General features: G+C 42.1%; 2 protein-coding genes and 3 long non-coding RNA genes across 41 annotated transcripts; 3 read left to right on the forward strand and 2 right to left on the reverse strand.

Moving 5' to 3' along the window:
* Positions 1-10,867: 10,867 nt before the first annotated feature.
* LOC128398438 (uncharacterized) lies at positions 10,868-11,964 on the forward strand. The gene is made up of 3 exons (XR_008327111.1): positions 10,868-10,948; positions 11,397-11,587; positions 11,841-11,964. It is a non-coding gene; the product is annotated as an uncharacterized LOC128398438 (long non-coding RNA).
* An 11,092-nt stretch (positions 11,965-23,056) lies between these two features.
* MLH1 (mutL homolog 1) lies at positions 23,057-53,386 on the forward strand. Of its 2 annotated transcripts, XR_008332984.1 has the most exons (20): positions 23,057-23,402; positions 27,273-27,363; positions 27,464-27,562; positions 28,501-28,574; positions 29,890-29,962; positions 31,297-31,388; positions 32,739-32,781; positions 36,214-36,302; positions 39,814-39,926; positions 41,727-41,820; positions 42,898-43,051; positions 43,768-44,120; positions 44,972-45,117; positions 46,439-46,547; positions 47,796-47,859; positions 49,309-49,473; positions 50,262-50,354; positions 50,745-50,858; positions 52,157-52,545; positions 53,111-53,386. XR_008332984.1 is itself a non-coding variant. In XM_053410345.1 (19 exons), the coding sequence occupies exons 1-19, from the start codon at positions 23,287-23,289 to the stop codon at positions 52,322-52,324; spliced, it is 2,250 nt and encodes a 749-aa protein (XP_053266320.1). In that variant the 5' UTR covers positions 23,057-23,286; the 3' UTR covers positions 52,325-53,035. The 2 variants fall into 2 exon arrangements, 1 of the variants encoding a protein (XP_053266320.1); XM_053410345.1 differs by lacking the exon at positions 53,111-53,386 and having other exon boundaries at positions 52,157-53,035.
* LRRFIP2 (LRR binding FLII interacting protein 2) lies at positions 53,043-105,023 on the reverse strand. 36 transcript variants are annotated; one of them, XM_053410347.1, is made up of 28 exons: positions 104,887-105,023; positions 94,825-94,973; positions 94,479-94,565; positions 91,432-91,482; positions 89,406-89,459; positions 89,257-89,301; positions 88,638-88,706; positions 87,455-87,517; positions 85,834-85,908; positions 85,247-85,294; positions 85,122-85,166; positions 82,713-82,760; positions 82,551-82,607; positions 80,620-80,688; positions 77,829-77,942; positions 74,269-74,313; positions 73,139-73,246; positions 72,244-72,315; positions 67,928-68,098; positions 66,334-66,426; positions 65,532-65,624; positions 63,425-63,526; positions 63,066-63,195; positions 62,113-62,162; positions 60,926-61,046; positions 56,327-56,406; positions 55,282-55,386; positions 53,043-53,917 (listed from the first exon to the last, which is right to left on the reverse strand). In XM_053410347.1, exons 2-28 carry the CDS (start codon positions 94,912-94,914, stop codon positions 53,807-53,809), a joined length of 2,196 nt encoding a protein of 731 aa, XP_053266322.1. In that variant the 5' UTR covers positions 94,915-94,973; positions 104,887-105,023; the 3' UTR covers positions 53,043-53,806. The 36 variants fall into 36 exon arrangements, with proteins under 36 accessions (XP_053266322.1, XP_053266321.1, XP_053266324.1 ...); XM_053410346.1 differs by having other exon boundaries at positions 63,066-63,198; XM_053410349.1 differs by lacking the exon at positions 91,432-91,482 and having other exon boundaries at positions 63,066-63,198.
* LOC128424323 (uncharacterized) lies at positions 56,864-58,161 on the reverse strand. The gene is made up of 3 exons (XR_008332985.1): positions 58,000-58,161; positions 57,677-57,770; positions 56,864-57,147 (listed from the first exon to the last, which is right to left on the reverse strand). It is a non-coding gene; the product is annotated as an uncharacterized LOC128424323 (long non-coding RNA).
* Positions 105,024-108,610: 3,587 nt separating the features above from the next.
* Positions 108,611-111,371, forward strand: LOC128424324 (uncharacterized). The gene is made up of 3 exons (XR_008332986.1): positions 108,611-109,559; positions 110,423-110,913; positions 111,219-111,371. It is a non-coding gene; the product is annotated as an uncharacterized LOC128424324 (long non-coding RNA).
* The last annotated feature ends 26,633 nt before the right edge of the window (positions 111,372-138,004 follow it).

Genomic DNA, 138,004 nt, shown 5'->3' on the forward strand with positions numbered 1-138,004 from the left:
GGAGCCGGCTGATCTCACTGGAAGAATCCCACAACCAGAAAGAAGAGGAACACCAAGAAGAATGGAAGAAATCTAAAGACTATTTGAATAAATATTGTAATATTAAAGATATGTAACCACTTGAAAGAACTACAGTGGTGCCCCGCAAGACGAAAAACTCGCTAGACGAAAGAGTTTTCTGTTTTTTGAGTCGTTCCGCAAGACGAATTTCCCTATGGGCTTGCTTCGCAAGACGAAACGTCTTGCGAGTTCTTGCGAGTTTATTTCCTTTTCTTAAAACCGCTAAGCCGTTAATAGCCGCTAAGCCGCTAAGCTTACAACAACAACAACATATCTTTAATGACCACTTCATGCGTCTCATAAAATGAGCTCTGGCCTACAGTAAAGGTGACAGCCTTTTCGAAAGACACCAGATTCCATGCTAGTTTTCAAAATGCCCTGCATCCTTCTTTGAAAACTGCATTTAGCGTGCTAGCAACTTCTCAGTTCTCAACAGACTTTCAATGCCCCCTCCCCAACAAATGCCAACTCAGAGGCTTCACAAAGTTGCACAGAAACCAACTACTGTGGATAGTCTAAAAGGGGCACTTCATTTTTCCTGGACCAGCTTCTGGTAGTTTGCAAGCACGAGGGTTGGTCAAAGCTCTCATACTTATTTTTTTATTTGCAGGACAACTATTCTGAAATAGCCAAGCCACATTAGTCAATTGGGTCAGACGTTACCACCAACGTTTATGTTCATTTTCCTACGAAGGATGTGTACACACTTCCTTTTACTCTGGTTTTGGAGAGCAGTCTACACAAGTGGAACCGAAATGTTTCAATGCATACTCCTCCAAACCAGTTTCAATCCAAGTTGAAAGAAAAAACAGTCTAGGTCTGAAGAGGACATGTTCTCTCAAGTGTGATCCTGTAACAATACCCAGATCTGCTCTCTCACAGTGTGTGCCTTTCCAAGCAGGAGGCAAAAAAATATCTAACCCGGGCAGTGCTGGAAGTTATGTTTCTTACAACCTACGCTGGCGATCAGGGAGGCAACTGCCAGCCACTTTTCTGCAAGGCAAGGGCCTAATCTTTCGCTCGCCGGATTATGTTGGACTCCAATTCCCATCAGTCCTGGCCAGTGGTTATGGATGATGGGAGTTGTAGTCCAACAAATATGTGAAAAGCAGGTTTTAGCCACTCCAGCCCTGCAGAAACACTCAAATAAACCTGGGAGACTATGCCTGATTCCTTTGGTCCGTTTGCTTGCTTACCCTCCAGTTATACTTAAAACCCAACTTAACTTCCTTGCCGCCCATGACTCACAGCTGCTGGCTGTGCATTTCCGCACAGAAATTAAACCCATTACCAGGGAGCTCCGGGACACTTAATCTCGAAAAGGATTGCACCCTGAGGCTCAGCTCTCACGCGAATCCTGCAACCCAAGGAAACGCAAACCCCAAAAATTTCTTCCACCCTAACAATGGGCGTGCAGGATTGGGGTTTACGTGGCAAAACTTTAAAAAGTGACGAGGGGAGAGGGGGAAGCCATGCAAACCAATTGCTTCCATTGCCCCGGGACAACACACCCGCGCAAGGAAAAGCTGCTTCCGATTTGGGGGCTAGTTCGTTTGCTAAACACAAAACATGCCCCGTGCGCGCATGCATATACATACGTTTGTGCAAAAAGACGTGCCTCTCCTTTTCTTCCTGGACTGGAAGTAACCCGGCGGCCCCCCAGGCAAGGCGGCGCGCGGCGCTCCTCGCTGCTTTAAGGCGCGCGCCCCCGGCCAAAGCTGGAGCTGCCGCCGCCGCTCAGCTGCTGCGCATCAACCAAGGCAGCCATCCTAGGAAGGCGCGCGCGGGTGGGAGCAGAAGAAGCGCAAGCCGCGGGCCAGCCCCGCCCCCGCGACGTCATTTCGGGGAAAGGGGCGCTTCCTCGCAGGCAGCCTGTTTCCTTTCGGCGAAAGCGAAAGCGAATCTGAAGCTTTTCCCAGTTCCGCCGCCGCCGCTTCTCCGCCTTCAAGCGCAGCGCCTGGGAGCTGGGTGCATAGCTGTCAGCCCCAGCAAGCACTGGTTGGGGGTGATGGGAGCTGTGGAGCCAAACGATTCCCCACACCAGCTCTTCAGCAAAGGAGCAACTCTGGGGCTGACTGCCCCAAGCATGACCTTCCTGGAAGGAGAGCAGCTTCCTGATTGAGAAAATTGATTTTAGAAGGAATTGATTTTAAAATATATTTTAATTAATATATTGTGATTTTATGTAAAAGAAAACCTAAAAAAAAAACTTGCAGATTTGAAAATAAGGGACCAGCAGCCTCGAAAATAAGGGTTGTTGTTGCTGTTTAGTTGTTTAGTCGTGTCCGACTCTTCATTACCCCATGAACCAAAGCACGCCAGGCCCTCCTGTCTTCCACTGCCTCCCGCAGTTTGGTCAGACTCATGTTTGTAGCTTCGAGAACACTGTCCAACTATCTCGTCCTCTGTCGTCCCCTTCTCCTTGTGCCCTCCATCTTTCCCAACATCAGGGTCTTTTCCAGGGAGTCTTCTCTTCTCATGAGGTGGCCAAAGTCTTGGAGCCTCAGCTTCAGGATCTGTCCTTCCAGTGAGCACTCAGGGCTGATTTCCTTAAGAATGGAGAGGTTTGATCTTCTTGCAGTCCATGGGACTCTCAAGAGTCTCCTCCAGCACCATAATTCAAAAGCATCAATTCTTCGGCGATCAGCCTTCTTTATGGTCCAGCTCTCACTTCCATTCATCACTACTGGGAAAACCATAGCTTTAACTATACGGACCTTTGTTGGCAAGGTGATGTCTCTGCTTTTTAAGATGCTGTCTAGGTTTGCCATAGCCTTTCTCCCAAGGGGCAGGCGTCTTTTAATTTCGTGGCTGCTGTCACCATCTGCAGTGATCATGGAGCCCAAGAAAGTCAAATCTCTCACTGCCTCCATTTCTTCCCCTTCTTTTTGCCAGGAGGTGATGGGCCCAGTGGCCATGATCTTCGTTTTTTTGATGTTGAGCTTCAGACCATATTTTGCGCTCTCCTCTTTCACCCTCAATAAAAGGTTCTTTAATTCCTCCTCACTTTCTGCCATCAAGGTTGTATCATCTGCATATCTGAAGTTGTTGATATTTCTTCCGGCAATCTTAATTCCGGCTAGGGATTCATCCAGCCCAGCCTTTCACATGATGAATTCTGCATATAAGTTAAATAAGCAGGGGGACAATATAAGGTGATCAGGCACTCCCATTTCTTTAAGAACTTGCCATAGTTTGCTGTGGTCGACACAGTCAAAGGCTTTTGCATAGTCAATGAAGCAGAAGTAGATGTCTTTCTGGAACTCTCTTGCTTTCTCAATAATCCAGCGCATGTTTGCAATTTGGTCTCTGGTTACTCTGCCTCTTCTAAATCCAGCTTGCACTTCTGGGAGTTCTTGGTCCACATACTGCTTGAGCCGAAAATAAGGGATCAGCAGCCAAAATAAGAGATTTTGCTTAGCTTATACAGAAATCCGGCACTGATGGAGCCAGGCTGCTTTGGCTGCGACTGACTGCGTTTTGCAGGGGGTTGGGCTAGATGATCCTAAGGGTCCACAACTCCCACCAAAGAAGAGTGGCAGACAAAACTGATGAATGACGTCGAGATGGCAAAGCTTACAGGCAGAATTAGAAACCAGGAAGAGGACCTCTTTAATAAAGAATGGGGAAAGTTTATAATTTAGTTGAAAAGCTATTGCAAAGTGTTACATACATTGGTAGGATTGACAGAAAACATGTCGTAAAAATGGACAAATGATTTATTAAAATAGAGTTATGAAAGGGATGCAGAGGGGGAAATCATACATTAAGATGCTGCACTGGTTGGAGGGGATGCTAAGCAGCACGTCGGGGCTGCCGTCGTCCTGGCGCGAGGAGTTCCATCGGCCCCAAGGGGGGGGAGGGAGAGAGACTCTCACCCACGCCACCCGCGAGCCCGGCATGAGGCGGCTGCGACACGACGGCGGCTGCTGAAGCGCCGCCCTTCCGCGTCCCTCCTCATCCCCTCCTCTTCCTCCTCCCTCAGGCCGCCTCCTCAGCCACCACCGCTGCTGCCGCCTCCAGATTCCCCTGGCAGTGCGGGGAAGTCTCGCAAGAGAGTGGTTGCCTGCCCGCCCGTCGCCACCCGTCTCCTCACGACGTGCCCCTGAGGGGGAAAAGGGAGAGATGGAAATGCGGCAGCTTGTGCATGCTCTCTCTCTCATGGCAGAGGACCCCGAGCCACTGCTTCCCTCCCAAGCCAGGCAAACATGAAACCCAGGAAATTTAAGGGACATCATCAATAAGGGACAGCAGCGGGCCACGTTGCTGGGATAAGGGAGTTTCCCACCAAATAAGGGACAGTTGACAGCTATGGCTGGGTGTAAAAAGTTGGTTTCTAGTCTGACCTTCCACCCTGTCTTTTGCCTGTCTCTCTCGTCCAGGGTTCCCTGTCTCAGAAGCAAATTGCATTACTGTATAGGACACAAGAGAGATTTTTCACCTTTGGGAGAAACTTTGGGGAAGCGACTTGAAATCTACAGCATGATGTTCTTTGAAGGAGAACTATCTGAAAGTGATTCACAGGTGGTCTCTAACTCCGAGTGGGCTTGCTAAGATTTCCAAGGCAAAATCAGACAGGTGCTGGAAGTGTAAAGAGCTGGAGGGAATGTTCTTTCATACATGATGGACATGTAAAGGAGGATTGGGAAATTATTTATAATGAATTGGAAAAAAGGTTTAAAATTACTTTGCCAAAAAAGCAAAACCCCAGAGTCCTTTCTGTTGGGGATAACCCAGACTGAAATCCCCAGGTGTGAGAAAAGATTATTTATATATGCAACAACTGCGGTCCCTCCTTTGTTAGCCCCCAAATGGAAAAAGAGTGAGGTCCCAATGAAAGAAGATTGGCAACTTAAGTTTGCAGAATATGCACAACCTGCAGACTTAACATATAGAATAAGAGAACCAGAAGAACAATACGTTTAAAGAAGATTGGGAAATGTTTATTGAGTATAAGGAAAATAACTACAGCTGAAAACGCTGGCAGCATTAAGATAAATTCAACAGTGTAAATACGGTAATCTGTGACGGATGTAATAATGAAAAACTGGTATAGTTGTTGTAAAATATGCAGAGATATAAGATATTCAAAATGAACCATGGAAAGAGAAGAAGGGAAGTCACTGATATTTTAAGTATGTACAATGTTTATTTGAAATTGTAAAACAAATTTTAATAAAAAAATACACACACATACGTGTAAATTGCATTATAAGGTTTATATAATTAGGGCAAACATCATAAGGCAGCATGCAAAAGCCATGCAGAAGCAATTTAAGGCAAAAATTAGCCCCCTTTAAAATAGGGAGGGGCAGTGAAGGCACATGGGATAAAAATGGATGAAATGTGGATCTAATTAAAAGCTGATATGAGTTAAAAAAATATATCAGAGTGATGGAAGAGCGCCTCTGGCCCTCGATATCAATTAGGCCCAACATGGGTCCCCCCATTTGACTGTTATTGACTAAACCATGCCTACCTGCCCTACACAGGTATTTAACTTTTTATTAAAATCAGAAACCTAAAGTGATCATCACTGGGAAGAAGTCCCACTGCCGAGGGGGGGTGCTTTCCCTTTTCTCCTTTTGCAGGAAACAGTTTGGATCCAAACTGCTTTCTCCAAACAGAGATTTATTTGCTGAGGCAAAACAGGATGTCTGCAGGTTGGCTCTCTAAGCAGACTTCAAAGGGGCTTTCTGGGATCTCCAATGAATTTAGCAGTTACAGCAAATCCCTTTGCAAAGCACCAATGAGCTCGTTTTAAAGGCTCTTGCTTTAACCACTGATAGGTTCAGTGACCCCTTTTGAGCTCTTGACACCTTTTAATCATAGCTGTCAACTTTTCCCTTTTCTTGCAAGGAATCCTATTCGGAATAAGGGAATTTCCCCTAAAAAAAGGGAAACATTAACAGCTATGCTTTTAATTACTTGATGTCATTACAGTATTAGGAAAGGTGAGTGATCCCTATAAAGTTGGTCTATGGGGAAATTAAGTTTTCAACCCATCGTCTGGGTTTGGTTGCCCAACCACATCCTGGGGAGCATATTCCATAAGTATAGGACCACCACTTAAGCGGACCTCATCTTTGGTTTCCATAAGCCTAACCGCTGTTACTGATGGGTCAGAGAGCTGTCTGCTTCTGAGAAAGCATGTATAGGATTAAGCTGTCAGTTGAATTTAAGTCCCACTGTTTTCAGTATAAACTAAATGCAAGTAACTTACTGTGGATCAAATCCAATCACTATTGTAACACCTCATATTTCTGTCCAAACTACTCAAAGATCGACATCTGCAAACTTTGGTATGTTGGAGCCTCAATCTGAAAATCCAGCTACGCTCCAAATTGTTCTCTTCTGTAACACTCCTGCACAATTTTACCCCTCATTAAAATGAGTCATTCTTAAATTTATGACTTCCACCAACATTCTCTACCTTCTCTGGTTCTTCTTCACTTTCATCCCGAAATCTTTCAACCTTCCTTATCAAAACCACAACACAAATTCCACCCAGTCTCGGAATAATGACCTCAAAACCATCTGCTTTCTAGCTAAGATTGTTCCCTCCTTTCTCGGACTAATTGCCCAAAACAAAGGCTTCTCTCTCTCTCAATAGAGACAAAAATGTTGGTTAAGGAAAAATAATAATATTCTAACTCAACTAACATATCGTATAAGGTACACACTTGGACAATTATCAGATAATACTCACCACCACAGGCTTATAGTGCCCAGTTCAAATATTATACCCCTCTTTTCACCCCCATAATTTATAATTGGGATGTTTTTCCTTCAACAGCTGCTTCCCATTTAACCAGAGATATATTGTAACTTAAACTCTGAACAGGAAGCACCTAGAATCAAAAGGGATCCAAAGATGCAAATGTATCTTTTTTTTTTTTTAATATATTTATTGGGATTTTCAAAAAGTAAAGAAAAAAAAACAGAAAAGAAAAAAAAGAAAAAAAGAACAATTAAAAAACTCATAAAGTTTACATTTATTGTTTTCCATAACCAATTTCCTTGACTTCCCCACACCTCCCCTTCTTGTATTCCAATTCCAATTTTTAGCTCAGCAAATTCTTGTCCCCACACCTTACCGTATTTTCTCTAATTCATTTTAATTAACCAGTTTTAACTTATAAACCTCAACTTTTATATATCAATACTTATTCTTAAAAAACTTTTTCTAAATTCGCCCATCAATTTAATTAACCAATTTTAACTTATAAACCTCAATCTTTATACGTCAATACTTATTCTTAAAAATCTTTTTCTAAGGTCGGCCCCAATTACCTTCCCCGAAATCCCCATTTTTATGTTAGTGGCAAAACCAAATTAATTAAAACAAAATATAGTTATACACCCTTTGGATTCCCAAAGCCCCACCACCCCCTTCAAAGATGCAAATGTATCAAAGTAATAAGATAAAGGAAACATTTGTGTAAAGGGTAAGAGAGATACATATTCTCCTTTTTCTTATTTTGAATTAAAATGGAGAGTAATCAGAATTTGCTCCTCCAGAGACCCCTTTGGTGCTGTTCTCAGAGAACTGTCAACCACACAGACACAAGTCAAAGTACCCTAAGTTATAGGGCTCATCTCTCTGTTTATCTCTTTAAAAAATAATAATTATGATTTTAAGTTTTATACATTTCAATAATTTTACAATCATTTTAACATTTCAAAACTCGACTTCCTTTCCCCTTTCTGTGGTTCCTTAAATTTATGTTTTATATTTTCTGCATATGCCAAATTAACTTAATTTACTGATTTATTCATCTACTTTAAATATACACTCTTATAAAACTGCAAGTTATTACAATAATCCTGCCAATGTTCTTAACGGTTTACAGTTTATTTGTAAATATTCAAAAACCATTTTCATTATTTTATAAAAAGTGTGCTATCTTGATTTCTTATTTTCCTGGTGAGTTTCGCCAGATCTCTCTGTTTATCTGTTTATCCAATCACTATTGTAACACCTCATATTTCTGTCCAAACTACTCAAAGATCGACATCTGCAAACTTTGGTATGTTGGAGCCTCAATCTGAAAATCCATTTTTTAATTGTAATTACCTGTAAGTTTTCAATAGATGATATATGCTATTAATGTTTAATATAAAAATAAAAAATGATTTTTGTGTATGTTTTTAGCTTTTCCTATTTTATCTATAAGCTGCCTTTTGTCTCTGTCGGGGGGAAAGGTGGGATATAAATAAATATAAAATAATAGTAATAATTTATGCTCCATATGCAAAATATCCTTCATGCCTCACACTGGAAATGCAAATTAGAAATTTGTTTAGATATCTATGCACCTCAGTATGTCCACTGGACTGCCCCAAATCCTATCACATATTAATTATTGTTATGTTAGCACCACTGAATTCAACAAACACCATCAAGCATCCATGATTGTTCAATGCTGGCTTTGATTTAAAAAAACCCAAACCTGTTAACATATTTGCAAAGCAAAGCAACACCTACTATGGTTTCAAATGGGATGGGGGACCCATATGTTGAGATTCCAGAATTTGGACCAGATGACCTCCCGGGTCCTTTCCAGCTCAGCTGGAATTCTATGACCAAAACGGATGACAACAGAAATATCCAGCTTGTACCTTTTTGCTGAGATGGAGGAATAGCCTTGGCATTTGGGAGGCTGAAAATAAAAACGTGTGCTTGAAGAGTATTTCAAACACCACCGTAGTGAGAGAAAACCACAACACGGTTTTATTTTGAGAATATACTGATTATGCAATGGATTTACATGATTGGTGTGAGCACAGATAAAATGTTCTTTGTCGCATGAGAAATTCTGGGCATGTACTCAAAGGTGGAGAAGTCCCACTCAGGGGCTCTATTCCAAACAGATATGAAGTGTCAGTTAAATTCAGCTCCAGCCCATCTTGAGCTGATACAGCTCATCTTGGATCGAGCCCAGCAGAGTATACATCCAGTGTCCACAACGAAAGGTTGAGGCAGGTATGGTGCTACATTGCGGGCCAGTGTGGTGTAGTGGTTAAGAGCGGTAGTCTCGTAATCTGGGGAACCGGGTTTGCGTCTCCGCTCCTCCACATGCAGCTGCTGGGTGACCTTGGGCTAGTCACACTTCTCTGAAGTCTCTCAGCCCCACTCACCTCACAGAGTGTTTGTTGTGGGGGAGGAAGGGAAAGGAGAATGTTAGCTGCTTTGAGGCTCCTGAAGGAGAGTGAAAGGCAGGATATCAAATCCAAAACTCTTCTTCTTCTTCTATGCTTTATTTCTAAGCTATGCTGAGAGCATACAAATATACATCTTGTCTCTGTGGGAAGCAGAGACCAACTCCAACAAAGAAACGACAGTACAAAAAAAACAGGAAACCAGTAAACGTCACATCCCGTCTCCCTTTCCCATGGGAATCCAACAGTATCTGGACTGTGGAATGAAAACATAGTCTTGTGACTACCAGCCGCTGCTCAGTGAGGAAAACAGAAACCAACATGAAGGTCGGGTCCTATTTCTGATCAGTAAAGGGAAAAGGTCGTTCTCTCTGCATTCAAGTCTTCGTCTCCTTTCTCTTGCTTGCAAATATAAGTCTTTGCAGGATGGGAACCTCTGAGGAAATGTAGGGAAATCGAGCTGAAGCACAAGTCCTTCAAGTCGCATATCCCTTTGCACTATCAGAGCATGTCGGAGTTAACTGTTCTGATCCCTGCTGTTCTTTTAATCATATTGCACATACTTATTACATCGTACTACTGTACCTTGTTTTTAGCAGGCATATAAAACAGCACAGTGAGTGCCTATATTTAACAATGTATTAGCCAGTAGGCATTTGAACACGCCCCTCCATTGCTGAATTCCTTGGTTTATGATGCAGTGATGTTCTGCATAAATGCATTTATATAGTCCACACCTAGATGGTGTTTCTACCCAAATGCTGTATACCGTGAAATGCCTGAGTGACTTTTCATGCTGTTTCGCAATGTCACACAAGTGTTTCCAGTAAGTGGTGCCAGTACTCCCCAAAGGAAGAACTGGCCCTGGCAGAGCCACCATCTGGATACATAGATGATAGATGATATAGATAGATAGATAGATGATATATATAGATAGATAGATGATAGATAGATAGATGATAGATAGATGATAGATGATAGATGATAGATGATAGATGATAGATGATAGATAGATAGATGATGATAGATAGATGGATAGATAGATAGACAGATAGAAATTTTATTTGCATTAGCTACTAGCCATAGCAATAAGATATAATATACTGGGGATGGAGCTAAATAGCTAGCTACAGTGGTGCCCCGCAAGACAAATGCCTCACAAGACGGAAAACCCGCTAGACGAAAGGGTTTTCCGTTTCTGAGTTGCTTTGCAAGACGATTTTCCCTATGGGCTTGCTTTGCAAGACGAAACGTCTTGCTAGTCTTGCGTTCCCCCCCGTCCCCCCCCCTTTTCTAAGCCGCTAAGACGCTAATAGCCTTTTAGCAGCTTAGCCGCTAATCCTTTAATAGCCGCTAAGCCACTAAACCGCTAATAGCGCTAATCCGCTTAGCCGCTAATAGGATTGCTTCGCAAGATGAAAAAACCGCTAGACGAAGAGAATCACGGAACGGATTCTTTTCGTCTTGCGAGGCACTACTGTATACTAAATACAGTGGTGCCTCTGGATACGAACAGGATCCATTCCGGAGCCCCGTTTGCATCCTGAAGTAAACGTAACATGTGACTGCGCGTCTGCGTGTGCGTGGGTTGCGTTTTGCCGCTTCCGCGCATGCGCGTGACATCATTTTGAGTGTCTGCACATGTGCGAGCAGCAAAACCCGGAAGTAACAGAGCGCCGCGGAGCGCAACCCAAAAATACTTAACTTGAAGCTACTTCAACCCGAGGTATGACTGTACATTCCAGAGGTTTACATCAATGCAAATGATGGAAGTGATTCCTGATCCTTTAGCCACAGATAAAATATGTGAACCAATAGGCTTTCTGTCGGTTTTTGTGGGTTTTTTTAAGCTGAGGAATTTTAGAAAGTTGATCAAATAATATATCTTTTTCTAATTGCCTCTGCAAATGTTTTGCAGCAGAAGCAAAAAGAAAAACCTTGTTGATACCCTCCGAAAGACAAGCCACCACCTTCTTAGCTTCTCACCACTGTATCAAACCCTTTCAGCAAAGGTTTCTCATCTAGAGGAAACGCCGTATCCTCGATTTCACTTGGCCCATAGGAAATCACTGTATATTCAAATGCAGGATGTGTTACTTCTGGCCACAGTGCAGGATCAGAAGTGCTGTTGATGGGTGTAGTATTTTGGGGTTCCTTCTCTTCTCCTCTTTCAGTAGACCTCTCGCTGGCTCAATCCGCAGAGCACGAGACTCTTAATCTCAGGGACATGGGTTTAAACCCCACACTGGGCAACAAGTTTCCTGCATCTCAGGGGTTTCGACTAGAACGACCCTCGTGGTGCTTTCCAACTCTATGATTCTACATTAATGGAAACTGGATCGTCAACAACTGAAGAATGCTGAAGGTGTTATATACAGAAGTTCTAACCCTGGGCCAGCAGGGGGATACTGTAGATAGTTTTCACTCAGGTCCACGTCAGTTATTTTAGGCGGGGAAACCCTGGGTTGTTGTTGCTACAATGTTGACAGCTAGCTGCCTATAAAAGCAGGCCGGCTGAGCTGTTTGCTGTTCAGTTTCTATTCCAGCTTACAAAATAAAAAGCTGCTTTGGAGAAATCACTGTGTCGTCTGCCATGTCTACCCACTATTTAACAGAAGGAATCCTACTACTACTTGCTGAATAATCCAGGGAGTCTCCCCATCATTCTGCGACTAGCTCCCTACTGGGATCACTAGGCCTGTGCTGTATTGGTTTATTCGAATAAAGAGTTATCTTCACGGACACCGTGTTTGTTAATCCTGACCTACACCAGTATCCAGCTACGGACACCATATAAGAAAGAATGAAGCACATCTACAGTGGTACCTCGGGTTAAGAACTTAATTTGTTCTGGAGGTCCGTTCTTAACCTGAAAATTTTCTTAACCTGAGGTATCACTTTAGCTAATGGGGCTTCCCACTGCTGCCATGCTGCTGCCGTGTGATTTCTGTTCTCATCCTGAGGTGAAGTTCTTAACCTGAGGTACCACTTTAGCTAATGGGGCCTCCTGCTGCCGCTGCGCTGCGATTTCTCTTCTTATCCTGAAGCAAAGTTCTTAACCTGAGGTACTATTTCTGGGTTAGCGGAGTCTGTAACCTGAAGCGTCTGTAACCCGAGGTACCACTGAATATCATTCTGCTTGATCCCAGGGCACGGAGGAGTTGCCGGTGAGAAGGTGTCCCCTTGGCTTTGAACGTGCCCAAATGATGTTGTTTTGGGAACAGAGGGGAGAATCGCACTGAGACATAACAGCAGATGCGGTTATCTGGCTTGGAGTGGGAGTGAACCAAACAGGATGAGTCAGTATTGTTGCAATGTGGCTTACTTTATTGGGGTAAAGTTTGCCCTTTTACGCTGCAGTATTGTTGCTGTGGGAAAGGAACAGCCGGAACAGAACCAAAACGGCAATAGCTTCTGTTCATGAGATGAAAGGCAAACATGAACAGCAACAAGCTGTTCCTCAAACCTATGGAAAATAAAATTAGAAACAGCAACACCCCCTTTCCATTTGAAGCACCTACATTCAGATATAGAATGCAGGTTAGGAGTTAGATTCTGAATCTAGGAGTGAGTGCATCAATCAGTTAAAAGTCTTATATGATTAACCACAGAAGGTTTTTAATCACTGCAAACAAATTGCAGCTATGCTGGCTAAAATGTAAGGATTAGTAATTACAGTGGTACCTCGATTTAAGAACTTCATTCGTTCTGGGGGTCCGTTCTTAACCTGAAACTGTTCTTAACCTGAGGTAACACTTTAGCTAATGGGGCTTCCCGCTGCCGCCGCGCGATTTCTGTTCTCATCCTGAAGCAAAGTTCTTAATCTGAGGTACTACTTCTGGATTAGTGGAGTCTGTAACCTGAAGTGTCTGCAACCCGAGGTACCACTGTAATTATTTTTAAAATTATTTTTCTAACTTTTTTTTTTTAATTCCCTTGCCTTCTAACAAAAGATTGAGCTACACTACCTTTTGTGTCACCTGGGATATTGCTGGGGGCAGGGGGTGGGGTAGGACACCATAGTCTCTGAGGCCCAGAACAGTGCTACAGCCACCCTGAACCCCCAGCTACTTCCTGAGTGGCCTGCAAACACCATTTCACGGAATGCCGTTTTATATCGCCTGTATGGCTTGGAGTCTTCTCCGAGTTTGTGGCCATAACTCAGTGGCAGAACACCTGCTTGGCATGCAGAACGTCCCAGGTTTATTCTCTGGCATTTCCTGGTAGGGCTAGGAGATCCTGGAAAGCTGCTCTCAGTCAGTGTCGGCAGTAGTGAGGCAGAGGGGTCTGTGGTCTGACTCCACAGAATGTATTCTCCGACGTCCTTATATCTGCAGCAGAGCAGAGCTCTGCCTCATTACGGTTAATATTCTGTAAAAGTGAATGGTTAATGTGTACCAATCTGTTGGCGAAACTGAATGGGGGAAGGGAATTCTAAAGCCAGCTCACCTGCCCTCTCTGCAAATCAAAGGGTCCCAACTTAACAGGGCTGGCCCTGAAAGGATGCAGATAGGCTTATTGCCAAGCACTGCAGAGGAATCCACTGTGGCCGCGTGACCTCACAGAAACAGAAACTTACACGTTTCCGCACTTCGAATAAAGCAGCTGCTAAAGGAAATGAAGCCTAGCTTTATTTACGTTGATAGGTCTAATCCGTAAACGAAAGGAAAGGTATCTTAAGTATTTGTAATAGTTTCTCCTCCCACCGAAAGCAACCCTTCAAGCTCTTGTTTACATTTGTGCTTGACATAATTTATTGTAATGGCTGGACTTTTTGCCTTTATAGACTCATAGAATGGCAAGTTGGAAGGGTCCCCAAGGTCATCTACGACTCCCCTGAAATGTCACAAGCCTGCTCACAGCCTTCATTTTTAAACACATTGTTCCTTCCTTCCTCTCTCTCTCTCTCTCTCTCTCTCTCTCTCTCTCTCTCTCTCTCTCTCTCTTTCTTTCTTTCTTTCCTGATGATATACATATCCTCCCACCCAAGCTTCCTATTTCACACAAAATGAAAAAAGGGTTAGGCTTAAAGTTCTTAGTCAGAGAGGCTTCTTCAGGTTTCCCCACCAAACAAAACAAACAGTGCCTTTTTGGTGGTGGCACCCTCTCCTTGTAACTAATGCCCTCCTCACAGAAGCAAGCCTGACACTTGCCTGTCCCTATAACATCCATACAGAGAGGGTTTCTTTAGGAGCAGTTTTACCACTGCCTTCTTCAAGCAAGCAGGGACCACCCTTTCTCGTAAAGAAGTATGAACCACCTCCCTGGTCCAGCCAGCTGTCCTCTCCCTGGTGGTTTTTATAGAATCATAGAATCATAGAATCATAGAATCATAGAGTTGGAAGAGACCACAAGGGCCATCGAGTCCAACCCCCTGCCAAGCAGGAAACACCATCAGAGCACTCCTGACATATGGTTGTCAAGCCTCTGCTTAAAGACCTCCAAAGAAGGAGACTCCACCACACTCCTTGGCAGCAAATTCCACTGTCAAACAGCTCTTACTGTCAGGAAGTTCTTCCTAATGTTTAGGTGGAATCTTCTTTCTTGTAGTTTGGATCCATTGCTCCGTGTCCGCTTCTCTGGAGCAGCAGAAAACAACCTTTCTCCCTCCTCTATGTGACATCCTTTTATATATTTGAACATGGCTATCATATCACCCCTTAACCTCCTCTTCTCCAGGCTAAACATGCCCAGCTCCCTTAGCCGTTCCTCATAAGGCATCGTTTCCAGGCCTTTGACCATTTTGGTTGCCCTCCTCTGGACACGTTCCAGTTTGTCAATGTCCTTCTTGAACTGTGGTGCCCAGAGGGGCAAGGGTCTAGGGCAGGGGTGGCCAACTCCTAAGAGGCTGCGATCTACTCACAGAGAGTTAAAAACTGGCAGTGATCTACCCCCTTTTGGGGGGTTAGGTCAAAGCTGTTGAGTTTTTTCAGGGAGGAGGTAAAATGTTGAGGTTTTTTTAGGGGAGCCACAGTTGTTCAGCTTCTTTGGGGGGAGCCTATGATCAGTGATCTACCACAGACGTCCAGACGTCACGATCTACCTGTTGGACATGCCTGCTCTAGAGCACACGTGGTGGCCCTAACCGATCCGAGCACCTTGTCCACATCCTCAAGCCTTACCAACAGAAACTCATCCAACACAGTAGGACTAGACTGTGCTCTGGACACCTCATGAGATTCATCTGCAACCGCAGGGGATTCAAGATCGCAGTGGACGCAAGCAATTTTATCCTCAAAATACCTTAATTGCTGCCTTCACTGCCACCAGGTAGGCTCAATGATGACACCTCACCAGTGTTCGGTGGCATTCAGTCGGATCTTTCCTCCATTTGCATTCGAGCCGTCTCTCAGCTTGTTCTCCCTCTAAGCCAGGGGTAGGCAAACTAAGGCCCCGGGGCTGGATGCGGCCCAATCCCCTTCTCAATCCGGCCTGTGGACGGTCCGGGAATCAGCGTGTTTTTACATGAGTAGAATGTGTCCTTTTATTTAAAATGCATCTCTGGGTTATTTGTGGGGCACAGGAATTCATTCATTTCCCCCCCCAAAATACAGTCCAGCCCCCCACATGGTCTGAGGGACGGTGGACCGTCCCATGGCTGAAAAAGGTTGCTGACCCTTGCTCTATGCTCTGGAGTATATCGGGGGCAAATAAGTGGCAGAGAGGGCTCAGGGGCAATCATGTCAACCACCCAGCCAGATGGACAGGGTATTATTAAGACGTTCCAGAAACCTTTGACAGGAGCACCAATTAGTTTATTCCCAAAGAACAGAGGGGTTTAAAGGCTGGATGTTTTGCTGTTTGCATAATCGGCCTATTAATATAGACAAACAGATAATAGTAAAATTCTTATATGCTATTATTTGTGGACCTTACTTTCTTTAGTTGATCTTACTGACCAGAACAAAAAGCAAAAGTAAAGAAAAAAGAGGCAATGCCTCAAAAAGGATGCTGGACGTGAATGCACATATTAGAAAATATTGTGCACCCAATATAGTTCGGCATATCACTTTCTTCCAGGGCAAAGAGATTATTGCAGTTGTCCACTCAAAGCCGGATGGTCTCCCTTTGACAATATAATTCTGCCTATGTCTTACTCAGAAGTGAGTCCCGTGAAGTTCCATGGGGCTTATTTGCAGGCAAGTGGGTACAGCCTTGAGCATCATTTTGAGGCGCTTGCTTTTGCTACACACACAGCGGTCTCACTGCAGTGAGAGATCTCAGGGGTCCCAGGAAGGCCATCCATTGTCAGAGGAAGTATGCCTCTAAATACCAGTTGCCTTGAATTTGCACTTAGGTCCTGCTTGCCGGCTGATCCAACAGGGCTCTTCTTCTTTAAGCTCCATTGAACTCCATGGAATGTACTTAATCCTACTCTATTACAGGTACCGTATTTTTCGCTCCATAAGACACACATTTCCCCTCCTAAAAAGTAAGTGGAAACGTGTGTGCGTCTTATGGAGCGAACGCAGGCGGGAGGCAGGCGGGAAAAGCCTCCAAGAGCCGCACACACACTCCGCGGGCTTTTCCCCAGGAGGGAGAAGGGACTGACGTGGCCAGTCAGTCCCTTCTCCCTCCTCGTAGAAAAGCCCGCAGGAGCCGCACGCTCCTTAAAGGGAGCGTGGCTCCTGTGGGCTTTTGCGGGAGGTGGGGGAAGGAACAGAGGGCAGCCCCTCAGTCCCTTCCCCCACCTCCCAGAAAAGCCCCCAAGAGCCGCACTCCCTTTCACTAGCCACGTGGAGCACGTGTGCGGCTCTTGGGGGCTTTTCTCCCTCCTGGGGAAAAGCCTGCAAGCGCCGCACACACACTCCACGTGGCTCGTGAAAGGGAGCACTGAGCAGAGCCTGGGATGCATACAGGCTCTGCTCAGCGCTCCCTTTAAAGAATATTTTTTTTCTTGCATTTCCCTTCTAAAAACTAGGTGCGTCTAATGGCCAGGTGCATCTTATGGCACGAAAAATACGGTATTTGAAAATTTATTTATTTCCATGACCTCAGAGCATTCTCAGCCTCCTCTTACACCAGTGGACAGGATTTAGAGCAGTCCATGTTAGACCTAAGAGCTCCAGGTTGTCATAGGGTCAGATTGAGAGCAACCTCTTCCAGCTCCTTTCCTACAAAAACAGTAGGTGTGCTCACAGCCTCCCTCAGAGATGTGTTTTTGTTTCAGCTTCTCACGTGGCTCTGTCTTCCACCCACATTTCTTCCTCTTTCTCTGCGCCTTCCAGAGCGGAAAAAAAAACCTCCTTCTGTTCTTCCAGCTCCACCCTTCTGAAGTACAACTGAGTTTCATTCCAAACAGCTGGTGCAGTTGGCAGCCAAGCAACTCTTCTAGCCTCACCCAAAAAACAAAAAGACAAAAGCAACTTAAAACTGGTCAGCTGTGGGGGAAAGAACGTGTCTGGGGTTTTCATTTTCGTTTGAGGAAAACTGAAACATCAATATGCTTCAAAACTGAAAGCTGAACAGCTACTGCGCTTTTTACAAGATGTGTTGTGGTTGCAATTTCACAAGAAAATGGGGTAATTTGTTTTTCTGACCATTTACAGGTCTTGTTAGGGTGGGGATGTTTTCACTGGTTTTCCATGTGATTGCACAACAGTTCTGATTCACATTTACAGCAAAAATAACAGAAACACTACATTGGGAAACAATCCTATTTTTACTGTCTCTAGGGTCATCCTAACTTTGGAACCTAACTCTCCACAAAGATCCAAGGTCACCTCCAGAAGTTTATCTCTTTCACACAACATACAAACCAAATTCCTTCAAACTTAGCCTTTCTCACACTGTTGCTCAGTTTTTGAAGGAACTTCATATTCCAAATCGAAGTTGTAGTCAAAGTCCTGCTCTGACTTCCTGTTTCTCACAACTGCTAATCTTGCTGCTGCAGAAGGAAAATCGGCAAGTCTTCCTTTTATGGTATGGTATTGAAATAAAAAGGGATGCGGGTGGCGCTGTGGGATAAACCACAGAGCCTAGAACTTGCTGATCAGAAGGTCGGCGCTTCGAATCCCTGTGACGGGGTGAGCTCCCGTTGCTCGGTCCCTGCTCCTGCCAACCTAGCAGTTCGAAAGCACGTCAAAGTGCAAGTAGATAAATAGGTACCGCTCAGGCGGGAAGGTAAACGGCGTTTCCGTGCACTGCTCTGGTTCACCAGAAGCAGCTTAGTCATGCTGGCCACATGACCCGGAAGCTGTGCACCAGCTCCCTCAGCCAATAAAGCGAGATGAGCGCCGCAACCCCGAGCCGTCCGTGACTGGACCTAATGGTCAGGGGTCCCTTTACCTTTACCTATTGAAATCAAGGAAATTTATTATAGAAAGGAGCTTTATGGGTTGTTTTTTTTTTAAAAAAAGCTCCTTAGGGCTGCCCTAAACTTCCCTCCAGGACATTTCTGTACATGTGATTGGTGTCTAGCAATTTAAGTTTGTTGAAGGGATGAGCAGAGAAGTGAAAAAGTTCTGAAGATGAGTTCCTGGAGCAGATGACAAATCCAGTGTGCGCTCAGCAATCCAGGAGGTGAGAAACACACACACACACACAAACAAACAAACAAACTGTAATATACAAAAACTGTAGGAAAATCATAAGACACACCCACAGAGTCCTGGAAAATGCTGAGCCCACACAACGAACCCTGAGAATTGTTAGTGGAATATCTCTCCTATTTTATTTTGTTTTCTTTATTTAATTTTCAAAAGTTCACGTACTTTACCATCAACAATACTTTTAATTTATCCATTGACTTCCCATGCCCTCTCCATGATGTTCTATGTTTATCCTTTACTGCTGCATATTTTAACTTATAACGCTTCCTATATTCATCCTAGATTATTAGCCTCAATGTCTTTCTGTTGCTCATATTTCAACTCCTACTCGCGTTTTCGTGCAATTATAATAGTTCTTTAGATATTCCACAAAGGGTTCCCAAGCCTCAAAGAATGTTTTGTTGTTTTGATCTCTAGTATCTGCTCTTAGCTTTGCCAAATCGGCATACTCCATCATTTTAATAAGCAGTACTTCCTTCATTAGAATATCATCCTCTGAATTAATATCTCTGGTTCTCCCCGACCTGCTTGCTGGGGATCATGTGAGTTGTCCTCCCCAACATCCGGAAGGCTTGCTCATGCTCTCGAACAAACAAAAGCTATGAATGGAAACAAAAAGCCAAAAGCAAACTGAAAAATGTCTGAAGATTCCCTTTAATGCAGAGATTCCTTCTTTTCTTGGCATGCAGAAAGTGCAGAGGGGTACTCAAGAAACACACAAGACGTAACCAGCTGTACTTTTGAATAAATAAGGTATACTATTCATTGTATCAAATTGTAGATTTCAACGGAAGTCTCATAAAGTTCAACAGAAAAAGCAGAAGACCCTGTGGATTAGTTCATTCTCTAGTCAGTTCATGCCTAAGGTCCATACATGTATAAGTGTCTATTCCACCTGTCTGTTCATAGAGTCCAATAATCCACATGAAGGGTTGTTACAGTTCCACAGAATCCTTTCACAGAGTCTAATACAAGAAACTTTATGAGACTTCTGTTGAAACCTCCAATGTGATACCATGAATAATATACCTTATTTATTCAAAAGTACAGCCGGTTACGTCTTGTGTGTTTCTTGAGTATGTTTCTCGTAACCATAGGTTTGTTATTGTTGTTTTGAAAGTGCAGAGGGCGGCATTTCACTGCTCAAACGCCTGTCTCCCACATGCCAACAGCACGCCCTTGGGCAGGGGTTGGGAGCCACAGACCTGGAGACCAGCTTTGGCCCCTCAGGCCGCCCTATTTGGCCCTCAGGTCTCTCTCCAGATGTCAGGGTCTGGTTGGATGCAGAAGAATAGTGGAAGGAACCAGCTGGGGAACCCCCAAGGGAAGAAGGCTCAGAGTCCAGGGATTGGTGGTGGGTCCACAATGAGTGGTCAGAGGGAGAAGTATGGGGAGAGGAGGTGTCAGAAGCTGAAGAGATAACAGGGCTTAGTGAGCAGGGCGACTCTGTGGCAGAGATAAGTCCAGAATCAGGGGCAGAAGATGAAGGTGGTGAGTCAGAGGACAGAGGTCAAGAGGCAGAGAGTCACTACCAGCTACAGTGAAATGTTAGCTAAGGTTCAGAGTATGGCTGGTGGCGAAGCCACATATCAACGCTTTAAGGCATACCTCCCTAGAAATGCAAAGGTTCCTCTCAGTCCTGCAGTGTTTGTTTAACTAACACAGCTGAAGCTCCTTCATGACAAACAAGCAAAATGGTACTTGAGATAAACACTGTAGCTGATTACAGAGCACCCTAAATGATCTTATGCAAACTTCCTTATCACTTTCAGCAGGGATATATATTATGAGGCATACGAAGGATAAGCCAGCCTTCACCAAGCACAGTACTGCAAGGAACCTTGAACTGAAGCCAGCTTGCTTAAAAATAAAATATCCCAAACTTTACTGAAATTTCTTAAAAACGATTACTGTTAAATTGTGTGGGAACATATCAGACGACATAGCAATTCTTCAAACAGCTCTAGTTTATTCACAGGCCAGAACAGAACTGAACTGAAGGGTTCAGCCAGCCTGTTTATATAGAGCTCCACTAGAACGCAACAGTAACCATTTTCTGTAATTATCCAATCACTGAACGTCACTTTCGAACCCTTATTTGCATATGTGGACCTGAACTATCCACAGTATCCCCCTGCTGGCCCAGGGTGAGAACTTCAGTACATAACAATTACCAAGCACAAAGTGTCTTTTTCCAGGACAAATGCATGTACAGATGTTACGGTATGTCTCGTATGCAGTTAGCCACGTGGCATCAAAACAAACTTGGAAAAATATGTTACATTACAGGTTAAGCTCAATATCCACAGAGTACACTTCAATCCAAAGCAGGGGTAGTCAACCTTTTTATACCTACCGCCCACTAATGCATCTTTCTTGATGGTCAAATTGCCTTACTGCCCACCAGTGCTTGATGGAAGGAGGATTCAGTTTGTGCTGTAGAACCCCCTACTGCCCACCTAGAATCCTGAAACGCGCACTAGTGGGCAGTAGGGACCAGGTTGACAACCCCTGATCTAAAGCACTAAGATAATTCATGCATAGTCTGCTGCTGCAGCTGAGATGGAAGGGAAGATTACTGCACTGTGTTTGGTTGGAAGAAGAGGACGAAGGGAGCTATCTGGGGGCGGACCAGACTACATTTCCCAGCATGCCTTCTGCTGTGCAATCTACTGGGAATTGTAGTATTCTCCGTCATCCCTTCCTCGCCCATAGACATACAGTGGTACCTCGGGTTACATACTCTTCAGGTTACATACACTTCAGGTTACAGACTCCGCTAACCCAGAAATATTACCTCGGGTTAAGAACTTTGCTTCAGGATGAGAACAGGAATCATGCTCCGGCGGCACAGTGGCAGTGGGAGGCCCCATTAGCTAAAGTGGTGCTTCAAGTTAAGAACAGTTTCAGGTTAAGAACGGACCTTCGAAACGAATTAAGTACTTAACCCGAGGTACCACTGTATTAGAAGACAGACATATTTTAGAAGACACATAGCTTCCAACTTCTGGGAATTATTTTTAAAAGCTGTTCTTATTTTTATCTGTAAGCCGCCTTGAGTCCCTGTTAGGGAGAAAGCTGAGATAATAATAATAATAATAATAATAATAATAATAATAATAATACTCAGCAGCATAGCTGTCAACCTTCCCTTTTTTTGCGGGGAATTCCCTTATTCTAGCGCCATTTCCCGCTGCTTCCCGCTGCTATCCCGGATTGTTAGATATCCAGTAGACTGTCCCTGGGACAGGTGAGGCTGCTGATCCCTTATTTTCAAATCTGAAAGTTGACAGCTATGCTCAGCAGACCAGTGTGCCAATGGTGATTGAGGCGCCTGTCTGCAATTGAGCTTCGGGTTTGAGCTGAAAGGAAGCCATTTGAGTAAATTGACTGAGGGGTGTGTTATACATAGGGAAGCAGGGCTGCTGCTGTTTTGTTCAAAAGAAGTGCATCTTAGATTGATCCCCACCAAGGTAAGGGGGAGGGGACCCCATGTTTAATGTTTTGTTATGCTTTAATATACAGTGGTACCTCGGGTTAAGTACTTAATTCGTTCCGGAGGTCTGTTCTTAACCTTGAAACTGTTCTTAACCTGAAGCACCACTTTAGCTAATGGGGCCTCCTGCTGCTGCCGGAGCACGATTTCTGTTCTTATCCTGAAGCAAAGTTCTTAACCTGAAGCATTATTTCTGGGTTAGCGGAGTCTGTAACCTGAAGCGTATGTAACCCGAGGTACCACTGTATGTTGGAAGCTGCCCAGAGTGGCTGGGGCAACCAGTCAGATGGGCGGGGTGTAGACAGTATATTAAAATTATAATCATCGGAGAACAGTATATTAAAATTATATTTCATCGTAGAACAGTTGGAGGCTATGCTCCCTGCAAAAAAAAAAAAAGGCGATAAAAGCACGCAGAAAATACCTTGTTTCGTTTTGTTCTTAGCATTATTATTTCATTTTATATCGCATCTAAAACACAGAGAACAAATTATAGCAAAAAACAACAGCACAAAACTGGCAGGCAGAATGACAGCAGCTGCAGGTGGGTTAAAATAACGACGTTCCAAGCAGAGACTTATCAGCGCCAAAGCGAGTCCCGTGGTTTGCCAGCGCGTGGGCTACTCTTCATTTTTTTTCCTCCTTTCCTCAAAACAACAACAACAACGAAACTCTCTATCCTTTCCCTTTCGACGGAAGCGCGTCCCTATAGGCGGAAACCACTTTTCACCCCGGCAACCCACCAACCTCGATTGACATGCTCGCGGACCAATCGGCTGCGCGCTGGAAGCTTCGCGCGAGGCGGTTGAGGCGCGAGTTTGGCGGTTGGGGCGTCCGTTGCTCTGAGGGAGCGCGCGCCTCCGCACGGCTTTCTCCGGAGCTTCTCGGCAAGGGCGGCCCCTTCCTTTCTCCCATCCCACAACCCCGGGACGGCCGCCCGCCGTGTCCCCTTCGCCGTCGTTTCCCCGGCGGCCCCCGAGACCCTTCGCCACAGCCGCCGCCGCCGGCCGCCCCCTCATGGCCTTGATGGCGGGTGTGATCCGCCGCCTGGACGAGGCTGTGGTGAACCGCATCGCGGCTGGAGAAGTCATCCAGAGACCCGCCAACGCCATCAAGGAGATGGTGGAGAACTGGTTGGTTAGATAGATAGATAGATAGATAGATAGATAGATAGATAGTTTTCATATTTCTAGGTCACCTTTACCTGCCAAGGTGGTTGGTAATTTATTTATTTCATTTCATTTTTCACATTTCTATGCCGCCTTTATCTTCCAGGGTGGTTGGCAATTTATTTATTTCATTTTCATATTTCTATGCCACTTTTACCTTCCAATGTGGTTGGTAATTTATTTCATATTTCTATGCCACCTTTATCTTCCCAAGGTGGTTGGCAATTTATTTATTTCATTTTTCACATTTCTATGCCGCCTTTATCTTCCAGGGTGGTTGGCAATTTATTTATTTCATTTTTCACATTTCTATGCCGCCTTTATCTTCCAGGGTGGTTGGCAATTTATTTATTTCATTTTCATATTTCTATGCCACTTTTACCTTCCAATGTGGTTGGTAATTTATTTCATATTTCTATGCCACCTTTATCTTCCCAAGGTGGTTGGCAATTTATTTATTTCATTTTTCACATTTCTATGCCGCCTTTATCTTCCAGGGTGGTTGGCAATTTATTTATTTCATTTTTCACATTTCTATGCCGCCTTCACCTTCCAAGGTGGTTGGCAATTTATTTATTTCATTTTCATATTTCTATGCCACTTTTACCTTCCAATGTGGTTGGTAATTTATTTCACATTTCTATGCCGCCTTTATCTTCCCAAGGCGGTTGGTAATTTATTTATTTCATTTTTCATACTTTTATGCCGCCTTTACCTTCCAAGGTGGTTGGTAATTTATTTCATTTTCATATTTCTATGCCACTTTTACCTTCCAATGTAGTTGGTAATTTATTTCATATTTCTATGCCAGCTTTATCTTCCCAAGGTGGTTGGTAATTTATTTATTTCATTTTTCATACTTTTATGCCGCCTTTACCTTCCAAGGTGGTTGGTAATTTATTTCATTTTTCACATTTCTATGCTGCCTTTACCTTCCAAGGTGGTACACATGGTTCTCCTCCCCGCTCCTTGTTTCATCCTCACAACAAGCCTGTGAGGTAGATCAGGCTTAAGAGATGGCGACAGGCCCAACGTCACCCAGGGTGCTTGGTGGCTGAGCGGGGGATTCGAACCCTGCTCTCCTGCGTCCCAGTTCGACACTCTTAAGCATGACGCCAGACAGGCAATGCTATAAAAGCCCCAGGATACATGTGTGTGTCCATCTGCTTCGAGGCAGGACGAATCTCCTGCACCAAGTCAGTCTCTCAGGTGTCCAGGGCAGAGCTGCTAGTTGGATTCCTGAGCCTACAATTATAGGGGTTTGCCTGATTCTGAATCGTGCCAAGAAAGTGGTTAGAGTGGGTTTCTCCTTATTACAATGATATCCTACTTCGGAGTGACTCTAGACAAAAAGAAAGTGTTTATAAACTTGCAAACTTCTTAGGGGTGTTTACAGTCAAGTACAGTGGTACCTCAGGTTAAGTACTTAATTCGTTCCGGAGGTCCGTTCTTAATCTGAAACTGTTCTTAACCTGAAGCACCACTTTAGCTAATGGGGCCTCCTGCTGCTGCCATGCCGCCGGAGCCCGATGTCTGTTCTTATCCTGAAGCAAAGTTCTTAACCTGAAGCACTATTTCTGGGTTAGCGGAGTCTGTAACCTGAATCATATGTAACCCGAGGTACCACTGTATTTAAATCTTGCTAGATAAAGAAAGGTATTCTCTGCTGTTCAACACATATTGTTGACTTAGCACTGCTCCCTCTCATTCTTAACTTTAAGACATGTATGGGGAACCTGCCATCCCTGACCATTGGTCATGCTGGCTTGGGCTGATGGGAGTCATAGTCCAACATTGGGACTACCACAAGTTCTCCAACTCTGCTTTATGGTATCCCTAATAGCGCGGGTGGCACTGTGGTCTAAACCACTGAGCCTCTTGGGCTTGCCGATCAGAAGGTTGGCGGTTCAAATCCCTGCGACGGGGTGAGCTCCCGTTCCTCGGTCCCAGCTCCTGCCAACATAGCAGTTCAAAAGCACACCAAAAAGTGCAAGTAGATAAATAGGTAAACGGGAAGGTAAACAGCGTTTCCGTGTGCTCCTCTGGTTTGTTGCGCCAGAAGCAGCTTAGTCATGCTGGCCACATGACCCGGAAAAATTGTCTGTGGACGAACGCCGGCTCCCTCGGCTTGTAAAGCGAGATGAGCGCCACAACCCCAGAGTCGCCTGCATCTGGACTTAACTGTCAGGGGTCCGTTACCTTTACCTTTTAATAGCGCAGACAAGAGGTGCTAGCAGCTAGCGTAATCTTAGGGATGTTTACTCTGGAGTTCAATGGGGCTTTCAATCCAGTAAGTGTGTTTAGGGTTATAGCCTTGTAACAGCAAACATTTGCACACAGTGAGCGACAACTTCCATTATGCTTATTTAAGATAAGTTTGTATTTCTCATGAAAAGTTTAGTTTATTAATGGTAGGAATGGGAGCCTAGAACTACACTTTGTGCATCCTAAAATTGTAGAGGAAGAAAGCTTCTAAAGTCATCATAATGATTGCTGAGAAATTTTACTTCTTTGGGGTGAAATAAAATTGCTTATGTACAGTTGTCTGCTTTGCAGAAAACTAGTTGTTGTTGTTTAGTCGTGTCCGACTCTTTGTGACCCCATGGACCAGAGCACGCCAGGCACTCCTGTCTTCTACTGCCTCTCGCAGTTTGGTCAAAATGCTCATGTTGGTAGCTTCAAGAACACTGTCCAACCATCTCGTCTTTTGTCGTCCCCTTCTCCTTGTGCCCTCAATCTTTCCCAACATCAGAATAGATAGGCCAGTGTGATCTCGTCGCCACCCCAACAGCACAGGGTTCCATAAGTGATGGGTGCTGTACCGATTGCAGATTTCACACAGACTTTTAATTTACATACAGCTTACACATCATGCTAACTAGTTCCACATTGTCCATTCCATGTCAGCCATGACATGACATCTTCATGTTCTGGTCAAGACCTCCTTACAAGTCATCACTAGTACAACAAACTGACCTTAGATCAGAACAGCAACAGCAAACAATAAACACAATAAACACACAAATATTAATCTTTAAACTAAAGCATACAGCTTCTTTATCCTTGGTTCTAGTCTGCATAGTCGTAATATTGGTGAGAGTCTCTCCCTCCTGCCCTCCTCCCCTCCCTCTCCACACACACATGGTTGATGTATATATGGTTGCCATATTTCAAACAGTAAAATGTGGACAGAAATCTGGCAAAGTTGTTGAGCTTTTTTGGCAATATTGAATATGACTAAAGCAACAAGAATGCATATTTATACATTGAATCATCTAAAACAGGCATGGCCAAACTAGGCTCTCCAGATGTTTAGGGACTACAATTCCCATCATCGTTGACCACTGGTCCTGTTAGCCAGGGATGATGGGAGTAGTAGCGCCAAAACATATGGAGGGCCAAGTTTGGTCATGCCTGATCTAAAACATTAACATCTTTTAATGATCTTCATTGCGAGGCCCATTTCTTATTCTTATTAGCTGATTTGCTACTATTTGCACTGCACAGAGCCTGGTCCACAGTACAGTACATGTGGCATTAGATCAACAACCCTTTTCCCAACACTGCATTAGCTTTCCAATAGCAAATAAATATTCTCAGACATTGTCCAAAGCAAGGTCAGTCAATACTTTCATTACTTCCATTTCCTGGTGTTTACTATTCTAGAGACTTTATAGTAACTTGGGGAGCAATAGAGAGGGGTACAAGCCATTTTCCCCATCACATCGCTTTCCTACAGAGATAAATGTTTGTGTTGGACTGATTTGGAATAGAAATAGAATTGAAATAGACTGTGTTGTCTCTGTCACTGAGATGTATTTCTTGTATTTATAGTTTGGATGCCAAAGCTACCAGCATCCAGGTAACAGTGAAGGATGGCGGTTTGAAACTAATTCAAATCCAAGATAATGGTTGTGGAATTAGGGTAAGTAAACCTATTTGTCTATCTAGAATGTAGACCTTATTTAAAACAATACAAACAATATTTGAAATAATTCTGGCTCACATCTGTCTTCCTTCTGCAGAGAGAAGACTTGGATATTGTGTGTGAGAGATTCACCACAAGTAAACTACAGACTTTTGAGGACCTAGCCAGTATTTCTACATACGGGTTTAGAGGCGAGGTATGTTTTTGACTTAAGTTTTAGAATGTTTATCATAGTGCATAAGTTTTTTGCCATTTTCCCCATTTGTTCTCCTATTCCATCCAGGTTTTTCAGTTCTGTAGAACACAGCTTGTCATCATTCAATAATTATATATTTAAGTAACTTCAGGTGCACTGAAAGTTGGTTCAAATGTAATCAATGTGACTGTAATGCAGAACCATCCATAATGTGGCTGCAAGGGTTCACTTGAGAACTGCCATTTGGACCGTATTGCACCAAACCTCTATCATAGGGATGGAAAGCCTGGTTTTAGGTAGACAGTAAAGACAATTATATTTAAATTGATTTGGGATTCTTCTTTTTTTGGATCCTGATGCTATGCTGTCCTCTGCAGCCCTAAATTGTTTATATTGTTATAGCAACCTTGTATCAGGCATTGCTCAAGAATTCCAAGAAACAAAAAAATCAGTTTTAAAATCAGTCCGGTTGGAAAAAGTTCAGTCTGTCATTTTGAGTCAAAATGATGTCTGATTGTGTCCAAATATAAGGATCTGTTCCTTGATCTCAGGAATCATCATGCAAAATCTCATTACATCTTATGAGGTATGCAAATGCATAGCAAACAAACAACTTTCAAAAATATATAGTAGATGAATTGGCTTTATGTTATGGGTTTTATCCTGTTTTCATTGTGTTGATTTTTTTTGTATGTTACTTTGTTAAAGTAGGCTGAATAAATAAAACATTTTATTTGAACAGAATTTGTATCCAGCTGCATGTAGATCATTATAGTGAGGATTACAAATACAGATCATTAGTTGGGATGTAATTACTATGCTATTACTGTGATTACTGAATGCTTATTTCGTGCCAGTAAAGAACTATGTACCACCTTCAACATCTGCATGTTACTGTATGTTACTCAGTTTCTAAAACTTAGTTTTTTCTCCTCCAGGCGCTGGCAAGTATAAGTCACGTTGCCCACGTTACTATAACAACTAAAACAGCTGATGCAAAGTGTGCCTACAGGTAGGTATATTCAAATATTTGTTTACTGCACTTATTCAGTGTTCAAATATAATAAACTTTTAGAAGATAAACAATGTCTCTAAAAACATTAAAAGAACAGGCAGGCAGAAGACTTCTTATTGTTTAAGAATAGAAACAAGAGAGAAATCAGCATTGTGCAATACATCACTTAGCCACAGGAGGTCACTCATTGCACCATTGATGCAAACAAAACCCTTTTTTAATGAGCATCAAGTATGAGCAGAATTTTTCTGTTGCTGTTTGTAGAAATCATTTTAAAGATTTGTTATACACTGCATTCTTCATCCAGTGTAGATTATACGCAATTACAGGTTATCGCCATTCTATTCCCTCTCAATAGAATGTACAAATGTAGCAAAATCCCTAGAAAAGTTAAAGGTACTCTTTAAGTAACAGGAATCTGCCTTGCCTTATATTGAGACAAGATGGATTAAGCACTAACATGTTGTGCACACTAGTCAACAGTACTTATTCTCAAGTAAGCTCTAAACGCAGAGACTGTGTGTGTGTGTGTGTGTGTGTGTGTGTGTAAGTAAATTCATCTCATTTAGAAAGGAAGTCTAATGACGTTTTTTGGGGTGGCTCAAGTGCATAAATAATAAAACAAAATTTGAATACAGTATCACCACTCAGAGCTACATAATAGTGGTAGAGGATCTGCTTTGCTTGTAGAAGGTCCCAGGTCCAAATCCTGGCATATCTAGGTGAGGCTGGAAATACTTTCTGTCTAAAACGTTGGAGAGTAACCACCGCTCAGTGTAGACAATACTGAAATAGATGTACAGTGGTGCCCCGCAAGACGAATGCCTCGCAAGACGGAAAACCCGCTAGACGAAAGGGTTTTCCGTTTTTGAGTTGCTTCGCAAGACGATTTTCCCTATGGGCTTGCTTCGCAAGACGGAAACGTCTTGCGTGTCTTGCGAATTTTTTTTCGCCCCCCCCCCCTTTTTCTAAGCCGCTAATAGCCTTTTAGCCGCTAAGCCGCTAAGCCTTTAATAGCCGCTAAACCGCTAATAGCGCTAAGCCGCTAATAGGGTCGCTTCGCAAGACGAAAAAACTGCTAGACGAAGAGAATCGCGGAACCGATTATTTTCGTCTTGCGAGGCACCACTGTACCAGTGACAGATTCTGTGTTTACTTCACTTTTAATGCCATAGAAATTGATGAAAACATTGCAGGTGGTGATGATAGTTTAATGTCTCTTTCTGAAGCACTGCTGGCTTGAAATAATCCTTTGTGGACCAATCTAATAACTGATTGAAATAACTGATGATTTGTTTTACTTTGCTTTTAGGGCAAACTATTCTGATGGAAAATTGAAGGCTGCCCCCAAACCTTGTGCTGGAAACCAGGGAACTCAAATCACAGTGGGTTACTTGCTTTTTGAAATTTTTGCAGCACTGGAGCAGATGCATTCCTAGTTAATCTTAAACCCCGAAGCAGGAGACCTGTGTATTCTTTTGCAGAACTTTGTGGCACTAACATTATCTTGCTCAGTTGGTTAGAGTGTAGCACTGATAATGCCAAGGTTTCAGGTTCAATCCCCACACGGGACAGCTGCATATTTCTGCATTGCAGGGTGTTAGACTAGATGATCTTCAGGATCCCTTCCAACACTACAATTCTATGATTCTTGGAATAGCCTTATTCATAATACATGCATATTTGAGTACATTAAAAACTGGAATGTAACTGTTTGTTACACATACCTCTTGCATAAAACACTAATTATTTACTGCTTTAAAAGCAGAACACTTGCTTTGTAGCATCTTGCTAGACACCACAGTGCAACCATATGCAGTTATAATAATAGTGATACTGTGGGTTCACTAATGGCACAAGTTTGAAGTGCATTTAATACAGGCAACTTCAATTTGCGCGTGTTCGTTGCCCATGTTGATGCTTTATTTGGGCTTCAACAATCACCTTTTAACTTTACTGAAATATATTGCAGGAACTCTTCACAAGTGGTGTTTAGAAATGTATTTGTATTTCCAGAGAATGGTACTTTTTATTGAGGGGGCGGGCAAGACAGAAAGTCGTGTTTTAATTAATTAATTGATTAAAATTCTGTTTTTCCTCCGAGGAGCTTAAGGTGGTTTGTGTGGTTCTCCCTCTCCCCATTTTAGCCCCATAACCTGTGAGGTAGATTAGACTAGGAGGCACTAATTTGCTCCAAGTCACTTAGAAACCTTCATGGCAGAGTAGGGACTTGGACCCTGATCTCACTGGTCCTAGTCCAGTATTCTTAACTAGTATACATTATGACTCTCGTAATTTTGTAGCATTATAATTAAAATGGATTTGAATTTATTGTGCTTGTAAGTTGCATGGGAGAGCAATATTGACCAGAGCATTTGAATTAAAAATAGGGCTTTCCTGTTTGTTAATATTCAGGTGTTCTCCTCATTCATGATAATGTGATAAAAAAATCCTTCATTTAGAACTGGGCAGCTGCAGGGAACAGACTAAGGAGCAGGGAATGCAGCTTGTGAGGGGCTCCTTCTCCCATCTGTCACACAGTCAAAACTGTGAGCTGACAACGGAAAACATATGTGAAGTGGTGCAAGCAAACTGTGTGCACGCCCCATGTACTTGGATGCAATTTTCTTTCCTTCTGCCAGCACAAAAGGGCATTGCAGAGTGATCCATGTTTCTGTTTTGAGTTTGCTTTAAACTGCCTGTTTGCTTCTCTCTGCAGGTTGAGGATCTATTTTACAATGTAACCACTAGGAGAAAAGCTTTAAACAAACCTAGTGAAGAATATGCAAAAATTCTGGAAGTTGTTAGCAGGTAAATCCATTTTTAAAAGGAGCAGAAGCTCCACCTCCACCTGCAAACCTTGTATTATGTTCGATTTGGGCATTTTTCTCCTTCTAGCCAGTAATGACATCTTTGATAAATTAGGAACTCAGAATAGCAAGAGGGATGCCTTTTACTGATGTCAGTATACTGACACAAATACAACTTGACAATCTTTTAGACTTGAGAAGAATCTACTGAAGCCAGTTTCACATTCTCATAGCATTTGTGCTCTCTAACATTCACATGACAATTGCAAAAGGCCTCCAGATTTGTTTGTGTGCAAATGTCTGAAAGAGACCGAAAGCAAGTACAAATTCCATTGTACTTAGCAGCATGATGAGGTTCTTCTGCTCCCAGGGTTGTAAATCCAACAAAAGAAGAAAGCCAAGAGGGCCTTTGCCAAGATGGAAATGTGTGGCTTGGTCTTTTTGTTCTGAGTCATCTAGCTGACAGCAAATGATTTAGTATTCCCAAGACAGATCTTGGTTAATTTTAGATGTTACCAGAGCTTTGCAGCTACCTCCCAACTCCTCCCCCCCCCCCAGTAATGTGTGATAAAATCAAATGTGTGCTGTGACATAATCACACTCAAGAGTTTCTTCACGTCATGTTCTGCTGGTTCTAGAGGCATGGAAACTGTGATGTCATGGTAGCCTATTTGTTTTACCACACCTTCACCAGGGGAGGGAAGAGGAGGTGGTTAGATAGAAAATATGGAAGCCACATGACTGCCACTGACTAACTAAAAAGGCATGTTCAGGCGTGAGAAAGCATATTGAGCGAATGTGAGTAAAAGCCCCCTCCCCCAGATGGGTATATAGCAGACAAGGTGATGTTACATGTGCACCACTGCCTCTTGTCCATGGATCCAGTGTTTGTGTGTTTAGGCAGATGCTTGAACAACCCTTATGAAATCAAATGCTGGTTTCTCTTGACTTGAAATGCTAAGACATTCAGCTAGTTTCCATACACTTCACTATCACTTCATAAAGTGTATGCTAAAAAATATTTGTCATTCACAGGACAGGGTCTTGTCAGTAGCCATGGTTAAAAAACTCTGTTCAGCTCTATTCAACACGTTTCAATAGGACTTAAAGAACTGTATTTTCACTGCTGTTAATGGCTGAAGCTGTGGCTGGCCTTGTGCATGTATTTGCTCATATTAGTTCATCCTGGCTTTAATGATATTTTGTACTTTTTTGAAATGTTGTTTTAACTTGGCTTTCAAGTTGAATTGTGGTTTATTTGGGAATATTGTAGACTGAATTCAGAAACTGCTGGAAAAGCAGTCTATAATTTTAATTAATTAATAAAGGCTTGTGTATTTTCTCTTCCCAGGTATGCTATTCACAACTCTGGCATCAGTTTTTCAGTTAAAAAGGCGAGTAAACTTTTGCTTCTTCAGTATTGCTAAATAGTGGTTATGGTAATATTACAGTGTCCAAACCATATTCCTTTATATATTTATTTTTCTAAAAAAACATGTAGCATGGTCAGTTAAAGAAATGAAGCTCAACCTAGTTATAGTTTTAAACATAAAGGGTGGTATTAAATGCTAGCCTTACTCAGAGTAGACCCGTTGATTGTTAATGGATATGACTAACTTAGGTTCATTAATTCCTATGGGTCTGTTCTGTGTAGGACTTTGTTGAATGCAACCCAAAATCTAGAAATTCAGGTACAGGCAATGACCAATTAATGCACAGCCAAAAAACACATGATCACACATGTGTGCACAGCACCAGACCTGGAAGTGACCAAAAACTTCACAAAGCAAGTCATTAAAAGGGCAGAATGGGGGCGTGGCAGGACAGAACATGGCACTCCACCAACACACATGGGCTGGGAACGGAACCTCCATGTGAAATGGTCATTAACTGTATTCTGTGGTGATCACAAAGTTATCTGAGGGTTTTTTTTAAGCTATGAAATTCCTTATTTCAAACATACCTGGTTAGAATTCTTAAAGCTACACAATTTTGCACATTTACCTGGGATTAAGCTCCGCTGAATACAGTGAATGATTTTGGTAAATTAATTGGCAATCAATATACAGTGGTACCTTGGTTTACAAACTTAATCCGTTCCGGAAGTCCGTTCTTAAACCAAAGCATTCTTAAACCAAGGCGTGCTTTCCCATAGCAGCTGGAGACTCAATTTACAAATGGAACACACTGAACAGGAAGCGGAAGATGTTCTGTTTCCAAGGCAAAGTTCACAAACCAAAACACCTACTTCCGGGTTTGCAGCGTTCTTAATCCAAGTTGTTCATAAACTAAGCTGTTCTTAAACCAAGGTACCACTATATATTTAATAAACCAACAAAACAAAAATAGTAAAACACCCTAACTTTGGATTGTTTAGTTTAAGTAGCAATGGAGATGAGATCAGACCCTTTTCAAAAGTTGAGGGGTTTTTTTATAACAAATGGCAATTTTATAACTGTGAAGGCTGTCTTGGAGACAAGAGGGAATAGAGGGAGGCGTGATGCTTCAGCTAGCCCCAGCTTGCTGGAAGAAAAGTTGTTGGGACGTGAGAGAATTGCAGTAAAAATTGAAAAGCTGACAAGATGGATAGTTATACCTTTCTTTCCTTTTATGAGCTATCCAAACATGGCAGGGTGCAGGAATCCTTGGGGAAAATCCAAAATGAAGAAAATTATTTCCTCTGCTGTGGCACATTTTACAAATCAGGCTACATGGGAGTACAGAAAAAGGGCATTCAAAGCTGGAGTTTCAGACAAATTCAGGCAACATTTATCTAAGCAAGCCAGGGTGTCTGGCCGCAAAACTAACAGAGGACACACTCAGAAGACTGTGGGGAGACTTGTTGAGTTCAGTGGTTCAGAGGTAGTTATAACCTTGGATTACAAGACAAAAAGAATGCATGGTCCTGGATGGCACAAAAGAAAGTCAGTTGTCTTGTTCCTGCTTAGTAGGGTGGAGGGGCGAGGGAGGTATGGCGGTGGGGGCAGATGTTATAGGCGAAGGGGATCGAGATATGGATATGCTCGTACCCCTTCCAATCTGCGCCCCATCCCGAGGGACGAGGGTAGGGTGAGCAAGGATTACTCACCTCCATCACTGGTGCTGTGCAATGCCAGGTCTATAGGCAACAAAACCGCCACCCTGCGAGATTTCTTTACCTTGCAGGGGGTCGACCTGGCTTGTGTGATGGAGATCTGGGTGCGCGAAGGGGCAACAGTTACCTTACGAGAGATGGCGCCCCTGGGTTTCTCCATCCTCCACCAGTCGCGGACTGTGGACCGGGGGGGAGGGGTGGCATTATTAATCCGGGAAGATTATCCTTTCAGGGCTCTACCATCGCCATCGATCCCCGGCATTGAATGTGTTGGCCTAGTGTGGGGCTCCGAGGAGAGCTTGGCTGTCTGGCTGGTGTACCGGCCACCTAGCGCACCAGCAGCCACCCTGTCAGGCCTATTGGAGGCGGTGGCTGGCTGGGCCTTGGAGTTCCCTAACCTATCAGTATTGGGGGACTTCAACATCCATGCTGATGCCACTCCCTCCTCACAGGCTCAGGACCTGGTGTCTTCCATGGCGACACTAGGGTTCTCCCAGTTTGTTTCGGGCACCACAATTCAAGCAGGCCACACGCTGGATTTGATCTTTGGTGTAGGTATAGATGTGATCATGTCTCCTTCGATGAAGGTGCCATGGTCTGATCACTATGCTCTGAAAGCCAGGATTGACTTTCCACCCCCACCCTGCTTAGGTGGCGAGCCGATTTGGGCTCGCCCACAGAGGCTGATGGACCCTGATAGATTCCGCCAAGCCTTGTGGGACCTTGCTCCCCCTGGCGACTCATTGACTGAGCTTGTTGAGGGCTGGAATATCCAGCTCCATCGATGAGATCGCACCTAGGCGCCCTCTGCGACCCCGCAGAAACAGGGCTCCCTGGTTTACCGAGGAGCTCCGGAAAATGAAGTGGGACCTCAGACGGCTAGAGCGAGTATGGCGGGGTGTCCGTGACGGAGCCTCAAGAACATCTTATAGGGCTTTTATGAAAACCTACGAGATGGCGGTGAAGGCTGCTAAGAAGTCTTACTTCTCGGCCTCCATTGCATCCGCTAGCTCTCGCCCGGCGCAATTATTTAGTATAATCAGGTCTTTAACGTCCCTTGAGGGACAGCCAAATTTAAATAACAATTTGACACACAGCTGTGAGGCATTTGTGAGCTTTTTTGCGGAGAAGGTCTTGTTGCTCCGCCATGACCTCCCTGCCAATTTGGATACAATAAAGGAACTGGAGGCCCCTCGACTGTCCTCGGGTCCAGTATTGGACCACTTCGACCCGATATCCCCAGCCGATGTGGACAGACTCCTCCGAGCTGGAAAGCCCACCACCTGTCCTCTCGACCCGTGTCCGTCTTGGCTGATTAGAGCGTGTCCAGACGAGGTGCGGGCCCTCCTGGGGGATATCATCAATTTGTCCCTTGGCACGGGGACATTCCCAGGGGAACTGAAGGAGGCAGTGCGGTTTGGCTGGGAACTTCCAAGTGCGCTATCTCCTGGTTTGTTAGATCCTTAATATCTCTCTCCCCCGCCCCCAAATCACACCTTAGCAGTTCTCCTTCCTAGACAGAATGGCCTTTTGAACCCAGGTTCTCATGAGGAGATGCACAACAGGATGGCAAAATATTGTTCACTGGCAGTACAATGCAACTGTTTTGATAAATCCAATTTGTTTTGATAAATGTAAATTTCCATTCAACATGCCTTTTAAGTTGCCTAAATATCTTCATATAATACATCAGAAACATTAGTAAATGCAAATCTAAATATTCTCTTTTTAGCAAGGTGATACAGTAGCAGATGTTAGAACACTGTTGAATGCTACAACCGTTGACAATATCCGCTCCGTCTTTGGAAATGCTGTTAGCAGGTACACTGATCTCAATTTAACTTAAGAATAAATGTCAAACACTTTATAATAATAGCAGACAAAACCCCTCTGATTATGACAACAGTTGTCTTAACATTAAATGCTGTGGGGTACATTTGAGAGTACATTTTAACAGGCCCAGGAATATTTCATATGGAAACAGCTCTAGTGTACATCGATTTTTCAGTGTACTTCCTAAAGATTGAGGAAAGCATAATCAAGAAAATCTAGAATTTGACACAGGGCAACAGCAGGAGAGGGAAATGAAGACATAGTAAATGGTGAAGAATATGTAGTTATTTCAGATTTGCCTACCTACTTAGAATCGTAGAATCTTAGAACTGTTGGAAGTGACTGAGGGGCATCTAGTCCAACCCTCTGCAATGCTGGAATCCCGGCTGGATCATACATGACAAATTGCCATTCAACCTCAGCTTAAAAATCTCCAAGGAAGGAGAGTCCACTACATATCATGGGAAGTCTGTTCCACTGTTGAACAGCTCTTACTATCACAAAGTTCTTCCTGATATATAGTCGGAATCTGCTTTCTTGTTACTTAAATCTATTGGCTCAGTTCCTAGCCTCCGGAGCAGGAGAGAAAAAGTTTGCTCTATATGACAGCCCTTTAGATATTTGAAGCTGGCTATCATATCTCCTCTCAGTTACTACTTTACCAGGCTAAACATACCCAACCGTTCCTCATGAGGCTTGGTTTCCAGAGCCTTTAGCATTCCCCCAATTTCTTCATCCAAGTCATAAATAAAGATACTGAACAACAACGGGCCTAGGACAGAACCCTGCAGCACACCATTTGTCACTTTTTTCCAGAATGATGATGAACCATTAGTGAGCATTCTTTGGGTTCAGCCAGTCAACCAGCTACAAATTTACCTGACTGCTATCTGGTCCGGTACACATTTTATCAACTTCTCTGCAAGAATATTATGGGGGACTTTTGTCAAAAGCCTTATTGAATTCAAGGTACACTACGTTCACAGCCTTCCCCTGAGCCATCAAGCTTGTAACTCTATCCAAAGAGAGAGAGAGACTCGTCTGGCATGAGTTGTTTTTGGAGAAACCCATGCTTGTTCTTAGTAATCACAGCATCTTTAAGAGTAGTCTACTTAACAGTAAATGTAACAGCTTAGTATTGAGGCCAGGGGGCTGTGTCAAGGACTTCACAGAAAAAAGACAGCCTTTTAAAGGCTTTTGAACCAAATTGGACAGATAGTGATTTGAATAATTAAATATTTCTTAAACAACTGCTGAAACAGGCCTCTCAATGCATTTTCAGTTGTATTTGTAGAAAGAGCTTCTCTCCCATCATTACTCAGACAACATAGAGCAAATCAGCAGAACTGTTTGCTGCCTGTTCTTTAGGATTCCTGCCAACACTGGCATAAAGGTCAGTGTGAGACTTTCTAAATTTAGAAATGACAGTTACAGTAGTAGGGCTGAACAGTCAATACTTCTGCCATGCTGGCAGAAACAGTACTGAACAGAAGGCATTGCTTTTTTAATGAAAACTATACAGAATAGCTTGTTCATTGCTGAGTTCTGTTTACGCAGCTGTAAATCACCCTCCCTTTTCTGTACAAAACATCTTGATCTGACCTTTGGTTTCTTAAAGAATGTGGGTGAAGGCACCTGTAGTAAAAGTTAATGTTAAATCATTTCTAGGCTGTGTTGGATAAAGTTGTCTTAGAAGGGAGAGAAAATCACTTGTTCAATATATTAGTGAAGCTGCCCTTGAATTATTGTTCCTTCTTTGTCAACATTGTGTTTAGATGTTTAATTACAAGAATAGGCCTGGTTCAGATGATAATCTATAACACCATTCCCCAACCTACTGCCACTCCCAAGTGCTGGCTGGCGCTGATGGGAATTAGAGTCCAACATCTGAGGGTACTGGATTGGCAAAGGCTGATCTACAGCATGATTTGTTTAAATGGTTTGTTAACCATGGTTAAAGTAAATCACAATTCCCTGGCTTTGTATTTAACATTGTATTTGTTGTATTTAACAACAAAAACATATTTTGTATTTGTATTTTATAATGAATGATTTTAGAGTGTTGTTTGTGTTGTACTTTTGTATTGTTTTATTGTTGTTAGCCGCCCTGAGCCCGGCTTCGGCTGGGGAGGGAGGGATATAAATAAAATTTATTATTATTATTATTATTATTATTATTATTATTATTATTAACAGTCGGTGGATATTATATGTATTTGCAAAGTAAGGGGGGAGAGCAGAGAGCTTGCTAAGCCTTATGCTTCGTATAGACCATCATCTGAACCAGGCCTTAGAATGTGTCCCTGTGAAAAGGTAGGGGTGAATCTGGCCACTCTCCACAAATGGCATCCCATTGTAGTAAAAGGAGAAAAGGAATTCTGATGAAACTCTACTGAGGTGGAACAAATGGCCACCATTAAAGAGGCAATATATATTGGTATTAATTTATTTTGTGTACAATGAAATCTTACTCATTCCTGTGTTTGGGCCATTGTAACGACACAGTCTCTAATTACGAGTAATTTGACAAACTACCGTATTTTTCGCCCTATAGGACGCACTTTTTCCCCTCCAAAAATGAAGGGGAAATGTGTGTGCATCCTATGGGGCGAATACAGGCTTTCGCTGAAGCCTGGAGAGCGAGAGGGGTTGGTGCGCACCGACTCCTCTCGCTCTCCAGGCTTCAGGAAGCTCTGCGCAACCCTCCGGAGCCCGGCGCCAAGCCGCACCGGCCTCCGGAGGGTTGCGCAGAGCTGCCTGCCCTCCCGGGGTCTGTGTAGCTCTGCGCAACCCTCCGGAGCCCGGCGCCAAGCCGCGCCGGGCTCCGGAGGGTTGCACAGAGCTGCCTGCCCTCCCGGGCTCCGCGCAACTCTGCGCGACCCTCTGGAGCCCGGCACCAAGCTGCGCCGGGCTCTGGAGGGTTGTGCCGAGCTGCCTGCCTTCCGAAGCCTTGGGCGCGCTGAAGAGCGCGCCCGGGCTTTGCACAGCTGTCTGCAACCCTGGGGAGACCGGCGCGGCTCCCTAGGCTTGCGGATAGCAGGCTGTTCTGGGGTCAGGGGAAGCTCGGGCTTCCCCCGCGCCAGCCCCGTGCCTGGGGGGGGGAATATTTTTTTCCCTTTATTCCCCCCCCCCCAAAAAAAAACTAGGTGCGTCCTATGGCGAAAAATACGGTATGTAATGAATTTACTTAAATGCAGATACTTATCTGTGTGGCATTCTGAAATTTGAATTTGGAAGAGCGCAGGCCTTTGTACTCATAACTGGGAGTAAGTTCCAGTGAACAAAGTGGGGCTGGCTTTTGAGTCAGCATGTATAGGATTGCCCTATGAAAGACATAAAATAGCTTTAAGTATGTTCTATTGCTCCTTAATTTTTGGTCAGATTAGAGTTACTGAATAAATACATGGATATGAAGTTTATGAAGATTTGATTGTGTTCTAGACAAATGGTTTCTAAGAATACAGAAGGGGGTATTAATAACTTTTTAATTTTTTTCCAGAGAGTTGATTGAAGTGGGCTGTGAAGATGCAACATTGGCTTTTAAAATGAAGGGTTACGTGACCAATGCAAACTATTCAGTAAAGAAATGCATCTTCTTGCTTTTCATAAACCGTAAGTACCAAAGTACACATTTCTCTGTCTTCTAGGGCATTACATGGGGTTGGATTAGATGATTCTTGGGGTTCCTTATGATTCTATGAAATTTTCTGTAGTCTTAACAAGGTAACACTTTCTCTATTAAACAATGGTGGTGAGCAGTGTTTAATGTTGCTAGCAGTGAAGTGCTGCCCAGAGAAAGAAGGGGTTGCTTTTGTCTCCTGGCTTTATTTCTTGATTTTATTATGTGTTTTAAAGGATCAGGGATTATGCCCTAAACTCCCAAATTTTGCTGTTTTAATGCATTGTGAATATCAGTCACATTTGCTCTGCTTTGATAGTAAGGGTCATTTCAGACAGAGGAGTTTGTAAGGGTCAGCCAAGCAGAATCGGCATGTCAGGCATTTCCAAGCCACATGGAAGCTGTGCTTTTGCAGCAAGAACTGCTGCTGTCCCAGAGCATCAGGTCCAGCTCAAATGGAAACAGTGAAACTACCGTATTTTTTGCACCATAACACTCACTTTTTTCTTCCTAGAAAGTAAGGGGAAATGTCTGTGCGTGTTATGGAGGAAATGCCTACGGGTGGCATGCCTACGGATTTTCCTCCTCTAAAAACTACGTGCATGTTATGGTCGGGTGCGTGTTATAGAGCGAAAAATACGGTAACCATTTGATGCTGCCAAACTCCTGTACTAAGCAATACTGTTTCTTGAGGTGGTAGTAATTCTGTTTCCCCTCTTGTGCCCAACAGCTGGGGCAAACTGCCATCTGGAAACCCACTCACTTTCTTTGTCAGAATTTAAGGTGTTTGTCCACTGTATTTGTAAGAAACTGGGACTGGCATAACTGAGAAACAGTGACCTGTTTCAGACAGGATGTTATAGTGGGGTAGGAAACTGGGGTGGGGAAATCACATCTGGGAACAAATTCTCTCTTTTGGTTTCAGATAGTTCATTAAAAAGCCCGTGCTCCAAGGAAGCTTAGTTTGGTCAGAATCAAGTATATACTTCAGAGTTAATCCAAAAACATAACCATCGTTGCTAGAGGGCCATGAAAATATGTGTCCTGGGCTTTTTAGACTCCTCTATCCAAGAGGTGCATTGGTTGTCAGATGTGAAATATATTGGCCTTATTTACAGTTCTCCTGCCCCTGATATAATTTAATATACCATATTTGAGTCTGAGTTCACACATAACTGCAAACTGACTTGCCAAAAACAGAAGGAAGAAACAGTGAATTAAGTTGAGTATAGTACTGCTGTACTCAAGGTCTTTGAAAGAAATATAAGCCCCTGTTTGACTTTCTTAACTTTCTACTTGATACAAACAAGTAGACCTAAAATATTGCACCTCTCAGTGCTCCAGCTTTGTCTTCCAACATAGGTATCCTACTTGGTTAGGGCAGGGCAGTTAATCCATTCTTTACACTTTCACTAGATAATCCTTTGCAGTACAGACATTAGCTGTTAATCCAGAGAAAGTGAAGTGCATTTAAGTGTCATTGAAATAATCGGTTCCAAGGCAATGTGTTTATTTGTAAAGTAAACATATGCATGGGAAGGTTATTTAGGATCAGGGTGTGGCATTGCATCTGGTGGTCATGCAGAACATGCAAAATTGCGGATATATTCTGAGGACTGCTGATGATAAAGTCACATTTGCTTTTTAATTGTTACCATATATTTCCAGTTGGTTATATAAATAAAAAAGTGAAGGTCTAGACTGATCAGAGATGGGTGTAAAAGTTGTATTATACAGAAAGTAATGTATACTGCTTACCTGTCTCCCCTGATTTTTATGTTTTTCCTCCCTAGATCGCTTGGTTGAGTCAAATGCTTTGCGAAAAGCAATAGAAACTGTATATGCGGCTTATTTACCTAAAAATACACATCCATTTTTATACATAAGGTAAAATGTTTTTTTCTATGGAGGGTCATGTGACCAGGAAAAAGATAAAAATGCATCTAGGCTGCAATCATATGCACACAGGGAGTAAGCCCCATTAAACACAGTGGGCCTCACTTTTGAGTAAAAATGGGCAAGATTTTGTTTAAACAAAATTAGCCTTGCTAAGCAGTGCTTGCTATCATTTGTTTTTATTAAATAAAAACCAAGTACAAATCTAGAGTTAAGAGCAGTGAAAACAGTGGATGTAGTTTATCATTACCCTAACATGCATGTACGTCAAAAATATTCCTAATGTCATTGCAGTATGAGTACTAAGTCATATTTTAGTTTTTTTAATTTCCAGGTGATACAAATGCTAAATAATCGTCAGCTCAATAATAAATAAGAGGCTTGAAATGTTATTTCTCTGCAGTTTTAAAAACTCAAAATCACTACAAACAAGGATCCAATCTCTGAGAAACACAGAGCACCCTAAACTCTGTGGCTGTGGCACTGTGACGTTAACATATGAGAGTGCTGGAGGTGAAATATTTAAACAGGTTACCCAATCAGAACCCAGGGGGTGGAGTCAGAGGAACTATAAAACAAGCTCTGGGAGTGGCAAAGGGAAGAGTTCGTTGGGAGGTGGGTGGTTGGTGTGGGAGTGAATTGGGATAGAGTTTGTGGGTAGGTTGAGTTAGTGTAGCGAAATAAGCTGAGTAAGGAATAGTTAGGGGCTAGGAAAACAAGTAATATCTGAGAGGTGGTTTAGTGAGTGAGAGCAGGTAGCGGAAGTTATAGGTCTGGATAGGCACCCCATGATTGTAATTGACCAATACCGTTTATGAAACCACACACTTGTTAAACTGCAATAAATAAACAAAAGTTTATGTTCCAATTTAACCCTGACTGGACTCAGTATTGTACCAGGTAGGGCCTGGGTGGTGGCAGCGAGAAATAAAGTGGTGGCACAGGGATCAATAGACGGTGAAACGTCCGGGGACCCTGTGTGATCGCCACAGGCACCCACTCTAACAAATCTGCTGAATTGCCGTTCTTTTGATTAACTTCGCATGGTGTTCTCAAAATGTCTTGCAGCCTAGAAATAAACCCTCAGAACGTAGATGTGAATGTGCATCCCACAAAGCATGAAGTTCATTTCCTTCATGAAGACAGCATCTTGGAGAGTGTACAGCAACACATAGAGAGCAAATTGTTAGGCTCTAACTCATCAAGGGTATATTTTACACAGGTGAGTGAATCTGAGCATGTCACTGAAAAGGAAAAAGCTAACCAGTCTGCTTTGTTGGTGGTTGCGAGAGTGAGTGCTCTGCATTCAGGATTTGGATTTGTTTTGTCCAATGAAATGTTTTGGATAAGATGGACTTAACAATACAAAATGTCATTTTTAGGTGTGTTCTTTAACATAGATTAGTGGTTTACACACAAAAGGGTCCAAAGACAGACCATTGCTGCACACAAACAGATAAAGTGGCCTCAATTGAACCGACAGAGGTTTTATGCCAGGCAAATATGGAATATACTGGTGATGGGACATTTGAAAACCACTGATAAAGGGCATTAACATGATTCTATTTGACAGAAAGGGGATAATGGACAGAATCAATGTTAAGTAGCCAGTTGTGATTCACTTTATATGTGCAAATGGGATAGATTTCTGTATGCATTTGGTCTTCAACTAGAAGGCAGTACTCATAGAATCATACAGTTGCAGATTTGGAAGGGACCCCAAATATCATCTGGACCAATCCCCTGCAATGCTTTTGTCAAGAGCAGGCTGTTACGTTTGGCATAATCTGTAATAGCTACTCCACACAGGTAGATTATGTTATAGTTGCAGCTATGTGATGCCCATGAACTGTGCTTATCTGGCTCTCCAACTAGCTTAGAAGGTGACTTGTACAGTTCCAGATACTGAATTGCTTCTCTTTCATCTCTTCCTTTAAGACATTGCTGCCAGGTGTTACTGCCTCTTCCACCGATGTTGTTAAATCAGCAAGTTCTTCAACTAATCAAGGGGGAGACAAGGTCTGTGCCCGTCAGATGGTCCGCACTGATTCCCGGGAACAGAAACTGGATGCTTTTCTTCAGCCAGCAAATAAACCTAGGCCGTCTGAACTTTCTGTAGTGACATCCCAGGATAACAACAACAAGCAAAGTTGCAAGGGAACTGGACTACAAGATGCTGAGATGAAAGACTGCAGTGACTTGAATTCAAGAGATCTAAGAGTAGAAGCTGTGGAGATTGCAGAAGAGTCAACAGAAAGCCAACCAGCACCTCTTGAAGCTCTACCTGCTAGGTATGAGCAATCTCTGTGGAATAGCGTTTCTAAGTTGATGAGAACTTGGCACCTTCTTCTCCCTCCTCTTTGCTAGGTGATGCTCCTGAATCCGAGCACTTTTCTGTCTTTGACATTCTCTTTGGGGGAAAAAAAGGGTTGCCCCTAGGCTGAATTAAGCAGTGTTGACTTTTTATTTCTCTTTAACACATTTATCACCTCTTTTTCGGAAATAATAGCACTAAATAAGAACCACACAAACTATCCTCCATAAAACACTTGGAAATGTTAAAACCAATAGCAGAGTGAAACAATAAATATATCTAGTTAATAAAAAGGACCAGCATAATAGGTCACCTTGGCAGATTAAGACTGGGTCTAGAAGCACTCACTAGCATCTACTGTATTTTTTGCTCTATAAGACTCCCTTTTTCCCTCCTAAAAAGTAAGGGGAAATGTGTGTGCGTCTTATGGAGCGAATGCAGGCTGCGCAGCTATCCCAAAAGCCAGAACAGCAAGAGGGATCGCTGCTTTTACTGTGCAGCGATCCCTCTTGCTGTTCTGGCTTCTGGGATTCAGAATATTTTTTTTCTTGTTTTCCTCCTCCAAAAACTAGGTGTGTCTTATGGTCTGGTGCGTCTTATAGAGCGAAAAATACATTATTTCTGCTTGTGGCCAAATTTTGCTGGCATAGTTTAGCTCCATAAGACTTGGGCAGATTTTCTGGTAAATGTAGCTTTTGAGTGTGAAATGTATTTTTGAATCTACTTAACCAAATACCTGTTTAAATACTCCAGAGTTAATCACAGCACTCTGCTTTGACTTGTATACACGTCAAATAGAACAAAATGCATTTCCTTTTCATATTCCAGAAAGAGGCAGCGAACAAAATGTGATGTGGAAATGGAAGAACAGCAAAAACAGGAAATGACTGCTGCCTGCGTTCCAAGAAGGAGAATTGTGAACCTAACTAGCATAGCAACCCTTCAAGAGGAAATCAGTAATCGGGCACATGCAAGTATGCATGTTCTGCTATTACCATTGTGTTTCATGTGTAAATTTAGACCCACTAAGATAGCATAACTTGCATTACAGGATTCATAAAAACTTATCTCCCATGACAGGAGTGCTCTTTATTTTTTATTTTTACTATACTATGAAGTATTAAATTGCACGCAAGGCTAATGCTCTGCTAGAAAATCAGCCTGGAAAATCAAAGCTTTATATACTTCAGCTAGAGATGTAGGGATAAGGGGGGAAATTCTGAAAAGCACAGGAAGGGTCAGAGTTGGACATGGAGACTAGGCTGTTGCAATTTGTTGATACTGTTTTGGAAATAGTCACTCATGAAGTAGGCATTGATTGAGAACACTGTTGGCAGCTGCTCATGACCCATTACATAAGCAGTTCAGAAGAATGGAGCAGAATTCTGCTCTCAGGTCCAGTAAATATTTATTTTGAAGGAAACAAAATAGCTTGCAAATTCTTTATGTGGGTGGCTTCCTTTCAGCTGCTGCTTGTATTGTTCAGAGCAAAATTCTTCTGTAATGCAAGCAGCTGAAGTTTAACTGACATTAAATTAATTAATAGTTGTATTATGAAGTGGAAGTACTATGGTTTCAGTACTCTTTCCTTCATTTTAGTACCTGGATACAGGTAGTTAACACCACTAGGCTACCTATAGTCTGGCAGCTAGGTCTGAGAAAAAATGGACTGGCACCCAGTTTCTAATTTGCCAGCTCAGCTGGTTGGAGGCAAATGAGTTTTAAAGAAAGCTTAAATGGATAAATACATAGGTTAAAATGAAGTTTTCGGATTTAAACAATCTTAAAAACTGCATGAAAGCCAATTCCTGGTTTGTGGAATGGGCTTCTTGAGATTTTTGGCAGAGTAGCAAGTTCAGTACTCTCAGTAACTGTGTTAACTATTTGGAGTACTTTGGACTATATTGGCTTGAATTCCAAAAGAGGTCTGATATAACTGCTTTGTAAATTGCCAAAATATTTATTGGAGGAAACTACTAACTTCTAGCACTTGAAAATTAGTGCACACGGGAGCATGTAGGTTTGCTGGAGGAAGCATATTCCAAGGAATTTCACAGAAGGAAAGTACATGCAACTTGTAAGAACAGCATGGGCAGCGATTGAACCTCTTTCCAAAATGCCTTTTTTTCCGAGTAAAAAGTATTAGGCTCCAATTGGGTTATATGAAATTGAATAAGAGTTGATATTTGAAGTCCATGATGCTTTAAGTATTTTAGTAAATTGAATAGTTGAGTTCTTAAAGGGAAGGATATTCTTCTGTATTGTACTAAACACAAGTGATTTGGATTATTTCAGATCTTCAAGAGATGATACGTGATCATTCCTTTGTTGGATGTGTTAACCCTCAGTGGGCATTGGTGCAGTATCAGACAAAACTGTATCTGCTCAGTACCACAAAACTCAGGTAACAGAACCAAGTTAAATATATTGTTTTAGTCAAGACAAATAGTATCCAGTAGCTTGAGATAGGAAGAAAATAATCATCAGTGAGTACATTTCCAAATGGAGTGGTGTGGGCTATGCTGTAGTTTTTAACTTTTTAGTACTTTTGGGTCACTGCCGCAAATAACAGGAACACATGGACAGCTGCAGCTGTGGAGGAACAGTGAGTAAAATCATAGGTCATTAGGACACTGAAGATATTGTCTGGATTCTAGTCATCAGAGGAAAAAGAGTTGATGAACCTCCCAGAAAGGCTGGAGAGAGATAAACTATATACAGTCATACCTCGGGTTAAATATGCTTCAGGCTGAGCGCTCCGCAGCGACCCGGAAGTAACTGAATGCGTTACTTCTGGGTTTTGCCGCATGCGCAGCGGCCCACGCAGACGCAAGTTGTGTTTGCTTCAGGATGCGAATGGGGCTCCGGAATGGATCCCGTTCGCATCCAGAGGTACCACTGTATATAGGAAGTAGAAAACAGAGAGGTCCTAGAAAACCAAAGAGTGGTTGATGTCAAAGGAAGCTATGGGTGCAGCTGGGTTAAGTTGGCCTCACCTTGTAGTTTGGGGTCATTGCATCTGCTGACCTAAGAGACAGTAAGATGACTTTATAATGTATAGTTTGAACTGCTTTGAGTTTTATAAATGGAAATGGGTATGGCAGTTTTTAAAGTGATAAACTTTCTAACCTTATTTGTAACATAATTGTGTTTGCTTCTTATACCAGCTCCCCTTCATTAATACTTGTAATGTTCTTAAGTTTCACAAGGATTATAGTCAGTGATGTGTTCTTGCCCTTTAATTAATATTGGATTACATAGGAAGCTGCCGTCTACAGAGTCATTGCTACATCTAGTTCAGTATTGCCTGCACTGAGTGGCAGCTCACCAGACTTTCAGTCTTTTGAGGCTCCTGCCTGGAGATGCCAGGGATTTAACCTGAGATCTTCTGTATGAGAAGCAGCTGCTCTGCCACTGAGCTACCTACACTGCATCTGTTCCACTACTGGGAAGCTGATCTGTTTTATTAAACAATGCTGGATATTTTATCACAACTGCTGTGCTCTAGAAAAATACATACTTCCCACTCGTAGCTAAAACCCATAGATTTTAGTTGCCATTGGAATTCCATATTAAGGCTTCCTATTCATTGACAGTATTACAGAGTGGACCATGAGCAAATAGCTAACTCTTTGTTTTTCCTTTCTCAAAGTCAAGAAATGTTCTATCAGATCCTTATCTATGACTTTGGAAACTTCGGCGTTTTAAGATTGTCTGTAAGTATACACTTAAGTTATCTATCTTATATATAACTTACTAAGAAATAGAGCAGATATTGGGTAGAGCAATCCTACCCAATATCTGGTGGTAGTGCAGGGAGGTTTGTGGTGCAGCCATTTCTGCATCCAGAGCCCTAATATAGTCCTTATTTTATACCAAAACATTTTTGGCTGACATTGATTTCAAAGATTATCATGGGGCAACAAAATTATTTTGATTAGCCAATGGAAAAAACTAAATTGAATGGGCTGTTGACACGATTGCGCCTGAGCACCCTCTCCCACTTGGTACAGTCCGCTTGACTCCTTGTGAGGAAGCAAGCTGGGAGATGGTTTGAATGTAAGTGAAAGAAAACTCCAATGGAATGCAAGTGAACAGTGATGAGGGCTCATCATTGAGCCTACTTAGTGGCAGTGAAGGCAACAATACTTTGCTGCTTCCATTGCATCCTCAATATGCTGTCCAGCAGAGCTTTTCCAGGTAATGTGAGGTCTTTTACAGTCTGGTCCGAAGAAGGTGACAGAACCTAAAATAACTTGCTGTGACTTTGTTTACAAAGCATTTTGAGGATAAAATCACTTGCATCTGCCAGAACCTTGACTTCACTGTTACAGCAGATGAATCTCAAAAGGTGTTCAGAGCACTGTCTAGTCCTGTTGCATTGGATGAGTTTCAGTTAGTAAGGCTTGAGGACATGGACAAGGTGCTTGGATTGGTCAATTACGCTTTGGACTCTTGCCTGCTCTTAGCTGATAAAAGCTAGCAGGGAGGGGACAACTGGCTGGGCCAGGGAGCTGATCAGTGCTTCCATACAAGAGGGGATGGTTCCTGCCTGATTGAAGGAGGCAGTGGTTAAACCACTCCTTGTATTTTGAAAATCTAAGTAATTACTGGCCAGTTGCCAATCTCCTCTACGTGGGCAAGGTTCTTGAGCACAGAGTCACAGACCAGATCCAAGTGCTTTGTCTGAGTTTGCTGTGGTTCCAGTCCTACTTGGGTAGACGTGTCCAGAGGGTGATGCTTGAGGAGTCTCGTGGAACCTTCACTGCAGGGTTCCCCGTGGTTTGATTTTATCCCCTTTGCTATTTAACAATGAAACTGCTGAGTGGGGTCAGTGGGCTGAATATGTTGTCAGCGATATGCTGATGACACACGACTCTACTCCTTTACATCTGCAGGCAGTGGATGTGCTGGACTGTTGTCTTGCCTCAGTAATGGACTAGATGAGAACCAACAAACTGAAGTTGAATCCAAATAAACTAAAACACTGTTAGTAGGTGGTTCCCTAGACCGGATGGATGGGAAGTGGCATCCTCTTGATAGGGTTACAGTCCTTTTAAAGAAGCAGATACTTCTCCATTCCCAAGCTGTATGTATTTGTGTTAAAGTCAGTTGGGTGCATGAATGACAGGTAATTATTTGTGCTATTGTTTTGGTAAATGTAGGAACCAGCTCCACTCTATGATCTAGCTATGCTAGCCTTGGAGAATGATGAAAGTGGTTGGACAGAAGATGATGGTCCAAAGGAAGGCCTCGCTGAATACATTGTTGACTTTCTAACGAAGAAGAGTGCCATGTTGAAAGACTATTTCTCTCTTGAAATTGATGAAGTAACTACCTTTTTCTATCCTGGGGTGGTTTAGTCGTTACCTGCTGTACTGTGCATTTTACAAAATCTATTGAGTAGAGAGCAAGATTGAATTATCAGATGATCTTAAGAAGATATGAACAAGCACTCTAAGCTTCTCTCATTTCATGCAAACCAAAAAGTATTCCGTTAAATATAGCTTCCTATTATGTCTGAACCAGGAAACTATGCCTTAATGCTATGATAACAGTGGTTTAGAGTTGGATGAATATCTTAGTTTTATTGGAAGCCCTTAACTACTGTTTCCCAGTATGGAGGTAACACAGAGCTAATGTTCTGTAAATTCTTCCAGATGTCTTCACTTTTAGCAAATTGGCTGCACATGAGAAAAAGACTTGATCGTATCTCTGATTATTCATCTGAGTAATGATCACCTGAATGCTGTCAATAAATAAAGAAACTAGATAAGTAACAGTTTTGGGCCACTGGGGAGGAGTGGGGATACAAAAGCTACAGGAAAGCAATAAATTTATTATTACCAAACAGAAAGGCAGAAAGTAGTAGTATGTCACACCAGCTGAGTCAAAATCTTTTTTGTTTTATGTATGAATTTTGTTTCACCTTGGTAAAGGATACAGATAAATAAAACAGGATACTACGCTAGTTCCAAAGAACAGAAAATACAAAAAATGTCACAAGCAGACAGCAGGTAGATTTTGCCATGTTTGTAGTCCTTGGCTTAGGAACCAAATATTGATGTATACATAGAAGAATAAGCATAAAAATAATGGAGAAACATTCTATTTACAGATGGGAAATCTTACAGGACTACCACTCCTGATAGATAATTACGTCCCTCCACTGGAAGGGCTGCCTATGTTTGTCCTTCGTTTGGCCACAGAGGTATGTCAATATTCAGCATGAATTAGTGAAGCCATATTTACATAGAATTATTTCATTTTGACTAATGCAGTTGGGTCAGTCTTAGGTACTTGCTTAGTCACATTCCTTTTTCTCACAGAAACTCATTTTTTGTTCAGTCTAAAGTGAAACTCATGTGCTTATACTAGCTGCAAAAAAATTGAGTAACAGTTCTGCATTAAGGAGATTTTCTGTCCTGATCAATTGAGCCAATACTAGTTGCCTACAAGAGGGCTGCTGAAAACTTCCTCCTATGTGACTGATCTTTGCCTCCAACTTTACATTAGATTTTCATATGTAGAAATAGCTGCAATTGGATATGTAACTGCTGTAGGCATGCTGTACTTATTGAAGTTACATTTTCTTTTCCAGGTAAACTGGGATGAAGAAAAGGAATGTTTTGATACCTTGAGTAAAGAATGTGCCATGTTCTACTCCATTAGAAAACAGTATATAATGGAAGACTCTGATCTTACTACTCAACAGGTACAGTCTTCATTTGTTATTTTTCCCTGTATCAAAACTACATTTTGAAATCTTGCATTTAGGGCTGGGAATGGAAAGAGTGAGTTAAAGGCAGTACTACAGGCAAAAGAGTTGAAGAGGACTACCTCCCTCATGAAACCAAAGCACCTTAGGCCAACTGAGTGGCACAAGTACAGCCTTAGTGGCAGCCACCTTTCCCCATCAATGGGGGAATTTTAGAAAATGTGGGTGATAGATAAATTAGTGCATGTTTGAAATATGCTGGATCTCTCACTGCCAATGCTGGGGAGAGCACTATGAGCTCTGAGGGCACCTTGTATGGAGGGATATAAATGCTGCTACCAAACTCTGTTATCATTTAGGTTGGATCAGGTTAATAAAAGTAGCATCTCTAATAGGCAAAGATCCTTACATGGCAGAGCTTTGCCCTTATCAAGATCACAAGCGTAAATTAGGGGAAATGAGTCTCAATCCCTAGGACAACAGTGGCAGGTCATGCTCTCGCATTCTGAGGTGGAGAAAGGACAATGAAAGGTAAAGGATCCGTGGACAGTTAAGTCCAGTCACACTTGACCATGGGGTATCTTGCTTCAGGCCGAGGGAGCTTGCGCTTATCCGCAGGCAGCTTTTAGGGTCGTGGCCAGCATTGACTAAACTGCTTCTGGTGCAACGGGACATCGTGACAAGTGCCAGAGCGCACGGAAACACCATTTACCTCCCCACTACAGTGGTACCTATTTATCTACTCGGGCCGCTATGCTTTCAAACTGCTAGGTTAGGAGGTGGGAGAGAGCAATGGGAGCTCAACCCGTTACACAGACTTAAACTGCCGACGTTCCGATTGGCAAGCCCAAGGACAGCAAGTACTGTGAAGGTTACAGATTTCAGTCTATATTCGTCCTTTGTTATAAGCCAAGTGCTACCCGAGGAGATGGAGTTCCTTCACTGAGACAGTCATTGCCATTAGCAGAATGATCAAGCGAGGGTTCCAAACAGAAAAGTATAGGTGTCATCAGGAAGAGTGATGCTCAGAAGTAGCTTACGGAACATCTGTTGCCAGAATGGTGGCACATAAGAATGTTCCTTTCAGAACAATTAAGCCTCATGTTAATAGTGCATGACTCTGACCATTTCTTCTTTTGGTATAAATTTCACAAGCTGAATGAGCAGTAGATAGGGAAACAAATAAATACATAGAACTCTAAAAGGAGGTGATGCATTAGCCACAGAGTTATCGAACACAACTTTAGTATTTACTAAAACCTTAGTCAAACTGCTTTATTTAAACTTCTTTGCAGGCTGAAGACTCTGGAGCTGGTAAGAGATCATGGAAATGGACAGTGGAACATGTCCTTTATAAAGTTCTTCGGACATACCTTTTGCCTCCTAAAAACTTCACAGAAGATGGCAGCGTTTTGCAGCTTGCTAATTTACCAGACTTGTACAAAGTGTTTGAAAGATGCTGATCACAGACATATGTAGATCAGTACCTATTACACAGCTTTCCCTGCAGTGGTGCTGTTATCACTGAGAATTGTAGAAGTGACTGAATTGCAGACCAGGAGTGTTCAGCTTTACAAGATGCCAGAATATGCAACTTTTGTACAGGATGACTAGCAAATACCAAAGCTTCCACCTGTGGCTGAAAAGTGGACAAGGTAGCCAGTTCAGAGTTCAGTAGACAAAGGTATGGAGCCCTCTTCACTTTATCTTATGAACTAATAATGAATTAGGTAGGTCGATTTGGGGATGGATTGGATAAATATAAAAATCTGACAGCAGTATCCTTAAATGCTAGTCATCCAGGACTAGAAAAGGTTACCATATTAAAATTGAGGAACTACCAACTTTGCTTCTGAATGCAAGAAACAAGGTTGAGTTGGCAGGAAATGCTCAAAGCACCTACCTGTATAAGGGCTAGATAACAGCAGACTAATATTTCTGTAACAAGCCCTAGACATTTGGCAAATCTGCAACTGTTGCTTGAACACACACACAGCCTCTTATAAAAAGGTTAGCCACATCCACGGTCAGTTGCAAAGTAAAGTAGCTAACCTGTATTACAATTTCATAATGTAGTGAAGCTGTTTGTGTCACACATTTGTTTTTAAGTTAACATTGCAAATGCTTAACACAATGAAAAGTTGCTAACTAAAGTAAAAACATACCCAGACACATTCAATGTTCATTTTGTTAAGCAAATTGTCCATTTATTGTTTATATCCTTCACCACATTTCTCCTACCCACCCAGTGTTCCACTCCACGCTTGAGCAGCTGCCAACACCAGGTTTACAATGTACAGCAAAACGTAAGTCACCACTCTTACATAAAGAGTAGTCACTAATAGTACTTTAGGAAGTCTAAACTCAGGTTGTGCATCACCCATGCAATAAAGCAAATTTTATACAGTCATTTCTATTTTATATAAATTTAAATATTTTACAAAAGTGTTTTCCATCAAAATGTATAAAGTTTAGCAAACATAGAACCCCCAAAGGTATCTTAAAATAAATGTTATGATTCCAAAGGTTATCTTAATCATTGACGTCTACATTGCACCATATAGAAGGCACTTGTGCCATGTGATGTCTTCAGCACATAATTGGTTAATTTGTAATGCAGCATTCACTTGAATTCATGCAGTTGTCTCCAAGCACCAAGCATTATTAAAGCAGTGGAAGAGAGTTTCAATGAATACATTTGATTTCACAATTGTGAAATAACAGCATTGGGCTCGAGAAGACTCTAGAATTAAGCTGCAAAACTCATTCGCATAAAAATTCAAAGTTTTTTTTTCATCCACTTGTTACAAAATATTTGCCACTTAATTATGAAACTAAAACTCATTGAACAACTCAATGTTCAAAGTTTGTGCCAAAGAAAGTCTGTATTAAAACAAGCTAGGGACAAGTTTTCAAGGAGCAGTGCAATTTTTTAAACTTTCTTTCTACTGTTGAGATAGGAGTGCAGTTCTGTTTGCCTTCATTTTCTCCAACCGTTTTACTAAGTGGCTGTTGGTCATCTCCATTTCTTCTATCCTGTCCAATGCTGTTCTTAACTGAAAAGAAAAGGCATTACCTTGTAAGTGCAACAGTTTGAGAGGACTAAAGAATTCTAAATCAAGCCAATGCAGTTTCAAAAAACAAAGGAATAACTAAAACTTTAGTGCAGTTTGAAAACATGTTTACACAATGAAGGTCCAGAGGCCATGTAGTTACTCAAAAACAACCCATCTACAAACAAAATTTCCACTCTGCCAGTTTGACTAAATTACGGTAGGTAATTTGAATCCAAAAAAAGGTAGGTGGATAAACTGGATCTAAGGCAATTATGTAGAATCTGAAAGGATATCTTAACTGCAAAGAGGGGCATAGAGGTAAGTGCAGAACCTTCCATTTGCCTCATCACTTCTCCAAGCTATGATTGATTAAACCCCAGTAGAGAGGAAAGCTCTAAGAAGGGAAGGGGAGCACAGCCACTTTTTCTATTAACACTGGGACACGTTTTCTCAATTCATTAGAGCACACACAGGTTTTAAAAAGTACTGTATTTTTTGCCCTATAGGACGCACTTTTCCCCCTCCAAAAATGAAGGGGAAATGTGTGTGCGTCCTATGGGGCGAATGCAGGCTTTCGTTGAAGCCTGGAGAGCGAGAGGGGTCGGTGCGCTCCAGGCTTCAGGAGAGCCCCACAAGCTTGGGTTAGAAGGCTGGCGGGGGGGAGAAGCCTGCCCCTCCCTGTCGCCAGCCCCGCAAACTCGGGGGACAGCGGGAGGCGCAGCGTGCCTTTCCCGCTGTCCCCCGACTTGGTTAGAAGGCTGGCGGAGGGCTTCCCCCTCCTCCAGCCCCGCAAGCTCCCAGAGCGATGCCAAAGCTGCACGCAGCTTCGGCATGGCTCTGTGTCCCGTTCTGGGGGCTGGCGTCGGAGGAAGCCCGAGCTTCCCGCGCCTGGGGGGGGGGAAATAATTTTTTCCCCTTTATTTCCCCCCCCCCCCCAAAATCTAGGTGCGTCCTATGGGCCGGTGCGTCCTATAGGGCGAAAAATACGGTAATCTGTTGTCAGTCTTTAGTATTTTTTTTTCCACCACAGAACCCCCTAGCTATTGTTTGCTAGCAAGCCATCGTACATGAGTATGCAGTAAAGGCATTCTGATTTTAAACCTAGGGAAGCATACTGCAACAGCAGAAGATTGATCTCTCTATATAGTTCCTCAGTAACCGCTAATTTTTTTATTAATGTAACTGTCCAAAAAAATCCCACATGACAATCTCTGTGCTCACCATTCCCGTTTCCAGAAACAGTCAACAGGAAGAATATTTTAAAGATTTTGATATAAAAATAACCCCACCCCATCTTTAAATATTATTGCCTCCTATATTTAAATTCTTAGAACTTTTTCACACTGTGTGAAAGAGACAATTACCTCTCGCTGAAGTTTTCTCTTTTCTGCTTTGAGTTCATCTTCTACTTTTTCTGCATTCTCAGCAGCAGTTTTATATCGTACTACTTGTCCTTCAAGTCTTACAACCTAAAAGATCAAACAGGTTTAAAGCAATGATTACTCATGTTCCCGTATACAAGGAATGCCCCCTTAATCTGTGACCTTCCTTTATGTAGCACTTAAAGGGCACAAAACATGTCACCTTTACTGCCTTCCTTGAGGCAGCCAACTCTCATTGCTGTATTCAAACTATCATGTCTCAGCTTCATCAGCCGACTTTTGAACAAGCCTGCTTGACGTCTTCATGCGAGTGAACAAGGCAGAAAAGTCTTCAGTTAAACTATGGCTCCCTATTGTGTCAAACATGCCAGAATATTAAGCCAACAGCTCAATATCTTGGGCTTGTTCACAAGGCATTAATCCTAAAACTTAGGAAATCAGGTAATGATTGTCTGAATGTGGCCAGTATGTGCTGAATGGAATAACGCTTCAAGAATCTTACAGGATACCAATGAATTTATGTGAACGGTGAGACTAGGCTCAACTCTACCAAGCACTTTTATAATAATAATTTTGTTATTTGTCCCACCCATCCATGTGGCTTGTCCCAGCCACTCTGGTGCTTTTGTATTTGTATTTTGTAATGCTCAAACATTAAAAACATCACTTTTACAAGGCTGTAAAAGCCTTATTTTTAAAATGTGTACCTGTTCCCCACAAATTTTCACATGCACTATATAGCTGTGTTTTCATTTTGTTAGCTTAGAATACAAGTGGCTATTTTCTTGCGAAGTTCACACCCACCAACTCATATACCTAATAGCTCTGGTCCTCTGAAAGGATGGCACTCACGTTCAGGGACAAATTCTCTATAGGCGCATGAAGCCCTCAGGATAATTTGCCACATTGGCTCTACTGAATTATGATGTGGAGGACCTAGTTTCTGCAGTCTATTATACAAGAGCATAACACATGTATGTGGTATCAATAAAAGTTTAGGAAATATGTACAACAAAAAGGTACCTACATTTTGTTCCAGAGTAGTTATGTCTTGTTCAGCTTTTGAAAGCTTAAACTTGAATTCACTTATTTGTCTGTTGGCATCTCCTAGACACAAGAAAATTAAGCATTTAATGGCTGTCAACTGAACATTTAAATCAAATGTTAGTGAAGATTATATTTTTCCGCTTTGGCTAAAAAAGGAAAGGAAATGTTGGACATACCTGTACAATTTGTTATTTGATTAAAGGATAGCACATAGTACATAAAATAGACTTTTTTGAGGAGTGAATTTCCTATGGGTTTTTATCCCTCAAAATCTAAAGAGCTCAAGAGTTTTAGCCAATCATTTTATTGAAATAAAACACAGCATCCCTGGATAATGGGCTCTCCATTTTGAGTGTAGTGATGGGTTGGTGATTAGAAAATATAGTCAACTGGTTACATAAGGATCAAGAATATTTAAAATATTAGATGTCTGCTAAGGTGCTGGGTTTGTCCTTGCTTGCTGAAGGGCTTGTGGGTGGGGTATAAGCAGTCCTTCGGAAGTTTGAGGGTCAACAGGTAACCCTTTTGCAGAAATTAATCTGGAGAGTTTCTTTCCTAAATCATACCTCATCCAGCATGTGTTGTAAGTCCTGCTAAAGGATGCTACTTTCAGAGAGAATGAATGGGGATGGTAGTAAAATAAATTTTACTGAGAGTAGACCCACCTTAGTTGTGTTCATCAATTTCAATAGGTCTGCTCTGAGTAAAATGTAGTTAAAAGCCACCCAAGGAGCCTTCGTTGGTACTAGCTCTTAAATGAAATATTCCCTCAACTGTAGTCTTCTGTTAAACCTCCTGAACCTATTTCTTTCTTTCTTTCTTTCTTTTTTAAAATGATATTTATTAGAAGTTTAAAATTTACAGAAAAAAGAAGAAAAAAAGAAAAGAAAAAAATAATTTAACAGGACATACATTACAATACATAAAGAAAAATAAAATAAAAAACAATACAACAATACAGCAAAAAAGAACAATAACATTAAAACACACATCCATATTCCATATCTTTATCTTTCATTTACTTGTTTCATTGACCTCCTCACACCTCCCTTTTTGTATTCTAATTCAATTAATTGTTTCAGCAAATTCTTTCCATATTTCTCAATTTTTATTCTATAATTTATCTTAACAGTCTAACCTATTAATTAACTCAGCAAATCCTTTCCGTCTTTCACTGTATTCTGTCATTAAATTATCTTAATTTATTTTATCCTTATCTTACCATAAAAAGCCTTAAAACTTAAACTTAGAACTTAATACTTATTTATACATAACTCCTTACATCGTTTCTACTAAAGCCAAATAGTTTCATTCCAACATTTTTCTGAACCTATTTCTTTCTACCACTGTAGATCTTCACTCTTGAAACCCTATCTCATTTAAGGTAACTATATCAGGTCCAAGTGCATTGTGGGGAGTGTGCACTAAAGTACAGTGGTACCTCGGGTTAAGTACTTAATTCGTTCTGGAGGTCTGTTCTTAATCTGAAACTGTTCTTAACCTGAAGCACCACTTTAGCTAATGGGGTCTCCCACTGCTGCTGCACCGCTGCCGCGCGATTTCTGTTCTCATCCTGAAGCAAAGTTCTTAACCCGAGGTACTATTTCTGAGTTAGCGGAGTCTGTAACCTGAAGCGTATGCAACCCGAGGTACCACTGTAAAATGAAAAGGGATGTTTCCTAACATAAGGCAAAATGATTTTGAATACAAATAAACATTTTCAAATTCAAATGGCTAGATTACACTCCAAATCTACTAAAAGTACCTAGCACTGTATAATTTCACTAGGGTCCAAAGATTACTTCATTCAACAATTCATAGGGACCACGAGGCTCATCTAGTCCAACTACCTGCAATACAAAACTCTTTTGCCCCCTGTGGAGCTTGAACCCACAACCCTAAGATTAAGAGTCTCATGTTTCACTGACTTCGCTGTACCTACTATATATGAATAAGTGGGTACAGATGACAATATACGCAGCAGGCATGTAAAGATGACACACACCGTGTGTACACATTGTAGGAAATTCACTGCCTTCTGTGGGTTCAGGGTGTGCATATTTGACCAACTGCAATCTTCACATTACAAACATGTAGATAAAATGTAATGTGTGATGACTTAAAGCCATTGGAAGATGAAATTCAACTTGCAGGCCTCAACTTCAGTATTCATTACTGAATAATCATCTTATTCTACAAAATGTGTTTATATTTCTCCTTTTGCTTCCATCTACTACATCACTGCGATGTATAAATATTGTTGAACAATAATCCAAAAATTTCATGGGAAAAGAGCAGAGATTCTTGGTCCCACTCAAGCAATGCTGAGACAGAGGGTTCCCTGCCTGAGTCGTGGGACTACAAGTTCTGCAAACCTCTAGACCAAGGGTTGTCAACTTGGTCCCTACCGCCTACTAGTGGGCGTTTGAGGGTTCTAGGTGGGCGGTAGGGGGTTCTACGGCACAAGCTGAATCCTTCCATCAAGCACTGGTGGGCGGGAAGGAAATTTGACCATCAAGAAAGATGCATTAATGGGCAGTAGGTATAAAAAGGTTGACTACCCCTGCTCTATAGGGACACAGGTGGTGCTGTGGGTTAAACCACAGAACCTAGGACTTGCTGATCAGAAGGTCAGCGGTTCGAATCCCCGCGATGGAGTGAACTCCCGTGGCTCGGTCCCTGCTCTAGCAGTTTGAAAGCATATCAAAGTGCAAGTAGATAAATAGGTACTACTCCAGCGGGAAGGTAAACAGCGTTTCCGTGAGCTGCTCTGGTTCGCCAGAAGTGGCTTAGTCATGCTGGCCACATGACCCGGAAGCTGTACGCCGGCTCCCTCGGCCAATAAAGCGAGATGAGCGCCGCAACCCCAGAGTCGGCCACGACTGGACCTAATAGTCAGGGGTCCCTTTACCTTTTACCCCTGCTCTAGATGTTTCTGAAATGCTGTTCTGCACACATGCAGATCCCATATCTTCTGGACCACCGCCTCGCAGACGTGGGGATACAGGGCATAGCCCGTAACTGGTTGTGCTCTTTTATCTCTGGTCGGGGACAGAGGGTGGCACTAGGGAGGGAAATGTCGCGCCACTCCTTGGTGTGTGGAGTGCCGCAGGGCGCAATTCTCTCCCCGATGCTTTTTAACATCTTTATGCGCCCCCTTGCCCAGATTATCCGGAGCTTTGGGCTGGGCTGTCACCAATATGCTGATGACACTCAGCTCTATCTGCTGATGGATGGCCACACCGACTCGGCCCCGAACACACTGACCAGATGCTTGGAAGCTGTGGCTGGATGGTTTCGTGGGAGCCGATTGAAGCTAAATCCTTCGAAGACAGAGGTCCTATGGCTAGGTCGGGATGGCATAGGGATGAGGGACCAACTCCCTTCTTTTGCGGGGGCCCAATTAGTGCCATTGCCTTCCGTTAAGAGTTTGGGTGTAATCCTTGACGCCTCCCTTTCCATGGAGGCGCAAGTTACAGCAACAGCCAAGGCGACATTTTTCCACCTTCGTCGCATCAAGCAGTTGGTCCCTTACCTTTCCCGCCCCAACCTGGTCACAGTGATCCATGCGACGGTCATCTCCAGGCTTGACTACTGTAATTCGCTCTACGCGGGGCTGCCCTTGAAGCTGTCCCAGAAACTCCAGCGGGTGCAGAATGCTGCAGCAAGGCTCCTCATGGGGTCTCTGCTATGGGAGCATATTCACCCAGTGCTTTTCCAGCTGCTCTGGCTCCCGGTGGAGTACAGGGTCAGATTTAAGGTGCTGCTTTTGACCTTTAAAGCCCTTCACGGCCTAGGACCCTCGTACCTACGGGACCGCCTCTCCTGGTATGCCCCACGGAGAGCCTCAAGGTCCATAAATAACAACACCCTAGTGGTCCCAGGCCCTAAGGAAGTTAGATTGGCTTCAACCAGAGCCAGGGCCTTTTCAACACTGGCTCCGGCCTGGTGGAACGCTCTGCCTCATGAGACCAGGGCCCTGCAGGATCTGATTTCTTTCCGCAAGGCCTGTAAGACAGAGTTGTTCCGCCTGGCCTTTGGCTTGGAGCCAATTTGATTCCCTCCCTCCCTCTCTTTCTTTTTTCTTTTCCTTCTCCTCCTGCAATGAGGCTACATTTTAATATTTTAATGTTCCATTATTTTAATGTTGTATTTTATTTTTGTTTTTAAGTTGTAATCATTCATCTTGTTTTTATTATGGCTTGTAAGCCGCTCTGAGCCCGGCCTTGGCTGGGGAGGGCGGGGTATAAATAAAATATTATTATTATTATTATTATTATTATTATTATTATTATATGTGTAACTGCAGAGAAACCACAATCTAAGTGTTCCTACTCTCATTTAATTTTCTCAAAATTTGTGTAGCAGCTTAAGCAAGAAGATTAATCCAACAAATTCCAGGAATTTAAGCCAAGGTCGCCTTATGCTCCCATCTACTGCATTTTACTGTATTCCATATATTTTATATTTTGCTATTTATGTGGGAAGTGGCAACAGAAAAACATTCAGGCATAAATGTTCCTACCACTCTTCAAAAGTAGAAATGCCATACGAAATTGAAGGATGAAAATATACATACTCTGCATTTCAATAAACTGCAAATCTGAACCGTTTTCCAATCCCGTTAAATTAGTATTTGTGCCATCATTTCCAGAGGATTTCTGCCGTTCTTCCTCCAACTGTAATTTCATTTTTTTAATCTGAAATGAAAATATAGCATTCTGTGAGTAGTTCAATATTATGTCTATTTACACTTGATAAGGTGTATTACTGGCATTTACAACCATTTTTTAAAAATGGTCATCGTATACTGCTCCGAGAAGCAGTTCATAGGAACTATTTTTAACCTAAAATAATTGCACACTATGTGTCGGTGGCACTGTGGGTTAAACCACAGAGCCTAGGGCTTGCCGATCAGAAGGTCAGCGGTTTGATCGAATCCCTGTGACAGGGTGAGCTCCCGTTGCTCGGTCCCTGCTCCTGCCCACCTAGCAGATCAAAAGCACACCAAAAAGTGCAAGTAGATAAATAGGTACTGCTCCGGTGAGAAGGTAAACGGTGTTTCCGTGCGCTGCTCTGGTTTGCCAGAAGTGGCTTAGTCATGCTGGCCACATGACCTGGAAGCTGTGCGCCGGCACCCTCGGCCAGTAAAGCGAGATGAGCGCCGCAACCCCAGAGTCGACCACGACTGGACCTAACGGTCAGGGGCCCCTTTACGTGTCGGAACAAGGTTATTAGAATGCTACTGCTATTCCAAGAGAATAGCAACTTAGTTGTGGATATGTGTAAAGAGTGGACTTCTTTAAATAATAATAGTATCACAGGTTTCCACCAGTAGCAATGAATGACCTTAAGTGAACATTCAGCAACAAGGAAATATCGAGACAGTTTTACAAAGGGGTGGAAAGAGAATCCTAGTAACAGACAAACGCTACAACCACTTCTAATTTCAGGGTTGTTGTTTGCTTAAGTATATATTTTCTAGTTTAAGTCTCAGGGTTCGGGGTACATAGTTCTCATGACATTAAAATTGTAAAATTAATTTATTCTTTGGAGCATGAGGCAAAGCTATGGAAGTAGATGCAATCCCTGAAGGTCTGCAAGAAACATTAAGCAGTTCAATGTAGTGAAGTTTTTCAGTAGCAAGCAGTGTTGCTCAAGCACAGCAAGGGCCTGGTACTGTTTAATAACTTCCCCCAAATTGAAAAGTTTGAGTCTGAGCCGTTCAATCACTTTTTGGTTGCAGGAAGGGGAGAGAGACTTTACCTGTGACAATAACTCTTCCTTTTCTCCCGCTAGCTTTCGTAGCCTAACATCTAAAAGAAACCAACAATTCAATTAGAAAATTCCAATTCTTTCCCTTGGAAGCTTAGCAAAACAAAAAAGGTTAAAAGGAAGAACTCTCTTGGATGAACAGAATTTCATTTGAAATTTCATTAAGAAACAGCAAGGTCAGTAAGAAGAACTTCAAAAAGTGTAAAATTGTGTATTAAGGTTTTTTTTAAATGATACTTATTTGGAACTAAGAGACTTGCTTTCAAGAATGAAGGACTGGACATACTACAATTGAATAGCAACTAAACCAGGGGTCTGCAACCTTTAAGACAAAAAGAGCCGCTTGGACCGAAGAAAAAAAACCTGGGAGCCGCAAAACCATTGCGACATTTAAAACAGTGGGGAGTGTCGGGGCACACAATGCGCCTCCTCCTCTCGCTAGTATCCGCCCCGGAGCCGCAGCAAAGGTGTAAAAGAGCCACATGCGGCTCCGGAGCTGCGGGTTGCTGACCCCTGAACTAAACTAACAATTCCATATTTGGTACTTTTCACATGACTGTATGGCAGTGACTCTTTTTAAAGACATAGACCCAAGCACACAGTGCTGTAATGTCCACTGAACTAATATTCAGTGGCGTATAATTGTTGCTTTTTGCACACATTTTGAATTCTGACATTCATTTCCACATGATACTGCTTTATTTATCTTTTTTAGTAAGCTATATAGGTGCATTACAGTGCATCTATAAATACCATGATATCTCTGAACAGATTCCAAGACTGCTGCAACTATGTAATTCACACAGAACTAATAGTTCCATCTATTCAAAGACAAGTAAAACTCTTTATAAATGTGGGAGGGGGCCTAAGCTACTCGATTCTTATCTATACACATTGAAAATGAAAGTCAACATTCTGAAGAAAGTGGTTCTCTGTAAATTTACCTAGTGGTCCTTCTCCTGCGGATTCCAAGACCTGAGCAGCTTCTTGCGATACAACGGTTATCGAACCAACTACCGGTTCGTGGTTGACATCACCATTTGGAGTGCCATCTGGGATGATAACTAATCCATGCTTCTGGGGAAAAAACACAAGATAAACATAAGCTTCTCTTAGAGACTGTTAATTGGTGAACGCTTTGCTCAGTAGATGCTGCAAGAAGCAGCAGCACCACTGCTGCTGTTCATGCTTTAGCTTCAGTGGAAAAGGGGCATGCTGAAGTAATGATATGTCCCTCTCCAACACACTGACTATGGCTTCATCCAGCAGTCGACATTGCCAAGTGCTGCTACAGCTAACGTACCTCTCCTGTCTTCATTGTTTCCTTCAGGTCAGCCAGCTCATCTCTGAGCTCATCCCGCTCAATCCTAATGCAGTCAAAGTACTCTTTCTGTCTCTCTAGGGCCTGGGTGCAGGCAGGTAGCGGAAAGGAACAGCATAGAGAGAGAATGTGCGATAGGTAAGAAAGATTTCTTGCAAATAAAAGATAATTAGCTGAACAAAAAGTGAGGCAAAAAGGAGAAAAGAAAGTCGTGCACAGTCCTGTGTTTGCCACAGAAGTTCATGCTTGGCATAAATATCCACCACCACCCCAGCATTACAACAGACCTGGGAAATGCTAAAAAAATCTCAGCGATTCCATGTTACGTACTAAACTATAAATACAATTCATGTCTATTTTAATAAAGTAACTTTAGGCTTTCTGCCTAGTGCTTGAGCCAAGCTGAATGAGCTTCAACAATCCCATAGTTCCAAAAACATTTGGATTTTGAAAGATTCGAGATAAAGCATGTTTAATTTTTGCAATCTATTCAAGCATAACACTTTATGCAAACAAATACAGCCAATTGTGTTGTAGGATACCGTGAGCTGTACTGATTTTTTTTTAAAACGGATCTGGGACTTTTGGTCCTAGAAAACCCTATCCGTTACACTAGAGATGGGGCACTTGTGGCCCTCCAGCACTTGCTGGACACCTAAACAGGATGCTCAGTGATCAAGGATGGAGGAAATACAAGAACACCTAAAGGGCCATGGGCACCCATTCCTGCAATACAACACAACTTTTTCAACAGGAAACAAGCAAGGACTTTTTATGGGAAGATATTCATATATGAAAGAAGTGAATCTGTATTGTGCCTGCTCAGAAGTTAAGCATCCTCTAGAGGGGAAAAAATGGGCACTAGGCCTTCGCTCACCATGAGGAGTAGTTAATAACCAAATGAGAGATTTTTTCAGTTACTTGAATGCAGAATTTCCTATAAATTTGGGAGATTACTAACAAACAGGATCCTATTTATGGAATCTCATTTTAAAATATTTTCACATGTGGAAAAGGTAGTTCTCAAGATCTGATCCATGGAAACAATCAGAGAGAAAATAGTGTCCAACAGACTCTAAATGTATGCCCTGGCAGCTTTCGATTATGCTATAGGCCAGTTTTTCTACTACAGTTGTACCTTGGTTCTCGAGTGCCTTGGTATTCATATGTTTCGGCTCCTGAACGCCAAAAACCTGGAAGTAAGTGTTCTGGTTTGTGAATGTTTTTCGAAAGCCGAATGTCCGATACGGCTTCCTCTTGCGTGCAGGAAACTCCTGCAGCCAACCGGAAGCTGTGCCTTGGTTTTGGAACGGTTTCGGGAGTCGAACGGACTCCCTGAACGGATTAAGTTTGGGAACCAAGGTTCTACTGTACTAACAAGTTGTAACACTTTTCAAATTTATAGTGTCGGTCTCATAATCTCTAACACCACACACCTCTATACACCCATTTTGCATATTACTTGCATGAAGGGGCATCATGGATGTCTGCAGGGAAAGGCCAAAGTGCTCAACACAGGGATGGCAGGGGAAGGACTGAGTAGCCATGCAGATGCACAGCACCTTTTTCTATACATGACGCCTTGTTATATGATTCATATGTGAATGGCGTACAGTTTAAATGAAATCAGTGGGTATTAAGTTACAAGTCCAATTGACTTCAATGACCTTCAACTTCTTCTGGACTAATACACACATATGTGTGTGCCCAACCAAGCAAAATTGTTTTTATGCCCTATCTGAATGCTTAAGTATTTAGACAGTAAAGGCTTTTGAGGCTGTCTCAAAGCTCTATTTTTAATCAGTGCAACAAAAGGTCTAGAACAGGCCTATCATCCAAATCCAAAATAACTGTACTAGAATCCAACTATGACACTGGAATTAAATCACTGCAGTGCTTGAATATGTTTATGTTAAAAATCTGCTAATTCATGAAGTTTTAGGTTCAAGTATTTATTTACTCTCAAATATTCAGTATGAAATACTTCTATCTGCAACACCCAATTCAACACTGGAACCATCAACAATCCCGCTGCCAACTTATACCAGTCTATTCCTAATCACTCTTCACCTCAGTATTCATCTCATACCCCAATTTTTTTATCTTTCCAATTAACTGTTTCCTGGAGGTCAAACACCTCTTTGGTTATAGATTCTATTCTCTGTTGCATGCGTTGGTTCTCCTGCAGTAAACACAGGGGAAAGAATAAAAGAAGGGAAAAGACAAGTAAAGGAAATTACAAGGAGATACGAGGAAGTCAGTAAGGCAGTCAATGAAACACAGAAGATGAAGGTTTTGTGAATAAAGGTTTGGCTAAGAGGTTCTTTCCCCTTTGTTAAATAAAACTATGAATAGCTTTAGGATAAGATCTATATTACATCGAAGTACACTGTACAACTGACATTGATTGCATTGGAACCACAAGCTTAGGCATAAATCTATGTTGCCATTCAGCTTTAAAGCGACTACTAAACCCAACAAACCAAAGTTAATTTTACTCAAACATATTACTGAAAGGACTTCTGCTTAAATGCTAAAACTATATTTGCTACCAAGTTCATAACAGCATAGCATACCTAAACAAAAATACTGTTTAAGCAATGGATGGACAGTACCAACTCGCAGGGCTGAAAAGCTCATTGACAAAAGTCATTGATGAGCCAGACTCTGAATATGTGCTCCCAAACAGGGAACACGTGACACATTGCTTTTTGTCTGATGGTGTCATGACTTCTTTTGATCCCAGCACACTGCTCTAGCTCTTTATAAACTGGCACCCAAGTGCCAGAAACAGCACATGCTGCAGTCTTTCCTGAATGAAAGCATTTTAGACAACAGAAAAAGCAGATTTTATCTTGAATGCAAGTTATTTGCCAAGTATGAACATGTACCTCTATTAGTTCGTCTCTCTGGCGAAGACCCTCTTTAAGTTCATCCATCTTATGCTGCAGAACGGTGCACATATGTTTCTGCCTTTCCAACTCCTGTATTAAGGAAATATAAATTAAGCAGCTGAAAATTAAAGTCCAAGCATATTACATATTAGTTAATGAAATAAGCATGATAGGAACATTAATAGTATAATTACTTGCTATTTAATTGGGCTGATTCACAAAAATGGAACTGGCTTATATGAGTATAGATTTGCTTTAGCTGCTCTGTCTATTCTCCAACACTACTCTCTTAAGGGGTGGGCTGACTCCTGAAATAGGTGGGCTATTTTAAAATTTATTTATTATTGGTGAATACTGTGGATCCAGAATTTGTAAAGCAAGAATACACACTCAGAATCTCTTTGCAGTAGAATGATCCCAAGCTTAAGAACTTAAGTGGTGCCCTTCTGGCTCAGATTAAGGCTCATGTAGGTCCCACAGTGGCCAGCCAGATCTCTTTGGAAAACCACAAATAGGACATTTGTGAGACCTATTACCTACTTGTTCCCAGTAATTAGACAGATCGACTATCAATGTAGAGGTTTCACTTTGAATTATTGTAGTTAATAGCCATTAACCTCTGTCTGGCATTTGTATAATCCTTTTTGAAGCCAGAGCATCATGATTTTCCAAAATCCAATTCTTAAGAGGAAACAAGGAAGCAACTTGCCTACAGTTCTGTCCACAGGCATTCTCCATTATGCTTCCTAACCAAAGGAAAGCAAAAGCAGTGCACAGTCCAGATAACTGACCAGTACAACTTATGCGTACCCTTAACCTAATAACTTGCAGGAGCTAGATGGTTTACTGGCAGATCTCAGTCTACTTCAGTCGCCTCTACATTCAAGACACAGCACTAAACAAAATGGCTTGAACGCCTCTTCAAGAAGATGCTCTAGTGAGCCTGTGAAGTCTTCACCAACCTGTTGCCCTCAGGATGTTTGGGAACACAGCTCCCATCTAGTCTAAAACATTTGGTGGGTATCTGGTTAGGGAAGTTTGAAGAAAGCATGATAATCAAGTTCTGCACGTAGCTGCAAGTAAACCTCTTTACTGATGCAGTTACTAGTGCCTTAAGTCTTTGCTTGCAGCTAAGGACCAGAGCAGCTTTCAACTTTGCAGACAACTGGTTGCTGCCGTTTGAAAAGAACCTCTCATTCTGAAAACTTGGACGGTGTTGCCAGTTAGTTTAAAAGAGGCCAGACTGCTGATAGTTCAAAGAGATAGAAAGTAACTAACCTAAGATTAAACAAGCAATGACCTGGATTGCCCCAGGATAAGTAATTGCATAAATATACCTGAAAATGGTTGAATGCAAACCAATCTATTTGTAAGTTGCAGAAAAACATTCAATGGTCTTAAGAATCAATACATTTTCCTACTTGTGAGCCCATCAACAAAATTAACCTTGTAAAGTTTTCATCTTCATTAAAATTACAGAGACCAAGTTGTTTAACAAATTACAGGCATGCAGAAACACACACTTAAGCTTCTTAATATTCAGCTAATAATGCAAACTCTTTATTAGTAATAATACAGAAAATACAAATACCTTTGTCTTATCTTCATTTTCTCTGTAATACTCTGCTAACTGCTCCTCTCTTTCCTCAATGACATCCTTTAGAGTATCCACTTGATAGATTAAGTTATTTTTCTCATTATCCAGTTGGGCATTAGAAACCATTGCTTTTTTAAATTTCTCTTCAACTTCAGCAAGTGACTCCTAGATACATAATGTAAGACCTTATTAAACTTAATTTTACTCATCGTATTAAACATTAGAAATACATAATACAATTTTGCTAAAGTAGCAAACAGACTTTTGTTTCATATTCCACTGACTTAACTATCTTTAATAAAACCCAATAATAAAACTGCAGAAGTCAAATAAATAGGGACCTATAGAAAAATGTTAATCACATATCTTATTTTTCTCTTATTCTTCTAGCAGAATGCCAGTAACCCAAGCAATTATTTTTTTTACATATGAAAGCCTAAAGAAAAGCATTTACAGAGAGGTAGTTGTGTTAATGCGCTCAGGAAAACAAAAAAAAGTCTTGTGGCACTTTAGACTAACAAATGCACTTCGGTGTAAACCTTTATGAGCTAAAGTCTCAGCTTCAATTTAGTACAGATTACACAGACCTCACAGCACCAAACTTCCGTTCACAGATAACTAAGGACACTATAGTGTATTTCTAATACTAGATGTACCAGTTAAGTAAGACTTCAGCTATTTAACCAAGTAAGTGAGCATTCAATATTATCAGAGCTTTACTGTCAGGAAACGACGTTACTTGCAGATGTTTTTCTACACTTTCCCTGTCCACATGAAAAGTTACAATCCCCTCTAAATAAGCCATTCAACCAGTCTGCTATCAGTTTGGAGATGAAACAGGGTAACTTTTTTTAAAAAAAGAGTTGCTGCTACATACTTTGGATGACCTAGTACATGGAAGTACATAAATTTGTAAATTAAAAGACAATAGTATTTAAACAACCACCTCCAAACTACCTGTCAAGAACCTGTGAATTTACAGCGTTGATGGCAGTGAAGAGGGTAAGGAGGAGTAACATCAAAAGATGACGGATCAGGCAAACAAACTCGAGCATTTTGACAGACAACCTGCAACAACTCCCTCCAAAGGGAAAATGGAGACTGGAGAAAAAAGCAGGAGCAGATCTACTCAAGTCCCGGATAGCATGTAGTATCTTGGAGGAGGAGATTGGGAGTTAAGCTTTTCCTAGCTTCAGAGCTGTATCTTTCCTGCTACACTGCTATTAAATATGTGGGTTTGGGGCTAACAGCATTCGGGGGCAGGGAGGCATTATTTACAACCCTGAGGCCTAAACAGGGCTCCTTTTGCAGGATGATTGGATCCTGAACAGGAGCAACCCACTTGGGGGGTTGAGTTTGCATTTCAACATTATGCTACAGGTCTCACTAGTCATCTGACTATAAATAAGAAGTTTCTAAGGCACTAACAATGTACCGTATTTTTCGCCCTATAGGGCGCACCTAGTGTTTTGTTTTTTGGGGGGGGGGAATAAAGAAAAACAAATTTATTTTCCCCCCCAAGTGTGGGGCTGGGGTGGGGGAAGCCCCCAGAACAGGCTGCTATCCGCAAGCCTTGGGCACGCTGCTCAGCGCACCCCAGGCTTCGGGATGCAGGCTGCTATCCGCAAGCCTAGGGAGCCCGGCGGGAAGTCCCATAGGACGCACACACATTTCCCCTTCATTTTTGGAGGGGAAAAAGTGTGTCCTATAGGGCGAAAAATACAGTAATTTATGGGTGAAGCACAATTATGCCCATCTGCTAGCAAAATGAAACTTGTCATTTCTCGCATCCAGCCCCTGTAGACCCAGATCTGCTTGAGGGCTCCCAATCCACTGGCGCAGATTTGGGGGGAACATGAGGTGTTGGAGGAAGGAGAGAATGGAGAAGCACAATTACACTACACTGGATCTTCAATTGTACCTTTTATATGAAATATTGTAAGATCCCAAAAATGCAATTCACGTCAGCTTTATAGCAGTCTCCATACAATCAGTTCATGTGTACCTTTATTCACTCTCCAAAAAATGGGGAGGGGGGAATACTAGCATACACTCAGGGAACTAGACTTATAAATCAGCCAATTTTTGGAGATGGTATTTCTCCTTCTAAAACATACAGTTATTTTATTTTTACATGCATGCTTTCCTGTGAAGTACAGAACATTAAACTATATTGTGGTGCACTGCAATATTGCCTTCACTTCAAAACCAAATTCTACAAAAGTGCCAAATGAAATGCAGAATAGGACAAGCCCTGCCCCAAAGCATTTTTGCTCTAAACAGACAAGCAGACAGCATGGGAAAGCATGAACAATTATGGCTAAAAGCATCATGTTAGTTCTCTGAACTTTCCTCTTTTGCAAGGTGTGTACACACTATAATTATTTAATGGGTGTATCTATTCAGGGATGACATATTTTTACGTGTGATTAGCTAAAAAGTGGATGGGAAGGGAAGAGAAGAGAAGAATGCAGGTGGGAGGCGAGTAAGGTAGAAAAACTTGCAAAAATACAGTGGAAGGGACTTGCCTGAGTTGGCAAATCAGTGTCATAATTTATTTCAAAACACATAACTAGTCAATGCATTTATGAGGATCAACCAAAATGTCTCAAAACTGATACTACTTTTTATACCGCGGTGGTCAATTTATAGTTTCAGTTACAATACTGCAATCTAATTATGGTGGGTTTTTCACAAGCTCGCTACAATTTTGTGACATTTTGGTTGGTCCTAATAAAGGTATTGCCAACTACATTTTCAGGGTTTTCCCCCTTACAGATGAATGTAGTTACAATTGCTTTTTATAGACATGCTTTATATAGCACCATACAATGAAGCTAGTACAGACAAGGGTAAGGTGTAAAAGAAGATAATTATCTCACCAAGATTAAAAGATAAAAGCAAACAAGTGGATATGCTAGCTATTATATTTACACCTCTTTGGAACCCAACCATTGACTATCAGTTATTCTGCATGAGAGATAATGAAAAACCTTAAGCTGCAATAGGGTTTATATAATAGGCAAAATTTCCAGTTACCTTCACCTTTTGGTTGAAGTTTCCACAATGGCTCACTTTGCACATCACAGTAAACCACAATTAATGGTTTGTTGTGAATGCAGAAATCACTTCCACTTTGCTATTCCCCTAGTGCATATAGGAACAACAAGCCATGATGCCTGGCTCAGTGTTACATCCAAATGGGTGAAACGCGATACTGTAAGTTTGTTTTGCCTAGACACACCACAGTTAGCCAAGGACAAATCCTGGCTTTACCATCATGGTATGTTTTGACTTAAACTACAGCTCTTGGTTCAGATGTAATGCTAAGTCAGGATTTATGGTTTGTTGCTCCTGTTAGGGAGCAGAAGCCAGCAGTGTGTTCATGATAAAATTGTGATATGTAAATGTTGCCATTTATTATCAAGCCATGCAGTAGCTCCTGCAGTAGAGAGGTTCCTGTGTCTAAAGTGGTAACTGGGATGATTGGTTAAAATGGAAAACAGATTTTTACACAAAGTAGTTGTTAAGGTTCACAGAACCAGGGAAAGGGCTCACATTCTATACCAGCTTGTAGAATTATCTTTGAGCTAATTGGCTAGGTTACCAAAAATTCTTTGGCAGTATAGTAAGCATTCTGAGAAGACACTTAGGTTTGACCTTTGTATGTTTTCTAGTGAAAAGGAATTCCATGACTGAGAGGAGGCTCTATAACAGTTTGAAAAGGAGTTGCCTCTGCAATTTTTAATCCAAGCTGGTAATCCACGTGAGGCAAAAAGATATATAGATTATATGTGTCTCAATGGATCATAACAAAGTTTTCTGTGTTTGTTTTTAGCATGCCAAAAAATAAAACAATAAATCGTACTTTTACATGTTTTTACAGTCTATGAAAGTGGGAGTTTAAATAATTATTTCTTGGAATAAATTTCTGGTCCAATATTATTATTTTGAAACTCAGCTATGCCCCCTATCCCTAATCATATTGGTAATATCCAGTTGCTAATTAAAAGAATAAAATGGAACTGCAAATAATACAAAAGCATCTACTAAACTTCCTATATTATTTACTTTAGTGGAACGGAAAGTTCACTGCCTTTTTCACATAACACATTAAACACTTAAACATAAGGGAAAAAATTCATTGGCAGATATATATATTAAAATATGAACCAATTTTTAGTTGGTATGTTAGGCAAGAACTTTTCAAAAGTGAGGTGTTAGTAAAGCTCTGTTAGTGAAACTGGCAAAAACTTAATTGCTGACATATTACCATAGAGAATGCATGCTTGGGAGAAACCCTGCTATACCTTTAGTTCTTTAAGTCCCTGCATGTATCTCCCTTCTACATCTTGTATCTGGTCCTTAAGATCATAGATATCCTGCAGGACATAGGAATGAACCATTGCATAAGAACATTGCAAAGAACTTACTATTGAACTCTGTGCTTAAAGCCCAGAAATTTAGATTAGTGTGTGTTTCACTTGAACAAATTAAATTACTGCTGTATTCTTAATTTTCTAACTTGACTGACATGTGGATTTCTATAAAGCTAAAAAAAATGGGGGAAAATAATGTATAATGTTTGTAAATTGAAATGTTTTATTACCGAAACCTCACGCCCTTAAAGTATCACACAAGCTAATTTCAAACATATAAAAGGCATCACAATCTTATCTTGGATACTATACTGAAAAGATATACCCATTAATATGAACTAAAATCTTTACAGCTAAACAATTACAGCCAGTTCTAAACAGTACAAATAATTCCCTACTTCTTTCACAGACTGCTAAGGGATGGTTAAGAATAAGAAGCCTGATCAATAGGTGATGTTTTAAATGCTAAACTGTTACATTTAGCACTAATTACACAGATGAAATCTCCACAAGCCTGAGCAATGTGCCGGACATGCCTCCCCCTCTTCTTTTCCCATGTAACCAAGAGTAAGACTGCTGCGGAGTTTAGTTTCTTTTTCAAACAGCATTGGCATAGTGTTACGTATAAACCAAAGTGCCTGGTATGTTATTAATTTTATATCCCACATAGTCCCGCAGCAAGCATTTTGTGATCAAAGGAAAATTTAAAAACCCAAACCCCTGATTGCTTTTAAAAAGGTGCTTTGATTCTGTCTTGTAGTCTTATTCTTCCTCTCCAAATGAAGGAGGATAACCTTTTATTTTTAGCCAATCAAAGTCTGCTCACCCGCAATTCACTTAAGGAGGTATCAGGATCCACTAGACTGCTAGTATCTCCACTTCCTCGTCTAGATGAGTTTCCACTCAAAGGAGTCGCTGAATTGCGAGACGCTGGCTAAAGAAAGAAAAACATGGCATGAAAACTCCCATACATTTCAAGATCTTTCCTCAATACACTATGAAGTTCAGATTTCAACATTCAAGTGTCTCCCCACTTATGCACGTTTGAGTTGCGTATGACCGTGTCTATGTGTGGCACCAGGAAATAATTAAATAAATCAAATTAAACTGGAAAGGCGCAAAAATGGCACAAAAAGAGGAAAACTGCAAAAATGGCATGAAAAGAGCAGGAAAACAACTAGCAATCCCAAGAGCCCTTGCAATTGCAAGCCAGATACTTTGAGGTACTGATTTACCCCCCTTGTCGTTGTTTCTGCATTATCCTTCAGTGATGAGGAAGACAGAGAGCCATCACTGCCACCATTCATGCCAGTCTGAGAAGTGCTGTTTGTTTTTTCAAGGGTTTACAGGTGTTTTAGATGGTGTTCCCCACTATACATGATTTCACGTATAGGTGCGGTAAATGGGAACGTAACCCCTGTGTAAATGGGGAGATGCCTGTACCAAAAACTTCTAAATAAGTTTATCAATCTTTTCAAGGAAATAGATTTTCTAAGTTCCCATTGAGTTCAGTCTATCCAAATATCCTTTTTCATCAAACAGCTCTTACAGGAGCAGAACTTATTTTAAAATTATCTTCTTACAAGATACTTTTGTTGGAAGCCACCGATAGTGGCTGGGAAAACCCAGCCAGATGGGCGGGGTATGTATAAATAAATTATTATTATACAACAAATGGGTTATAGATCTGGCATAACGTTATTTGTAATCTTCTCCAGTCTGGTGCCCTTTAGATATTTTGGACTGCAAATCCCATCAGACCCAATGATCACAGCTGAAGTAGATGATCTACACCATGTTCTGTCAAACAAATAGTTGAAAAAGTATAATGAAGACAATCAGCAACACACAGGAGGCTGGAGAATCTCCCGATATCCTACCATGCTTTTTTGAATTGGCATCAATATGCAGACTTTGATATGTTTTAAAGTTGTCCAAATCTCTTTAAACACTCACCCTTGTATACAAGTCAGAATATGGTCTGTCACTCTTTTCTTCCAGCTGAAAAAAAAAGAAAAGTGTTAATATTAAATTTGAACCACTTCTTTGTATTAGAAATCTGAATTACTGGGATCCCTTTTTCATTTGCTGCCAAGGAGTGTGGTGGAGTCTCCTTCTTTGGAGGTCTTTAAGCAGAGGCTTGACAACCATATGTCAGGAGTGCTCTGATGGTGTTTCCTGCTTGGCAGGGGGTTGGACTCAATGGCCCTTGTGGTCTCTTCCAACTCTATGATTCTATGATTCTATGATCCATGTCAACACAAAGCTGAAACAGTATTATACAATGAAAGTTTCCTTCTTCCTTTTCCTCCACCTGAATATTGCATTGGCATTTAACAAAACTTCAGAATCAACAGCTCCGCACAAGGTAGTATCAGCCCTACAAATTAACACAATGCCTTATTGACAACAAGTTGCTTCTTAGGTTAGCCTTTTGTCAAGCCAAGCACAGAAAGTAAATTCGATGAATGTAATTTCAGTAATGGTTGTGTGTTTTTTAAATGAAGTGTATTGACTACTGGAAATTCACTAAGTAATATATTTTAAACATTAAGCTTTATTCATCTGCGAACATTTTTCTCCATTTCTGCTTTCCAAAATAAAAGTTTAGTAGTAAATGGGTTGAGAATAGTTTTTCATTATTTGCAGTTGCCACCAAGACAGACAATATAGACAATGCTATTTCATTTGTAATCTGTTGTACGCATTATAAACAGGAAACATAACTTATGAAAAACTGTTTTGTGGCATATGGTTTTAATTCATGATCCTCTAGTTCAGGGATTGCTAACCCAGCACCCAGAGGCACAATGGCACCTGCAAAAGCCTTCATTCATCAAAAGCCTCAACAGAGACCTCTGACTCTAAGCTTTCGTTTTTAAAAAGGTTTTAACCCTCTTAGAAAGTTATGAAGCAAAACATTATGATTTAGCTCCACAAATTTTCTTCACATGTTCAAATATTTATTATCATTATCAAAAGTTCATTCTTTCCCTGCTTTCTAAAGGAGCCCAGGGCAGCAAATACCATCAGGCAAGTTAACTGAACTATCAAGGCTAGCAGGTATTAATGGCAGGCTGCAAGAATATGTCATTTTCTTGTAACGCTGAGCTGGTCAGGTTGGAATGTCTATTTCTCCACGTCTAGCATGTTATGATGCATTTTGAATGACTGTAGCGACTGCATCTCCGGTTTCTATAGCCAACAGAATGTTAACGGGATCTCAAAGTATTTATCCAATTTCTTGAATTTCTAGGTGCTGGAAACATGGGGAACCAAAATACTAGCTAGCAATTGTAACCAACCACTCAATGTCACTTCATCTCTAAAAATGGCATTTGCAATCAAACTTTCAGTTGTGGAACAAAATCTCCAAAAGAATTAGAATGTGATTTATGGCTTTTGTAAATACCTTTCCAGTGAGCTTACGCAATAGTCAGTCTAATAAATACAAAGAAAGTGGGGTTTTCGTTTTACAGTGGTGGACATCTGGACGAGGTCATTACGACTGAGAGAATGGCTGAGGATAACCAACAAAATGAAATTATCCGTATATACTTATCACTAAATTTGCAGCTAATTCCCAAAATTAGATATACATTACATTCTGAACAAATGAAAACATATTTGCCTTTGCAAACCATCGTTTAGCACAAGAGTTTGAATCATTTGCCCAAAAGCCAGTGTACCTATTTTAGCTGCCTTGGATATTTTATGCAAAGACAGACCAGGATTTAAGAAGGGATGATACTGCAACTCCCATCATTCCTGACCATTGCCCTTGCGGACTGATGGGAGCTGCAGTGTAACATTTGGGGAACCATTGTTCCACATCTGTGATCTGAAGGACCACACACGCACACAAGCCCTCTTAAGCCTCCCACTTCAATGCTTTTCAAAAAGCTGTCACTGAAGTGGCCATTTCATGAATGTCAACTGCTACCAGAAAAGCAGGGGAGGAGAGGGCGAGGGAAGGAGGGGGAGAAGGATGAGAGAGAGAAAGTGAAAGAGAATCAGAAGCACAGTGCACAAAGCTCTCTTGATCCTAGCCAGGATTTACAATTATGTATGAGCAATAGCAGATGCTAGGCCATGACTGGCGAACAATTTATCATCTCACTTTATCGCAGGTATAATGAATCTAACTGATATATGTCTGTCATTTTCTTTGGGGGGAGGTACTAGCAGACGTTCTCTTGCACCATCTGGTTTCCTATGCCAGCTTGATTAAATTAGTCAGAGGATCTGGTTTTTCACTTTCTCAGACAACATCAGTCTTCTCCCAGCTCCTTTAAAGAGGTAGTTTATAAACAAGAGGAAGAACCGGGATTCTTGAGATCAGAAGCAGATCAGAGAATGTCCTTTCTCATTCTAGTCCTTCCCTTCTCATGCACAAATTCACCCTACCAACCTAGCTTTAATCACCATTAAGGAATTAAGCCCTGAGCTCAACCACAATCAATGCTAATCAGGTTTCATTAACAACAATCAGAGTTTCAAGTGCCAAAGTATGGAGTAAACACTTGAGTAAATTATCAGAGTGTTGTGTCAACATTTGCCCTATATATATTATTTTATTCATTCTAAGTACTTTTATGACACCTTTCAGAGCAAAGCCTTCCTAAGGCATCTTAGAAAACATAACTAGTTTAAATACATAACAGGATAATTTAGCTTCATGTACATAGTCGGGGTTCACTGCAGTAGCTGTATCTAGGCACGATGGAGGAGTGCCTAAGTGCTGCTTCCCCTTCCTTTGATGGCAGTTGGTATAGAGGAGGAAGGCTCAGCTGAAGTCACACCTGAGAAGCATAGCCTTGAACTGATGCCTTTATCAATTTTTGGCTAGGATTCACTCCATTAAATACAATGTTGTGTACCTTCTTCCCTACAGAAACCTGTCAAGGGGAGGTGCATGTACCATAATAAATGAAAACCATGTTGCATAGAAGTTTGAATTTACAGAAATCTCTTTAGAGTGTTTTTTTTGTGATCCAAATGCAAATGAACTGACAAGCAAGAACCATACTCTGAACACTATAGTTGAAACTTTTTTTTTGTTTTTAAACCATGCAGTCATTTATAAGGTTGTAATGAATATCATGTATGTCTGTGCCTCAGACAACTTGTCACTGGAATTTGAATATACACAATTATATTCAGTGCCATTAAAAAATTATAGTACTATTTACAAAGGCTTCAAGAAATGTATGTAAATAAGACAATCTACAATTAAGAACAGTTTTGCATGCAGATTTAGACATTGCTATACAGATATTAAAGTTAACACTGTAACATGATCAAGTTAGCTGGAGGTTTCTTTATAAAAGACGAAGACCATGCAAGTTGGATTCTATATTTTAAATAAGTTTTATATATGTAATATTCTGCACTGCTAGCAACATTTTATACTAAAACTAGCAAGCATTACTAGAATATTAATACATTTCCCAAAGAAAAAGGACAGTCATTAGTAAACCTACAGTGATGACATCAGCACATTATCAAACACTCACACTGTTCATGTCTGGAATGCTGACATCATCCAAGTCAGAAACAATGCTTCCCCTACGATTAGAGCGGCTAAAATAATCAGCTGCAGTTTCACTATGATCAGAAAAATCAGTTGACTTTGATGACAAACACAACAGATGGAGAGAAAAATGACAGAATAATACATTTCAGATACACGAAATAAAATGTGGGCATGTTGATCTTATTTGCCAAAATTGTTTTAGATGAGATTTTCCTTTGAAGAGTGAGATCTCTCTCCTTTCTGACTGGGAAAATTTATATTTTATTTTATTTTTATTCTTGTGGTTTTCAAATTCTGTTCTGTGGAACCCAGGGATTTCACACTGAACAACAGCTTAATCACAATCACCAACCGTCTCACAACTCCATGCATTCACATATATTTGTTTCACATGAGATTAACTCCTTATGTAGTTTCAAGCAGATGGCAACCCGAGGACGTTTGGGACGAGAACATGATGGAATTTGATGGTACTATCACATGTATCAATTAATTTTCAATCTCATCGGCTTCAGAATTTTAAAGGATAAAAAGAGAATGGTATCGTTACTGAATCTGGACAGGGTCATAAGCCATCTTTCTCACACACCCTAATAGTTTATATCCTTTCCTTGGGCATCAAACCTATGCCCTTACAAACCTAACCAACTCACATTGCACCTGCTCCAGCATCTATTGGTCCTCCCCACTAGTTTTCAAAACACCTTCCTAGCCTGAAAGAGTAGGGTGGAAGAAGAATATAGTTCTCATTGGAGCAATACATTTAAAGCTTGTATCTCATTGTCACATTCAGCTGCATTTTAAGAATGTTGCTGAGTATCAAACTAGTGTTTTTTGTAAGTATAATCAACAGCAAAATATTTATAAACAATTCATGTTGAGATATTCAGGATTCTAAATTTTATCCTTAAACTAAACATTTAATTGCCTAGGGAAATCAAGTTTTGATTTATCGTGTTTGTCCTCCTTATGCCCTAATAGTCACTGTTTATTTCATACAACCCCCCAGGTTACATCTCCCTTCCCATAATAATTCTTTTTACCCTTGCTCAATGAATAATTTTTAAGCCATACACATACAAATAATAATTTAGTTTGAATTTACTATCACATTTATGTGTGCCTTGAACAGTATTTTTTCAGATTTAGCTACTGCAGACAAACTGAAGAAAAGGGACTAACTCTTAACACATTTACCTTCACTACAAAAAGTCTCTTGTTAGAGAAATAATTATAAGACACATTACAAAAAATGCAGGTTTTGAATCATGTGTTTCCACTACACAGGAATAGTATATTGAATAACTTCATGCCACTGCCATATCAGACACAATCAATTTTTAGATGGATATCACTTTGATATAGGAAGCGTCATGACCCTTTGAGTACAGTTTCATGCCCTAGCCAAAAACCACCAGCTCACAATTAGAAAAGCTCTCTCTCTCCAAAATATTTAAAGTGTTAGATTGTGAAAAGAAAATTAAATTTAAATAAAAATGTGTGGAATATATTTTTGACTAATATATTGAATAGTATAAAAATCTTAGGGAGAATAACATTAAGACTGTGTAAAGATGGGACTTCACACCTCTCATATTAAATATACAACTATTCAAGAAATATGCCAGCATTGCACAGAATTCAGTTCTGTCTGGATGGAGGCCTTGGTCACTATTTAGTAAACATTCTACTACATTCAATGATATCCAACTGAGTTATTTTCAGAGTTGACTCTTTAATATTAATAGACTTCAGTAACTAAAATCTATTAATTTCAAAGGGTCTGCTTTGAGTACAACAATTGGATATAAGCTATTATGTCCAGTCATCTTTGAGACAGGTATTTAAATGACCGGAAATCTACTACGCAGCAAAACTTAACCAACTTATTGCTGTTCAAATAAAAATCATTTACATATGGAAGAGAACTGAACCACTTCTTAAAGCCTGAGTAGAGAGAATTTTGAATACTCTATATGAAGGTAAAACTGATGCCTTTAGTGAAGTTTAGAGGAGGTTGTGAAGGAGTGGTCAATATTAATAATTTTTACTTCAACTTGAATCAAGTTTATCCAGTACTGAGAAAGGCATCTTAACCAAAATATTCCCTTGGGAAATTTATTACTTTAAGATATAGAAGGAAAGTAAATGAACACAGGAGTAACTAGTGTGAAACCTCAGATGTTGTGAAACTACAGTTCCCATTATCCCTGACCACAGGCATCGGTGGCTGAGGCTGTGGGATTTAAAGTTAAACAGCATCTGAAGGGCAGCACATTGGCCAGCCGCAAGCTGATTATTTCCATTCATATCTCACTTCCCATAAAATATCTCAAAGTCATTTCACAATAAACCTCTTTAGGTTTTTGTAAACCACTTTGAGGGTTTTGCTTTGTTTTTGTTGTTTAACAATTAAACAGTATATAAATTTTAATAAAAATAAAAACCATTACAGAGATGGGGTTCCAGCCTGGGTTCAAGAGGATTCTGCAGGTTCTAGAACAGCGGTGGGGAACCCCCCGCCAACAGGCCTAATTAGGTCCCTATTTGACCCATGACACCTGTGACTTGGGCATGCCTTGGCCCAAACATCAGCATGCAATTCAGCCTTAAGAGATAATAAAACAGAACATGACTACTTCCAGCTGATATGAGCACACAACGTGAAGAGTGACACCTAGCCTACTCATCTCACTCTAGGACCTGTGGTACTTCATGCAACAGAGTTCATAAAAGCAGACCAAAAAGCACAACCAGACAGCCCTGCTCACCACACTATCCCTCCTGCCTCGAACAGCACGATCAGAGGATGCAATGCTCCCTGCTTCATCATCTGTAAACTATAAAGTTCAAAGACAAGTAATTAACTAATTTACTGTTGGATAAACGTTTGTTTGGATTAAGCAACATTCAGTGTTAATGACTCATATGCATACTAAAATGTGCAAACCAATGCAACATGCTGAGGGAAAAAAATGGTATTTTCATGCTGACTTGAGGACACTGCCATTGACAGCGAAATGCTCGTCTTTGGGACAAGTGGGAAGGCATGTGGAGGGTAGCATAAGGATCTAAGGGGGAGTGAAGCAGTGCAACGCTGTGCAAACAGCAGAATCACAGCCAGTGGGAGCTGAACTACACCATTTTCGAGTAAAGCACAAGTTTTGCCCACAGAATCTCCATCTGCTTTTATTTTCACTGATAGGAATACAGCATATGAAAAATATTTGCTCAGAACACAAATAAAAAGTGGAAGGGTTAATTTGGGGACATGTTTTGCTAATCGTGTTCCCTACTTCTATGGCCCAAGTCACCGAGAATTAAGTACAGTAAGTCATAAAGATTAAAACTAATTCACATTTTCAATATAAGTAATCTGCCTTTTGAAATCCAAAGTAGGATTCATAATAAAGCTCTCAGAATCATGAACTCCAAAGATCATCAAGCTTGACACAGTAATTCGAAACGACCAAAATACTGGAAGGCCCCAGTGATTCACTTCTGCCTGACAAAGTGGAAAGTCACAGATAGTGTAAATTGTTGACAATTAAACACTTTGGTCATGATCTTTCCATGCACAGATGTTGCATCCAGGCATAGACAGATTCCAATTAGATATAATGGGAAGCCAGAGCATTAGAAGGATTATGAAGCCCTAACACGCTTTCCATATTCTCATCTAGTCCTCCCTACACAAGGGGTGGGGAACCACTGGTCATGGAGCCTACTAAGACCCACCAGGCCTTCTCATTTCGGCCATGCCACAGCCACCTGTACTACACTTGACAACATATATTACATCAGTTGTGGAGCAAGTAAGTTATGAGATGGGGGGGGGGGTGCAAGCACATGCTGATTGTCAGGGCTTCAAAAGTACAGCCGAGCTTTCTGTAAGCATCAACAATCGGCTGTTTGTCAGTGAGTGAAGACAGTTGTGCACCGGCAACTATCAGCTGATTGTTGGGGCCTTCAAAGTGCAGTCCAGAAAATAAGCTTGGGTCAGATTTACTAAGCCAAACTTTGAATCCACTTCTCTGCAAAGAGTAGCATTTCCCCCTCTGTAGACTTCAGAAGGGCTGTCTCCCTACAAGTCTGATCAGCAGGTATAGCAGCCCCTTCAAATTTTGACATCAATCACCTGACATCATTATGTCAAAAGTGGTGGTCCCACTCAGCTGTCAAAGTTGGCCTACAGAGGAGTGGGCCTGGCAGGATCTAGTTTCTTATTCCTGCCCTACACTGACAAAGGGACAGTGCTTAACTGAGAGGCTGAAATGTTCTTTCTGGTTACCACAGATCTCCTAGCAAACAGACTGAAGAACTAAGAGGATACAGGTAGAAGACATGGTAGGCTGTGTCGGCTTCAACAGTTGTACTGAAACACATTAAACTGTGCTCTTCCTCCCCGACCCCCCATAGCATTATGGTAATTCTGAGAGGCACCCTGCTGAGGTATATGAATTTTTCATATTCCACATTCAAAGACATAATATACAGAACTAAATAATAATATAAAATCACTGAATGACAGCCAGAAAAAAGCCCTTATATTTCTGATTAACCTTTTAATATCTTGCTTCTGTCAAGTCAATTAAACTCCACAACCCATGCATTTACGAGTAAGGTGATTCACACAAATGGTTAAAGAGAAGAGCATTAGTTAAAGTTGAAAAACTTTTAATGCGTGCAGAAAACTTCTCACCACTGGACTACTTCGTGCTGAACTTGCTCTTGAAGAGTAACAACTGTATTCTGAAGGCTAAAAACAAGGTTGCAAAGGGAAGGAAAATATTTGGTTTTTCAGCTGCTTATCTTCACAGAAAAGTATTTTGTAAAAAACCAAAAGAAAGCCCTGCACACTTACTGTACGATAACTATATGGGTTATAGAATCCATCACCACTTAACGATGCCTAAAGAACAGAGAAAATGGTATTTGTATTTACAGTATTGCAGAATAATGAAGTGTATTCATGTGGCCTATAAGCATTGCTGCTATGCAGACAAACATCACCAGTAGTACACATGCTTCCTTCACTAAAAACTGTATTTTTCTGAAGTATAATATTATTAAATTCTAACCCTGCAAGCACATTTAAAATATTGCTTGGAATATTTACTATATGGTAGCAATAATATTTCCATGTTCTTTTGACATATACAATGGAATAGGTTATTTCTTTCAACTTCCATTTTTCAAGGGTTCTTGCCAGCCCAAAGCTATAAAGTTCTAAGCACTGCTGCAAATATAGGAATTGGTTGTTGTAGTTTTAAGCAAGAAATCATCCAGTTAATCCACCTTCAGAGATGCAATTGTTCTAACCTAACCCACCATTGTAAAACAGCACAAATACCTAAAGCATCTATCCACTTGCTGAAAACCTCTGAAGATTCTGCAGCCAAAAGCAGCTTTTTCTACAAAGTTTGTGAATTTAATATACAAGCTCAAGCACTAGCAATCTGTTTCCCATGCAATGTCAAAGTTTACCAATAACCAGAAGCTTGTCTGATTTTTAAGAAGCAGAAACACTGTAGATTTCATGCCGCGCTACAGAAAAATAGCACTAGGGTTTGATCTTTTCTTCTGTGGTTCCTTCACAACTGCAGGCAACTCTCAGCTTACATGGGGTTAGGTTCCAGAGATAGCACATACAGCCAAAACACATTGGGTTCAATGGCAGATAGGACTGCCAAAGTCTTTTTCTCTGGGTGCCTGTCTCCTTTCTGCCCCTTTTATTTTTATTTTTTGCCACATGCATAAAGCTAAATGTGCACAAGCTAAATGAGCATAAGTTCAAGTTACCTGTACTGGTCTTTAAATGAGAGGAATATTCCTCATTACAACCAGGGCAGCTTAATTTTCTCTAACACCTTCCTATTATCTTCAGTTTACTACTTGCCTCCAGAAAGGCAGGCAGTACAGCAGAGAGGTTTGATACTCCAGAATTCCATGACCCATGGCATTGCTTGTTTTAAGCAATATACTCCACATGGTTTGGATGCAGCCACATGGAGCAAGTGGATGTAAGTTGACAGAAGCAAATTTTCTGGCAATGATTTGCAGAAATACATTTTTCAGCATTTCACTCCCACTCCAGTCAACTACCTTAGGCCATACAAGATTTTTCCCAGTTGTTTGCGCCTCTCCTTTCTTCATCATCCTGTTTCTCATGTTGCACATTTTTATTACTTTCCCTACTCCTCTGACAGCAACCAGGTACAGAAATCTAGCAAATGAAGCATTTTCCATTTATTTTCATCCCCCAAAAGCCTTCACTTCTTACATTTATGAATAACAGTTTTCCTTTAGAGGCACTGGAGAGGTCCAGTTAAAAAAAACCTTTGGCAATTCTACTAGTTGTATAATATTTTTATCAGATACTTATTTTTCAGTCTATTTTCTCCTCTCTCTCTTTTTTTGGCTACCCTGCATTCCTAACTGTTAACTTGCTTAATCCTGAAACTTCCTGGTGTGCTTTACAGTCCTCGGTCTTTTGACCTTATCCATACAGTTTCTCAAATGCCTATGTGAAGGATATTAACCTGACTGATCTTGAGTTTCAGCTCAAAAGCAGGATTGATGCTGACAATTATCCATAGCAGACAGAATGTTAGTAAATGCTCCACATAACAGCAGATAATTACTAGGGAAGGCTTGTTCACTGTTTCAGCCACAATATATTTTAGTGTTTTTCAATTCAATTCAAAATCCTTTATTAGGCATATCACACCTCACATTAACAAACAAACATCATATACAGACTGTATAAAATACGGGCTCAGCGAACACAATTTATCCCAGTCCTATTCTTAACTCCAAAAAATAAATCGATGTACATACATTGAACCTTCTAAAATAAATTCTTGGTGGGTAGAGCTCTTTGCTTTGTAAGATACAAATTTTCACATTATTTTAATACAATGTCCAGGATTGATGTCTATGTGATGGTTGTCTAGAGTTAACTTTTTTTATGAACCCAAATGAACTGAAATGGCTGGTATATATGCACTGATCATAGCTGAGACCTCTGTGTATTTGCAGGACAACTACTATCATGTACAATTTGCCACTGACAGAAAGGCATGATCTGAGATTTGAAAACCTACACTGCACACAAGCTTTTCCTTCCTTCAATATGATTTTCAGATATTCTCCATCCTAATATTCTTGCACGCTTAACCTAATGTTTTCTGGAAAAGTACACACAATGTTTTCAAGCCAAAGTACCCACAGAATGCAAGCTTAAAACAACCATGCAGATCTGCATACGAACCAAACTGGCACTTCTTATCAAACCAGTGTTTACATCTGGAGACACCTATAGAGGAGAGCATTGGTTTTAGATTTACAGAACCTTATAATTCCTAAATGTAGACTATTCTATCACACACTACTAACCCTGTAATTCTTAGTTGTTGCCAAAGGATCACTGTATAGAGAAGATGACTGTGACAAAAATAAGACATTGTATTACATTTAATACCATACAAATGAAACATTGTTCATAAAATGCATGTTAGTATTTTCATAAAGTGACAAAATAAAGTTAAAGGGAATTCAAAACTAGCAGGATGTCATCAGACCAAACATTCCATTAGTCTCCACTTTTTAATTTAATGAATTTTCAGCACAAATAGCTTTAGAATGGTTACCCAGAATTCCAAAATTTGTCAACTGCACTGTGGCAACATATACATTAGTTAAAAACAGTTACATCAGAAAAGGTTTAGTGGACACAAGCCAGAAATCAACCGCCTAGCATTACTTCTAACCCGTAATTTGATTCTCATAGCAATAATGTATGTAAAACAAAAGAGAGCAGTAGATTTGGAAATCACATGCGTCCTCAAAATTGAGTTGTTAATCCAAACACCAAAAATCAAGCAGGGCTTTTCTGTTAGACTAGAGCATGGCAGCTAACACTGCAATAACTCATGTCTAAATAAGATTGTTTAGTAAAATAAAACAAAATAATTCACACAAACCCGAGGATGGTAGGTAGAAAGTGGTTTGCTATGCCTAAGGCTGCTGTAGTTTCGTTGGTCATGGTAAAATCCACTCTGCCAAAAATATATTACAAAGTTGAAAAAAGTATTCAAACTCAAACATGTAAGGAAATATTGGTATTTACTGGAGTATTCAAGTCATATGATAAGTTGTGGTGCTCTGAAGCACCAATATATATTGAATTTTGGATGAGCAAGCAGCTGTTTATATATCAACGTGCTCTATGTCACACAATGAGCCTCATACTGTACAGTTTTTAGGGCCAGATGCCTTTACCAAATGAAAGCAGCTAAATGTTTATATTGGACTGTACTATTATTATCCCCTTTTTAAAAGAGTGGACTAGAATGATATCCACTTGTGTCCCCTCCACTAAAGTTGGGCATCTGACAGAAAAATGGGGAAGCTGGCAATTTCCCCTTCCCCTCATGCTCAACCACCATACCTCCCTAAATCTGTTCTGGAGGGGTTTGGGAACTTGTCAAAAACTGCCTCCCTCTTCATTTGCTGATGGACGTCTTATTTTTTAAATTATTATTAAATTTCTATACTGCCCTTCATCCAAGAAGCACAGGGCAGTTTGCAATATAGAAACAAAAAAGCAAACAAACAAACTATAGTAACAAGCAAAAACAGTACTCACTCCCCACAGTTTAAAAGGCCATAGACTGTTTAAATAGCCAAAGGCCTTAGGAGATGAGGGATGTTTTTGCTTTACACCTAAAGATGTGTAATAAAGGGACCAGGAGAGCTTCTCTGAGAAGAGCATTCTATAAACAGGAAGCTACTGCAGAAAAGGCCCATTTTTGTGTTGCCGTCCTCCGGACCTTCCGCAACGATGATCACACTAAACCATGGTTTAGTACAATGCATGAATGTGGCCAGAAGTACTGAAAACATCATTTAATTAGAATTAAAGTAGAACTACTTATTGCAAGGTTCTTATAAGACTAAATAGCAACTTATGCCTGCTCCACGAGAAGCCAAGCTTTATAATCAGTGATCATCCATAAAACAAATTGTCTACAAACTTGTTTGTCCTAAAAGTCTCCAAACATAAGTGTTCTCAAACTGTGTACAAATGTTTTCTAGAAATCCAGACATTTAAACTGTGTTGCAATAATTCATTTAAGTGGTTTCATATGTTTACTTCAATTCAAATATCTAACCTTATATAGGCTGTTCCTCAATGGAATCTGAAGCACTCATTACTGGGGGGCTTAACAGATTCCTGTGCCCACTGAAAACAGATACAGAACTAGAAACAAAACTTTACTTTCATGAGGGCAAAATGAAGGTCAATAATTCAAAACATTTCAGAAAAACCTCAAAAAGGGATAACAGAAAAAAAATCCAGGTGGAGAGAAGTTAGCCTAGTAAAGTTCTTTACCATTCCTGGTGTCAAGCACCCTGTTGCTTCTGACTTTTCATGCTTCCATTGCATAATGCTGGAAAAGAGTCTGTACCGTAAGCAAGATCTCTTTTTAACTTAGATGAAGTACCTTATACAACCAATATACCAAAAATATGTGGGGGAATATTGTATAGAGAAACCATGAAGAGGTAAAATTATATCAATTCCTATTTGAAAACACTAACCAACAGATCTTTATTAGAGCTAGAAGACTTCTTCCCACCATGAGAGTCTCCATGAGCATGGCTCTGTTGAGTAAAGATTTAGAAAGTTACCATCAAGAAGCAGTAGTATCCACAGAAACAATGCTAAACCACCATGTGATAGTTCAAAAACAATATAAAATGAAACTTTATTAACCACTGATCTACCCAATGAGAAAAAAGAAAAGGAAATTGAACAAAATGGTTTGGCAGAAACAGCATATAGATTAGACTTGAACTCGGCAACATACTGAATTTATTTATTTTACTATTTTTGCATTGCTCAGAACTTTGCTTTGACATGCATTTACATGATTCACCACAGGGTGTAAACAGAGAAATCACAGATGACATTAGTTTTCATTCTTTTTAATGATATGCAGAAAGCCATTGGCAGAAGTGATACAAGTCTGAACACAAACGCAAGAGCTGAAACAAAAGAACCTCTCACAAACACAAACCATTAAGCATAATTAAAATTAGCAGGCAGAGATAAAGATGTGTTCCCATTTCTATTATCCCTCACACACTGCTATTTTACAGACGTTCTATACATAATGCAATTTGCAATAGGCCTCCAAAACTGTGATGAAATTTAGACAAAAATATGTGGTTTTGTGTAACACTGGCTTTAAGCTAGTGGAATTGCTACTACTTGCAAAGGGCTCTTTGGAATAGTATGGGAAATGTCATGGAGGACTGCAATTGGTAGAAGAATTGAAAATTGGGGTGTCTTGCCCTGTACAAATGGAAGTGTTTCAGCCAGCCTAAAGCCATCTCACGTTTTTGTCTCCCATATCTCTTGCCCCCACCCAGGGCTCCCTTAAAGTTAAATGTCTTGAACTTCTAAGTTCAAACATTTTATTAAAACTGAAATATTGAGGGGGGTGGTCCAACACTGTACCAGGATTTTCCCTTCTCTGCTCCCCTCCCTTCTGCAGTTACTAGCCTCTTCATGTTGGCTGGAAGGTTGGGGTCCTCTGAAAGAGATGGGGGGGGGCTTCAGGGGGAGGCGAGGAAGGGGGAGATTAGTTTGTGACAGCAGAAGTCTGCTGCACAAGTGACTGGCAACAATCAGATAACATCCTTTGCCACCAGTATTCCTTGTCAGTATGCACTAAGTGCTATGTGAACAAATCACAACATGCTCATCAATACTACGCACCACAAGATCTCTTCGCCTGGAAGTACTTGCTCTGCTCCTGTGTGACCCAGTGGCATCCAAGGAGGTACTCTTAAGAACCAAATTGTAAAAGACAAGTATGTGTGCAGTTTTTTTTCCTTAGCTGTTGATAACTAAGTCATTTAACACTGACTATATTAATTTTAAATTGACAAAAGGGAAACATTTATTCAACTTTGACATTCATGTTCTAACCCTTAGAATACTAGCATTCAATGTTCTTCTGACCAGAGGATTCAGTTTCTGTTTCCATCCAGTGTTACAAATCTATAGGGATACAGACCCAATGTTGAGATTATGATGGCAACCCAGGTAAGCACCAATGCAGATATAATTTAAAGCAAGTTACCTTGATTAAAGAATCCACTGAAATCAGTGGGCTTATGTTAGTCATGACTAACTCAAGTCCTTCCATTTCAATGGGTCTACCCAGACTATGACTTAGTAATATACCACCAGTTATCTTTGCAGCTTTAAAATATTCTGTATCAATTCCATAAAAATTAAAATTTTGGTTGAAATGAGAAATCAAAGAAACAATCTGCATGAGCATAAAAGAATGTTTTATGAACTTGATCAAAGGCAAAATATGAGTACTAACCCTGTGGCTACCAGTAGTTCGAGTGGACACCAAGTCATCAGCACCCTAATTACAAAATTAAATTAAAAATGAAGTGCCACATTTAAAAATGAACAAAAAAGATAAAAGTTAGGAAGGAAGAAAAACAGATTTGATAGGTTAGTACAAACCAGGTATGACCGCCGGCTGGACCTGTGTGAATCCCTAGCCTTCTCTGAATCTTCCTAAGAAAGGAAACACCAGATGATGTTACTTAAGAAAAGGAGGAAAAGACAGAAGACCAAAAACAACACAGCTAAAAAAAAATCCACAAAAATTACTCAGAAACAGCAGAAAGTACTGATTTACTGTTCACATCAGACAGACACCCATTCCTCTTTCATGTAAACATCATAGGAGCTTATCCTAATTTTCAATGTGTTATTAGTTCACCTAATATCTCAGATTACTCAATAAATTATGGGAACAAAACAGTTATCATTAGGGTTGCAACCAGATTTTTTTTAATACGAAAACCATGCATGTAAATATGTCTGAAGCAAAAATTTTAATTTGTTTATAGATGGTGTACATGTAAGTCACAGCAGGCATCTTGGAAGAGATATTCTACTAAGACAGAGCTTTCCAAACTGTGTGTTGCAACATGTTAGTGCGTCTGCTGCAGTGTGTAGGTGTGTCGCACAAACACTCTCTGCACTCCTCCCAGGGCTGGAAAGAAGGGTTTAGTTTAACCTTCAGTTTGCTAGTAAAACTGAATTACTGTGTCATGAAATGATGCATGTCTAAAAAGTGTGTCACCAACATAAAAAGTTTGGAAAGCTCTGTTCTAAGAGAATGGAAATATTATGTAAGACTATGTTTGCCATTTGTGTAAGCACCGGTTTTAATATTCTTTTTTATAAAGGTTTGTTGTCCAATTCTCAATCCCATTTTTAGCCGTTTAAAAACCAATTAATCCAACTGATTTATCCATAAAGTGATTTAATCCAACTTGCATGATAGTTTTAATTGCTGGTGTGCAATAGTCACCTATACTGACAGATAACTGCCATCTACATGGAGAAAATATCTTACAATTAGAATTTCAAAATGGTACAATTTGGAAATTTGGAAAACAATATGAATTAAGAGTGATAGTAAGGGGAAAGCTCATCTATGCCCATACTTGTTCAGGAGAGTTCCCAACTCCCAACAAAGACGGTTTAGGGTGCAGGACAGAGAGAATTTTTTTGCACAAAAGGTCTTTGGCCTGCACAATCTTTGGATCTAGCCCATAATATCTAGACAAATGGATTTTGTATTTCATGTACTGAGAAAATGTGTTTCTCAAAAAAAAAAAATCATTCATTCTAAGTTTAGCTCAGTCGGTAGAGCATGAGACTCTTAATCTCAGGGCCATGGCTTTGAGCCCCATGTTAGGCAAAAAGATTCCTGCATAGCAGAGGCTTGGACTAGTTGACCTTCGTGGTCCCTTCCAGCTCTACAATTCTATGCGTCTACTTACTGATAAAGGGACGCAGGTGGCGCTGTGGGTTAAACCACAGAGCCTAGGACTTGCTGATCAGAAGGTCAGCGGTTCGAATCCCCGTGACGTGGTGAGCTCCTGTTGCTAGGTCCCAGCTCTTGCCCACCTAGCAGTTCGAAAGCACGTCAAAGTGCAAGTAGATAAATAGGTACCGCTCTGTCGGGAAGGTAAACGCAGTTTCTGTGCGCTGCTCTGGTTCGCCAGAAGTGGCTTAGTCATGCTGGCCACATGACCCGGAAGCTGTACGCCGGCTCCCTCGGGCAATAAAGCGAGATGAGCACCGCAACCCCAGAGTCGACCACAACTGGACCTAATGGTCAAGGGTCCCTTTACCTTTACTTATTGATAAATTTTGGGAAGAATCCTCAAATGAAGAAAGGCCAAGGAAATGTTGGGACTTCATTGTCTTGTATTAATTCATATAAAATAGACAGTGTTATTAGCGATATGAAGTTATTCCCCTTAGGTTTCCACTTATTCAGTACTGGAATGATAAAAATAACTAAGAACACAACCAAGCCAAAGTTAAATATTTGTAAATCCCACAGTTGGGAGACACATCATTTTGATACTTGAATTTCACACACTGTACAAAATATTAGTAAATAAACACACCAATCATGTTAGTTTTCCAAGTGCAAAATACCACACAACAGGCAATCCTGGCCTACCATCCACCTTTGGATATGTCCCCATTTTCTATCATAAGAACGTCGAGAAAGCTACAAAAAGGTAAAGATCATCTTATTTCTTCGCAAGAATAAACAATTTCCAAAAAGAAAATTTGCTCTCCCAAAGTGTTTGCTTTAAAAAAATAAAGTGTAATCAACATTCAAATATGGAAATGCTCTCTTTAAAACTTGTGTTGCATTTTATCATTTCACCTCTACAGCTATATCAAGTACTATTCGCAAACTAATATTACTTCTATTTAAATGCACATCAGGAAAAGCCAAAGGCAGTATGATTGAATTTCTTGTCAAATACATTAGAAATGATCCATCTACATGTGTTTTATTTTGTTTCTACCATAACTGTTTATTTTATTTATATTTTGGATTTTTAAAAATACCTGTTTTTTGCATTTGTCTTTTACTGACATTGTTATGTTGTTGTTTTCTATAGAATGCTTACAGGTTCTACTTAAAATCAAGCGGAATAGAATACAGTGGTACCTCTAGTTGTGGACACGATCTATTCCGGGGTGCCATTTGCACCCCAAAAAGTCCGCAACTAGAGCGCTGCTTCTGCACAAGTGTGGAGCACAATAGAGTGCTTCTGCACATGTGCGAAGCACGCAGAACACTTCTGTGCATGTGTGGTGAAACCCGGAAGTATACACTTCCGGGTTTGCCGCGTTCGCAACCCGAAAATCCACAACATGAAGCGAATGCAACTAGAGGTATGACTGTAGAATAGAATAGACCTTAAAACCACCAAAACCTTAAAACCTTAAAACCTTAATCAGGGCCTAACTTTTATTCTACCCATGGTCATTTTTGCAGATTCTTTATCCAAATGTGATGGTAGAACAGTCACTATTTTCACCCAAAATTATTTAAAATCAGTGATGTAATTAATTGTACTGTAATCAATTATCTAAAGAAACACTGCCTACACTTCACACGTTTCTTCACTCAAGTTCTGAAAGCTCATTACACAAAAGTATTTCCAACCGAGGACTCTATTGTCTTTTTGGTGTCTACTGAATACACTTCTCTTCCAACAAGTGTTATAAGTAGAGACCTTTCTCTATAAATCACATTAGATTTACTGAAAATTATCTGTTGCGATAAAAGTTCCGTTTGAAATCATTTTACATTATGTAAGACAGTCAAAATGTTTAGGGCCAAGCTTTTTGCATATGTGTGCAGGTTTCCCCATTCTGCTAAATTATGACTGAAATTACCGTATTTTTCGCCCTATAGAACGCACCAGCCCATAGGACGCACTTATTTTGGGGGGGGGGGAATAAAGGGGGGGAAATCCCCCCCAGCCCCAAAGAGCAAAGAAGCCATCCTGCTCGCTGTCCTGGCTTCGTTTTTAGCCTCGGGGCTGGGGGTCCGGGAGCGAAGGCGAGCTTGCTGCCCACAAGCCTTGCGAGCCCGCGGGAACTCCCCCCCCGGCGCGCAAGGCTTGCGGACACCTGCGCGATGCACGGGGCGTCCTCCGGAGGGCGCCCCGTGCTTCGAGCTGCAGGCTGCCACCCGCAAGCCTGGAGAGCCCGCGGGAACTCCCGCCGGGCTCGCAAGGCTTGCGGATAGCTTCCTGAAGCCTGGAGAGCGAGAGGCGTCGGTGCGCACAGACGCCTCTCGCTCTCCAGGCTTCAGCGAAAGCCTGCATTCGCCCCATAGGACGCACACACATTTCCCCTTCATTTTTGAAGGGGAAAAAGTGCGTCCTATAGGGCGAAAAATACGGTAAAGCTGTTTACTATCCGTTACTCAAACAGAGTCACTTTCATTCACTAAGAATACATTTTGCAATTTATCTGAAGAAATTTGGCCTCACTCTAAGCATATACCATGATGCAGTGCTGAATACAGAAGTCTAAAGATATTTTAAAATCATCTGAGGCAGGAACAAATATAGACAACTGTAGAAGTTAGCTAAAACCAAATCAAAACCAAAAATTGCAGTTGATGGCCACACTCCCTTTTCCCTGGAAAACTGGCAAATATAAGTTAAGCTGCATGGCTGATAATTATAACATACAACAAATTTTATTCTGAAATGTAAAGATTCTGAAACCTAAAGCAGAACTCTTTAATTTCCCACAGTATAATGAAGTCAGATATATGGCAGATGGCTGTATGGTGAAAACTTGGCCAAAATGAAGGAATGCCACTGCCTGAATTTCGCTGATTCCATATGCCCACTGCAGTACTGTATCACATCCTAGGCCCCAGCCTACAAAATGGGGGAAGAGGAGCCTGAACAGTCTTCTGCTCATGGAAAATTTGGATTCAAAGCAGCTTGACTTTGCCACTTTTCTTGCTATTTTGTAACAGCATAACTCCCAAGAATTTAAGAGCCAGTGTGGTATAGCGGTTAAGAGCGGTAGTCTCATAATCTGGGGAACCAGGTTCGCGTCTCCGCTCCTCCAGCTGCTGGGTGACCTTGGGCCAGTCACACTTCTCTGAAGTCTCTCAGCCCCACTCACCTCACAGAGTGTTTGTTGTGGGGGAGGAAGGGAAAGGAGAATGTTAGCTGCTTTGAGACTCCTGAAGGGGAGTGAAAGGCGGGATATCAAATCCAAACTCTTCTTCTTAAGAGACTCAACATTGTTTCAGTTTTGACAAAAATAGAATCCTATTTTTTGAAAGATGATCCTAGCTGCTTTTGCAAGTCTGGTTTATGTGTCATGTTTTCCAACTCCTAGGCAATAGCTGCGATATTCCTAATCCATTGAAAACCTTTCTTTGTATAAACCTAAGTAGCACTCAGACACCAAATTTCATGCTCACTGGGCATTCAGTCTGACACATATACAACATCTTATGTTTTCCTTTACAAGTGCAACACAACCTTAATAATCAAGCTGAGCTTGAGGTCTGAATGGCATTCTACCAACTGAAAAGAAAATCACCCTCGCTTTCAGAGTGATGCTCTAGATGTGTAACAATGTCAAAGTAAGTGATTAGTTAATGTTATTTACTCTGATACATTGTTCTGAATTTAAGATTACCAGAATTTCTACATTTAACTGCTCCATTACCTCTTTCTGTTGTCGTTCCAATTCTCTCATGCGTATATCTCTTGCTTCTGCTCGTGCTGCACGTTTGGCTGCAAGCCGTGCTTCTGCCTGTTAAATTGAAAGAAATTTCATTTAAAAATGAAGTAGTCAAATTGGATTCAATAATACTTTTATTAAATGTGAGGATTAAGTGACTAATGGTCAAAGATATCATTATCAAAATAATATACTTGGTGATACAGAACTGCAAACACAGTTTAAGAAATAACTTTACAACAATGAATGTAAGGTGCACCTACTAAGCAAAATGTGAATACGTGAATTCTTGTTTTCAAGATGCTTACAATAAGATAGCAGTTTTACTAACCTCTCTAGCAATATGACCCAAAGCTTCATCTTCTGCAGAAAATCTATCTTTCACAGGAGTTCTTTTCCTTCCTGATCCAGGAGTTCCCATGATTAAATATGCTCTCAGTAATTTTCTTGCAAGATTTGGTTAGATCCAAGTGCTCAGATCTGAAATAAAGTGAAAAGATTATAAGGATCAATGTTTAAAATACATACATATTTTCATACCCTGAAATTACTTGCCAATAATTAGTTTATTCTGCTTTTTGGTAGTAATCATGGAAAAATGAGGTTGGGAGAATCACCACAATGTTCCACAATCTTATTTTCATGACAAGAATTGACTTGATTTTGTGAATGGATTGGCTGCATTCACCTTGCAATAATTAGGTTTTCTAAAATGAAGAAAAATCAAGAGATATATGTGGTGCTATAAAAAAAAACAAGAGATATACACTTGGACAATTCTCTTCTTCACTAGCAGACACTCAGTATTTTACTTATCCAGCCCAATGCCATTTCTCTGCCTGACCCAATTCCTCCTCCATAAATATTTTCTTAATTTTTGAACTTATTAATCACAATTTTCTGCCTTTTTTGCTTCAGTGTCTGAGACTGACTAAATGTTGTCACATTTAAACTGTCCTAAATCACACTGAATTCAATTTTTATTTCAAGTCTGCAAGCCTAATACCAGAATGTACGTGAGATGGAACAACTAACATTTGTCATGTTCCAAAGCAAACAAATGGCAACATGGAAATTTCTTTGAAACAATTTTGTTCTAGGACCAACATCTATATGTTGTGCTCAGATAATGAGGCACTGTTCAATGTTTAAAATTACCATTGCTTTTTAATTAAGCTGTAGCAGAAATTAAATACAGTAAAGCTTAACAATATTCTGTACTATAATGATCTAGAGTTCACTGGGAAACAACAAAACTAAAAATGTTTTGTTTTGGAAGCACACCTACTGATACAAGGGGGCATATCTACTGATGGAAGAAAAGCATTACTAGTCTTGACATCTGAACCAATACTTCCAATATATGACACATACAGGGCAGTATCCCATCTCTCGCCATGTTCTTCCATCTCTCTCATGAATACCCTGCTCCAAATGAGCACTTTTGTCCCACTGCTACCCTCTCCTGCTTAACTGCAGGAGCACATTTCTAATTTTAAAGTATTAATTAATTGATACTTATTACATTTATATACCACCATTATCTTCCAAGGATCTCAAGGTGGCTATGTGGTTCTCCTCCTTCCCATTTCATCCTCAAAACGACCCTGTGAGGCAGGTTAGCCTAAGAAATGGTGACTGGCCCAAGGTCCTTCAGTGAGCTTCACCTGAGTGGGGAACCTTAGTCTCTCAAGTTCTAGTCCAACACTCTAACTATTAAACCACACTGGATTTAGGCTGTTCCCAAAAACACTTAGAAGGGAGTAAGTTACACAGAGCTTATTGAGAAATGCTTATAAAGATATTTTCAGTCAAATTTCAGAAGATATTAAAGACAGCTCCTAGTGAATTAGTCAGCAATCCTAATCCCATTTACCTGGGAATAAGCCTCATCTTCAAGGATAGACCCACATACAGTATGCTGTAGTAAACTGGGAAATTACCAGTGAATGGGTTACTGAAACCAAGCTAGCCTGGTTGAGAGATGGCTGAAGGTGGCAAAGGCTGGTGCTACTTGAGCCACCAGCGGCAGGTTAGGGTCAAGGAACACCACTCAGAATACACACTTGCTCCTTCAAGACGAGAACTATTCCATCCAGAACAGGCCACCTCCCTAATTCCCAGACATTAGAAACTAAAGACACACAGCTTCAGTTTCCTGGCCCTCACCCAGCCCTTCACTGCCTCTGGATACCAGTCCAGCATTTGCACACCCACTCCAGACTCAGATGGATAGAGAGACTGAGCTGGGTATCATTTGCATATTGGCTGACACTGTACTCCAGATGACATCCCCTCAATAACTTCATACAGATGTTAAATGGTATAGGAGACAATGCATTGAGGACAGGTGGTTTCCTTAGCCATGGTTGGCACACAGGACTCAGCATCATAATCATGAAAAGACTGAAGAACTATTCATTCCATAATAGCATTTGACAAAGTCTGTACTTCTAGCATGCAATAACAACAACAAAAATTATTATTTATATGTCACCCATCTGATTGGGTGGCATATAAATAATAAAATATTTCTTGAAGATAAAATCACATATCTAGGTTGCCACTTCTTCCACCTTTAATACTGCTATGACCCACAGAGTCGTTGATCATAACACAAATGCTATCTCATAGCACAAAACAATTGTTTTATCGACTTCTTCAGACACAAAGCATCTATTATTTGTGGGAAGGGAAAGATGAGAATGAAAGTAAGATCAACAGCAGTCAAACTACGGTTTGCATGAAATACCAGGACTCTGCAAGCTCATGCAAAATGTATCTTAACCCAGAGGGTTTCCAGCTTTTTGAGTCCACAGCTCCCTTAACTGACTACATTCTTTTTGCGGCACCCCTGTGGGGCTCAGGAGCCCCGTTATGTCACCCCTTGTCAGTAGAGCCGGCAGCCTCTCACCCCTGTTTGAACACCCTCCCTTGTGGAGTGTTCCCTCAACCTTCTCTCTGCTCCCCTCTCCTTGGGAATCCTCTGGGCAGCCGCAACTGCCGCCCCTGATTTCTGAGCTGCCCCCCTCTTCCCCAGAGAGGTTCCTCCTCACACTGCCCCACAGAGGCCTGGGAAACCCCCCTTGCCCAGCCCCAGAGGCACCATTCACCTGGGGAGCTTGTAGCCAGGGATGCTGCAACAAATAGCTGTGCAAGCCTTTGGGAGGCAGAGAAGCAAGAAGACATCAGAGGGAGGGAAGAAAAGAACAGAGGACAGTGCTGCCCATGGCACCCCAGGGTACCACGGCACACTGGTTGCAAACTACTGTCTTAACCATTCAGATACTGAGGCAAATTATGCTGTCTCAAACTAGGATTAAGCAGCAGGACATCACCACTTGCAAGGGACGGGAGTGTGTAAGCCCAAGGCTCGTTCACATCTGAACACATGGCTTCTACAAATTAGCACATAAATCAAATATATCAACTCAGTTTCATATTTTTTCTCAACTTCAGCTTCCAAACATGCTGGCTTTGTGAAGATCTTCTAATCACCCACAGGCAGAGAGCAATACTTCAGGATATATCACTCTCAACCTCATCTAGTACCATCTGCTCTGATGCCTGAGCCTGTGCCAACAGAATGTGTATCAAGTGCATGCAACACATTGAAGTATCTTGGTTAAGAATGTACTATAAATATACAAGACATAACTTTGGTTGTGTTTTTTAAGGCACACATGGTCTTTAAAATCCACCTAGACAGGATAAAGTGATATAGTACGTGCAGCTTCTCCTTCAAAGAAGCTTGGGACCAAATTATGTTACCATACAGCTACATGTAACACTAATTCAACACAGTCTTGTCCTTTGAAAAGTTTCCTCTGCCAAAGGGCCAGAACTAAACCAATGTTGCATGCCACTGTAAATGCAGTTTGGGCTTTAAACAGCATAACCACAATATGATGATTGCAATGTTAGAAACAGTTTTTAAAATAAATTACAGCAACAAGAATAGGGTTGTCCTAAAAATATGCCTTGAGTGTCAAATGTCAGGGTAAAGAGATGCATCTTCAGCATATGACTAAAAGTGTCTAGTGATGGTGCTAGTCACACCTCTGCGGGAAGGGAATTCCACAACATAGGAGCTGCTACAACGAATGTCCTTTCCCAAGCTACCATGACCCATCTTTTGAAGATGGTGAAACTTCAAAAAGCCCTCTACTTATTATCTCAATACCTGAGAAGGTCTGTACAGAAGGTGGCCTTTTAGGTATTTGAGGCTTAAGTGGTTTAGGGCTGTAAACACTAATGTGGGCACCTTAAACTGGGCCCAAACTCAATGACTGATTTCTATGTAAGATCATGAGATCAGCTGCCTTTGGTCCTCCCTCAACTGTCATCTACCTGCTGACCGTTATAAAAACCAGCCTGCTTTGTTCCTTCTGCCTCTTTTCTTCACATATCATGTATTTTAGATTATAAACTGAGAGCTAGGACTGTCTTACTGGTGATCTTGTAAGTCATGCTGGAAATCTTTTTTGAATAAAGACTGGGGCAGAAAATAAAAGGTAAAAGAAATAAATAGGCACTACTCAGAATAGTATCAGCCAGCAGGGAACAGTCACTCAGCTTCCTTTTTTTTTTTTTAAAGATATATAATATCTGGGTCCTCAGGGAAGAAAAGCCTAACTAAAAACATTATTTACACAACAGATTTTCACAGCAGTGAGATATATCAACAAGTGAGTCAGACCACTAGTCCATCTAGTCAAGAGTGAGGAACCTTTTCCAACCAAAGAATCACATTCCATCAGAGATAACCTTTTAGGGGCTGCATGCCAGGGGTGGGCTATGCTAGAGGCAAAAGCATATGAGATTATGTGGCTCTTTTTTCTTTTATAGGCTACATTCCAGCCACACAAAAGCAGTTTCTATATCTCCACCCCAATCTCTCCATCCCACAAGCTTTATCACAATTCAAAAACACATTCCAGTCAGGCAAACACACTCAAGGAGGGCATGTAATGGGATTGGCGAGAGTTATAGGGGGGGATCCCAAGGGCCATATAGAGGTGGGCTGCATTTGGGGCCCAGCCTGAGCATCCCTATCCCCGATACAGCTCAATATTATCTGTTCTGTTTAGCAATGTCTCTCCAAATCCTAGTATTTCCCAGCCCTGGTACTTTTTAAGAGGAGATGACTTTTAAGCTGTACTTGGGACGTTAAGTTTGCAGTGTATACGGTCTACCACTGAACTAACAATGCTGCAAAATGATGTCTGGAAATTCAGAAAGGTTACTGAATAATAAAAAAATCTGATATTTGGCTGATTAACATTCTACGGCTTTTAAAATGTATTTCTGGGAGGATTATTGATTTGCTTTGTTATGTATTTTGTATTTTCATTTTACATTTTTCTGATGTGAACCGTCCTGAGATCTTTGGATGAAGTTCGGTACACAAATTTTAATTAATTAATTGATTGATGATGATGATGTTGGAAAGGGAAAGGAAAAACACACAAAAAGCACTTCTGTATTGATACCAATAATATATAAATAGGCTATAAACTGGTTGTTGCCTATATCTGGTTTCACCTGCCTCCAATGTTTCCCTCTCTGCCAGAATGGATGAATGCAGAGATGTTTGTGAAACATCTAGTTTCCCTAAATAAATTAGAATGTTGATGTAACTTACATAAGGGAAAGATCAATAGATATGGAGACAGCTTTAGAGAGCAAGTAGTTCCACTGCTGTAGCCTTTTCATTCTTGTAACATTTATTTCCTTTCTTGGTGCAATGTAATGAGTTGTTAATTACTTTTAAACTCCTAGAAGTGGAATAGCTAAAACTTTTTGGCCTTAGGACCACACTGATGGTTGACAAACTCTCTAAAGACTGCATGTCAGTGATGGGCATATTCATAATGATCAATGCACACTTCCCATCCCACATTCACATACACAGATAGGTAGGTACACATTCAGAGTGCAGTAACAGACAGAGAAAAGAGCATTTCCCCCCTCCCTTTCCATCACAACACTGAACTAAGAGAGGAACTTCTCTTTCCTCCACATACCTTGTAAAGGAGTGCCTTCTCCCTCTGGTGCAGTGTCACTGCAACAAGGGCTTCGAGCTCAGAGCTTTGAAAACAGGAAGCTGAGCTCCAAAGGATTCTTGCAACAGCACAGCACCAGAAGGAGAAAAAGCTCCTTTGCAAGGCAGACTGAAGCAGAGGCACCCAATTTTTTTAAGGGCTGGCAGCCCCACTGTATACCACAGTGAAACAGGAGCAGAAAGGGGCACAGAGTTGAAGGAAGAAGGGAACAAAAGGAAAGTCCTCACGATACTTGAGAAAAGGGGACAAAACTCAATGGCACTTCAGAGGGAGGAGGCATAGGCCAATAAGCCTGAAAAGACAATGGGACAGAATGAATTTTATGCACCAATTTTACTAACCAGTCAAATCTTTGGTTAGTTACAAATGATTACAGAATCAGAGATATTCCTAATCCAAAGTGTTGCACCACATCTATTCTTCTACCTAACTGAACAAAGTTTGACTGGCAGATAGTTTAGCAGGGAGGGGGGACAGAGAAGAGTGTGATAGACTCCTCATCCCCTTTTGTTATACCAATTATGAACAATATGGCTAGTTGGCAAATGAATGGAAATGAGCTGAATGGCTAGAGCTCCAGGCTGCCTTTTCACCAGGCCAAGGTCTAGGCCAGCTGCAATTCTCCCAGCCCCAAGGACACAATCTAAAGCCACTGTAGTACTTATAGTAATGGAAGGTAGTCTCTACATTATCAGAGGTCAGGTCTCTATATTCTGCTCCACCCTTCCAGCTGCAGGGCTGTAAGTTTTCATTCTAAACTTTCACTTGACCTTTTAACTTTCTCCTGCAGCATCTATGAAGGCCATTAATAATACAGCTCTAAAGTACCAACGTTTCTAGCTATTGGTCTTACATGCCACTGACACAATTCAGGGGTGTCCTTAAGCTTTAACCAAGTTCTCATCTAGGTCACTGCTGTTGCACCCAGCTCTGCCCACTCTGCCTAACTTTAAAAAGGAATGCAGAAGAGGTGAGAAATAAGAAGTAAGAAGTGCACAGCCAGATGAACTTTCATCCAAGTGCCAAAAGTCAGGGGTGTGAGAGGGGATTAAGTAGCCACAATGGCCCAATGAGAACTAGTGAACTGGCTGCCGCAAAGCAATATTTTGTGCCATAGGAATGGAATCAGCAACTGAATTGTCTATTATAAGATAACTTGGGCATCCTTCTATGTAATAAGATGGGTTAATTGTCAAATAAGTGACAAAATAGTCACATAATACAAGTTAAAATGCCAAAACTTTAGAGTTTGGCAGAAAAGCTTAAGTTCTATGCTTCCTGATTATTAGTATTTTTTTACCATGTAACAAAAATGAACTTATATACTCTTTCTCATCTTGCATTCTGTGGTACATTAAATGAATATTCTCAAAGTCTAGCCATAGTCCACCATTACAGACATTGCTTTTTATTCTATAACTTACTAAAATATTTTTAAATAACCATAGCACCAAGATTAGTTTCTTGGGCTTCTCCCTGAATCATAGGCCTGTAATAGTAGCATAGCATCCTGTTACTTTGTATACACTAACTAGAGAAATAGTCATAATGAAAATCAAATCATTCGCTTGCAATGCTGCCAAAGATTGCTCTACAACTGGAAACTACCACAACTCCAGTCATCTTTCATGACTCACAATGAGCTGACTCAATATGCTCAGAAGTTTTTGACTTTAGAACACTCTGTGACTTAAAGTGGGGAAAAATTCAGTCTTCGTGTTATCTCGTCTCATTAGATAAGAAAAATACCACCACCTATTTCAGTAAGTTTGTATTTACATCATGAATTTCATTCAAATATACAGCTGAAGTTACTGGAACTATCTATAGAATTATTTTGTACCAGGCAGAAAAAATTGCTCCTGAGGAAAACTTCCCAAACAGTTTTTTAAAATGGAACTATAATTTATACAGACTGAGAACATATAGTAACCAGAAGAGTGATGTAATTGGTATGTATTCTGTACCATGATCCACACAACAATTCTTAAACCGCAGATAGACAAGTTTTTATAAAAGTTAACTCTTCAGTCCTACTATAAGGCTCAAGATACAGCATGGTAAGAATTACGGAAAACTGCAGTTTTAGCAAGACAGGAATTCAATTTCCAGGATAAAAATTAGTATCTAATTAAGTTAATATGGCAGTTCACAGTGCTGAACATAATTATGGGCTGGACATCTAATTCATTGGCTGTATGTGTGGTAACAAGTGCTTTTCTGCATAACTTTGAGTACCCCCAGAAAAACGCACTGCTGGTAACCATGAAGCACTGATAAACATACCACAAATAATTCCGTTTCAAATGAATAGTTATAGCTATTTCCCCTCTTATTATACAAAATCATATATCACTTAGCATAAAACTACTAAAGTAATATACAACTTAAGAATACAATATATCATAAAAGCAATGTACAAATAAAAGAAATATTGATCAATGGAACATATAGCTGGAGTCACTCTTCAGAAAAGCCTATGTGAACAAAAAGTCCTCTTTGACCAATAGCACTAATTTTCCCAAGGAAAGGGGTACTTGATTCTTTCCCCACATAGCATAATAATGTAGAAAAAGAAGACAACAGTAGATAGTGCCTTCCTCACACTCTTGAGGAAAATAATTTTTATCTACAGTTGCATAGCATGTAGAACGCTACACTGTAGTCCAAACAGATTTATGTCAGAATAAACACAACTGAAAACATTTATTGCTTCTCCACTTTCCCCCTTCTTTAATATCAGGCCTCAATAAACAGAGGAACGAGAGAGATACGGCTATATATAATGTAAGGAGTGGGATAAACACACAATGTGAGGGCAGGAGACACCTCTGCCCAGCTCTTTACAAGAGTTTCAGGGCACTTGAGGCCATTCTGACGTCACACAAGCACACCCTTGATAGTCCCAACTCATTAATCTGAAAGAAATACTCAGTCATCCACTCACTGTCACTATTACAGACTGCAGCTCCCATTTCAACTATCAGCACATCCATCTTACTGAAATCTTGTATTTGTAGAACATGCATGTGGACCTAGTGTATAAACTGTAGGCTCTGTGTTACAACAAAACCCATCTACTCAAAGGATGGAAAAATCCCAGTTCCTTTCCCATCACAACAGAGTAGAACTGGGGATTAAAAACAATTGAAGAGTAATTAATCTCTGTTAAGTGATCTTGAATATACGCCCTGACAAGGTATTTAAACAATGCATGAAAGGGTAATGAACATGGATTAACTGACAAGTCCATACTTCAATATTATTGCTGTGCCAGCACATTTTCTAAAATGTTAAGAGACAGAATCAGTCCTACTGAAATCAATGTGAAACTTTAGCTGGGACTGAAGCACAGCTAACCAACTCTGCATCCAACCCATTGAGATTATCGGGATTTGCCTCTGGATAACCAGTTTAAGATCGCAAAAGCGAGGAAATTTCAATTTGTAAAGCTGCGTCCACAGATTTAAAGAACTCTTACAGCGCACTCTTACGGAGTGTAATTTAGATGCTATACTCAGCAGGAGGTGGGATCTATTTTTTGCCTATGGAAGGTTGCAAATGATAAATCCCAATAATTACTTAGCACTACTTACTCCCCAGCCCCGTCCTGCCCCAGCCTTCAGTGGATCTAATTTGCAAGTGCAAGATGCTGAAGATCACAGCCCTGAAGACAGCAAGACTCCTCTCAGGATCCAGAACTGGCAACCCAACCCTTTAAATGATCTACAGCAGAGACCCAGAAATTTCATTCACCGCGATGGAGGGGGAAGCCCCTCCCTTGCTTGCAAGGCCACAGACAGCTGAGGCTGTACCAACTGGAAGGGACACCCAGGTTCATCTAGTCCAACCCCCTGCCATGCAGGAACCTTTCGCCCAAGGTGGGGCTCGAACCTGCCACAATCAGATTAAGAGTCTCACCCAGTGCTTCTCAAACCTGGGTGGCTGCCTGTTGTTGGACTACAACTCCCATCATCCCTAGCTAGCACCACCAGCGGTCAGGGGCGATGCGAACTGTAGTCCGACCCCCGCCAGGGGACCCACGGTTGAGAAGCACTGGGTGAGTCTCTGAGGGCGGGTTCGAGGCCCACGTTGGGCGAAAGCTTCCTGCGTGAAAAGGGGGTCGGACTAGATGACCCCGGGTGTCCCTTTCCAACCGGAGCCTCGCCCCGTCAGGAACGCCGGGAGTTCCTCGCGCGGCGGCCAGCCTTCTTCCCTTCCCCGCCCCGACGCCTTCCGGCATGCCCAGGGCCACCGTCGGGATCCCCACCCGTCCCCTCAGGCAACGGAGCCCGCCCGCCCGCCCCAAAGCTCCCGGATTCCCTCACCAGAAGCCGCCTCCGTCCGGAAGGTTCAGCAGCGAGGGCGACGACGGGCCGCCAAGCGAAGCCAAGCCGGCAAGGGCGGGGCAGCCGAGAAGGGCCCGCAGCTACCGAAAGCGGAGAGGCGCGGGACGGGACGCCGGCCGGAGCCCAGCTCAGCCTGAGAGAGCCCTTGGACTCGGGACGGCGGTTGCTGGGCGGCGGTTGGGCTCCTTCGCCTCGCGCCGGCGGTTGGGTTCGAATGGCCCTCAGGATTCCGAGGTGGGCGCGAGCGGCCGCTCTCTTAAGCCCCGCCCCCTCGCGGCTGCTGCTTCTCCTCCTTCTTCCTATTGGTTTTGGGTTTTTTTGTTACGGTCGCCGCGCGCTCCGAGTGTCACCGCCGGCGACCCGACAGCTCGGGCAGCTGCGAGCGCGGAGGGCTTTCGCCACACACAGGCGGCGACGCGCATGCGTTACTTCCTGAGCAGATCAGGAGGAGGAGTCTCTCAGGAGGCAAGCGCATGCGCACAAGTGGCGGCGGCGAGAGGCGTGGTTTGCTGCTGCTTTTGCCGGAGATTGATTGCGGCTCCGCGGGAGGGAGTCAAGGTCTCTGCTGCCCGCTGGGTTAGCGGGGCCGCTGAAGGCGTTACTGCGAGCCATACGGCAGGGTCACACGCAGCAGCTGACACACATATCGCCATCATTATTCTTACTTTATTTACATGTATTTATACCCCGTCCTGGTGGGGAATCAAGGCGGCTTACAGATAGAAAAGAACAGCTAAAAACATGGGTGGGATCATTAAAAAAAGAATTAAACATTTATAGAATAGATGTGTGTGTGTGACTTTAATTCTATTGAGACCCAGCCAAATGGGTGGGGTATAAATCATAATAAAATTATTACACACACATATATATAAATGTGTACATATATATGTAGACAAGTGTTTTATATATATATATATATATATATATATATTCAGTATAAAAGTAAATAAAAGCTAGTATATATGATCATACTGTAGATATCTCATAGATATAGATATGTAAAAACATACCTACAATCACAATAAAATCAGCTCTGCCAACCATGTTGTTAGTTTTTAGAGGAGGAAAACAAGAAAAAAAATCCTGAATGAAACAGTGGATGTATCATTTTTGTGCTTCATGCTGCGGCCACAGACATGTGATTTGACGGTGAGTTTGGGGTAGCCCAATGCAAAGATCCTGAGGATCCATGTGGATCCATGCTTTGTAACCACGTTTTTGCACCATTGCAGCCCCAGGCAACAGTGGGTGCGTGATTTTTTTGGTGCAGGCTGTAGCCATGGACATGCTATGTGATCTGATGGTGAATTTGGGGTGACCCAATGCAAAGATCCTGAGGATCCATGTGGATCCGTGCTTTGTAACCACGTTTTTGTACCATTGCAGCCCCAGGCAACAGTGGGTGCGTGATTTTTTTGGTGCAGGCTGTAGCCATGGACATGCTATGTGATCTGATGGTGAATTTGGGGTGACCAATGCAAAGATCCTGAGGATCCATGTGGATCCGTGCTTTGAAACCATGTTTTTGCACCATTGCAGCCCTGTTTTTGCATCAGATCATTGCTATGTGATCTGATGGTGAATTTGGGGTGACTCAATGCAAAGATCCTGAAGATCCATGTGGATCCGTGATTGGAACCACGTTTTAAGTAGGGAGGGAAGGAAAAACATAGAAGGGACAAGGAGCACCGAGAGGGGTGTGCAGAGAAGCAGCTGGCTAAGAATGCAGGAGAGGGGTTTTACCGGAGGGAGGAAAGGAAGGCAAAAGTCCCCCCCCCACAAGCCAGCCAGCTCTCTCTCTCTCCCCCCCCCCCCAACCTGCATGTTGCCTGCGAGTCCCAGGCAGGGGAGGAGAGGAATTAGAAGGAAGGACGCTCTGCTTTCCACTCTGCTTGCCTGGAGGGGAGGGGTTTTCTCTGCTCTTTGTTCCGTTTGAGCAAACACAGTAAGGAAACAGAAGCGGGTGGACAGTAAGACCCTAAGGCAGAATGCAGGAAAGCAGCAGCTTCCTCCTTTCAAGGCTTCCCTTCTCCGGACGATTTGATATTTGCCTGATTTTTGCCTTCACTCGCGCTTGTCAGCTCCAGGGACCACACATTCGCTCAATAACACGCACAGACATTTCCCCTTACTTTTTAGGAGAAAAAATCTGCGTGTAATAGAGGGGAAAATACGGTAATTAGAAAATTGGAAAAATACAAAAACTTACTAGAAAACAAAAGACCAATGTGGTTATCCCCCAATAGAAGATGAGACAAGAACAAAGATTAATATGAGGGATAATTCGGGTACTTACAATGAATTGTTAGACTTCTCAGAAGGAGAACCAAAAATTGGGGGGGGGGGTTGAAGGGATTAAAGAATATGTGTCAAACTGGCTAAATTATCAAATCAATTCAAAATTTAAGGTAGACAAGAAATTGGGATTTGCAGAAAAACCATCAGAATTCGAAAAAGAAATATTAAGATCTAGAGTTAAAAAATTATCCAAAATGTATAGAATATTATTTGATTGGGAAATGAATAATTTGTGAAATCTATGATTAAATGGGCACAAGATGTGGGTAAAAAGAGAATTACTTAGAAATGATCCACAGGTGGTCGTTGACACCAAGCAAACTAGCCAAAATGTCTAGATCTAAAGATGACCTATGCTGGAAGTGCAGAAAAACAACCGGCACATTTTTATCGTTCATGGTGGTCTTGTAGAATAATAAAAGAATTTTGGGAGATGGCATATAACAAACTTCAGAAAACATTTAGAAGAATGTCTCCCAAAAACCCAGAAGTCTTCCTTCTGGGAATAATAACAGCAGAAATCCCCCCAAAATCAAATTACTATGGATGTACATGCCCATGGCTGCCTGTGAGGAAACCAAAGTGGGAGAAGGGACTCTCATTCAAGAATGGATCAAACATCTTCAGCCAGCTGAAATGCAAATTTAGCTTTTAATTAGGAATACTATCTTGCAATTAATTCTTAGCATTTAAGGGTGGGGAACCTCAGGCTCCAGGGCCAAGCGCAGCGCTTGAAGCCCCTTTGTCTGTCCTGCAGTGCTCCCCAAGCACACCTCTCCTCAGACCATGTTCTTCCATGACCCCCGTTTTGTACCCTCTGTGAATCTTTTGCCTGCCTGGAACCGCCTAAGCAACCGCACAAATGTAACATTTAAATATGTTGCTTATGTCATTGTCATTAGAGCCAGTCTCACACATCAGATCACCCAAGGTGAGATATGGAACCAGAGTGGGGAAAGGTATAATAAGCAGTGCTTTTTTTCTGGGGGCACACAGGGGTACGCATACCCCTAAACATTTTGTGAATCTTTATACTTTTGTCCATTTACTGTATTTATTTTTCCCAATTTGAACTATAAAGTGGTGATTTTCTTGAGTCAAACTGAGAGTACAGTGGTACCTCGGGTTACATACGCTTCAGGTTACACACGCCTCAGGTTACAGACTCTGCTAACCCAGAAATAGTTTGCTTCAGGATAAGAACTTTGCTTCAGGATAAGAACAGAAATTGGGCTCCGGCGGCGCGGCGGCAGCAGGATGCCCCATTAGCTAAAGTGGTGCTTCAGGTTAAGAACAGTTTCAGGTTAAGAACAGACCTCCAGAACAAATTAAGTTCTTAACCCGAGGTACCACTGTATCCCTAAACATTTTTTTAAGAAAAAAAATGCTTTAGCCTGAGGGGAAGCTACCAGGGACCAAAGCGGGTGAAACAACTGATGCAACTCTTACCTTTGCACAATCACAGTCCACTCAAAAGTCAAGAGCTTTATTCAACGAGAGAGAGTCATCACAGCTCAAGGAGACACTCCAACCACAAGGAGTTGTGTGGAATGAGGCTGGTGAGGAGAGAAGGGGTATAGCCGAGGGAGAATTCCTAGGGTCAGATCCAGAGGCTGGGAGGGGTGCATTCAACCCCAAGCTTGAGGTTCCCCACTGTTGGTATATCTCAGAATCATTTTGGTGGAAGCGCACGGCAGTGTTTAGCACAGGGGTATGTGTGTAAAAGGAAGGCCATTGGGGTCTTGGACTGGAAACCCAGCAAGCAGATTTTACAGTATATCATTTGGATGCACAATGTACAGTGGTACCTCGGGTTACATACGCTTCAGGTTACATACACTTCAAGTTACAGACTCCGCTAAGCCAGAAATAGTACCTCAGGTTAAGAACTTTGCTTCTGGATGAGGACAGTTTCAGATTAAGAACGGACCTCGGGAACCAATTAAGTACTTAACCCGAAGTACCATTGTACCTGTTTTGTATTTTAGTATTGTTATGTATATGAAACTAATCGTCTTTTGCAAGCTGCAAGGTGGCATAAGAGCATATAAATAAATATGCTCTCACCAGCAGAAACTGGGCCAATAAATGGCATCACTCAGCCAATATGCGTCTTTGCCAGAAACGTGATATTTAAAGCCGGTAACCAGCCTGTCAGTGTGTCATCCTCACAATTTGGTGATATGATATTTCTTCCAATTCCCTGGAAGTGAATAAAGATCCAAGAACATAGGATTGCCCTGTTAAACTCCAGGTGACCTGGGAAATACCAGGACAAATCGCCAAGCTGTATCATTTGCTCATCTATACCACAAGATGGAGGGAGTCAAAACAGCTGGACAGAGAAGCAGGTCTGTAAGTGTTTCTGTTTATAGAAGCTTATCTATGTTTAACAGAGTGGTCTGATTATGAAAGTATTTGGCCCAGGCATTATAACCCCTCCATCTTTCTCATTGACTTTATTTTTCCCATTTGATGGTGGTGGATGGTGTTGTGAGATGGCATTCATTGCCCCCTCTCTCCTGGATCCCTTTACGTAGGGCCATTGGTGGCGGTGGTAAAATGTTTAGACACAGACAACCACAGTTCGAAAGCATGCCAGTGCAAGTAGATAAATAGTTACCGCTGCGGCGGGAAGGTAAACAGCGTTTCCGTGCGCTCTGGCACTCGTCACAGTCCTCCGTGCTCCAGTAGCAGTTTAGTCCTGCTGGCCACATGACCTGGAAAACTGTCTGTGGACAAATGCCGGCTCCCTCAGCCTGAAATCAAGATGAGCGCCGCAACCCCATAGTCGCCTTTGACTGGACTTAACTGTCCAGGGATCCTTTACCTTACCTTTTTTTTATATATTGGATACTGCCTGCAACTTTCTGAAAGCAAGAGTTTGCTGTGCAATCTGCAGAAAATTCTGCCGCCAGACCCTAGTTAGCAGGGCCTTTAATGAGCAGAGGGAAGTTGGTCACAGGAGATAACAGCAAATTTTCTTCAATGCTGGGGAACGTTCCTTGCATTTAGTCCCATAGGGAGCACAAACCATTCAAAGAAAATAGGCAGTCACTGTTTGCAAAGAGCTCTGTTTTTTAACATCAAAGTCTAATAGAACTATTGACCGCCTGTTTTAATACTATAAGCTGCCTAAATATTTTTTGTTGTTATGGGGCGCTGTACATTTTCTTGTTTGCTAATTTTATACAATTAAAACCCTGTTTTTCAGCCAAAATAGGCTAGGAGTGGCTTGCAGATCACTACAGGCAAGACTGTTCCTGCCCTCAGGCTTACAATTTAAAAGATCTGACACAAAAGGAAGATAGATTGGGAGGAAGGAGTGAACTCAAGTGCCAGCTCTTAGTTACAAGGTCTTCTAATGATCAGTTGGAAAGGAAACAGCTAAAGGAGAGTCAGAACCAAAAGGTGGTGGCTCTGCATCTCTCCTCTTTTGTAGCTGGATGGAAGGGCTGCTCATATTGTAAACATGATGGCACTCTGAGCTTCTGTTAGGCATTTCACAACCATGTTTACTTGTGGTAAAGGAAAGAGCAAGCTGCTACTTTGCTCACCGGGCAATATTATCAGTGCACATTGTTTACAGCACCACTTGCTTTTCTGTGGAAAGAGACAGCGATCTCACAAATCTAGAATTAATGACTCATTCGCAGTATTAAGCAAGAGGAACAGCTGCGTCACAAAACCAAAGAGCCCTTTCAAGTTTTAAGTGAAAACAAAAAATTTTTTCCCTTCCAGTAGCACCTTAAAGACCAACTAAGTTAGTTCTTGGTATGAGCTTTCGTGTGCATGCACACTTCTTCAGATACCTTTTCCTTCCAGTAGCACCTTAAAGACCAACTAAATTAGTTCTTGGTATGTGCTTTCGTGTGCATGCACACTTCTTCAGATACACACAAAAGCTCATACCAAGAACTAACTAAGTTGGTCTTTAAGGTGCTACTGGAAGGAAAAAAATTTTTTGTTTTGACTATGGCAGACCAACACGGCTACCTTTCTGTAACAAGTTTTAAGTGGTTAAAGCAAAGGAATCTGCACCAAAGATTTGGTTATTTTTATGTTTCAGATATACTTCAGAGAGATGTAAAGATCAGCCCAGAAAACTTTGAGGCTTTGATTATTGCTAAGAAGGTCTCTCTTTCTTTCTGAGTTGGCTTAAAGCATGAATTCTTCAAGGATGCAAAATAATAATAATAATAATAATAATAATAATAATAATAATAATTCATTATTTATACCCCACCCATCTGGCTGGGCTTCCCCAGTCACTCTGGGCGGCTTCCAAAAAAATATTAAAATACTGTAATACATCAAACATTAAAAGCTTCCCTAAACAGGGCTGTCTTCAGATGTCTTCTAAAAGTCTGGTAGTTGTTGTTCTCTTTGACATCTGGTGGGAGGGCTTTCCACAGGGAGGGCGCCACTACCGAGAAGGCCCTCTGCCTGGTTCCCTGTAACTTGGCTTCTCGCAGGGAGGGAACCACCAGAAGGCCCTCTGTGCTGGACCTCAGTGTCCGGGTAGAACGATGGGGGTGGAAACGCTCCTTCAGATACACTGGACTGAGGCCGTTTATTTATGGTATCTCTGGGGACTTACAGCAAAATCACAGAGGAAATTTTTTAGTTAGGTTTGTACCTATGTCTCCAGTGAAGTGGCATGGCTTGCCAAATTGTGTTTGTTCCATATTATATGTGGCACATGTTCTTCTTTAATGATACAGCAAAAATGTTCCTCTATTCAGAACACACGGGAGGGGTGTGTGAGAGTGTGTGTGTAAGAACTAAAAGAACATTTGTTTAAGTCCCTGAGAAGCAATACACAGTAATTTAAGAATCCCTAACACAGTGGTATTGTTTTATGCAGTATATTAAAGCTGTTTAGTCGAGATGTTTTTTTAAAAAATGCTGTCTAGCCAATATGGGAATATTGAGGCTGGGAATTTAAGCAAATTAACAAGAGTTTATTAAATCAGAGAAATGTAAAGAAAACATAAGGGTGTTTTCATTTGTTATGGTTGATTTAATTAGGTGGTACTCAACTGAGTCATACTCTGAGTAGAGACATTTAAATCAGTGGACTATCAATGAGTATGACTAATGTTGGATGATGACTAATGCTGGAAATGATCCACTGGGATTTTAATTTGCTGTAAGACACCCATAATAATGTGTGTGCATTAGGACAGGGTAAGAACGTATAAACAAATAAACATGCACAATACAAATATATTTGGAAATCTAAATTACAATTAGAACGACTGTGTGACTGTGAAATCTTATGGGCACAATTCAAAAGTTGCAAACACATTTGGGACATGGGAAGTAGAGTTAGGAAATGTCTGTGAGGCTGTAAAGTCTATGAGTATAGTTCAAAGTTCAAATATCAGATGGATTTCTCTATTCACTGAAGAGAGATAGGAATGTCCCTCAAATATAGAGTGCTTCACAGATGCATTGAAAGCACACCCACACAAAATAAGGTGGGTTTCCATAGTAACACCTGCACAATACATTTAAAGCACATGTTTTCAACCAGATAATTCTGGGAACTGTAGTTCATGCTTTACAGTACTATAACTCCCAGCACCCTTGACAAGCTATACTTTCCAGAATTCTTTGGGGAAAGTCATGTGCTTTAAATGTATTGTGCTGATGTTACTATGGAAACCCACCTTATTTTGTTTTAGACCAAGGTTTCCCAAACTTGTGTCTCCAGCTGTTTTGGGACTACAATTCCCACCATCCCTGAACACCGGTCCTGCTACCTAGGGATGATGGGAGTTGTAGTCCAAAAAGAGCTGGAGACCCAAGTTTGGGAAACCCTGTTTTAGACTGTAAGCTGTTCAGGACAGGGACTTGTCACCATATTCTCACCTTACACAGCATACAAATGCACCACAGACCTTTGTGGTGTTATAGGTCGGGATCTAAAGAACCAGCAACTGATTCTGCAGGCTGAGACCTGAACAGCATAGATTCCGTGCCACATAGCAAGTCATTTCTATAAATGACACAAGTTTCAAAAGCAATTTTAACAGGGCATGGGACTTTGCTCAAAGAAAACAAAGGAAGGAAGGGGGAACCTCACTTGGTGTGAACAACCCTTGTGGTGTTCCCAAAGAATCTAGATTGGATCCAATTCAAATTTGTTTTCTATTCATACATTTACAGGTGAAATATTATCCCTGGTTACATTTCACAGGGTTGGGCATCATTTATTTTTATCCTCAAGAGCAACAGTGGTGGTATCACTACTATAAGTAGTTTACAACTGCTGCTATTATTTTTGAAGGGTAAGCAAATCGTTTTATTTCCTTCTCTTCCTGAAGTATAACTGCAGCTCTTCTCATTCTGATGTTCTATAGGCAAATTGTAAAAGTCATTGGCTTTTTTTTGGGGGGGGGAGGGTTGTTTGGGATGGAATATTTACAGTGGCACATATATTTTTTAAAAGCTGATTCATAAATGCTAGGGCTATCCTGAGTCATTCATTCATTCATTCATTCATTCTTATACGCAGCTTGACTGCATTTAGCAATGGAGTGCATTCATTTTGATGGTTTTATGGAAGCTTGTTCAATGTGGCTCACAACACATAAATGAATCCTGATTAATCCTAGTTTGTTGAGATACCTGTGTCCTTTACGATCAGTAACAATCTGGCTTCACTTTTAATGGACTTTTGAATGAAATCCTAAATCCACTTAATAGGGAACAAGCCCATGGGACAAACTAAGACCAACTTTCGAATAAACATGAACAGGATTACACTGTAAGACACAATGCTGGCAAATAGAAACCAGCATTGATAGAAGGAAAGTCGCTTGTCTTGTTAATGAATGAGTTGCTGGGTTGTTTTTAGAAGTGCTGAGTGTGTGCAAGTATCTCACAAACGAGGCTAGGCTATTTTATGCAGTCTCACAGTCAACCAACAAATTCTTTTCCCCCAGTAGCTGCTGTAACCCAATCAATGATGCTGATGCACAAACAGAAAGCACGCTGCTGGCAATGAACAAAAAAGCCATGCTCTTCTATTATTCCAAACACAATGGACAGGGGAATCAATGTCAGTTGTTCCAGCAAGTATAGAAAGATCAATGGGATAGCTTTTTTTTTACTCTTAATAAGTACTGAAAAGAGAATACCAATTGCAACAACCGCAGAAGTGACTTCTACACATTCCTCTCAAGAGATATTTGACCTGGATTGATTGTTGGAGCAAACACACAGGATATTATATGTTGTGCTACATTAATTTTGAAGGTTGTATGCAGATAGAGATTCGTGATAACCCTTTACTCTACATTTTTTGTGTTTCTGCCCTCTATTATCTCTACCTCCTACCTCTCCTTCTCTTCAGTCCGGCTGAACTCAAAGTGGCTTACTTCAGCGGATACATTTATAGGACTGTACTGTCAGTGGCGTAAGAGCATAATTCTAATCATGTCTTTTCAGAATTAAGTCATATTTAATTTGATGGGGTCTACTCCAGGTAATACTGGGACGCGGGTGGCACTGTGGGTTAAACCTCAGAGCCTAGGACTTGCCGATCAGAAGGTCAGCGGTTTGAATCCCCGCAACGGGGTGAGCTCCCGTTGCTCGGTCCCTGCTCCTGCCAACCTAGCAGTTTGAAAGAACGTCAAAGTGCAAGTAGATAAATAGGTACCGCTCCGGCGGGAAGGTAAACGGCGTTTCTGTGCGCTGCTCTGGTTCACCAGAAGTGGCTTAGTCATGCTGGCCACATGACCCGGAAGCTGCACGCCGGCTCCCTCGGCCAATAAAGTGAGATGAGCGCCGCAACCCCAGAGTCGGCCATGACTGGACCTAATGGTCATGGGTCCCTTTATACCTTTACTCCAGGTAAATGGATTTGCAATTCATCCTAAATTTCTTACCATTGATATTCCTCCTTCCTCAATACAGCACATCACGCTGATGCTACCTGTGATATTGATGCATCATAAGCCATTTCATATGAACATTCAAAGGAAACTCATAAAAAAGAGAAATGGTCTCAAGGGATACGCTTGCCTCTCTCAGGCACCAATTTTCTAGTTCACCTCACCTTCTGGGCTGCATGTTGCTGCTTGCCACTTTCGTGAGCTTCCCTTCCTTTCTCACACTGTGAATGTTTGACATTCACTCTAATCAGACTCCCCGAAGGAAGGGTGGCAGTTTCACTTGCTCATCAGGTACAAAGCTATGGGGACATGATGTCGCTGGGATATATGAATCTCAAAATTATTTTGGAACAAATGGTTCGCCCACTGTGCAGAACAGGAGGGAAAGGCCCCAAAGGCCAGATATTTTTGTTCTGTTAATTCCCACAATGCAGTCTGAATCTCCTCACAGAACTCTAGCCCAATGGTTGCCATTAATCTGATTTGAACTGATTTTATAATGAAATGATTTTAGAATGTTGTATCATTTTACTGTTGTTAGCCGCTCTGAGCCCGGCTTTGGCTGGGGAGGGCGGGATATAAATTAAAAATTATTATTATTATTATTATTATTATTATTATTAATTCTTGAAAAAAGAAGATTGGGAACAAAGAATCCTGTATCAAAATACAGTTCCCAAGATGCCTTGGAAGGGAGATGTGCTGTAAATGCAAGGTGTATGTACTCCAAATGGGTGTGTGTGATTGCCCCATCATTTCCATTCAGGTAACGAAGTTTTTAGAGGCTTGGGATGCTATTGTACATGTGTACAGGCTTCTTAGCATCACAGTGCCCATTCCTCGGCTGTGCCATGATGTGAATGGGGTCCCCCTTGTTCCCCTCATGATTCCTGCTCTCCTCGTGGTGATATTCTCTGCTTCGAGGTTTCTAAGACACAGTGCACACTAGTTTGGGGCAGACTCTCTCAGGATGCTAATCTTACAGCCTTGGGGGCCAGGATACTGGAGGCCTTGCTCCTTGCAGCTGTTGTAGCAGAGAAAGTGCTTCCCTTGCCGAGGAAGAATGTGCTGGATAACAGAACACGGACACTTTCCTCTGTCTCAGTTCCTATCTACCCTGTCACTGGAATATTGTTATTTGGGCTGTTCGGGGAGAGTTGCTTGCCTTAGCCTAGCAGTGGGCAGTGGTTAGCAGGACCAAGTCCTCTAGAAATCTCAACTGTGGAGGTCATCTAGTTGGGAGTTTCCAGGTGATTATTAAGCAACTTAGTTTAGGGCCAGATACTTGAACTGTCACCATCCCTGACTACTGCACAAGTTAACTGGGACTGATGGGATTCAGAGTCCAACATCTGGAGGGCCACCACTTCCACTGCTGCCCTAGGGTGTAGGACATGGGCCATTTAACCTCTGGTGATGTTAGATTTACATTGCAATTCTACCTGCCGTTCTTCTTCTTTAACAATTTTATCTGTTTTGTTTTTGTGTGTGTTAATAATTTTATTGTTTTGGGTATTGTTATCCACCCTGGAACTATTCACATTGAAAATCCTTTAAGTACAGCTGCAATTCTAACCCCATTTACCTAGTAGTAAGCCCAGGGACGCGGGTGGCGCTGTGGGTAAAAGCCTCAGCGCCTAGGGCTTGCCGATCGAAAGGTCGGCGGTTCGAATCCCCGCGGCGGGGTGCGCTCCCGTTGCTCGGTCCCAGCGCCTGCCAACCTAGCAGTTCGAAAGCACTCCCGGGTGCAAGTAGATAAATAGGGACCGCTTACTAGCGGGAAGGTAAACGGCGTTTCCGTGTGCTGCGCTGGCTCGCCAGATGCAGCTTTGTCACGCTGGCCACGTGACCCGGAAGTGTCTCCGGACAGCGCTGGCCCCCGGCCTCTTGAGTGAGATGGGCGCACAACCCTAGAGTCTGTCAAGACTGGCCTGTACGGGCAGGGGTACCTTTACCTTTACTTAAGCCCAGTGGCGTAGTGTGGGTTGTCAGCACCCGGGGCAAGGCAAGTAATTTGCGCCCCCTCTGCCCTAGGGGCAGAGAGCTGCGAGTGCGAGCGTGGCGCCCCCCCAGATGTTGCGCCCGGTGCGGCCGGCCCCCCCTGCACCCCCCACGCTACGCCACTGAGTAAGCCCAACTGAATTCAGCAGGACTTAATTCTGAGAAGACATGATTAGGACTGTGCTGTAAGGAAGTAAATGGAGAACTCCAGGACTCTGTGAGAATAATTTAAAAGGAAAGGATTGCACAAGGCAGGATAGTTTGATTGACATAAACTTTATTGCAGGTGATGATGCAAGAACCCTGTTTCATTTTCACATCAGGGCTCTTTGCAGGCTGACTGGCTGAAGACAGAATGCCTTATTAGTTGTTAAACTGGATCTTGCTCATAGATGCAACCCCCATTCTTTTCCCATGCCAGCTGCAGCAGCAGCAAGAACAGGAAATATCTCATCAGGGATAATTATGATTAACCAGCAACAGTTATGACGGTCTTTTTCTGGAAGGGCTGCAGTGCATTTAGGCACAACCTCCGGACCCAGTTAGACGCACTATGCCTCCCTATTTGACGCACAATGTGGGTTGTCCCAAACCACAACATGTCATATGACCTCAGGCGCCAACTTCAACAGGAAGAAACAGGATTGCACTCTTGATTGTGCCCTTGTTTCTTCCCTGCCAGCCACTGCTGGAATTCGATGCATTTTTACAATCTGAGGCCTTTCCCTGTCACTCTGAACTTCTGCAGAAAACGGTACAGAATTCAAGGAGGAAAGAATCAGCAGAATAGACCAGCTGTGCCTTCAATTCTTCCTTTGCAGATGCAGGCTTAAATCTGAATCAGTTGACATCATACAAGGTCAGCTGGTTGAAAGGTGAGCAGCCCCATCCACCTATCAGAGTGGCCATTGGATGGTGTGATGGACTGGTTGGGTGCAGAGGAATGGAGCAAGGAACCAGCTCAGGAACCACGAAGGGAAGAAGGCTCAGAGGGAGAAGACTGGGCAGAGGTAACAGGGCTTAGTGAGCTGGGAGAGTTGGTGGCAGAGAGAAGTCCAGAATCAGGGGCAGAGGGTGAAGCAGGTCAAGAGGCAGAGATGAGTCGGGCTATGAAAAGCCTCCCCCTTCTGCTGCAACAAGCTCACCTCCCCACTTGTCTCCCAGAGCCAGAAGAGAGCTGGAACAGGCAGAGCAGTGGCAGGCTACATGCAGGCATGACCTCCAAATGCTTGGAAAAAGCCCTGGGGAAGAGGGGACTTAAGAGAGCTGTGGGGAAGTGGGGACTTTCAGTCTTGGCAACTGTTTTCACAAGGCAAGACTTCATAGAATCATAGAATCCTAGAGTTGGAAGAGACCACAAGGGCCATCGAGTCCAACCCCCTGCCAAGCAGGAAACACCATCAGAGCACTCCTGACATATGGTTGTCAAGCCTCTGCTTAAAGACCTCCAAAGAAGGAGACTCCACCACACTCCTTGGCAGCAAATTCCACTGTCGAACAGCTCTTACTGTCAGGAAGTTCTTCCTAATGTTTAGGTGGAATCTTCTTTCCTGTAGTTTGGATCCATTGCTCCGTGTCCGCTTCTCTGGAGCAGTGTGCGCTTCTCTGGAGCAGAGACTTACTGGGGATGAGCTGCTGTGCTCATTAGGCCTGACATTCCATCAAGTATATGAAGACTGTCTTCTTGCTAACAAAGAGTTAACTCCGACTCTGAATGGTGTGATTTACTGCTGGCTCACTCTTTGACAGGGTGGCCCAGTTATGGATGTAGCTAAACGAGAGGGAGAAGTTGTACAGGCGCAGCCTTCCATGACTTTGTTGGATGTATGCCTTTCAGACATCTCTTTAAAATACAAAAAAAACCCTCTCACAAACAGTAGCTTTAACAATAGAGGAGATAATTGCCTATCCATCATTTCCCCTCTTCTAGCTTGGCATAAGAAGCTACTATGCTGCACTTAGTGACAATTCCTAAATAGTCATTACATGCTGCATAGTTACAGTCTCACTTAAAATGATAGGGCTTCTTGGGCCCTGAACGTTCATTTACTGCTTTCCGTATTTCAAAACTTGCAAGAAGTGATTTGCATTGCCAATCCCTCAACCTTCAGAAATAAGCAAGATTAAAGTGTTGCCTCCGAATATTTCTGACATTTCCTAGCAGCAAAACCATAGTGGTTGTTTTTCTTTTTTAAAAAGATGAAAGATTGCTAGTTTCCATTCTTTAAATAACAACCTATTTCAGAAAGCCCAACCCTGAGAACATTTCAGAAGCTAGAGTCTGAGCTTTGGGGAGGGTTCCCAGTTCTGCTCAGTGGGAGAGCACATGCCTTGAATGCGTAAGGAGTCCCAAATCAATCCCTGGCATGTCCAGTGAAAAGATCTCAGGTAACAGGGCTGTGAAATATACCAGTACCTTCCCTGAGCTGGCAGTTCTAGGCTACGTGTTTGGTCAGATTTAGTGCAAGGTAGTTTTGTATGTTTCAAAAGGGGTGTCCACATGTTACATTCCATGGATGTACCATCTGTGTGCCCATGTACAAAAATAATTGAGCTGCACACTTGTGCCGTTATTCTCATGTAGCATTCAATCAGTGTACACTCTGTGTACATGTGTACACAGTAGATGAGCTGTTTTAAATCCTTCATAGAAACACTTTTACATGTGCATAGACAGCTTGTACCTGTGTCCATTGTAACATATGAACAAACCTTACATGGCAGTGCAATTCTTTGCATGTCAGTGAGAAGGAAGTCCTGTTAAACTCAGTGGGTATCGGATGAAAGCCTTACAGTGTTCTATATGTTCCTACTCAGAAGTAAGCCCCACTGACTCAGAAGTAAGCCCCACAGCTCAATAACGTCTGGAGGACCTCATCCCTGCCATAAACACACAGGGCCAAGAAGTCTGTGCTGTTTTTAGGATACATATAATTCTCTTTCTTGAACTGTATGTGGTTTTTCGCGTCTGAGGATGGCGATCCAGATCCTTCTTTCTCTTTGATGGGCAGCACAAGTAAACAAATTTAGATTTTGTCAATTCACTGCCGTCAAAAACTTAAATAGAAAAAAATAAACAAACCAAAAGCCACAGTAGGGTAACACTAAAATAATGCATTCCGATGTGGCAGAAAGTTCAGGGCAGCTGTTACAGACCTTTATTTGCAGGACAGAACATTTGGAAGTATGTTTGTAATTCCTTTGGAGCAGTTACGCACCCACCGAGACCACTGTCTCCTCAGGAATTACCTCAGGAATTACCACTTTGTGCACTTACCTACCTCTATGTGTGTATGCATGTGTTTTATATATTCTCATTGACATGCAAATTATTATTGTTATTGTTATTGTTATTAAGTCAACCAGGATCGGTTGATATCTCTCTCTCTCTCTCTCTCTCCCCTGGTCAATAATAATGCTATCAAGTCATTACAGTGGTACCTCAGGTTAAGAATTTTGCTTCAGGATAAGAACAGAAATCGCACAGTGGCGGCGCGGTGGCAGTGGGAGGCCCCATTAGCTAAAGTGGTGCTTCAGGTTAAGAACAGTTTCAGGTTAAGAATGGACGTCCAGAACGAATTTAAGTTTTTAACCCGAGGTACCACTGTAATTACATTTGTTAGCTGTCTAAGATTGGGCAGTCTCTAAGTGACTTAAAACCAAATATTTTAAAATTACATTTCTCTAATCAATCATCATCATCATCATCTGATTTGTACTCTGCCCATTTGGCTGGGTTTCCCCAGCCACTCTGGGCGGCTTACAGCATATATCAAAACATAATAAAACATCAAACAATAAAAACTTCCCAGTACAGGGCTGCCTTCAGATGTCTTCTAAAAGTTGTATAGTCTGACATCTGAAGGGAGGGTGTTTCACAGAGAGGGTGCCACTACCAAGAAGGTCCTCTGCCTGGTTCCCTGTAACTTTGCTTCTCGCAGTGAGGGAACCAGCAGAGGATCCTCGACATTGGATCTCAGTGTCCAGGCTGAGTGATGGGGGTGGAGATGCTCCTTCAGGTATACTGGACCGAGGCCGTTTAGGGCTTTAAAGGTCAGCACCAACACTTTGAATTGTGCTCGGAAATGTACTGGGAGCCAATGAAGATCCTTTAGGACTGGTGTTATACGGTCCCGGTGGCCACTCCCAGTCACCGGTCTAGCTCCAAGTCACCTTGAAAGGTAGCCGTACACAGACCACATCACAGTTGTCCAAGTGGGAAATAACCAGAGCATGCACCACTCTGGCGAGACAGTCTGTGGGCAGGTAGGTTCTGAGCCTGCGTAACCAGATGGAGCTGGTAGACAGCTGCCCTGGACACAGAATTGATTTGTGCCTCCATGGACGGCTGTGAGTCCAAAATGATTCCCAGGCTGCGCACCTCTGCATTGTCAAAAACAACCCAGAAGTGTATTTTGCAGCACAATCTGATGATGCTTTCATAGCTGGTGGTGAGGATGATTAAAGATGGCCCACGTTGTGTGTATGAGTTTGGCCTCTTCCAGAGCAGAGGTAATATCCATGTGCCCATCCTACCTTTAAAAACCATTTCCCTGTCAAGTAAAGCTGTGGACAAGAAAGTTTGTCACCCCCTCGTTTAAAAGTTAGTAGTGCAGACTGCGCTCAGCGCCTGCCAGGCTGGATTCAAGCCATGCTTGCTTTGAAAATTGTACATTTATTTAATGAGATTTATTAGCCACCCTTCACCCAGGGTGGGTTTAAGCAATAAAATAAGCAATTACAAGACAAATAGAATATCTACAACCATAAAACAAGGACCAAAACAATATATAAATCGATTAAAAGCAATGCCATACATAAAAACAATACAAGCATTTAAAAACAATTCCAAACGTTAAAAATTGTACATGCCGAAACCCTTTTAGAGCTGTTGTGTTACAAGGTTGAATTAATTTGCAAGGGGAGGAAAAAGACATTGTTTAATGAGTTTCTGTGTTTCTGATGTTGCAATATTATTCCACAAAGAGCAGGTTTTGCTGCTGCTGCTGAACTACTAACTATTGTGTATTTTGCAACAAGTCATGCATTTAAATACACGGCTTTCTAATCTCTGATCCAGATCATCCACTGTGCTACTTTACTAGTGTAGCTGCACAGATGGAAACCAATCAGATTTCCTTCCAGACAGCTGGCAGAAAGCTATAATATGGGGTGGGGTTTTTTCTCTCTCTTGGGTTTTCTGATGCCAGCAACGTGAGGGAGGAGAGGAGGAGAGGATGTGGCTTGCTGTACACTGTCCCAGAGCTATTTTGGGCCTGTCAGTCATCTCCTGGGAGCTGTGGCAGCTTGGCATATATTACAGTATGTTGGAAAACTGGTTAGCAGCAGAAGCCAGGAAACAGAAGGGCTGAAAGGATTGTATGGGAAACGGGCTGGGGCCATGCCGCGCTGATTGGCCGAAACTCAAGGGTGAAGCGATTAGGCTAGTAATCTTGCTTTTCTTCTTCAGGGAAATGTATTTCTAAACATTTGTGTCATCCGTGCAGGGGACCATTGTGAGGATTTTGAGGGTGAATTGTCTTCAATTTCAGAAGATTTTTTTAAAAAGTAGACATATGCAATGCTAAGGGGTGAGGAATGAAAATGTACTGTATTGTTCGCTCTATAAGACGCACCAGACCACAATACGCACCTAGTTTTTGGAGGAGGAAAACAAGAAAAAAAATATTCTGAATCTCAGAAGCCAGAACAGCAAGAGGGATCGCTGCGCAGTGAAAGCAGCAATCCCTCTTGCTGTTCTGGCTTCTGTGATAGCTGCACAGCCTGCATTTGCCCCATAAGACGCACACACATTTCCCCTTACTATTTAGGAGGGAAAAGGTGAGTCTTATAGAGCAAAAAATACGGTAATTGACAATCCTTTAAATAACTAAAATTGGGACTCAGAATAAAATGTTGCAGTACTGAGCTCTCCTATTCACTTTGCCAGCCCTGCCCACTTCTACAGTACTCCATTCCATCAACTCTCCCACACCCAGGTTCCTAACCCCCTTCTCACAGATAGGCAGAAGTCCTCAGTGCAATGTTTTTGGGGTTCCCCTTTAGACCCCCCCCCAATATTTGTGTAATTCTGACTTCCCCCTCATGCATGGGTGGTGCTGTTTTGACTACATAAACAAAGGGTCAGCACTTGCCCAGGAACTCTGGCATAAGAGGAAACAAGAGGGATCTGCAACAAAGGGTTGCAGCGTGTAATGCTCTTGTTCAGCATGGTCTAGTTCATTCCCCTTCCTTCCTGGTTTTCCTCCCCTGTCACCTGATCAATTAGCATTCCGTATTCACTGAGCATGCTCAGTCCTATGTCCCCCCCCATACATTTTTTAAAAATAATAATCTGTACTTCTGCAAACCTTTCCCCGACCATGCGGATACCGCCCCCTTGTGTATGGATGATGTCATTTTGCCTGCATAAATATCTACTCAGTTAATTAAATTATCTACTAATGCACATATTGCTGGGAGGGATGCATTTGAGGGGAAATCCTCCACATTTGTCTCCACAAGTGGACTCTCCTCTCATGAATTTTGGTAAAAAAATCTGTTGACAAACAGTCCTAAGGTAAAATGTTACCACGAGAAACTGGGGTTTGGGATTGTCCTCCCCCTCCCTCCATAATTATTGGTTGATAAACTATAACTGTGCCAAATTTCATCATTCTAGCTTGTCTGGAAGATTAGCAGGATACTATTCCCTCCTCTAGTAGTAAATGAATATTCTTAGACAAGCGGCAACTGCAGGGAATTCACCCAAAAAACCACCCCAAAAAAACATGACTCTTTAGCTGCTATTTGCATTTCAAGGAAAGCTCCCATGAGCACTAATGGAGGCTTCCTTTGAATGCAAATAGTAGCTTATTGGGGGACTGTGGCAGTGGTGTAGCATGGGCTGCCAGCATCCACGACTGTGAAGAGGAGTTGATGAGTGGGATGAAAAAAGGCAGTTGAATGTGCATGCATACTCCATCCAACAGTGTTCTCGTCCCCAAGGAGACCACAGCCGCAGAGATAAGAAGAGTCATTCTGTCATCTAGAGAGGTGACTTCCTCGTTTGCATGGAGAAGCAGTCTTCAACAGAGCCCAGTGTCATAAGTGTCCAGAGGTGTACTGAGTCAGCACCAGGCGTTGAAATGTGGAGCCCTTAACAATTTTGTGCCCAGGGCAACCGCTCCTGTGGCTCCCCCATGCTATGCCACTGGACTGTGGTAGGACCAATAAACAACTCAGGAATCAGGACCAGAAGACAAGCAGACCAGAAAATAAGTCAGGACCGGAAGAAGAAGAGTAGAAGAAGAGTTTGGATTTGGTATCCCACTTTATCACTACCCGAAGGAGTCTCAAAGCGGCCAACATTCTCCTATCCCCTCCTCCCCCACAACAAACACTCTGTGAAGTGAGTGGGGCTGAGAAACTTCAAAGAAGTGTGACTAGCCCAAGGTCACCCAGCAGCCGCATGTGGAGGAGGGGGGACGTGGGGAGTCTGCCACTCTTAACCACCACAACACACTGGCCAGGAAGCTGGCTCAAATAATGAGTCAGGATCACACCCAGAGCTCAGGCAGACTTTGGCTGTGTACACATTACCATTTAATCTGACTCCAGTGCACCATTCCCACTGATGGTGTTTGAAGACTTGTATGCATGACATTGGCCATAATCCGTATCCATCTCACACTTCCTTCAGAAATACTGCTGTTTGGTGAATGTTCCTTCAAAGCAGCTACACATGCACAGATGGCAGCTTGTTGAATAGGAAGTGTGTGTGTGTGTGCGCGCGCGCATGAACAGGGAAACCAAACAGATAAATTGCATCAAGTGAAGACATCCCAGTATGTGCCTCAAGGGCCAAAAGGGAGGTCCTCTTATCACCACCAATCAGCTATAATATAATACTTCTTAATTACAATAATTCATCCTGCCACTGGCCAGATTTTGACCCCAAAGATTTCTGCCCCCAAAAGACAACCCCCAAGATATTATGCCCGAGTGGTTCAGCTTGCAGAGAAGAGGCTCCCCCCGCATTGCTGCATCTCAATCTCATGCAACATGACCTGACTCTTTCTTTCACCCCACAAACTTCACAAAGGCCAGTGTTGCTCAGTCCATTCTCCCAAAGGACACAGTGCCCTGTCAAAATCCCAAAGAAACCAACTTCCAATTTCCATAATGAAAGATATGGAAATCTCCCAGAGTGGGACACATTTAAAATACCCCCCTACGGGTGAGCAGAAGCCTTCTAGACTCCTTCCCACACAGAAATATCCAGTGGTCAGCTCAGATGGGTGAAGTCGGCACATTAAGAATCTGCTACCTGCAGGTCAGCTGTTCACACAGATTCCTCCGGCTCCTGACACATGGCCTGTTTATTTTAGACAGCAAAATGGCTAAGGTCATCCCTGGACATTTAGTATAAATGGAATGACTAGGAATAGCTTGTCGTTACGGGCTTTAAATATGGTGTGCTCCACTCAGTATGCATTAGGGACTATGGAAGATAACAGTTGCACCCTTTTAACAACAGAATTCAAGTAGCGCTTGCCAGTAGTAACACGCTTTCATAAATGTTTCTTATCTAGTTCAGTGAATTATCTCTTGACCGGTAAACTGCCTCCCACTGTAGCACACATGGGGAACCTTTGGCCCTCTACATGTTACTGAAATACAATTCCCATCACCCCTGGCTGTTGGCTATGCTTTCTGGAGCTGAGAAGTGTAGTTTAGCAACATCAGGCTGGGAGGGGGTGTGATGAAAGGTTCTCCGCACCTGCACTATAACATCACTTCTAGACACCCTGGTCACTGAGCATTCATCCTGAGTTGCAGGGAGGTTAAAGGTAATGGGTAAAGGGACCCCTGACCATTAGGTCGAGTCGTGGCCGACTCTGGGGTTGTGGCGCTCATCTCGCTTTATTGGCCAAGGGAGCCGGTGTATAGCTTCCTGGTCATGTGGCCAGCATGACTAAGCCGCTTCTGGCGAAGCAGAGCAGCACACGGAAACACCGTTTACCTTCCCGCCAGAGAGGTACCTATTTATCTACTTGCACTTTGACGTGCTTTCGAACTGCTAGGTTGGCAGCAGCAGGGACCAAGCAACAGGAGCTCACCCCGTCGCAGGGATTCGAACCGTCGACCTTCTGATTGGCAAGTCTTAGGCACTGTGGTTTAACCCACAGCGCCACCCACGTCCATGTCAAATCAAGCAAATGTCAGTGTTGTTATTCTATCAAAAAATTCTGGTTTTTGGGAGGGGTGAAGCATAAAAGTTTCAAAACAACTTAGTGGGAGAAGGAGAGCCAAGAGCAGAGACTCATCCAGAGACATAGAAGGCAGCCTCTGCTTAAGGCAGGTTCTTCTGCCGCATCTTTGCATAAGGAACGCTCAAGGCAATGAATCCCACAAAGCTTTGTCTGCTGTTGGCAGAAGCGAGTCGTCGTCTTCTTTGGTAATCACTAGTAGCCGACTAAGATTGTCTTCCATAAACACGGTTTTAACAATGAGTCCGTAAGTGACTGTAGAGGCCAATTCTGGATCCACACATCCTTCCATAGTGGGGGCATTGGTTTCTGAGTGGGAGTTGATCATGGTGTGGATTTGCCAAGCATGCCTTCATCTCAGCACATTTCTCCCTTGCGTCCTGAGTTAGAATGTCTTCAAAGCCCATGACACCTTTGGTAAAGGCTGTTCTCCAACCAGAGCGCTCGCAGGCCAGTGTTTCCCAGCTGTCAGTATTTATACTACATTGTTTTAGATTTGCCTTGAGACAATCTTTAAACCTCTTTTGTTGACCACCAGCATTACGCTTTCCATTTCTAAGTTTGGAATAGAGTAGTTGCTTTGGGAGACGATAATCGGGCATCTGCACAACATGACCAGTCCAACAAAGTTGATGTTGAAGAATCATTGCTTCAACACTGGTGATCTTTGCTTCTTCCAGTACACTGATATTCGCCTGTCTTCCCAAGTGATGTGTAAAGTTTTTCAGGGACACCGTTGATGGAATCTTTCGAGGAGCTGGAGATGGCGTTTATAAGTGGTCCATGTTTCACAAGCATATAGTAAGGTTGGTAGTTCAATAGTTTTGTAAACAAGCATTTTGGTATCCCTGCGAATGTCCCGCTCCTCAAACACTCCAATCGGGAGAAAGCTGCACTTGCAGAGCTCAGGAGATGCTGGATTTCGGCATCAATGTTGGCCCTTGTTGAAAGATAGGTAGGAGAGGTGATCAACATTTTCCAATGTTGCACCATTGAGTTGGATTTGTGGTGCTGCAGAGGGGTTATTTTGTACTTGTTGGTGCAGCACTTTGGTTTTTTGCATAAGAGCATTGACAGCTGCACTGAGCCAGAAAGGAAGTGGTGTGCCCTCTTTGCAGAAACGATAAAGCCATGCAGCCTTACAGTTTGTGTTATTTCCCCCTGAGCTGCAACTTGTTTTATTCCACTCGGCCAGCCAGTGGTGACTAGTGAAAACTAAAATTAGAATTCTGCCCAAGGGATACAGAAGTACAATGTTAACTTAATATTTTCCATTATGCTACGGCACCAGGATGAATCATCTAAACTGGATAGGCAATTGGCAACCCGGGACTGAATCCGGCTCTCTGGCCCTTAGGATAGTTCCCTTCCCTGCTGTTATGGACCTCATGCATTTGCTGCCAAAGGAGCTGAAAAAGAGAATGCTCTTCAACTTCTGCCCAGAAGACACTTTGGCAAAACTTTCCCATTAATAATTCTTATCAAAATTTAGGCAATCCAGCTTGAAGCCAGTCTCTCCATGGAGCAATAGGTCAAACGTAGAAGGAATGTCTCCTAAAGCCTTTCTAGCTATCTAGCCTAGTGGAGGTTGCTGATAGCAGATAGGCAGGGAATAAATCTCTGATGTCAGTATGAGAGATACAGTGGATAAAGCTGTAATTAGAGCCCCCAAGCAAAAGCAAGGAAAGCAACGCTGCAATGAACCTTGCAGAAGGGCTGAACGCCAGCAACTTAAGTGGAAATTCCCAATCTGTCAAGCTTGTTTTTAGCTAAATCATTTCGAGATTTTAAGCAATAATCACACTAAGTGAGACAAACTTTTCAGTTGATCGGCTTTGCATTTCGATTCCCACCCCTTTCAACGCACTTTTTTTTTTTTGGGCAAGCTGCAAAACTAGATAGACGGGGAATTTTAAAATAATGTTCTGTTTCCTCACTGCACTTTGTGGTTTTATCTGGCCTTCTTACTTTGCAGTGATGTTGGCACCTCAGCTCTTTCAATAGATTGCCATGCCCTGAAGTAAGATAAACTTACTTTATCAGTGTCAGAGGTTTATGACATCATAAGCATATATTTAACACGTGTGACACATTCTGTTTAAATGGTGCTCCCCCCAATACTTCTGTAACATACACTGTTTTAACCTCTGATTATTTCTTTTCGTTATTTTAGGGCTGCCTCCCCAGTACTTCAGACTTTAGACTGGGGCAGATCTTCCAGATGCTGCTGCACTAAAGCTCCCATCCATGTGGAGAGCCAGTGTGGTGTAGTGGTTAAGAGTGTTGGACTAGGACCTGATGGAGCGGGGTTCGAATCCTATTCAGCCATGAAGCTCACTGGGTGACCTTGGGCCAGTCACCATCTTAGCCTAACCTACCTCACACGGTTGTTGTGAGGATGAACCTGGGAGGAGAACCATATACACCACTCTGAGATCCTTGGAAGAAAAAAGTGGCATATAAATGTAATTATTATTATTTTTTAAATAAAACCACCCCTAACTATTGGTCACCCTGGATGGGGTTGATGGAAACTGGAGTCCAGCAACATCTTCTATTAGGTGTCCTATGTCGTAAACCACGCTGGGGTCTCTGGATATAGGGCGGTATATAAATTTAATAAATAATAACAACATCTATAGGGACACAGGCTCCTAAACCCTGCTACATACCTTAGTTGAGCTTTAGTCATGGGCACGAAGGTATTTCACCAGGAAACGTCAACACCTTTCTACAATATTTTAAGCCCTGGACTTTTGACATATTCAGAATAAGCAGCACCTGCTGTAACGTGTTTCAGTATGTAGTGTTCCTGTTCACACGCCTAGCTAGCCATTCCCTTTTCTAGGATGCTTCATCCATTCCCCCCCCCCCCCCAAGTTTGCTTGTTTTGGTTCAGTCTTCATTGGTTTGTTTTTTGTTCCTCCCCTTGCATTAGGGTTTTCCCCATAATATTTCTTTTTTACTTCTGCAACTGTTGGGGTTCCCTCAAGCTCGCTGATACCTCCTGCTTGCATGTTGCTGGTCCCACTGTGGTGACTTAAGATGAACCCTCTGAGAATAAGATGTGGTATAAAATGTGGGGGTTTTGGGGGGGACGTGTAATTGGGTTGTTTTTGTTTTTATTATATATTTTGTGTTTTATATTTTGATTTTTTTCTGTGAACCGCCCTGAGATCTCTGGGTATAGGGTGGTATATAAATAATAATAATAATAATAATAATAATAATAATAATGATATGCTTCTAAGGAATAATCATAGGATGTGTGGGTGGCGCTGTGGGTTAAACCACAGAGCCTAGGGCTTGCCGAACAGAAGTTCGGCGGTTCGAATCCCCGCAAAGGGGGGAGCTCCCGTTGCTTGGTCCCTGCTTCTGCCAACCTAGCAGTTCAAAAGCACAAAGTGCAAGTAGATAAATATGTACCGCTCAGGCGGGAAGGTAAACGGCGTTTCCGTGTGCTGCTCTGGTTCACCAGAAGCGGCTTAGTCATGCTGGCCACATGACCCGGAAGCTGTCTGTGGACAAACGCCGGCTCTCTCGGGCTGTAAAGCGAGATGAGCGCCACAACCCCAGAGTTGTCCACGACTGGACCTAACGGTCAGGGGTCCCTTTTCCTTTAAGGAATAATCATATGTGTTTGGTAACCTGGAGATGGCAGGGTGGGTGGACTAAGCAGTAAAAAGGTAAAGGTAAAGGGACCTCTGACCGTTAGGTCCAGTTGTGGTTGACTCTGGGGTTGTGGCGCTCATCTCATATTGGCCGAGGGAGCCGGCGTACAGCTTCCGGGTCATGTGGCCAGCATGACTAAGCCGCTTCTGGCGAACCACAGCAGTGCACGGAAATGCCATTTACCTTCCCGCCGGAGCGGTACCTATTTATCTACTTGCACTTTGAAGTGCTTTCGAACTGCTAGTTTGGCAGGAGCAGTACAGAGGGCTTAAGACTGCTGAACTATTTGTTCATGCATTTTCCAACTGCCTCTCTTCCTGCTCTCCCCACTAAAAATCACAAGCAGCTTATATGGGTAATGAGTTAGAATGCAACTACATGGAAATATCTTGGCACAAGCAATCCTGATCTCGCTAGTCTTTCCATCCCTTCCTCTCCCAATGAGCACAAACTCAGAAATGATATATTGACGTTACCAATACAGCGAGGGGCAATAACCTACAAGACTGCCGGTAGCACCAGAAGACAAAATAAGGCCATGAGCTGCCGCTACCTCATGTCTGTACATGTTGTTTCCAACCCCTGAAAAGTTGGCGGCTGAGATGTTGTTGTTTAGTCGTTTAGTTGTGTCTGACTCTTCGTGACCCCATGGACCAGAGCACGCCAGGCACTCCTGTCTTCCACTGCCTCCCACAGTTTGGTCAAACTCAGGCTGGTCTCTTCGAGAACACTGTCCAACCATCTCGTCCTCTGTCGTCCCCTTCTCCTTGTGCCCTCCATCTTTCCCAACATCAGGGTCTTTTCCAGGGAATCTTCTCTTCTCATGAGGTGGCCAAAGGATTGGAGCCTCAGCTTCAGGATCTGTCCTTCCAGTGAGCACTCAGGGCTAATTTCCTTAAGAATGGATGCGTTTGATCTTCTTGCAGTCCATGGGACTCTCAAGAGTCTCCTCCAGCACCATAATTCAAAAGCATCAATTCTTCGGCGATCAGCCTTCTTTATGGTCCAGCTCTCACTTCCATACATCACTACTGGGAAAACCATGGCTTTTACTATATGGACCTTTGTCGGCAAGGTGATGTCTCTGCTTTTTAAGATGTTGTCTAGGTTTGCCATCGCCTTTCTCCCAAGAAGCAGGCGTCTTTTAATTTCGTGACTGCTGTTACCATCTGCAGTGATCATGGAGCCCAAGAAAGTCAAATCTCTCAGTGCCTCCATTTCTTCCCCTTCTTTTTGCCAGGAGGTGATGGGCCCAGTGGCCATGATCTTTGTTTTTTTGATGTTGAGCTTCAGACCATATTTTGCGCTCTCCTCTTTCACCCTCATTAAAAGGTTCTTTAATTCCTCTTCACTTTCTGCCATCAAGGTTGTGTCATCTGCATATCTGAGGTTGTTGATATTTCTTCCGGCAATCTTAATTCCGGCTTGGGATTCATCCAGCCCAGCCTTTCGCATGATGAATTCTGCATATAAGTTAAATAAGCAGGGAGACAATATACAGCCTTGCCGTACTCCTTTCCCAATTTTGAACCAATCAGTTGTTCCATATCCAGTTCTAACTGTAGCTTCTTGTCCCACGTAGAGATTTCTCAGGAGACAGATGAGGTGATCAGGCACTCCCATTTCTTTAAGAACTTGCCATAGTTCTTTGCTGTGGTCGACACAGTCAAAGGCTTTTGCATAGTCAATGAAGCAGAAGTAGATGTCTTTCTGGAACTCTCTAGCTTTCTCCATAATCCACAAGTCTTTCTAATTTACAAAAGACTCCATCGATGAGATGGAGCAGAAGCTGAATCATTGCTGAAAACACCAATGTTCTACTCACACAGTGCCATCTAGTGGTCATTGTCACTAACAGCACCAGTCCTATAACCTTGAGCATACAAAAAGAAAAAAATACCCTTTAATTGTAAAAACAAAAACAAAGCTACTCACTTCTAAGGACCTGATCAGAACCTAACACAGGCATAGGCAAACTGGGCCCTCCAGATGTTTTGGGACTACAACTCCCATCATCCCTAGCTAACAGGACCAGGGTCAGGGATGATGGGAATTGTAGTCCCAAAACCATCTGGAGGGCCCGGTTTGCCTATGCCTGATCTAACACTACAGCCGTAAGAACAGTAACTCTACAGAGACGCAAAAATGCCAGGAGAAATATAAGCAGCTGCCTGATTCAAAGTCAGAATTTTGTTCCATCTAGTTCAGAATTGTCTACACTGACTGGAAACAGGCAGCAGTTTCTCCCAGCCTTACTTGCGAGGTCCTGGGAACTGAACCAAAGATCTTCTATACGGAAGGCAGATGTTCTGCCACTGGACTAAAGATCTTCCCAAAGCTATGAACCTTTCACAAACTGCCACAGTCCCAAAACTAGATGGAGAAATGCACCCCCTTTTAGTTTTTGTAGTTGCTATACAGTGGTACCTCGGGTTACATACGCTTCAGGTTACATACGCTTCAGGTTACAGCCTCCGCTAACCCAGAAATAGTGCTTCAGGTTAAGAACTTTGCTTCAGGATGAGAACAGAAATTGTGCTCCGGCGGCACGGCAGCAGCAGGAGGCCCCATTAGCTAAAGTGGTGCTTCAGGTTAAGAACAGTTTCAAGTTAAGTATGGACCTCCGGAACGAATTAAGTACTTAATCCAAGGTACCACTGTAATTTAATAGAATTAAATAAGTGTGTCTTGTAAAATTGTTCCCAAAAGGGAACAGGCTCATCTACTGAAATGTGTAGCCTCCATACCTGAAGACCCTTTTTAAAGGAAGATTATCTTTCAGATTGATTTCTTAGCGTGAAGAACGGTTGTATTTGGGAATGCTGCTCATTTTTTTTAGCTTGCTCATATTTGTGTTGGACAGGATACTGAAGGATGAGTTGCTGTCAAATCTGTACATTTCCCATGGGTCACTGTAATTGTGCATCTGAAAAGCTATACTGAGAATTGCATGAATAATATATGCCACTTTCCCAGGGACTGAGTCTCTTGACTCAGAAAGCTGTCACTCATTATTTCAGCATCAGATTAAGGCTGACAGGAGGCCTTCTATATATTGTTTTTAAAAGCTACTTCCTAGAAAAATGACGGAAAAAGTGTTTCTTGCAGTGTTATTCTAAAGAAAATTCCATTTGCGGCTTAGCCATTCACCTAGAGATGGCATTAAAACTTTGCATGTTTGAAGCCTTTCAACCTGCAGTACACAAATGTAAACTTATTGAGAGATACCGTATATATTTTGTATGAGGAAATTGGCTATGGAATGAAATGAATAATGTACAGAAAGCTCCAGTGATGAGGATGGAGAAGAAAAACAACACCATGAAGTCTAATTTATTGTGCAATATTTGTACAATCTGGTGCTCTGGCTTGAAGGGATTATGGCAGAATTCCTGCTTCTAAATTGGAAAGTCAGGATCTGCTCAGACTGAGCAAACATTTCAGAGGATATAAAGAAAAAGATTTTTCAGGTTGCTTGACAGTCTTACTTTATTTTAAAGACAAAACTGGTCTCTGTTACCTGAAGTCACTTACACAGTTGTTTTTAGGCTATGTATGACAGTATTTCTGTTTCCTTACTGCCACTTAACTGTAAATATTTAATGCATGGAAGGGGGATCTGTGGCTGGCTCTCCAGATGTTGGACAGGGATGATGCAAGCCAGAGCCTAAAACATCTGGAGGACCACAGATTCCCCATCCTTGGTTTAAGGACTGCTCCTTACATTGCTTATTAAACAAATGTTGCACTTATGTACATACTTATAGCTCAAGTACACACTATAAATGACTTGGTGCCAGGACTGGCCACAGCTACTGGTTACATTTACACAGGGTGGAGCAAACTCCACAATACTCAAGTAGCTGCATGTGTATTCTGCACTTTCCTGTAAATGTTGCGTGTGTGGCAATCCCATCAAACTGCCTTCTAGGCAAAACGTGTGTAGTCTTGCATGCAGGGTTGCAGCTTCTCTAATGCAGCTGCTAAAACTGCATGTGAATACCTGGTTGGGTTCTGTCTTAAGAACAAATGAGCATACCTGTCCATTTTGACTCTGAAGCAACTGTTGTCCCTTTTCCTGTGCTCACATTCCCCATGTAGATTAGAAATACTAAGAAACATGTATAAGGAGAATCCTTCATACAAAGGCAAACCACAATAAGCCTGCAGGAAACAAGCATTTCTTTGGGTGGTCCAGTACAAACTTGTAGCATTGGCATCTTTCCAGACCATGGGCATAGTCAGGATTTTTTTTTGGGGGGGACAGGACTTTTGTTGGGGGGGGAACAGAACCGACGTGATTGGTCAGTTAGTTAAGTGTTTCTATTGTCTTACTTCATGGGTAGGCAAACTAAGGCCTGGGGGCCAAATCCGGCCCAATCGCCTTCTAAATCCCGCCCGCAAACGGTCTGGGAATCAGTGTGTTTTTTACATGAGTAGAATGTGTCCTTTTATTTAAAATGCATCTCTGGGTTATTTGTGGGGCATAGGAATTAGTTCATTTCCCCCCTCCCCCCAAAAATATAGTCCGGCCCCCCACAAGGTCTGAGGGACAGTGGACCAGCCCTCTGCTGAAAAAGTTTGCTGACCCCTGTCTTACTTGGGGGGGGGGGGGAGAGCAGCTGTTGGGATACTGCCAGGGAGACAAAGTCCATCATAGCCCTCAAGCCGGCTGCCGGACGATCCATCGATCTCCCGTAGACACGCAGTATCAGCAATTAGCGACACGAAGCCTCAAGAATAGATTGCCACATTCTTAGGCTGGTGCACACTCTATCAGCAGAATTCACACAGCAAAAGATGCACAGCAGGAGAGCATTTTTCCAAGTTTATTCAGGGTTGATCAGAACAAAGAAAAACATGACTGCCTGCATCGGTATGCTTAGGCAAGAAGAAGACGAAAGCAACTGAAAAACATAAACATCCTGTGAACAGGAAATACGCAGACTCTGTGACTCACAAAGCCTGCTCCCTTTTAAGGTGGAACGGAAATATCCCAACAGCAGCTGCCCCTCCCTGCCCTCCCTTGGCTACCCCCATGTTCCAGATCCATCCCGTACATGATTTTCTCATGAGTCATGACAGCCAAGTTTCCATTTTAATTCTGAAATTAATTATCTATATTTCTGAAATTACATTATGACTCAAACTGGGGCTTTTCGACCACACCCCCTTTTCGTCATTTTTGTTTAAACACAACATCCAGCCTGAAGAGGATTTCTACCAAGTTTGCTGTCTAGTTTATAACTTTGTGGTTGGTTCTAATAATATTATCTTGCTAATGTTTTGATTTTTAATATTCTAAAGGACTAAAATGGTGCAAACATTTTATAATAAGAATGCACCCAACTGACCCCAGCAAACCTCATAAGTCTCCATAAATATCCTCGAAGCAGAATTTACTATTTACCCTTAATCTTTTCCCCATGGTATCAGCCTGGGTTGGCTGCATTGGTTCTCTGGGCCCCAGCAAAATGTATTCTCCTTAAAACACTTTGGTCCTTCGAGCCTCTAGTTTATTAAGATATCTGTATCTACTATTTATTTCTGAACTTGCAGGAGTGAAGGAGGTGAACAGCAGCAATAGCTGTTAAATGTATATAACTTCTTTCATATGACAGCTAATATTTTCCCTTTGTAAGAGCTACATATTGGCATTAATGTGTTGATTTTTTAAATATTTGTTTGAACATCCATCTGCTAGTTCTCAGCATTTCATGATTGACACTGTCATGCTCATCAGAGAAAAGGATTTCAAATGATACCTCACTTTTTCTGCTTACATAAATAGCCAAGATGAATCTGGACCAAAGAGAAGACAACAAGAAACCCCACAAACCAATGAACAGTGGTTAATACCATAGAAATGAGCACGTTTTTGCTAGAAAGATGAGTTGCTGTTATTGAGGTACTATACTATGCACAAATATTATGCCCGAAAAGGTGAATTATCACTTTAAAAACAAATATAGATGCTAACCAAAGTAGGGATTGTATCTGAAATAATGATAGGGGAAATAAAAACTTTTGTTGAAGTTTTATTCTTTGTGAATTTGGGGATATACATTCTAGTAGACTACCACAGAACACAACCACAATGGAATGTCTAGTTGGAATTATTTTTTGCAATGAAATTTATTATTATTATTCATTTCAATACCACTGAGCCCTACCTAGGCCCAAAGTCTTAGCAAAGGAGCTTCCCCCAGGAGATGTGCTGCCCTGGAAAATAATCCTCTCACCAATTTTGCTGCTGTGCTGGTGGCGTGGAAGCAGTAAACTTAGCTGCAAACCAGCCAAATGGTGGAGATGTCAGGAAACAGGACATCTCCATTTGGTTGCAAGTGGACCATTCACAGTTGCAAAACACGCCTGGAGTATTTCATACCCTCCAACATTTCTCCGATGAAAATAGGGACATCCCATTCCATAATGAAATTTTTATTATTTATACCCCACACACCTTACTGGGTTGACCCAGCCACCCTGGGCAGCTTCCAACATATATAATAACATTAAAATTTTAAAAACTTCCCTGTACAGGATTGCCTTCAGATGGCTTGGGGGTCGGATAACTCCATACCCTCCACCATTTCTCCAATGAAAATAGGGACATCCTAAGGAAAAGCGTGACATTCCAGGATCAAATCAGAAACCAGGACGGCTTCTATAAATCAGGGGCGACACTTAGAGGGTCTGGAATTTTGAACACTGAGAGGAATGGGAAGTAAAATATGCTCTTTGAGGAAATGACATCACACATCTCCCTCTCTAGGGACGCAGGTGGTGCTGTGGACTAAACCACAGAGCCTAGGGCTTGCCGATCAGAAGGTCGGCGGTTCGAATCCCCGTGACGTGGTGAGCTCCTGTTGCTTGGTCCCTGCTCCTGCCCACCTAGCAGTTCGAAAGCACATCAAAGTGCAAGTAGATAAGTAGGTACCACCAGTGGCGTAGCGTGGGGGGTGCCAGGGGTGCCGGCCGCACCGGGCGCAACATCTGGGGGGGGGGCGCGAGTCCAGAGGGAAGGGACAAGCAATCGAGGCTTGGTTGGGGTGGGGGGTCGTCGCCTCCGTTTGGCCGGCCCCCCTCGAGGAAGCGGGAACCTCTCCAAGGCGCAGCGCGCCTTCGGTGGAGGGAAAAGAGCCGCGCAGCAGCAGCAGCAAAGCCGGGAGGAGGAGGAGGTGGAGGCGCCGCCTGCCGCAGGATCCGATCCGAGCCTGCTAATCGCTTGCTGGGAATTAAGCGCCTCAAAGAGGCAAAGGAAGAGGTGGAGCCGCTGGCCCGGCCGGGAGGAAGCTGGAGAGAGCAGCGCGCCTGGGCGCGGCGAGGTTGGGTAGGTGCGCCCTGGCTGGCTACCCGCCTCCCGGGCTCAGTGCCTCCATGACCCCTCCAGCGGCGATGGGAGAGATGGGGGCGGGCGGGTCTGGAGCAGCCCCGGCTGGCCTGCTCCTGCTTCTCCCCCGCCTCCTTCCCATTGCCGGCGCCTTGATCTCATCCGGATCAGGGACGAAACACGCCCATCCTTCGCTACTCCTTGTCGGGTCACTGCTTCATTTCTCCAGGGAGAGAGAGAGGAGAGGAGAGGTGCCGGGGATTGTCAAGCGCGCGTGTTTGTCAAACCTCCGTGTGGCGGGGGTGGAGGGAGGCGCTCTGCACATGCTTAGGAGGCGCTCGCTCTTTCCGAAGAAGGACCCGGCTACTGGATCAAGGCCACAACGGCCCATCTAGAGTGGCCAAGCAGACGCGTCAATGAGAAGCACTCAAAGCAGGACCGGGGCACAAGAGCGCTCTCCCTTCCTGCTGTTTCCAGGGGGTGGAAGCGTCACTGCCTCGAGGGCTTCCGAGATACCCTGGGGTGAAGTCCCGCTTCACCTTCTTGGGAGTCCCTCTCTTATGCTTTGGGGCGGGTAGCAAAGGGGAAGAATAATGATTTCCTCCACCACCAGC

The sequence above is a fragment of the Podarcis raffonei genome, chromosome 12 (genome assembly GCF_027172205.1).
Source record: "Podarcis raffonei isolate rPodRaf1 chromosome 12, rPodRaf1.pri, whole genome shotgun sequence".
NCBI lineage: Eukaryota > Metazoa > Chordata > Lepidosauria > Squamata > Lacertidae > Podarcis > Podarcis raffonei.

Excerpts from the sequence above, each read along its gene's own strand:
- MLH1 (XM_053410345.1), top strand. The coding sequence starts at position 23,287 with ATGGCCTTGATGGCGGGTGTGATCCGCCGCCTGGACGAGGCTGTGGTG. Across the intron at positions 39,927-41,726 it reads CTTCTTGCTTTTCATAAACC|ATCGCTTGGTTGAGTCAAAT; the intron begins GTAAGTACCAAA and ends TTTCCTCCCTAG. Across the intron at positions 47,860-49,308 it reads TCGGCGTTTTAAGATTGTCT|GAACCAGCTCCACTCTATGA; the intron begins GTAAGTATACAC and ends TGGTAAATGTAG.
- LRRFIP2 (XM_053410346.1), bottom strand. The coding sequence starts at position 94,914 with ATGGGAACTCCTGGATCAGGAAGGAAAAGAACTCCTGTGAAAGATAGA. Across the intron at positions 68,099-72,243 it reads AGGGACTTAAAGAACTAAAG|GAGTCACTTGCTGAAGTTGA; the intron begins GTATAGCAGGGT and ends TTATGTATCTAG. Across the intron at positions 66,427-67,927 it reads AAAATGAAGATAAGACAAAG|GAGTTGGAAAGGCAGAAACA; the intron begins GTATTTGTATTT and ends TCCTTAATACAG.